Source organism: Takifugu flavidus, chromosome 11 (genome assembly GCF_003711565.1).
Source record: "Takifugu flavidus isolate HTHZ2018 chromosome 11, ASM371156v2, whole genome shotgun sequence".
Lineage (NCBI taxonomy): Eukaryota > Metazoa > Chordata > Actinopteri > Tetraodontiformes > Tetraodontidae > Takifugu > Takifugu flavidus.
Genome location: NC_079530.1, coordinates 8,678,726 through 8,807,086, shown reverse-complemented (window position 1 = coordinate 8,807,086; position 128,361 = coordinate 8,678,726). Strand labels below are relative to the sequence as shown.

Sequence of the window (128,361 nt, the reverse complement as noted above, 5' to 3'; positions counted from 1 at the left end):
TGTAAGAGTCTCCAAATCCGAAGCTTTCTTCAAAATATTCGGTGCTTCAGTTCTTTACAGCCTGTGGAAGATCCGTACAAGACTGTCGAGCCACTTCTCTCCGCGAACCTCCCATTGCTAACAGCTGCAGCCTAAACGCCAAAGCCGAGCATTTTTCAGGTTAAGTTTGGGGTAGCGGGCCCGGGCAGCCCTATTAATCTCAATGGCGATGGCGCAGCAGTGGTAATGAAGAATGGTTGGCGTTATTTACATCTTTGCACGTGTTGAGTGTTTTGTCAAAAGTAGTCGAGTTTTGCTTGCCTGGTAGATTTGCATTCTCTCCAGGGAGCCGTGGCCCAGTAAAAGACAGCAGTTGCTCGACATAATTAGAACGAGAAGGTCCTTGTAAACCCATTAATATCCTGCCCAGGCTTAAACGGCTGGATCCTTGGTGGAGAGCGTGAAGAGAGTTCTGTGGAAGAGCAAAGTAGGAATTAAATGTACAGTAACAAGATGGATGAGGGTTTGCAGTGAACAACTGAAGATGAAAAGTGCTCCGAACGCATTTTAAAGTGAGGTTAGAGCTAGTGGCGTTCCACTTCTGACTCATCCGTAACAAACACAAGTCACATGTTACCTTCTCACTATTGTCAAACAACTCAGAGAACAGTAGAGAAGGACATCAAAGCACACACACACACACGCACACACGCACGCACGCACGCACGCACACACACACACACACACACACACACTGTTCTTGTCTCCATATATGCCACAATCTAAAACAACAGCAGTCAGTGAAAGGCATGGCCAGCTTATGAATCACAACCCAGAATTTCTCCTGTACACACACACACACACACACACACACACACACACACACCCTTTAAATACAGCCACACAGTTTGTGACCTCTTTGCTCTGTGGACATCAGACAGATTAAAGTCAGTTAATGCACTTGGTATGTGCTGACCCTGTCCCTGTCTTTCTATAACACACACACACACACACACACACACACACACACACACACACACACACACCACACACACACACACACACACACACACACACACACACACGTGCGCATGTGCACCAGCCTATTCTCACTCACTTTTTAAAATTAATAGCCATTGTTTTTGCTAAGCAGAGGATGTCCTGGATGTCCTGGAGGCTGCCTCACAGGGTTTTCTGTGTGTGTGTACGTATGTGTGTAATTCAGTGAAGGGCTGGTTTCAGTGGATTATTCTGGCCCCAAAGTGCCATGCCCTTTCATTAACCTTGGCTCTTAGTTGTCTCATTTAATAAAAAACAAATTTTTAATCTGCAGCCTACTAAACTGTTCTGCAGCTCACTCTCAGACAGAATCATTGTATGTGTGTCTGTGTGTGCACATCTCTGTGGTCATGTTGAATTCATTGCCCTGGGTCCATCTGCCTAGCCTCCTAATTATTCTCTAAAACTGGCGGCCAGGTTACTCCAATGTGCTATCATCATTTTAAATTTATTTTGATTGATTTGTGTCAGCTTTAACTATGCTTTGGGCTGAGGTCGATAAGTAAAGATCGATACTTTAATGTTTTCCTCTGAACCTTTATTAAAAAATAGATTGGCTATAAAGAGGGCTGAATTACGGCATGGACTGCGGACTTCCAATGCATGTCAACTGGAATCTAATTGAGCAACATTGAACCAGTGGAGATTAGTCCAGGGAGTGTGAGCTGCATTAGGCCCAGAGTGTCAAAGGAGGAGTGGAGAAGCCAGAGGACCTGCTGCTGCTGTGACAGGAACAGAAGACTCAGTTCAGCTGAAATCCTTGCAAAAGTCCGAGTTAGGAATTGAGTTTTGATCTCCATGAGCACTCCTTGTGTTAAAAGGCATTAAGTTTGACTGTATCATCATTCTAGATGGTGTTTGAAGAGGTTCTAATCCATCAACTGTTCCTCAACGTTCCTCCACTTCTCATCACGGCCAAAAGTCTGGTGAAAGTTCATCTTACTCAGTCAGTAAAATTAAAACAGGTTCTTGCGTAGGTCAACATAGTTTCATGATGTCATAAGGTTGGACTGTTGCTAAACTATACCGCAGCGCTGAAATGAGATCAGCTGTTTAATATCGTGCATGCTGTGGCCACACAGGGTTAAGTCTCCAAGCAGGACAGGAAGTGAGGTGAGGTGGGATTAAAATGCTTTTGTCTGTATTTGTGTCACACTGTTCTCCGGTACAACAGCTGCCTTTCCAATCCACACGGTGATTAACCTTTGGTGCAGGCCACAGATTATGGCCCAAATGTGGCATGTATGCGCGTGCACACACACACACACACACACAATCCACCCCCCCCAAAAAATGGGTTGTTGCGTTACAAAAGAGCATCAACCCAGGAGCAGGCCTGGATCTCCTTCTGTCTGTATAGAGGACCAGGACCTCTGGACCACTACCAGAGGCCTACACACCACCAGCAGCTGGAGGCATGACTGTGTGATCTTTTATGTGTTCAAACTTTATCTGCTTTGATTTTCATTGGCGAAATCAAACAAAGCCTCCCCGGAAATTTTATTTGCTGTTTTGTATTTGTACCTGTAACTCTTCTGTTATTACACTGTTGTTGAAAATCAGCATTATGGGTGACAATTAGGAATGTGGCAACAATGTTTTAAAATATCATCAGGTGGCCAAGAAACAGCTTTGTTCAGAAGATTGAATTTGTTGAAAAAAAAAAAAAATAGCCACAATTACCTGAAACCAAAAACAAAAGTAAACAGCACAAAATAACCAGCAAATGTTAAAAAGAGACTGGCAAGACACGATCATTCAGTTGAAGTAATTTGGAACCTTTTTAACAGACATCCTACAGAGAAGGAATTATCATGGACAGTCCAATCAGACAGTAAGATTAAAGCCTGGGAAAAATGGCCTGACATTTCAATATCCTGTTATTCACATTTTCAAGAATGGAAAAGACAAGTTTTGACAGAGCCCAAACTTTTCTGATGACATTTCATCAGGCAAAGATTTTAAAGTAAAGCGTATCAGAGAGACGGTGTTAAATGGAGGTGGAGTCACTGCAGCTCCTATATTTCATGAAACTGTCACTTTTATTTGACCACCTGATGGATTAAAGCCTCGTTAAATGCAAAGGATTAAACACAATATGCAGTTGATCTCCACGGTAACTGGCTCTTAATCTGTCTTCTTTTCTTGTCACAGGTGAGAGAAGATGACGTTTTGTAGCTTGTCTCTGCTGCCCCTCCCCATCGCGGTGTTGGCTGTGCTTGGACCTTACAAATATAGTAAAGTTGTGCATGAATGGCCCTGAAAAACACTCATTACCAACCCAGTGCTCAGGTCTGCTGACCTCAAATCACACACACAATGCAGAATGGTCAACGGTCACTGGTCAACGGTCACTGAGGCCTGGCAGGCGTGTCAACGGCATGTGCAACTGGTTCTTTTGCACTTTGCTGTAATGTTGTCCCATTTGCCTAGTTAGAAATCAATGGGAACTGAGACTCTCTCCAAGTCCATAGAGGTCAAGACTTCGTCTGCTTAAATATTTAATTAAAGGAAAGCCTCTCTGGCTTTTAAAGATAAGTGTGCCGCTGGGCCCGAACCCTGCGCAGACAGGAGAACATGTACTAGATCTTGTTTTGGAAGTTCATAAATGCAGTGCATGCGGGTATGGCAGCAAGCAAATACAGGTCAACGCACACGTTCATGCATGGCCGGCACTATGTCCACCTGAGCTCAGATCAGGGCCAGGTTAAAATCAATCCTGATCAATTATTCAAAGTTTGGGTATTTCAGTATCGCTAAAAGGGGAGTCCACTGCGTCTAGAGTGGTGATTCCCTGGACCACATACATCAGACCTAGCATATGGCTGCTTTTGGTCATATTGCTTTCTACCCGTGTTCCTGCACAAATCATGACATCAATAACTGTTAACAGCAGTTCTCAGATGAACAGTTGTGATCTGGGCTTTGTGTTTTTGTAGGTTAGCATCAGGCTGACTGTGTGTGTGGCAGTCTCAGTTCTGTCTGTTGTGCAAAGGTCACATGTCAAGCGCTATTAAACCTCTTGCTTATGATCACGTTGCAACTGCACACTTGATTGCTCTTCCCCTCAAGTAAAAGACGTTTTTACCAACCGCCATGCAGTTTTTGGCAGTTTACAAAGCGGCCCAGTACTGACCCCCAAGAATTCCTCCAACAGAGGACACCTCAGAGTGGACTGACCCAGCTTGGACCAACCGTAATCGATGGTGCCTCATCTCAAGTGTGATCACTAAATGGACACCCTCACACACACACACACACACACACACACACACACACACACACACACACACACACACACAGGATGGTCACGCTTTGGTCGATGTTCCCTGGGCTGGTCTGAAAAGGAGTCACATCTCAGAAACATGTCATTCCAGCCTGATGTGCAATCTGCCTCATCAAAAGACCTTTATCCCAATCAATAAGGCTTTCACAAGGGAGTCCTGTCCCTCCTGCCCATGGACCATGCATGTGTGTGTACCCAATAAGAGGCACTGTCTGTTTGTAAGGTCCACTCACTTCATTGTGGATGTCTGCAGTAACATTTTGTATGTAAGCAAATTTTCTGGTTAGAAAAATATATGAACACTAAAATAGCTTCGTATAGGTAATCACAGTGATCACGATGTTTTCTTGAACTTGGTCCTTTTCTTCTTTTATGTTGGAGAACAAAACAGAAAATAATTCTTGTATCTGAAGCTGCTGTTGTGCACAGTGGTCACTCTGGAGATGGTCAGGTTTAGGTCACAACTGCTGAATCGGATCCTGAGCTTTTCAGGACGACATAAAAGTAGAATATATAGAAATAAATACATCAATCAAGGCAAAGTACGTCCAAAGGTTCCTTGTTTATTCCCAGTATTTGTAATATATTAGTAATTTTGACCAATTATTAAGATTCTTTATTGAAGACCTAAGATGTGACCTCTGTCGCTTGGACACTTCTGATAAATAATGAGCTGATGACATTTTTTAGTTTTTTGGATGATAAGAATGGCCACTAGGTGGTGTTTGGTATAAGAGATTAAAATGAAGACTAACAGCACCCTCATGTGATTATCGTGTTACTTTTGATAGAAGTTTTGCACCGTGTCCACATCACTCTAGCTAACAATATATGAGGTTCTCTGTATCAAATGTGCTAAAAAAGGATATTTACAGTTTAAATGGTTGGATTTAAATGAGGCGGTATCTATATGACTATTTTTCAGAGTGCAGGTAGCTAAAATAAAACCAAAAACAACAACACAATACTAGCTGGAGGAGATGTTTTCCTTTTCTGATCTTTCCTTTTCTGGCCAGACTTTTCCTTTCATCTCTTTGTTTCCCCCATCTCTTCCTCTGTCACTGCCTCCTGCCGTCTGCCTTCCTGCCTCATCCTGTTAATGCTAATAGCATCGGCTGATGTTTTAATAAATTAAGCTTGATTAAGAAGATTGTCGCCCTTTTGATTCTAATGGGTTCTTAAACAAACTCTACCGTGATAGAATAATCAGAAATTAAAAAAAAGAGAATTACATTAGAGGAATGTGGAGTGTGTATTTGAGTGTGTGTCTGTGTTATGTGTGTGCTGAAAGGACAGCGAGTGTGTCGAGGTGCCGACTGATGGTGTCTTCACTGGGGAGTGTTGTGTGTGTAATGGTTTACGAGCGCTCTTCTCCATCGACCATTAAGCTCCTTCCTCTGGTCTCTCCCTGTGGTAGTATAATGACCTGCAATCAGCTCCGAGTGTATCTCCATTAAAAGGCCTTTTCCTTCCCACCCTGCCCCGAGACAAACGGCACGGCGAGACAAGTTAAAACACGCGGGAGGCTCAGCTTCCTTTCTTGTTATTACAGATCTATAGTTTCTCTTATTCCTCACTCCCACCATGGTGGTTACACTGTGGTTATTTAGTGGATGTGAGGCTCAAGACAAACGCACGCACACACACACACACACACACACACACAGTTCTTATGACTTTGATTCGTATCCATTTAGGATATTTCAACATCACGACCAACCAACCAACCAACCAACCAACCAACCTATCTGACGGACGGACGGACCGACCGGCCGGCCGACCGACCGACCAACCAACGTATCTAACTAACTAACTAACTTACAGACCAACCAACCAACCAAATTATCTAACTAACTAACAGACCAACCAGCCAACCAACCAACCAACCAACCAACCTATCTAACTAACTGACCGACCGACCAACCAACCTATCTAACTGACCGACCGACCAACCAACCTATTTAACTAACTAACTGACCATCCAAACAACACAGCCCTACTGAACCCACTTCCATTTTTCCAGTGTCCTGATTTGTTTAGCTGATTTAGTCACTATTGTCCCTGCAGCAGTTCTCTGTCAGCTGAGTTCTGCTCAGACAACCTGTTAGCCACCAACAACAACCATTTCTCCTGAGACTTCCTGTTTCTGTGGATCTGTCACAATCCTGCCTGATTATTGCTGCCCCCAAGTGGCCAAAAACTTCTTATTTTAATGTAGCTTCATAGTTGTTAAATCTCAGTTCTAGCAGGGACCTTCATTTCTCAACATTTTTCTTATATTTGTTTGTCCTACACAGAGCTTCCTGTGTTTAATTTACAACACTGTGAGTTTTACAGTCGCCTCGGACTCAAGGCGCTCGACGACCTTTTGCTACGTTTCTCTTGACCCTTTCTCCAGCGTGTCTTTGTGTAGCTTTTCAGGCAATTACTGAACAGTGCAATAAATATTTGTTTCAAGGGCAGCTGAAAACTGGTAACGGTGGAGTCCCGCTGCTGCTCAGAGAGAAAGAAAATTGCCTTTTTGAAGTGGAGTGTCGTCCTTTACACTTAAAAGTATGTAAATACAGTAGAGCCTAATGGTTCAGCCTCTGAATTTCACTAATCCTGTTGTCCAGGATCCTTCATTACCTGAAGAAGTACATGATCATACAGGATCCATGCTGCTGCGGAAGGTGTGTACCCAAGTACTGATGAAATTACAGATAGCAAACTATTTCATAGAGAAATCGGCAAAGTTGCACAGTTCTCACACAAATGCTCAGAACAATTTTATATATTTAACTTAAAATGAGTCATTTCTTTGTGGATAACTGTACAAAAAAAAGGTTTTTGGAAGTGTACCTGATGAAAGGAAAAAAAATAAAAGACAATACAAAGACTCCAGAGACTGGCTTTGATCACCCACGCCTGCCTTGTGTTTGTTTTTCCATCTCTGCTGTCATTCTTTCTACTTTGTCTTCCTGTCACTCTCTTTGTGCTCCCGCTCAGATTGTCGCTATTGTGCATTTCATCTATAAGTGTCATCTCTACACGTGTGTGTGTGTTTGTGTGTGTGCACCACTCCCAAGTTTTAATTTCTTTTTTTAAATTGCCAAATTATAAATACAAATACATGACGAACTTATAAAGGAATTTCAAACTATGGCTAATTTTTTTGCACATTAAAGCAGAGGTAACTTGTTAACATTCTATAAGGCCTCGGTACACCAAAATGGTTTGACCCAGCTCAGAGAACCTCTGATCGGCTCTGAGCTTTCTGAAATATTCGCACGTTGGAACTCACACCAGGATGACACCCGCACACACACCCCTGCGGCATGGATGCTCTGCATGTGTGCAGTCTGTCTGTGATCGTAGAAGCTGGAAACCATAAAGACAAATGTCATTAACGAGTGTACGCGCTCTCCATTTTACCATAAATGAGACTTAGTCGCGCTAACGCGCCAGCGTGCATATTCACTCCCAGGTTGTGGGAGTCAGCTAATTTCGGCAGATATTTTTGGAATTTCATGTTGATGAAAGCAACACAGCCATGAGCACCAACAATTCTCACTCGGCCTGCGGTGGGGAGGTTCCCAAAAACTCCTCAAAAAAAGACCTAGAAAGTGGATTTTTTGTGCAACCTTTTTACAATAAGCACAGGACGTTGCAGGTCAACGTGGAAAAGCAGTTTTCAGCAGCCAGGAAATGGTGCAAAAAAAGCAAAAATCATAAAAGCAAAGATGTCTGACTTTGATTTGTAACGTTCTGCTGAACATCAGCTCTGATTTGCAAATAAGAACCACGTCCCAGCTAATTTCCACCATCATTTTTCTGGAGTGTTGCTTTACGTTGAGCAGATGCTCTGCAGTCAGACACTTTCATCTGCATCCCTGTCTGTGTTTTCACGCTGCATCTCCACCAGTCACTGCATATATTAAAATGAGTCTCTTTAGGGAAGTGTTTGTGCATCTGGATGTGTGTATTTTTGTTTTTGCCACCGCCTCCCTCCCCACACTGCTATAAATGCTCTCTCTCCACCCTGCTCAGTTTCCATCTCCCTCTCTCCCTCTATCTCTCTCTCTGATATACATAGCAATGACCCCTGTCTCAGTCATGCAGGCACCATGCTGTGAATTCCATCTAAGCAGAAAAACAAGTGGAGATTGTTATGCAAATGGCTATGTGGTGGGACTTGTGCAGGAGTGGAAAGGGAAAAAATGATGTTTGTATCCTCCTATGTGTGCGTCGGGAGGAAGCCAGAGCAGGAAGAACAAGAGAGAAGTGGGTGCAACAAGAAAAAGAAGGGATGTAGAGGAGAAGAATCAAAAGAGAGAAGAATGCAGACAGGGTGGCCTGACGCGATGTTTTTGTGGAGGTCTATAACATCTAACAGAGCTCTCTCTCCCTCTCTCTGTGTGTGTGAAATGTAAATGCATATTATATTTGCACTGACTGGTTGGATATTTTTGCATTTAACTCATGTCTGTACACATCTCTGATAATGCTGACTACATTTGACCATGTTCACACACACACACACACACACACACACACACACACACACACACACACACACACACACACACACACACACGCACGCACATTATACTGTAAACCAGTACTGTGATATACAACACATCACATACACATTATATATTAATATTGGTTAAATGATCATATAACACCTATATAACACCCATATAACATCCAAATAACACCATATAACACCTTCAACCAAAACCCTTCAAGCATCATTGTGGTCACTTTTCCAGTGAATTGGGTTGGGTTCATAATGCTGTATTGATCTGTCTGCACCCTCCTATACACTCGGTCACACCACCCTCCCGCTTATACACACACTTGATCATTATCCAACGGTGTTATCAATTATTCGGTCTGCTTTATGAAACCGCAGTGCAACTCGCCTCCGAACTGCTGGTTGTGTATCGGTATTCACAGTGGACGCTGATCCCATGCAGATTCCATATTTAATTATTTCTGGAAGGCGTTGCTTTGTCTTGAATCAAAGTTGCATCATTTCACATCAGCAACAGCCACTGTTGAAAGCTGGACACCCCCGCCCCCCCCCACCACCACCTGCCTCAGCATCGAGGACACCAGTAAGAGCCTCAGAAAGACCAGATCGCATCGCCCCAGATTAGGTGTCTTTAAATTTCTTATCTGTATTGATTAGCAATCCGCCGACCTTTTAGTCTCATGGAAACTTTAGGGAGGGTCTCAGATGCCCCCTTTGAGGATACATATCAGAAAAAATCAGGACGATCACAGCTGGTATGGCTGTTACATCTGGATTCATTTTAATTTGCTGAAAGCTCTCCTAACCTCCAGGAGCCACATCTGAGTCATTTGACCACCATGATATGAATTTAAACGAACTTCCAAAGCTTGAAAATGTGGTGGCGTTTGGCTTTAGGTAACAGGGGGTTAATCGTCAAACACAGTGAATGTGTCACCAGACAAACCAAAAAAAAGTCAACAATGTCATGACTGTGATGACTTCTTCTGTGCAGCTGGAGGAAAAAATAGTTCTATTTTCATTTTCCACCTCCGACAAATTCTCATAATTATGTCAATATCCTTCCAAATGCAAACACTTCCAATCCTGATGGAAAGTAATATGCTGAAAGGCCATTAAAAATGAACCCCTACACTCTCTCTCTCTCTCTCCTACAGACACACACACACACACACACACACACACGCACACATTCACACACCAATCACCTTCCAACTTGCCCCCCGCCCTCCACCCAATAAAACTTTTGGCAGGCCTGGGCTGTTGTAATTGGCAGGCAGCTCGCCGTGCCGATAGACTCTCCTCACTCCTGCAGGTCAAGAATAATTTACTGAGCTGCTAAACGCCACTAGCTTCTTTCTTTCTAGCCATTCCAGGCCCCTCACCCACCACCTCCCCTTCCTCCTCCGCCCCCCTCTCCCAACGTCCACATTGGAATTCCCATCCAGGCTGTATTACAAGCCGAGATGATGGCTTAATCCCTTGTTAATTAGGGACAACATCTCCAGCAGCTGAGGCTAAATCGGAGAGTGGCGGAGGCTCCAGAGTCACGTGGGGGTTGGTCGAGCTCGCAGAACCAGCCAGGAGAGGCTCACCAGGGCTCAGAGAGCTGGCGAAGGACGGAGCTGCAGAGGTTGAGGGGAAGTTGAATTTGATGGGGATTGAGAGGGGCTGCTCCCTAATCCTCCACTGATGCCTCTTCTATGCTAATAGAGCCCGGACAATTGGGCATCCGGATGCATCCTGTCGGCCTGCTCCACTTAAGCAGGGCCAGGACTGCAGCTGAGTGGGGAGTCGTTCTCCAGGCCTGCAGATCTTTGCATTTGTTTGACAGGTTTCGATCACATTTCTCTTGGTTGTGCACAAAACTCAGCCGGACGCAAAGAAACAGTGCTCATCCCAGCTTGAACCGGCTCCACATCTTGTTCTCTGGTGTAAAACTGTCTCATGAAAAAGTGAAGAACATTTTTTGTAGATAAATGCAAAAAGATTTAGGAGGGAGTGAAGGCAGGGCATGGATGAGACTCAGCGGCATGAAAAAGGAGGGTAAAAAGGCAGATGGAAAGTGCATCTTCTTAGATTTCCTTCTCAGGGGGCAACAAAAGCCCATTTATGCTGCATGTGCCCACATTTCCACTAGCAAAGTGTTGCAGCATGGAGTGTTAGCCGAGTACATTATATATACAGCCAGGCATGTCACCATCCCCTCTAACACCCCCTCACACACCCCCTGGAGGGCCCAGACTCCTGGGGAGATCCAAACACCAGGTAATTATCCACCATCAGACCGCCTGCTGCTACACTACCTGTGTACCCAGCACCACCACAGAGAGCGAAGGCTGGATAGATGGGTGGGGGAGAGGGGGACAAGGAGGGATGGATGGAAATGGAGAGAGATCAAGGCAGAAAGACACAGAATGAGGGGGGTAGTCTGAAGATGGCATGTGGGATGATTCAAATGAGGCAGATTTTAAAGGACATTGTGTGGTTGCCAGATAGCAAATCCTCATCGGTGATGAAGAGTCTTTCACATTTGATCCAGAACTTTGAACATTTCTTGTGGGTCCAAACCACAGGCCCACAGCTGGATCCAGAGGTTGAGACGTGATTTCTGTTGAAACCATTTCTGTTGAAGCATTGTTTGTACATTGTTAAAGCATTGTTAAAGGCTCATGATGCAGGAAATCGGTCATGTCGGAATGTTCACAGTGTCATCTATTTATCTTTGACTGATGTTGGATGATGTGTTCTGAGAGGGAGAGAGAGACAGAAATGGAGAGAGAGAGAGGGAGAGAGCCCTCTGCTCCAGCGGCTCGCCCTGTTAAAGTGTCTTTATTAGAAGTTGGGGACTGATCACACTGCTAAGTGACCTGCCAAGGTCACGGGGAAGGGCGGCCCTGGTAATTAGCATGCTCTCCGGTGCAGTAGGGCTGAACTCAGCTTCAGCAACATTAGTATGCTACTCTGTAGGACCAAGGGGGTTAAGCTACACTGGCTATTAGTATGCTAACACGTCTGCAGACGACACTAGGCTGTGTTCATCATTAGTCTGCCCCATTCAGGGACATGATGGACACCCGACTCAGGTGAATCACAGCCTTTTTAGCAGCCATAACATTTAGCAAATAAAACACAACTCATATTAACAATGGTCTGACCTCACTCTTACATAGTCGATCACATCCTTTTATTTCAAAGGAAAAATGTTTAAGCATCAGGTAGATTCAACTTTGCCTCCCTCACAGTATTTCTGAGATACATTTTTCAGGAGGCCAGATAATGCTAATGCTGCCCTGTAACTGATAATGGTGTCATGAGTGAACAAAGCAGAAGTCTATTTTTTTGGCCAGGATTTATGATGACCACTGAGGAAACACAACGCCGGGTCCTCACCACCTTCCTCTGAAGTAGTTCTGGTCTGCGGTGGCCATTAATATGCACCATGTCAGCGCGCTGGCTCAGCCAGACTAGCCATTGTTCCAGAACAATCAAATTAGCCCTGCTGATGAGGCCTGAGCTCTGTGACCTCCTCAGGCCCAGTGGTTCCACAGCTTCCAAAATGACAAAGAAGATCTGAGAGCCTGGGGTCTTCGGGGACAGCGAGGGGCTCACATACTGATTTCTTATTATGTTGGCTCTCTTTATTTATATATTTACCCTCTGGAAGTAAATGAGATGGGGTGTTGACTACAATATGCAAGACGGACGCCGCTACAAAGCGGAGCGTGAACTTGGCGTTGACGTCTTGTGAAGACAAAGGACTCAGAAGATGGGTGCGTGTCTCTTTTATTTAGTCCCTACAAAGTACAGCGAGCACATCACACTTAGGCATTGGCAGTCAGCTCATCCCTCCCAGGTCCCTGCAGACCGTCCCTCCCTTCCCGCCCCCTCTATCCCCCCTCACCTCTTGTCCACATTTGTCTGATTTAGTGTGATCAGATCCGAGAGGCTGCCGCTGCTGTTAATGCACTGTGGCTTCTACATAAGAGCAACTCACAATAGCAACTCCAGCTCCGCTGTGGGGGGACAATGAATCATGAGACAACTGGAGGGATCGGGAGGGGGGGGATTAGGATGGGGCATAGCAATATTTGCAGCCTCCAGCACACAGAAAAGGAAGTGCAGTGTTTAATGTTTCATGTCATCCCGTCCATCCGTCCGTGCATCTCATCAACTGTACACCTGGATCTGGAAGACGGGGCAGCGGGTTCTTCTGCTCATCTGCAGATTTGATCCAGGTGAGTGAAGGCATGGCAGGAGCCAGAGACAGAGAGGACCAGAGGAAGGAAATCAGGACTCCTTAATGAATCTGAGTCAGTCACTTCTGATGCAGGGTGTGTGTGTGTGTGTGTGTGTGGTGTGTGTGTGTGTGTGTTGGGGGGTGCTCTTGTCCTCTTCTGCAGATCAACTGTGTCCTCCTGCCGAACAGGACAAATCTGCCAAGTTGTTGGCAGCCATACATGTTGGAACTTAATGTAAAATCAGGTTCTTTGAGCCCTTTGGATTCTTTGTCTCCAGATTTTGACAAATGAGAAGTGTAGAGTGTCATTTTATCACTGAGTATTTTGTGAAAATCTGCCTAATTAGAGCTTGAACTTTCAGATGATTCGGAAAGTTTCACTGGTTATTTTTTAAGATCTGCTCAGTTTTATCAGTATTTTTACATTTTAGGTGGATGTTTCCGCATTTGTAAGGGTTAGTTTGGACGTATTGGTCGACACTTGGAAGGTTATTTCAGGTAAAGACTTGGCTGTTGTGTGTCTGTAAAGGACAATCATCACAAAGACGACACTTAACTGAAACATGACAACCAGCAGTCTTACAAGAAAAAATGACAATCACAATTAAAAATCTCGACTGCCATTTAAACATTCCTGGAGTTGAAAAGTATCCATCCCACATGGAGAGGACACAGGGGATGCGAGAGGTCTTTGCTGAAGTCCCTGGATCTCTGGAGACAGCGGCTCTGATAAAAGCTCTTGGACAGAAGGCAAGGAGACTCCCACAATCCTCTCTGTTCCCCTCCCATGGGTGCTGTTACCGCAGCTCTGTACAACAGGAACATGCCATGGCACCTTCTGGCCCAACAGAAGGTCAAAGTTCACTGACTAGCCTGCTAGCTTGTTCTTTGTCGTCAGGATCTGCCTTTTAGGAGTCCGTATGTCCAAAGGTTCCTCCAAAGTGGAAACGTTGTGATGGGTTTGGCTCGTCATCTCAGAGCAGTGTTGCCACACGTTGAGCTGTGTCCCGACCATGAGCCTCTGCCCTTTCACAGCTTAGTCTGCCTCCATTCTCTTCTCTGTCTTAACTCACTTTATCTCCGCAGCAGCTGGCGTGAATACTGATGCAGCGTTCTCTGGATCTGATTAAGCTCTGCTTGGCAGAATCAGAGGGGAGACGTAAATATATGGGGGCATCGCTGAGAAAGATGAGTCGGTTAAATAGCACCGAGTGCACATCGAGTTTCAGACCCTGATGAAAATCGACGAGACTTGACCGGTCGCAAACTGACTTAACATGTCAGTTCTAAGGAGACGAGTCATTATATCATTAGGACTAATTTCATCTTCCTCTTCTTGTGTCTTCATTGTTCTCCAGTCAGGATGCACATCCACTCTCATCATGTTTGACAGGGTTCAAACACCAGAGGCTTTAATTCATCAAAGTGCGCTCTTGCTAGTGATGGTCTCTGCCTTTGTTGATCCTTCACATTCACAGCAATTAACTTTTTAACTGTGCCGAACCGTGCTGGTAGTTTTGGTCAGGATCACTTTCAGCTGGTTAGCTGTTGTGATGAAGCTCTAATGACTGAACCTAATGTTTAAATACCTGTTGTCCACCCATACTTCATCAGCAGGTCAATTCTTTAGTCCTCTCTGTCGCTCACTCTTGTCTGCTCCGTTACAGTGAAATACCAGTAATGTCCCTCTATGACCACTAGGGGCTTAATGTTGAATGTACAATAGAGCACAAAATCCTGTGGTCACACACACTCTGCTCACCGCCTCATGTTGTCCTCTGTACCGAACAGAGACCAGGGTGGGTTGTTATTTGGTGTAGCGGGGTATTAGCCGTCGATGTCTTAACACTTGTAAATGAACCCTCCGCCCCTCCTAATCTGTCACTTTAATGCACTATAGATTTTATTTCACCCTCTGTAGTATCACATTCTCAATAATAATCATCAAGCCGCTGTTGTCCCCTCCTGCAGAAATTAAATCTCGCCGCTGAGTGCACAACTAATAAAAGATGTTGCCGGAGGAAATAAAAAAATAAATATGATGAATCGTAAGCAGCGGGGATTTGTATTCAGATGCGAAAGACAATTACACAAAGAGTTTGAATTTATCAGCTGCCTCGCCTCTCAAAGGCTCAATAACGGGCCACCACCGCCGGGCACTGGGAGCGGCATTCACACACACACACACACACACACACACACACACGCACACACGCACACACACACACACGCACACACACACACACCACACACACACACACAGTGCTGTCTGTGGGAAAATCATCCACGCTACTTTTGGGCTGCTTCTGCCAAACATTTAACTCATCATTTAGGGCACAAAGACATCTTTATCTAACACCGTGAGGGCACGTTTGCTGCTGAAGAGCATTTTTTACATGGATGTAGCTGGATTTGGAGTAATATTTATGGTTCAGTCTCTGCTGATCTCACACATGCAGAGCAGAAGATCCAGCTTCCACCCACTGGCAGGGTTTCACGCCATGAAGCTGCTGGACATTTGTCTCCCAGGATAGCGCCCACCTACAACCTCTTGTCATCAATCTCCTCTCCTCGCCGGTTCGTCTCACTTCTCCCCTCTCCACCTCCTGTCCTCTGTCCCTGGCTCTCCTCTCCTCTGCCGGGCCAGCTGACAGCTGGAGTCGGCCGGGGTCGCCTCCTCCACCTCCCAGGGGTTTGAAGGGTGCAGCAATGGAGGTGGAAGCCCCACGCCCCAGCGGCTCCCTGACTTGCCCCCAGTGAGAAGCGAGTGATGTGTGTGGAAATGCAGGTCGCCCTGGTGGGGAGGGAGGCTGTGGACCTGAAGGTTCTGGCCCTGGGACTCAGACTCTTCCTCCTGGAGTGAGACCAGGCCAGACACAGCCTGCCAGGCACTGACTCGACCTCCTCAAACTGATGTGGCACAGCCTGGCAGAGCGGTCACTGTTGCCGCGGAGTTTGGGTGGAAACAAAACGATCTCTGCCCTTTTCTTCACTCGCTCACTTCCTGCTTCATCACACTTTTTGTTGGAAACAGGAATTTTTCTTTTACTCACAGCCTGGATAATTTTGAATAAATCTGCTCGTGTGGTTCCTTTAATAACGTACCAAACTCGACCTTGAATAACACTCGTCATACAGGAGTGTAAAACACTTTCATCTTGTTGTTGCTGTTAATTTCTATTTTTCTATTTTAAGATGTGATTATGGTGCATTACAGGTGACAGGGCAACTCTTATTTCCCTAAAATTTGAAAACCTGGACCAACTAATTCCTAAAAACCATTCACCAGACAGAACAAACACTTCTGGCCCAGTATGGAACTTCTTTATAGTTGGCATGTGCTGACAGCACCAGTCAGATATAAGATTAAACACACACCCCTCTGAAAGCTTGGTTATGTGGCAGTAATGCTGTTGTTTGTGATGTAATAAAAGCATTAAAATGGCCAACGACACTCCATCTCATTAGTCATGCTACATCACAAACAAGCCCAAAATGATTCAGTCCAATTCAAAACAAGGGCGCTTACACGATGAACGTAACATTCAAGGCATTTCAAGGTATATGGCGCTTCAGACATTGTCAGGAAGAGGTGATTCCCTGCTTTTGGATGACAACAATCTGCATCAAAACACAAACTGAAGGTCATTTTTCAACAAGATTTGAAATGCAAGTGAAACTGAAGTTAACGTGTTGAGGCCGAAAGTTAATTCCTCCATTTTCATCTTGCCAAAGAAGGACTTTCACACATTTTCTCATTGGTGGTCCGTGTCTCTGTGTAGGCCTGGTTTCAGACGCCAGCGTCTCTGAAACACCCGAGGTTGGTCGAGAGCGCGACCCTGGCTCGACCACAGAGAGACGACAGCTTCCTGTCGAAAGCCTGTGATGGCTCCTCCTTTCTTCTTTTACACGCTGGTGCTCTGTCAGAGGTGGCATCAAACGGTCCAGGAATGTGTTTGGAATGGGCGGAACACATTAGCGAGTGTTACTCTTCACCATGTCTCTCATCACTTTGAAGTTCTCCCTTTTGCACCAACTTCTCCTTCCTTCCTGACCCATTTCAGATTGCAGACGAGAGGAGCGAGACTCCTATCAACGCGCCTCGCGGCTTTGTTGTAACCAGACCAACCCATTTTCTTTGAGAGCCGAACACTTTCCATCTTCAATCATGAGAACGTTGCGAGAAAACACTGTCACAGTCAATTAATGAGCACTGATAAATACCATTAAAGGAATGCTAAGTGTGTGACGAGCAAAAACAGGACAATTATCCACAGCTCGTGTTTGAAATCAGAGTTGGAGCCATCCAGATCTGATGAGCTACAATTTAGGTTTGAAAGGATCTCAAATTATTCCAACCAAGACACAAGAATTTAATTTCCTTTGATTATATTTGACGTATCTCGAGACATTTCAAGAGATTTTCAAAAAGCATATTATTAATTCAGCAGTCATTCAAATGATATCTTATACAGGTAGCTCAGGTTAATTGAAGATTCGCTACCTTGAAACTGTCTCTCAAATCTTGTTTCGCTTCTTTTTCTTCATGCAACCTCTTGACATAAATCATCCACGGCTTTGTTAGACTCGAGTCAAACTGACACTTTTTCAGACTTATTAAAAGTCCAAAGTAAAGGAATAAAAGAGCATAGCGGGAGCAGGAAAAAACCCAAGTGTGACAAAATATGGTGTATAATTACGTCTCAGCTCTCACTCCTACCACCTCCTCTGCGTCTATCAGTGATTGTCCATGACAGGGAGTATCCAGAGTGGCATTAGGGGCCTAAATTGGCCTGTTTGAGGCAGGGGGGCTGTTGTGTTTGGTGTCAGATAATGTGCACTGAGGATTTTGAGGAGAGTGTGATTAAAGCCAAGCCGGTGATAATTATGTCACCGACTCGGCATGGCTCCACGTTTGTCCTGAACCTCCGCCGCTAGTTGAAAGAGATTTCTCTGTGATGTGCAGAAAGAGGGCGGTGAGGGAAAGAGGTCGAGGGTCTGTTTGAAGCCAGCCGGGCCGTACATCTGGTGCAGTTGCCCCAAATTTTGAGGGCTGCGGTTGTGCTGTGTGACACTATGGCAGCTAACACAGCGATATTTGTGTTTGTGACCAGCAGCGCAGCAGCTCCTGAGTTTATCCGTAACAGGAGCTGCATCATGTCATAAATGTGCTGAATCTGTCACAGCTTCAGAGCAGTCACCCTTCCTATCACCGGGGTTTGTGCAAAACAGTAAATAAAACACCAAAACACATCTGAAACCTGCATGTGGATCCCTTTTATATATATATATGTATATATATATAAAATCTGGTGCACCTTATGTATGTGTTAAATACAGAAATAGCACCCATAACTGAGACTGCACCTTTCTATACGGTGCACCTTATGGTCGCAAAAATACGGTAACCCTTTTTAGCCCATTTAGGTTATGAATAAAATAACTACTCACGTGTTAGTGGCCTCAGCACCAAACTTCCTCTATGAAATAGAATATTCATAATTCTTAAAATCAAGTAGACAACTGAAAATTACAACTGATGCAACCAAATTCCAACTTTACCTTGGCTTTTTAAGCACCTTCTTGCAGAGTGGAAGCAGTTTCACACCCATCAGAGGATTCCCAGGTATACAGCAGATGTAAATTTCCATTCAGTTTTTGCTGATGTCAAGGATCTGCAGTGTGACTGAACACCTGTGCATTGATGGTGAAGAGCACATTTTCATGGAAGCAATTACCACGCTCACACAATAGTTAATAATTTCCTTTGAAACATATAGCCAATTCTTAAAAGCTACACTTTCTTTCCACTTGTCTGGGATGCTGCGTTGGAATTATTATGATCAGTGTGAAGTGTGTGATTGGAAGACTTGGCAGGGGATGAAATCCCATGCAGGGGTTAAGCCTGTGTGTAAGGCTAAATGACAGAGTATATATTAATATGAAATCCATCCAATTACCACTAATGGAGCTCTCTGGTGTGATCGTGTACCCAGTCATTTCAGGTCCGTGAGTACACCCTCCGCCGCATTATCCCGCCATTTCTTTCTCTTTGTGCTCTTGCATCACTCTGTTTGTATTTCTGCCCAAGATTTATATCTGTCAAACGACCAATTTAACCCTATAGGAGATAATTCAGCCTATAAGCATCGCACATCCTCCAACCACTCCTCCGACTCCCTTGTTTTATTGTCTCTGCAGCGTGTGTCAAGATCTGTTGTGAGAGTGCCACTTAACAGAGCCGTACCTGAATTTATTTGCTGGCACCGTTGCACAGACCGAGAGAGGAGGTACCAATTAATAGAACATAAGAGGACTTGGTGATTTATAATTAACAAGGATGCAGGTTAAAGTAAACATAACACTCAGTGTAATAGCTCAGGAGAGATTGAAAGTGGAGAGAAGAAAGGAGGAGGAAGAGGGGGGAAAAAGTGTTGATTTGTCCCCTGGTGGATGAGTGGAGTCCTTGTGTCTGACGGGAGCTGTCGAAAGCGGCTAAATGAATAATCATCTGTGAGTTAGACTGGAGACAAACGCTTAACGAGAATGATGTGAACCTCGCTGACATGAAGAGGCTGGGGGGGGGGGGGGGGGGGGGGGGACTGACAGAAATATGGCAGCGAACAAACATACTCAGCTCTGAATTGAACGGCATTATAATGGCGATGAAGTTGCTTTGCTCAACAGGCCACAGCCAGCCTCCCCTGTATGGCTGAGTAGGTGTCAGAATTTCTAAAAGGGCAATGAATCCTCCTCGTTGGCCGCCATTTTCCGCTGGGGCCTGACAGGAACAGAAGCAAATTTGCAGAGAGCAAATGTAGCACTGACAGTTGATGAGGCACCATGTAGCAGGCGTTGGAGAAACATGTTTACCACCAAAACTTTGCCTGACTGGGGCTCATCGGTGCTGATGCTAAGCCAAGGGGGTGTCAAACCCTTTTAAACCTGTTTATCTGTCCTGTGGGTGTAAAAGACACACCCACAAAATCTGCATCCAGTAATAACTTAAAATGAAAATTGCTTTTTAATACTATTTCATAAACTCTCCAACTCCCATTGATGCGAGGCCGATCCTCATGTAATGATGATGATGATTATCTGTTTTAGTCCTGCTGCATTTCTCACCTGCAGCTGCAGTTTTACCATCTTTACCCGTTTTAAACCTGCTGACTCATTATAAACGGCGGTGATAACAGGTGGATGATGATACATCGTTTAAGTTGCCATGCACTAATGCATTAACTGCTAAACTACCACTAAAACATAATGTATTTCAGGTGTGCAAAAGCCCCGCGGATGTGGCGCTGCGCTCATTTCTCAGGGATCTGATAAGAGCCGCAGATACGTTTGGAACGAAGCACCAGCAGTCGTTGCATCAAACCTGCACGGCCAGACGCGAAAACCTGTGTTGCCTTCTGAGGTCTGTAGGGGAAGAATTGGCCTGATACTCAGACACGATCAAAATATGAGAGTGTCCTCTTTCTCAAATGCTGGAATATAACCAATAACATGTTAAAAAATGATTTAATTTCATCTCAAACTCTTAATGAGACATGACATCCATATGTAAATTTCACCTCTTGAAAATAAGGAGAGGAAAGAAAATCTGGCTTTTGCCCCACAAAGTCATTTTTTATTTTAATTGTCTCATAAAATCCCCCTAACGGTCCTCCTCTCTGCATGTGTGTCTTGGCTAAAGAGAATCCCGCATTTAATGTGTCACATTTCCTGAATGTGATTTCCGACTGATTATTATGCAAGAAAGCAATTTAGGCCTCGAGAGTCATCGCTCTCTGCATCCGCTGCAGTCAGATATCCGTATCTGGGAATTTATTTTGTGCAATTTCTGCGATTTTCCATCATCGTTATTCCAGGCTGCCTTCAGTCTGACTGCTGATTGAGATCAGTGTGAGGATCTGTGGCTTCAATAGAGTCAGACGGTCTGAGTTGTCCAGAAAGAGTGATGTTCACCATGATTTGGAAAAGCTCTTCACTCCATCACGAACAGGAATTAGGATAGTTAGGATAGAATGTGGAACCATATTATATCTGGTGTTTCACCAGTAGATGGAGTTTAGCCTCCTCCAGGGCTCCCATATGGTCTAACGGTGAGGATTCCTGGTTTTCACCCAGGCGGCCCGGGTTCAACTCCCGGTATGGGAATCGCCCTTTTGGGGATGACTGGGTTATTAGACAGAAGGTTTCTGGTTTAAAATCCAGACCTGGAAAGAAAAACTGAAAGTGCCACCATCACATTCTCAGATTATCATTGTCAAGGTACCAAGGCCAACAAAGTGCCCCGAGCACCTGTCGAGGGCAGCTTACTTCCAGGTAAGGCTGTGGCTTTTCAAAGCGTGCTGATTCTGGCAGATGGATGGGTTGTTGCTCTTATTTTGCTTCCCAAGACATCTTAGATGCCTTTAACATGTCTCAATCAACATCATCACAACAGAGATCATGACAGCTTTGCCCTGTAGCATCCCCATGGCAACATCCGACCTCTGTACATGCTGATTGGCCATCTGGTATCATTTTGGGTCACTTCCTGTTAACTCACTGATCTTCCCTGCCCGTCTGCAGCATGTGGCCGGTCATCTAGATCACTGTTTGTGCCTGTAATCTGCAAACCCACGTGTGATTACAGCACACGTGTGCACGCTGATGTGGGCCCTGCAGCTACATTTGTGCTGAATGCGGCCGTGATTGGGCTGTTTATGGAAGGGACCCACCGAAGGAAATGCAAAGGGATGTGAAACTGAGTCGGCAGCGCGGTGATGCCAAACATATGTCCAGGCAGCTAAAGCATGTAGATTCCCCTCACAGGAGGGGCCTCGAAGACGGTGTGGTCGTCGCTCAGGGTTGCGTGCTTATTTGAACATTTTCAGCAGTTGTCCTGCTGCAGATCTGAGATCAGCCATTCACTAAAGTGGCTGTTGCATCATGAAATGCACCTCTGAGAGATCTGAGTGACTTTATGTTTGTCATTGTGACGTCCTCCAGTCTGAACTGTCAAAAATGCTGTCTCCATAGAGGAGATCTCTCCCCCGTCAGGAGAAACATCAGACAGTAGACCTCGCCTGTACACGCGCAGACCCACCCTGCTCTTGATTCCATCTTACTTTTCTTACCGGAGCTCATTTATTTACATTAGCAGCAGGCAGAAAGGCATCGGAGAAAGTCTTAAAGCACAACCACAATGGCCAATTTAAGCTGCCACCCAAAAGCCCGTTTTTTTTTTTTTTTTTGGCTAAGAGGATTTGTGTCTGGTCCGTGTATCAGACCTCTCTCACTCTCTCTCTGGGACAAAGTCACCCTTCACACTTGCGCTGAGTAGAGGCAGTCCTGCCACGAGCTGCCTGGCTAATGACATTTATCCTTATGGAAATGGAGGAGGTGGAGAAGGCTTTAGATGCAGATTTGGGCTCACATATACACCTGAGACGGGCAGACTGGCTACTTTTATGTCATGCATGCTCAACCACTCATTCACAAACACCCGCCCGAGCACACACACACACACACACACACACACACACACACACACACACACACACACACACACACACACACACACACAGTTGCAGCCTCTTATCCCTAACTGGCCACCAGTCAAAATAAGCCTTATTCTCAGGGGTTTATATTTTCTCCTGGCCGAGCTTGGCTAGACACACTCTGCTAAGATGGCAGCCAAACAATCTCTCCACTCCTCTCATCTCCACCGTTTCCGTCCTTTTCTAATGCTAATGCATGGATGGATATATCCCCGTTTCCACTTGCATGCAAGGAGGCCAAATTTCTGATTAACGCCTCAGACAAACTTTCATAGCATCTGGGTCAGAAGCTGCTTCACGCTGGAGCGTGGAGCATGGAGCTGACAGATCATCTGAAGACAAAGGGCTGGTCACAGTTCAGGACGGGTCTGGCCTGCCCTCAAAATATGATGAGACAGACCAAGAAAGGTTTGAGTCTTGAGGCAAAAAGGGGACAAAGCAGAGAAGATGGGGAATTGAGACAGTGCTGACGTTTGCTGGAACCTTGGGGTCCGGTTACGTATTTATGTCTTCTCCAGCAAACAGGCCTTATGAAACCCATCATTTGTTTTTTTTATTGGCATAACCAGCCATAAAGATCAATCTCTCATTCTTCGCCAACTTTGTGCGGACTTGAATGTCTCTACCTGTTGCATGTGTACATGTTCTGCGCACAGCTCAAAGATACAGTATGTTGCCTCCTGCCCATGGCCTAACTGGGCTGTAGAGGGACTGGTCACGAATGAGAGCCAGAACCTTCAACTTCCTGGTTCAACTGTTGAGGAAACGGTGGAGTGGAGCTCATATGCAGTTCTCTCATATGCAGCATTGGAACAACACCTCACCACAAACTCAGAACAATGATGGGCAGAACCTTCATTCTGCTCTTCAAATCTTTCATTTTTGGTTCGTACTCATCAAATCAGTCAGAGACCCCAGGATGGGGTCGACTATTTCAAGTCTTTATTACACAGTTGCTTCGAGTAACTTAAAGCTAACTGTCATCTACCACGTCATTCCATTAAACACCACAGCAGCGTTCTTATTGGGCTGCTAGCATGTTCAAAGGGTCCTCGCAGCCTTCTAATTCCCCTTTGGCAGTTGTACACAGGGTTACGCGTGCACCCATGGTGAAGCGGTGATTGAGATGCTTCACCAGAACACTTCCAGCTCCACATGCACACACACACACACACACACACAAACACGGATGAGCTCTATGTTTGGATATTTCCGGTAGAAAACCTGGTAGAATTCTGGCATTTCAGTAAAATAGAGGAATGGTTTAATCTTCGACAAGGATTCAACCAAGAGCTTCATCGTCCATTGTTATTGATGCTCTCTCTCTCTCTCTCCTCTCTCTCTCTCTCTCTCTCTCTCTGTCAGTGTGAGTGTGTGTGCTCTGGTGTTATAGCCCACCTGAGTGTTTATGCTTCATGTTGTAATCCAGTACAACTAAAAACGAAATGTCTCTGTGGTACTTTTGTCCTCCTTCTTCCTCTTTGAGTCTGTGATGAAGACGTACAAGGACGTTTCCCTGGGGGCTGCTGTGTGGTGGTAGCACTAAAGAATCTTGAGGTCATGTGTACTGAAATCCTAAAGTCTCACACGCACGCACGCACGCACGCACGCACGCACACACACACACACACACACACACACACCACACACACACACACACACACACACACACACACACACCACACACACACAGTTGCAGCCTCTTATCCCTAACTGGCCACCAGTCAAAATAAGCCTTATTCTCAGGGGTTTATATTTTCTCCTGGCCGAGCTTGGCTAGACACACTCTGCTAAGATGGCAGCCAAACAATCTCTCCACTCCTCTCATCTCCACCGTTTCCGTCCTTTTCTAATGCTAATGCATGGATGGATATATCCCCGTTTCCACTTGCATGCAAGGAGGCCAAATTTCTGATTAACGCCTCAGACAAACTTTCATAGCATCTGGGTCAGAAGCTGCTTCACGCTGGAGCGTGGAGCATGGAGCTGACAGATCATCTGAAGACAAAGGGCTGGTCACAGTTCAGGACGGGTCTGGCCTGCCCTCAAAATATGATGAGACAGACCAAGAAAGGTTTGAGTCTTGAGGCAAAAAGGGGACAAAGCAGAGAAGATGGGGAATTGAGACAGTGCTGACGTTTGCTGGAACCTTGGGGTCCGGTTACGTATTTATGTCTTCTCCAGCAAACAGGCCTTATGAAACCCATCATTTGTTTTTTTTATTGGCATAACCAGCCATAAAGATCAATCTCTCATTCTTCGCCAACTTTGTGCGGACTTGAATGTCTCTACCTGTTGCATGTGTACATGTTCTGCGCACAGCTCAAAGATACAGTATGTTGCCTCCTGCCCATGGCCTAACTGGGCTGTAGAGGGACTGGTCACGAATGAGAGCCAGAACCTTCAACTTCCTGGTTCAACTGTTGAGGAAACGGTGGAGTTGAGCTCATATGCAGTTCTCTCATATGCAGCATTGGAACAACACCTCACCACAAGCTCAGAACAATGATGGGCAGAACCTTCATTCTGCTCTTCAAATCTTTCATTTTTGGTTCGTACTCATCAAATCAGTCAGAGACCCCAGGATGGGGTCGACTATTTCAAGTCTTTATTACACAGTTGCTTCGAGTAACTTAAAGCTAACTGTCATCTACCACGTCATTCCATTAAACACCACAGCAGCGTTCTTATTGGGCTGCTAGCATGTTCAAAGGGTCCTCGCAGCCTTCTAATTCCCCTTTGGCAGTTGTACACAGGGTTACGCGTGCACCCATGGTGAAGCGGTGATTGAGATGCTTCACCAGAACACTTCCAGCTCCACATGCACACACACACACACACACACACACACAAACACGGATGAGCTCTATGTTTGGATATTTCCGGTAGAAAACCTGGTAGAATTCTGGCATTTCAGTAAAATAGAGGAATGGTTTAATCTTCGACAAGGATTCAACCAAGAGCTTCATCGTCCATTGTTATTGATGCTCTCTCTCTCTCTCTCTCTCTCTCTCTCTCTCTCTCTCTGTCAGTGTGAGTGTGTGTGCTCTGGTGTTATAGCCCACCTGAGTGTTTATGCTTCATGTTGTAATCCAGTACAACTAAAAACGAAATGTCTCTGTGGTACTTTTGTCCTCCTTCTTCCTCTTTGAGTCTGTGATGAAGACGTACAAGGACGTTTCCCTGGGGGCTGCTGTGTGGTGGTAGCACTAAAGAATCTTGAGGTCATGTGTACTGAAATCCTAAAGTCTCACACGCATGCACGCACGCACGCACGCACGCACACACACACACACACACACACACACACACAGGTCAAATGTGCAATACTGCAGGTTACATAAACCAGATGGTACTGACTGGCAACTTCAGCATCTTGGTATGTGTGTGTGTGTGTGTGTGTGTGTGTGTGTACAGAAGGTGTGTGTCAGAGCAAAAACACCAGGGACCTTGTTTGTTGTCTGCAGCCCACAAGGGAAACACTGTCAGCTACACAACCACACAAGTTAGAAGATTCTGTCATAAACAAGGTCTGTGCTGCAGCCTGTGATGGTGTGTGGGTTTGACTTTCCTGCCTTCTCTATGGTTGTGTGTCTGTGTCTGTGTGTGTAGGCGTGCACACGCGCGTGTGTCAAAGAGACAGAGCAGAATGATAGGACATTCCACAGCAGACACAACCCTATCTCTGGTAAGTAGCACAAAAAATTTCTTTCTATATTTGTGAGGACATTCAGAGACATTATCCAGCCCCTTACCTTTATTTAAATGTAAACCAAATTCTAACCTGAACCCAGAAACCCAAGTTTAATTTGTGAAGCCCGTCCATTGGCCGTCCCTGTTTTTTTCTTCCACAGGCTAAAATATCTTTGGTATAATCTTCCTTTTTTATAAACAAGACTTAAAAAGAACATATTTTTACCAGTCACAGCAACAAAATATGCTATGCACAATAATTGGCATCAACCTTATCCAATTTAGTTTTAAATAATTGTTTAAGTGAATAATCAAAACTTAAAGTGATTGTGTAAAAACCAACCAACAAACAGACAAACACAAGCTGATGTCATGTAGCCACGCTTAACAAAAAAAAACACCAAAGGGAAAAAAACATTATACAGGAAAGCAATAAAAATGAATAAACCAAAAGACACACTGTGCAGCAAAGTTATGTTTATGAGTGCAACATACTATATAGCCTTTCCTGTGACACAACTGGATGTATGTATTTTATTATCTTCTATTGTATTTACAGTTTATACAGACCTGCTGAGAATGCAGAGGGTCCCAGCAGAGCTGCTTCTTCCAACACTTCCGAACCTCATATCCACAACACAGAGGCTTCTCCTGCAAAGGTGAGCCTCCTCATGAAAATCCACACTCCTGCCTTTATGAATATGATATAGACGGGCCACGAGGTAGAGCCGCTGTAAGTCGTAAGGAGAGCTTACAGCATTTCATTGTTGCCGCAGAAACAAAGGCCGATGTAGCCGATACGTCTGATGTGTGTAGCCAGACGGGAACGTTGGCCTGGAAGTCAACACTTTGGTTTATTCTGACCAGCAGTTTTTACTTTCCCGTTTCTGCGGTGACCACAGCGAGTGGGTGGGCGAGTGTGTTTTTGTGTGCGCTGAAGACCCTGATGGGTGATGGCACCGCTCAGCATCGTAACGCCGCCGCTGGGCACGCGTGTGCGCAGCCGTAAATGTCAAAGATCCTTTACCCAAACCTCCCCAACACGTCCAAGCAATATCTCGTCCAATGTGGACATGAGGTCGGGTTGGACACACACTCACACACAGACGTGCACGCGCACATGCGCTCATAAACACCAGCAATGAAGAATGTCAGGATGTCATGTTGAGTGAAAACATTGGCCACGACAACCCATTCAGACAGCTGCAGCTTCTGTAAGAGCACACACACACACACACACACACACACACACACACACACACACACACACACACACACACACACGCATGCATGCACACACACACACAAAGAGAAATGGTCAGAAACATCTAAATCCTTCCTCTGGTCCATTGTTGTCTGTGTTTATTCCGCAGGCCGAAAGTCCAGGGAAGATTATGCAAATGAAAGAGGTAAAAGTAAAAAAGGTCTTTATTTTGTTTATAGTTTTTATCTTCTTGAGATTCCTCTGGACTTCTTCTCTGTGGGAACGATGTATGTTCCTCTCAGCCCTCCCTCGCTGCTCTTCATCAGTGTCCTTCTTCTCCCTCTCTGAGTTCTGCTCTTAAACAACAGAGCAGCTCGCAGCTGAAGAACACCACGCAAAGTAAACTCTAGACAAGGAACACCTACAGAAATCACCTACACAATTCAAGAAAACACTCCAAAATGGTACAAATGTGCACATTTTCTGCTGTTCCCTGTGTTAAGATAACCTGTTTAATCTGAATGTCAGCAATATAAAAGCCTTGTTTTCGTCCTTTCGCACCTGTTTTGGGTTGAACTAATTGTCACATTTTAATCAGAAATTTACAGACATTTAAACATGAATATATTATTTTTTTGAAAGGAGCAGAGCTGTGTGTCAGAATTTCATGTTCAAGATGTAAGAGAATCTCGACCGTTTGGTCATCTGAAGACACTTCACGCTTTCAGTCGAGCCAAAAGTCAAATATGAGACGACGCTGGATAATCTTCTGATTTTTTGATTAAAATACTTGAACGCTGGTACAGTTAGATAGAAGTATTTCTACACCATCTGTTCTATGTCAGATGGAGGTTATTTCTCATTAATTGGAATCATTCCAGCCTATAGGAAGAAAAGTCATTAAGTATATTTGCATATTTTTTAAATCTCTCTGTTGTTGTTGTTGTTCCAAATCCACATAAACATCCCAGAAAGCAAGAAGGAACCTGCTGTCACATCACAAGTTTCTCATGATTAGAAGGAAAAATTCTGAACCAGCTTCGCGTTAATATTCCGTCTTCACACCACCAGGCTCCTCCATCTCCTCATCCCCATCATTTAGGGAACACTAATGTCTTAAATGAGAGCTACAAAGACAGGATGTCTTGCCATTTTCTGCTTACCCACTGTTTCCCCTCATTGCTGCCGAGCCACCAAATTAGCCTGATCCGCACACAGAAATTAAAGGCCAGATGTAGTGTTTGCTGTTTCCACTGCAGCGTCAGGTAAACGAGGAAAAATACAATCAAACGATTCGAATGAAAACACTTAAAATCTATACAGGATGAAAGGAAAATCAAAACGTCTCCCTCACTGAGTTTGGGACCCGTCTCGATTTAGCGACCATGGGTCGCTAATCGTTTGATCCTGTTAGAAGTGGAGTGCTTGTGTGTTTGTATGTGATTCTGTCAGGGAAGTTAACAGCCGCTGTAAAACGGCCGCTGCTCCACGTCTGTGTGTGTGTGTGCGTGTGTGTGTGGGTGGGTGTGTGTGTGTCCCCTCACTTGCTGGTTTTTTCCGATAAAAGCAATTTGCCCCATGCTCGGGCTAGGCAATGAGCAGATGCTACCATTGTAAATGATGATGCGAGAGGCCATAATAAAGAGTTGATAAACACAGAATTACTGCTGGGCCGTGGGCACACGGGGGGTGGGGGGGCGAGAAAAGGAGGTGTGAGGGAAGGGAAGGGAAGGGGAGATACCAATGATGGTGTGACAATGTCACACACAAACAAACACAGTCACAAATCTACAGTTTTCCTGAAAATGGGAACGAGGGAAAAATATATAAAACTCACTTTTGAAAACACCTGGAGAGCAGGGGAGGTCCCGCCTTACACCAGTAAACTAGTAAATCCAGAAAAACATCAACATCATTATGCTGTTATAACAAACCATATCACCAAGTCGACACTGAGGGCAAAAAAACACCAAAAAAATCCAACTTTGAGCAAAGGACACATCAGAGAGGTGTTTCTCACTCTGCCACAGAGACACATTGTGCAGAGCAGATGGGGAAACCCCTGCTGCCCCCTGCAAAAGTGGATTCAGACACTCTGAATATGAAATAAACCTTTATAACCTTACATTTTAAATTTATGCTGCAGGTGAGTGTCAGAGAGAACAGCCTGACAGTCCAGACATCAATTTCACCACAACAATATGTCCAAATTCAACAAACAGCATTTCTGTTTCTCACAAAAGGAAAAAACAGCAATTTCTGGTATAATAGTCGTAATACGGGTAATAATAACAAAAAACCACCATGTCTGCACATTTCTGGAAGGACCTTTGCTCACATGGACAGTTGGATGCTGTCGTATGGATGTCTGAAGGTAAGCCAAGGATGGTGAAGCTCAGCTTACAAACATAAAACGTGACGTCATCCATCAAACATATCAACATCTGAGAGATGGAGACTCAAATGAAATGTCGTTGTTTTTGCTTTTCTGGGGATTCCACATAAAAACGTGTATTTTAAGTTTCAGCGATGCATTCATGTTGCTTCAGGAAAAAACAAGCAAAAACCTGTGTTCTGTGTTTTGCCTTCTGTATGGCTGCAGAATATTGGTTTGACATTGATGTGCTTTTTTGGCCTTTGAATTCTGGGGCTTATTTCTGTGTGTTTCCTCCCCCAGTCTGCTTTTGCTTCCCTGGCTGGGGGTCTGTTTTGATGGCAGTGTACACTGAGAGAACCTTGTAAATGCTATGACCTCTGACTCATGAGGGACCCATATGTGTGTGTGAGACAGTGAGAGCAAAGCCATGTCCCCAGGACGACAAAGGCGCTGCGAAGGCGACCCTTTGAAGAACTTGTTCAACTTGTGTGTGTGTTTTTCTGCTTTGCTCCCTCCAAACGGCTCCGGTTGCAGCCGTCGTTTGACGGCTGTTGGACGTTTTGCCCGAGCCTTTGTCAGGCAGAAAAGAGACCACAGCGGACGCGCGCTCGCCTTCTCGAAAACCTCCTCGGAGGATCGAAAGAAAGGAAGATGGAGGGAAGGCGAGGGGGGGGAAAGATGGGGACAGAGAGAAAGCAAGATTAAAAAAAGGGAGAGGGAATCTTCTCCCTTTGGCAACAGTGCCGGCGTCTCTTTCATGTCCTCCATGCTTGGATCTGAAAGTCTCCCAGCTGGGCCTGGTGTGCGTGTGTGCAGCTAAGTGCTGGCTAATTTCCCCTCGGATCTCCCCGCCGTAGCCTCTGATTTCCCCCAATCAACCGCCCCACCAACACTGGTGCAAAAAAATAAAAAAGAACTACCCCAACTGTATGAAGTGGGGATGGTCTGAGGGGAGAGGGGAGGAGATTCTAAACAACTGTCTGTGAAATGCAGACAGTGCAGTATTAACTTAGCGGCGAGTGAAAAAAAAGGGCTCAGAGATTTATCGAGGCGGTCGGTGAGAAGAGGAGACGCAGTAATTACTTCTGGGTTTGCGACCCCGAGTATCTGCATTTGCACTTTAGGAAAACAAACTTCAAAATGTGGCAACTGTCACCCAGAAGAAATTTCAAAAGAGTGCAAATGCAGAAGGAAAACACTCGATGGCTTTTGTGGCGCCTCTACCTGACAAATATTTGAGACCGCTTTGAGGGAACCCGTCACAGTCTGGAGGGCTCTGTTAGCGCGTCTGCATCTGTTCAAACGTCTCCTAAATTCCAGAAGGAGTGCTGGGAAGTCTTTTCCTTCACTCTAAAATTCGGATGTCAGATCTTATTAATCCTGAGGGAAACAATGGGATCTAAGACCTCAAACAACACGAGCAACATTGTAGGATTAATAGACCGAGTCTTAGTAAAATGTAAAAATCGTAGATCAGCATCCCCCTTATAGCCCAGCTGAAGCCAGAACTCAGCTACATACAGCAACACGAGGACACATCCAAGCAGCATCCGTCTTTAGGCTCCGAAAGCTTTGATGTAAAGACAATTTCAGCACTTCACCATCGTGGCCTGTAGGTAATCAAAGGAGTTCCACCAACTGGAAACTCAAAGTATCCTCAGCAGGCATCTGCTCCTCAGGTTTGCCCCACGATCAATGGTTCATTTATTAACTGATGTCGCCCTGGTTGATTTTTACAAGATGGACAAAATTTAAAAGAAAAGGAAAATTCCAAATTTATATGAAACAGACCTTCTGGTGTTTCCATAAAGGCAGAATAAAAACAGGGTTAGATTAAAAAGATTTAAAGTCCAGGTTTTTATGTCCCATCAGGTGAGGGCTTCAGCTTTTATTACGCTGCAGGTTCTTTGTCTTTAGCTTCTTTGTCATCAGGTTTCTCTTCTCTTTTATTAACTGTTGGGACTGTGACTTACAGGAGCTGGAACTGAGGAGAACAATGGCTGCTCCCGGTTTGATGACGATGCACTTTTTCCTGCTATAAATCAGAAATGTAATGCGCCGCCGGCGTCGATGCTTCACTGAACCGCTGCCTTTTTGGGGAACGATGGGGAAGGGACGATCACACAGAAGATGATGGCACAGGTTTGGATGAAAATAGTTTCACCCGCAGCCTCAAGATATTCAACATGTTACGAAAAGTTTGTTCTTGACATTTGGTCATGTGATCAGTTCCATTCTGGGAATAACTGGATTTGTAAAGTCTGTTACGCACTGTTAAAATGTGTCATATTTTGTTAAAAGATTGTATTTTTTTTTATCAATTCTCCACACATCAAACAGAAATGATGCTTTCTTTTAGCAGGAAGACGGCGAGGAAGCACAAAGCCTGCGAGCATGAAGCGCGCGCACACACACACATGCACATGCACACGCGCACACACACACACACACACACACACGCACACAAAAGTACAACAGATTCAGCTTCCAGCCATGACCGAGTTTAGAAGGAGAACACGTTCCAATGCAAATAACAAAATGGCCGCCTTTCATCAAGCCATTCTGGGAAAGAAAAAGAAGAAAGTGATGAGACATATGTCTAAATCTGCGCTCGCAGCAAGCCTTTTGATGTGCCAGAAAATGTCCTGGGGTTGGATGATAGACAATGTGAGCGCCGCAGTGTGCCTTTTCAAATGTGTTTGTTGTATTTTTATCTGTTTTCCCTCTACCATTTAGGGGACATTTTTCACACAAACTGGATCAAGTGTAAAATGCATAATTTCTGCACAAGATGTTTTGCTGGTCGGCGCTCACGATAGTGTATTTATGCCAAATACGGGAAACACACTGAAGGGTGAAATTAAACAAAAAAATATGTAATTGACTACAGCAACTGTAAGCCATTATTAGCCGCCGAAGCTCCATGTAGGCAGACAATTACCACGTCCTGAGTGCAGAAACTGAACATCCTTCCGCAACAGACGTGTACGATCACCATCCAGTCAATGATTCAACCAGAAAAGTGTGTTTTATGTCCATGAGCACGCTCTGAAAACTGACTGCTTCAAACTTCACAGAAATCACAGTAGTCGAATTATATAAAACAGGTTTCAAAAAATAATGTAAAAATTAGTGAAGGCAAAACAAGACTATTTGAAGGAGGCTGCAGTTCACACACACACACACACACACACACACACACCACACACACACACACACACACACACACACACACAAAAACATGAGTGATTTTTCTTTTACAACATGATTTAGCACTAAAACTATATTTCTGCAAATGTCTTCTGGTGTGCTGATGGGAATGATAGCAGCCATTTCTCGTTTGGCACGGTCCATTAACGGGCTGGCCAGCTGTCAATGAATGTGTGTTTTCAGCTGCAGCCAATCAGCACCTCCGTGTAATGCAATTAAGAACGATGTCAATACTGTGCTGCCATTGGTCAAGAACAAACGCAGAGAGCAGAGAGAAGGGGTTCTACCTATGGAGAGATAATTAGCACATGCTGGTCAAGAGCACACACACACACACACACACACACACACACACACACCACACACACCACACACACACACACACACACACACACACACACACACACACACACACAGCCAGCAGATGCTCTTGTTTGACCAGTACACATCTGCACGTCATCTCCTTCAGCTCAGATATTCAACATTTTAAACAGTTTATTGTAAAACTTCCTACATTTTCTGACTTTAAGATTCCCCAGAGGTCCCGCAGGGCCTCGTAAAAGGAGCAGTCGTTGCTAGTACGACTGGTGCTGTGCAGTGGAAACTGAGCATTAGATGCCAAACATTACTCTCTCACAGTATAAACTGTCCCCTCCTCACAGATATCCCCTTTTTCAAACAGTAGCCAATGTTTTGTCCGAGGACAAACAGCAAAATGGTTTCTTCTCACAGCTTGAAGAAAGCCTTAGTTGGGTTTCCTTGGAGGGTTGCAGCACCTGAGGTGTTAGCTAATGTGGCTAACAGGCTGCTGAGGGAGGGGGATGGAGTCAAAGAACCTTTAAACATTTGCACTTCCTGTTGGGAGGACAGAATTCCACCTCTCTGCAGTATCCCAGCTGCATTAGCATGAACAAGGTTGCCAGTGAGGGTGCTCCAGAAGTCCTCCTCCTCAGGAAAACAGGAGTTATTTGGTTTCCAGGCTGCTCATATATCCATTTGTGAGGGCCATTTTTCTGAAAAATGTCTGGTGGGATTTTTGTTCAAACCTTGCACAAATGTCAGCCATATTTTTGCATTCAAACCTGCATATTAGTGGAACTTTCATTTTCATTTGCCATATAAGCGGTTTAGTTGGAAAAGTGTCTCTTTTTTTTGTTTTTGGAATGTGAGCAAAAGCCAGAATATTGTGTGCAAACATACTGAGTGGTACCATGCACTGTAATTCAGTAAAAGGAAAATAATCAAGAAAGTGCTCACAGCGAGGTCTGCGAACCATCTCCAATAACCGGCTTGTCATTTGGAGAAGGCGGTTATTGAGTTTTTCCGAATGTGTTTTTTGCTGCTTTGAGCAGAATTAAACTATCATGATATATAGATGGGAACACAGACACGAGGGGAGTCACATGACATGAAGAACTTTGAAAAAATACATTCAGAAATCATAGCTACTGTATGTGCATGTGTGTGTGTGCATGCATGTGCGTGTGTGTGCGTGTGTTTGTGTGTTTGTGTGTGTGTGGGGGTGCTGGTAATTAACAATGACATCTCCTGAGCCAGGTCTAATCAGTGCTCCCTTCTTGTCACATGCTATATTTATCTGTCCTCTTCATGCCTCTATCATAGTTATTATCATCTGGGCTCTGTCTTTATTTACCTCCTCTACCTCCTCTTCCTGCCCCTGCCATCTCTTTGTTTCTCTTTGTCCCTCCATTTCTTCTCCGGTCAGTCACACTGAGCAAACGTGGACACGTGAAGCTTCATCTCACATTAAGCTGTGCAGAAATGTGTTTCTCTTTTTCTTGTTTTATCCTTGAGAGATGAAAACGACTGATGGTTTAATCAGGCTGCAGAAAAGCTTCGTTAATTGGAAAATTATGTTAACACTTATTTGACAGTATAAGGGTATAGATTTTACTACATATAATATACGCGAGAGCTTAAGGTTAATTGGCTTTTTCTTCTAATTTTTAGCATAAAGATAACATCTTCCTTGATACCATGGTTACTACATTAAGCTCAAATTAGTTTGTGCTTTATTTGCTAACGAGGAATCGTTGTCGGGTTCCACGGGAGTATCAGTCGATCAATCAATCGAGGCTTATATATGCACATTAGCACTTTACAAAGCAGGTAAATTAAATTTGTTTATATGAGATGACAAAAAACAACCAAAAAACATGTTTACAGACTAATATACAACAACGTGAAACAGTAAAAACACAGAAATGTGTTTAAATTATAGTAAATGAAAGAAAAGACAGCTTAGAAGACTTAACGCTGTCACATTCTTTAGAGAAAGTATGACTATTAAAGCAGTGAAAGGTGCTTAAAACAGTCCTGGAAGAACGTCCCCCTAAAGAAAAGCTAGTAAAAATCATTAGTTTTAATAGTTGAGGGCAGAGGGAACATTGTGGGGAGATAATGTGCACGTATGAGTGTCTGCACACTGACCACCAGAAGGCAGGGTTGCAGCACCCTTTGAAACCAACACAGAAACCCCCACACGGAACATACACACACACACACACCACACACACACACACACACACACACACACACACACACACACACACACTAATAGCCTCAAACACACAGGGCCTGGTGTGTGAGTGTGTTTAAGTGTGTGTCTGGCAGCGATGGGGGAACACGATAACCTCGTCTTCGTGCAGGTCTGAGAGGTTGAACAGACTGGAACATGAAGTTTCAGCCCTGCCAAATCCACACACACACACACACACACACACACACACACACACACACACACACACACGCACATATACACACACCACACACACACAAATACATATTGGCCTCACGCCCACACACGCATTTGGACCTGGCTTTACCCTCCTTCACGTCTGGAACCTTGCGTGTGTGTGTTTGTTGCTCTAAATATCAGGGCTCCTGAGTTGGAGAAGTCTCTCTGTGGGGTCCAACCTTCTCTGTGGGGTCACAATGTGGAGCTCCAACTGTTTACTGACAAATATAAAGATGAAGATGAATGCTTAAGGGTGCTCGGAGACTTTGGTTAAGTGTGCAGGCAAATCCGCCAAAGGTGGAAGAGCACAATTGTTTAACTCTATTTTAAAATAATAGTAATAAAAAGTTACCTAAGGAAAAAACATAAAGACAAACTGTCTGAGAGTTAAAACCGAAAACATATGATTAAGGAATGAAAACAAAAATTCCAAGTGTGTGAATCCAAAAGTGGAAAAATAAAGAAGGGAAAGCGTCCCTGGAAAGCAGCAGGAGGAGAACAAAGTTCCGTCACTGGTTTCGAAGGGCAGGTGAGCCCGGCTGATTGGACGCTCAGCTAATTTTAATTACACTTCCATCGTTTCCTCCAATAGCACAGGATGGTTGAAGCTCCTCTTCAGTTATTTCACATTTTTGGCAGTAGTACAGGAACATGCTCGTCCTCCATGAAAAGTCAAAGCAACAATCCTTTCTCGGTGTCAATAAAGCACAAACAACTTTGCCACTGTCAGAAATATTGTGATATATATTTGTGGGTGTGGCTAATAACGAAAAATGAGCTGAATCTAAGCGGAGGATTTCTGAATCCTGTCACTGAGCCGGTTCCTGATTAATATGATTTCATATGTGACAGAATTCCAGGCGTCTTCTGTATCAAATATAGCAATGGCCCACGTTCCCAAACTGTCTGGAATCAAAGTGATGGGATCTAAGAATGCAGCGTGAAGATGATGCTTCCTGACTTGAGGGAATGCAACTATATTTAGCCGGCAGGTTTTGTGCCTCACCTCCTTCTGAACCGAGGAACGTCAGATCCGCCGCGAACTTTGCGACTCTGTCCGTAAATTATCTTTTATTATTGTTCCCAGAAAGTTCCCCGGTGCTTTAAACCTGCTGTCATCTGATCGTGACACATGTGCTGCAAACATTCAGATGAACTGGCATGTAAATGAGTATTCACAGCATAAAACTGCAGTTATAAAGAAAGATATGATATTTATTTGATATGGAAATGTTTATACATATGCATTGCAGTTTATTAATTATTCATAATGTCTTGTTTTTTTTGGTCTGTGATATACATTATGTATTCTCTTCTTGCGACAGATGCATCTTTGAAATAGGCAGAAGAAAGAGGTAAGGAGAAAAAAGGGAAGGATCAGTTGGCGCCTCTCACTTTGACTACAGAGGAGTGAACGAGGAAAAACTTCATTATATCTGTGAGTGACAGGAAATGTGAAGTGCAGTGATAGAGAGAGAGAGAGAGAATGAGAGAGAGACAAAGAGAGAGAGAGAGAGAGAATGAGAGAGAGAAAGAGAGAGACAGAATGAAGACATGAAGACATTTTTTTTTTTTGGACCACCTCTGTTTCATGTCTGTTGCACAGAAAAACAAAGATGGAGTAATTGTGAAATGAGCGCATTCGCACACACGTGGAAACACACTCTGACCCCATGTCACACACACAAACACACACGCGCACACATCAGCCATCAATTATCCTATTGAGTCAATGTTTTAATTACTTCATTAACATCAAAAGTGTTTCTTTTTGCCTAAAACACCTCTAACTGCAATAAAATGCATTTTGTTATATATTATTTTTTCAGAAATAATTCAACCTTTTTAAGTTAGACAAATGCAAACTATGATTTTTGTCATCCATTTAAGTCATCATGATCCTCCTCATCATCATCAAAACAGTGGGACATCAAAGCACCTTTGTCTTTGCTAGTTGGGCCTTTTTCTGCTGATGTTCTTTGTCCTCTCAGAGCAACTTTTGCAGTTGTGTCCTGAGCTTTGCTGGTCAGTGACGGTCATGGAAGCTGTGATGCACCTTTTGTTGGTGTTTTTAGCAGTTTGAGACTTTTATGAAGAACATCCACTTCATAGACAGAGGTGACTGAATACTGGTTGTTTCTGACACTGAAGACAATAAAACACACGTCCAGTTTCCAGATCTCTGAACCTTTTACATTGTGATGTGAATGTTGTGTTTTTCCTGAGCAGCTCTGTTTCATCAGCTGTGATTAGGCTGAACGAGATGGTAAAACTTTAGAATAATCACCTCAGCTTGTGTATATTTCAAAATTTTGATTAAAAAAAAGCAAAAAGTCTCCCATTTTAGATGACAATGGGGATTAAAGGGATCCTTGAGGTTCCCCATAAATAATGGCCGAGCTGTCTGAAGTGCAACATTTTCCGTATTCATCCAGGTTAGACGTATGCATTTAATCATGAACTGTGTCAAATTGTTTTGATGCATCTGAATATTTCAGATCCCAAACTGATGCACACAGAGGACAAGAGACAAAATAACAGCCCACTGCTCCATATTCACAGCAATCTCCTCTCTTTTATTATTTAAATAATGCATCATTTCAAACCTATCAGAAGGAAACACTGATGTGAGACTGAAGAAACCATCATAGATGCAATTATTTACCATCGATGTTGCTCCTGCCGGCGCTTGTGTCAAACACATGTGAGCTACTTGTGTTACAATATCAGTTTGGAGAGAATAAGGAGCAGAATCCTGGTTTAGATAAGTCATGGATGTTTTTAATATTTCCAGTCTGTGGAACACAAACTGGAACATCGTTCATTTCCTCAGTTGCTTCCAGAGAGGAAACTGTAGCTGCTCTGCTGCTCTCAGCAACATCATCATTTTGACTTTCAGGAAATCAGGAAACAGGAACAAACACTATCAAATGCCTCACAAGTTTATGAGCTTTTTAAAGATAAATTACAGTTTGATTCATAAATGTAGTTTGCCCGGTCATGGGTGTTTGTGTGTGTTGACCGTCCACTGCCTTTCATGTGTGTTTTTGTAATGGTACACTGCCATGCTGGTGTTGTGAGGTCCCACTGGGAAAACTGACTCTGTATGTGTGTGTACCAACAGCACAGTAATCTGTAGGCGGGTCATCACTCTTAGAGCAGCCTGTGTCATCAGTTCCCGTGACAACAGGGGGAATGATGCAGCCGATACATATGAAACAGAATACCATGCATAAACATGGTGGCTAGAGGAGGAGGGGGAGGATGGTGACGGTAGCGTGAGGGCGAGGTTATACGGGGGATGTGTGTGTGTGTGTGTGTGTGTAAGAGAGCGACAGAGCTACACCCCACTACCTTTTTCTATTCCTGTTTATTATTCATGAACCCCACCCCCAACCTTATAGTCCTGTCACTAGCCCCTCCCCCTGATGTGTGAATTTCTATGTGTGTGTGATGGATGGTGACGGTGTCAACTGATGGTAGATCAGGATTAAGATCAAACACAGCTCAACATCACACTCCGTCAGCTTTGCTGGACGTGTATGGCCACACACACACACATACACACACACACACACACACACGCAAGCACGACACATGCACTTTTCTTGAAAACAAAATAGTGTATCATAACTGAATATTATCGACAATGCCTTAAAAGAAGAGTAGAATTCTGAGAATCACTATTGTGCATTTTTTTTTTAAAAATCAACAGAAACAAATTTAAAAAAACAAACATCAAATTTTTCCAAAAAGCCTCTACTTGAGCATGATAAGACTAGAGTAACCTATACATTAAGAATAAACAGGTTGACAACAAATTCATTTACCAGCTGAAACAAGTTTTTTTTATCTCAATAAAAGTTTTTTTAATTAATGTTTCTGATCACAAACAGCTCCAAACTTCTACAAGCATCAGCCAGTCAGACTTACATTTGTGCTCTTTTTATGCATTTATGAAGTCATGGTAACAAAAATAGACAACAGTTGAGATGGCAGCTGGTGGGTGTGTTTATGTTGGAATGATTGAAGACCGAAGTGATTTTAACCAATCACACTGGACCTGTGAGTCAGATGTAAAACCGTCTCTGTCCGTCCTTCAACCTGTGCCTACGAAGGTTTCCTCCAAGTTTTTTCTGACAATGTGCACAATATTTACAAGTAGGTTGTAGTGGAGGTGAAAACGGGGTCCTTTTTCATCACACACTCATATAGAGTCACAAATGGACACACACACACACACACAGACCCACGGAGTGGTGGAGAAAGCTACGGCCTCTCTTCACATACAACATTCCAAAGGGATGCTTTCAATTCAGTCATTATAGAAGGGTTAGACAGGGTCAAGTTCAATGCCAGGAAAAAAAACAGGGCTGCACTGAGAGAAGAACCTCCACTCTCTCTCTCTCTCTCTCTCTCTCTCTCACACACACACACACACACACACACTTACTGCAAGGACAATTACTGGCATTGGAGCTTAGGATTTTGGGTAAATAAAATAAAATTAGCTTCATTGTGTTTGCGTTTCAGCAGAAGAAGAAGATGAAGACAATAAGAAGAGATGGAGGGAATGAAAAGATTAAAGCAAACTCATGAATGGATGGATAATGGAGGTCAGGGTGGGGCACTGGTTTGATAGCAAGAAACTTGCTGGGCAGTGACGCGGTGGTGTGACGATGACAACAGTACACTTTACCTCACTCCCTATCATTCTTCTAAAAATGATCCTGGTCCTTTTCTTCTTTGTATCTCTTTTTCTTCTTTTAAAACTTATTTCAACCGGAAGTGATAGCAGGAAGTGTGTTTATGCCTGTGGTTTGTTTTGAGCTCATCGGGTTTTGAATAAAGTTCTACATCACCAAATAAACATGGCGACAGCCTCTGGGATACGGAGGAGGTAAACCAGGCCTGACCTGAAGGAGGCAAAGACAATTGAAGGCAAAAAGAAATTAGTTCATTACCAACACCGCTGAAAGAGAGAGAGAGAGAGAGAGAGCGAGCAAACAGGGGCGGCAGAAGGTATAAATGAAATTGGTCGCAGCGTGTGAGCTTCATCTCAGAGGACATAAAGGTGTATTAATGAGTGATATAATGAAGCCATTTCAGGTTTCATATTAACGAACCAATGTAATTTTGATTTTAGGGCCACTTCAAATGCAACAAAAATGAGCGACTGCATCCACTTTGTTATACCGACTCAGCAGGTGAGACATGGTTGGAATCCTGAAAATACAATAACATTATTAGCACAATGATATTTATGAAACTTTTATAAAGATTTAAATAGTTGAATTAGGAAGTGCCATAAAAATAACTCAGAACCAAACTTTATGTTTATGTGAAAGCGGGATCCATGCTAAAACTTCTGGAAGTTTGGATTTCATTAGGAGGTTCTGTTGGCTTGTTGGGCCCTGCAGAACCTGAACTAACTACTGAATGAGCATCGAGCATTAGGAAAAGGGTGTTTTTCCACCTGTAGAGGAGATCATCTTTCAGATAACAGGGACAGATAAGAGTTAGACAAGGAAAATATCCATTTACTGTATTATTTTTTAAATTGCAAATTAATTGTTACATGTCTTCAGATAATATCTGTCAAGATCATTTTAACAGTTCTTCACAATAGCTGTGGGGTGTTTGCTGCCTTTATTATCTTGTCATTAAAGTCTTCTGCCCTGTTTCCTCAAACACAGTCGGTCAAAAAGAGAAAGTTCCCATTTAGCTCCCCATCAGCTGGCTAAATACAGTTAACAGCCAGCGCACGTAAATAAAAAGGATATCTGTTCATTTTACAATCATTTGAAATGTTTTGGCCACAGTTGCATTTTTTCATGAAATCAAACACAAAAGGCAAGTTTTTAATCAGGATTAATAATAAAAATGAAGGGAAGCATTTAAGCATTTGTGACTGGAAGGACTCAAGCATGAGGCCACTGCTAAGAAATGAGCAAAAATGTGCTTTACTCAGCGTCTATCTGCTTTCCCAGATAGTTAATGGTCCATTTCTCTGCTCACTGTGGCACTATCTTCATCAGAAGCAGAACGATACAGACAGAAAAAAAAACAGGGGTAATTAAAATGTCCTAACATGTAGCTTAATTACCAGCCAGCCACTGAATCTCTTTGTCCGCATGACTCGTGTCCCTGTCCCCGTTTGCATTAAACAATAAAGCCTCTGTTAAAAAAAAAAAAGTAATTTTGCTCGCTGTTAAGATAAGATTTAGGCTTTTTTTTCCTGATAAACCAAATCAAAGAATAGCATGTCTTAAGGTTCCCTTTTCTCTCTGTTTTACTTCTGACCACCCTCCCCAGATTCCCCTGCACTGTAGCCATGGAAATGGGACTTTGGGGATGAAAGGAAACCATAATTTTGTGGCGGGATTAATTTGGAGACATGAGCGATGCCAAATGAAATCCCTGTCAAAACCTCTGCTGATTCTTTTCATCGCCTGCAGATTCCTCAGAAATCTGTTCCCCCTATGGCGTTTCTGATTTGACAGTCCAGTAGTTTTGGACTTAGTTCCCCCCTGATACCTCTGACATGTTGACATTAAGTGGTTTCCGAGACAGGCGGCACCCATATTTCAATCACTATTAAGCAGAGGGTATTCGCCATTAGCTTGGATGGAAGAAAGGGCCTCTGACAAACAGACATGTAGAGACAACACAGCAGGCAACAACTGTAATTACATTAGAGAATAACCAGCGGCTATTTCCTTTGAGCTTGAGATGATAAATATTATCTACACATGACCCTCAGATCGATCAAAATAAACGTCGGATTGGAAGTTTACAGACGTCCTTGTCCAATGTCGTCATCACATCACACCTGTCAGGCAGCTTTGTCCGTGTTTTTACTTTTTAACAAATGCGTACGTTTCTCAGGTTTCCATCAAAGTTTCCCTAGACTGATGCAAAGCCCAACCAATCACATCCATCCATCCATCCATCCATCCATCCATCCATCATCCATCCATCCATCCATCCATCCATCCATCCATCCATCCATCCATCCATCCATCTATCCATCCATCCATCCATCCATCCATCTATCCATGACCATGTCCTACTTCAATTTTTATATGTGTAACACAGCACATTAGTTAGTTCCTCTGCATGAGCTTAACATGCATTTGTATGCATGTGCATGACACATGCATGCTCCCACACAGAAACAGAAGCTCAACTGCAGCCACACACATTAAGCGGGACTTTATAAATCTCATATCCTCTGGATATACCTGCGCACTACGTGGCTTACCGTATATCCATCTTAAATCCGACCAAACAAAAGAATATATTCCCTCTCTACGTCTCGCACTTACCAGAAGCTTTACAGCCACCAACTGAGCTTCATTTAAGCAAAACTTTCATTTTTAGGAAGTGGAACAAGCTGGTGGACATCTGTCAATGTGTATGTTGTAGAATAGGTCAGTCTTTTTATCCCCCGGGGTCCCTCCTCTGTCCTGCTCTGCCTCCAGGGGACCGTTGGTTTGTGTAAGACATCCGCCCTGCCTTTATACATTCTCCTCCTGTAAATGCAGACTAAATTGTTGGCTGCTCTGGATGCATCATCATAACTTCCATAACACACCTGCTGAACTCCACGACAGATGATGTGAACAAGAACAAGATGGAAACCACAGTCCAGCCTAGCAGCAGCGCCTCCACCGCCGCCGCCACCACCGCCGTTAACACATCACAAACGGTGCATGTTATTCAGTCCACTGCTTGTTTTCAGTCGGACCTTGTTTGTTCTTCTGCCATTTTCCTCCCTGTCCAATAGCACAGCGTCTGTTGGGTGAAGGGGACGGGCCCTTTGAAATGATAAGTACAGTCTTCCTACACCAAGGGACTGCCATTGAAGTCTTTCACTGCCCGTCTCTGGCATCTGTGAACTTGACGGTCAGCACAGAATGGAAATGACCATGTAACCTACTTCGAGGTCATCTAATGAAGCAACATGTATTCATATATTTTCCTGGTTGTATTAGTTCATGCAATATGTTTTTACTCTGAAGCCCAAGGTTGCAGGTTCATGTTTGAAGTTGTTTTCAATCATCCCTTTGCCATTGAAGTTACTTTTGTGCTCAGAATCTGGACTTCACAGGGCTACAGGACCTGTTCATCCTAGGAATATCCACCTATAGCCCATGAGACCCTTTCTTTTAAATTGCATGACATAGAAAAGTGAGTTTTAAAGAATTTAAATGCCCAGAAATAATGGAGAAATGTCAAAAACTGCCGACCCCACCATCCATCCCCTGGGTTGCGGCGATTCGCCCAGACCTGCTGTGGATGCCTGGAGCAATCCCCCCCCCCCCACCATCATCACCTGTATTAAACACTCTCACAACCCATATCCCTCCTGACATACCACCCCCTGCTATCTCACCACATCCAAGACCCATTTCCCCATATTTTCAAGCCTCTTCCTAGCTGGACCCCCTGGTTGGTTTCACAGCAGGGACCCCTCCAGCCCATCAGAGAAGTAATTCACACTCTGCCTCATTTGAGTTATTTACTCTATTACCACCCTGGCTGGCCCATTCCTCGCAGCTACCCACTGAGACTGGGAGCTCAGGCTGGCTACCCAGACTTTCAGCGGGATTGGCAATGCCATCCAACAGACCTCCCCACCACGAAATGCATTACGACGGGTGCTTCCACCTCTATCTGCAGCTGGCACAGGAGGGCTCTGCTTGTGTGTCTTTATGTGTGTCAGGTCTGATCAGAGCAGGGAGATTGCCCGGTTACCATAGAGCTCAGAGGTGTGGAATATGCGGCACATCGGCTCATCTTCTCCCCATTGGTTGTCTTCTGCAAGTCATTATCACACCCAAAGCCAGTGCTTCTCTCAGATGACTTCATAGATTTACATGAGACCGTCTGGGGAGCTGTGAAAGAGACAAGGTCCGACAGAGAGACGGGAGAACACTGCACCATCATCCTCTCCAAAATAAGAAGAGGGACGCCGCAGTCACACCTTAATAATAAAAAAATCTTTTTTAAAGGGCTGGATGGGGCTCATCCTTCACACAATAGGCACGAGTCTTCCATCTCTCCCATTGTAGACGTGAAATAGCCCTTCTCATCAAAGATTGCCGAGAGCTCATCTGCTGTGTAAGAAATGAGTGATTTTGCTCATCTTCTTCATCTCATTTCAATCTCCAATCATGCTCTTTCTGTCATGTCTTACTATTCACTATTATTCTAGCTTTTATGGATTTAGCTCACTACAACACATTGTCTTCTATTCTGACAGACTCGGGTTATTTGTGATGCTTTTAGAGTTGTTTTACAAGGAGACAGGAACCTTGTTTTTGACATCCTTTTCCGGAAAAGACAACTTTTCTTCTTTTCGCTGTACAATCCATAACTTTAGCTTCTTCATCTACCCATGTTGAGTTTTAATTTGTACCCTGAATTCATACTGCAAAACCAAACTCTGCTCGCTTAAAAGGAAGAAAACCTCTTCGCATTACAGTCAGTGATATCCAACTGATACTGCTGCACTTCTGCCACTGGCTCTGCCTTCATCACTCATGAAGACGGGTCAGATGAAGAGGAGAGACCATCTTCACTCCTCCTGCAGCAGTAGCCTGAATCATCTGGAGGTTGGACACTTACATGTTCAACCTTTGACCTGCATACTGCAGTAGGATTCATTGATTTAGAGATGGGGGCAGCTTTTGTTGTGGCATTTGTGTGTGTATATGAGTGTCTGTGTGTAAGAGAACAAGTTTAGGGTGTTACAATTGGTGTTTGCCGTGTCATCTTCCTGGGTGAACTGTGGCAGCAGGTGTTGATGCTGCCTCTATTCAAAGTGTTGCTCACACCATTTAAAAAGTGAGGACACGCGGCTGCTTTGCATATGTTAGCCTTCTGTGGTCCTGACACTTCAGTCTGTCAGGGTGGGATTCAATCTTTGACACATCAAATTGACTTCCCAACAGTTTCTTTGTCTTTGTTTTTAACCTGGACTTTTATTTTCTCTTGCATTCAGTTTTTTCCCCATTATAATCGGTCTAAAGTGACAATGTTATTCTTCTACAGGAAGTCCACAGCGGTGACACACACCTGCATACATCGAGGTTATTTTCCCACAGCTGTAATGCACCTCTAAACTGAATGGCCGCCATAGTTATTCGGCAATTTCACACTTAATGCAAAGGATAGAAATGAGATGTCTCCTAGTGGACTTTAAGCTGGACATTAAGGGTGAAGAGTCTTTTGGATATTAAATGTTTCATACCAAAATGAATTAGAATTAAATATTCATGTCACTCAAGAAGGTTCTCCAGTGTTTGTGAGTGTTTGCCCCCTCCCAGAGGTGGAAGCAACCCTTTCTGGCGATACCTGCTCCTTCTTTCTCCTTTACTCCAAAAGGATGAAAACATTGAAGCTCTCCCCTCACTATCTCTCTGCCACTCATATGGGACCTCCTCTCATCCTCGCCTTCATTATCTATTCTTTTCACCACTTTTTTTCTCCACTCCTTTTCTTGCAGCTCCTAATCATCTCTTCCCCTCCCTCCGTTTCCTCCGTCTGTCGGTCTGTCTGGCACTTTGAGCGCAGCTAAGCCTTCAACCAGTGTCAGAATGTACGGAGCTGGAACAGTGGCTCTGCTGTGTTTAGGTGGTGGCATTCAACCTAACACACACACACACACACACAACACACACACACACACACACACACACACACACACACAGTAAGTGGACAGCAAAACAGCAGAACACATCAACAATGTGTGTTTACATTATGGCATGGAGACAGATATGACATAAAACCATCATGTACACACACACACACACACCCACACACACATATATACACAGACAGGGATGCTGTGAGTTATTGAGTCAGACAAGTCAAAGCCCTCCAAAGTTGGCATGCGCAGACGTTGGTGTGTGTGTGTGCGTGTGTGTGTAATAATCCATTGGTTCTGTTCTGTGCTGATTCCAGGCGCTAAGCCCTGCCACAATTATTCAAATCCAGGCTTTTAGTTGCAGCACACCTCTCTCCATGGGCCCATGAGCCGGTAATCTTGCCTTTGGCCCTGCATTTCAAATGGCCTTAACTCCCATAAGGAATGCATATGAAGAGGAGCCACTAGTGGTTTAATCCGCCCTGTTTAAGTTGCTGAAACGTACACCTGTCACGCTGTCTCGCGCCAGAGCTTGTGGCTACTGATAGCCGTGTTGTAAATCCAAAGGCATGCAGCGCTTTTAGACCGTCTTTCGGAAATATTATAATGTCGTTTTCTTGGGACATGTGTGGAGACAAGCGGGGGCCCCTCACAAAGCAGATAATGGCTCTCTTTAGAAATTCTCTTTAGAATTTGTCTTCATTTGTTCCCAGTCCGCTAAGTGCTCATTTTTTCCTTCACTGGTGAAAAAAATGATCAAACACAGCAATCCTCAGTTTTGAACATACTTCACTGTTTGAAGTTTTATTAGATTAAATATGGTGAGCCATTGCATTTCCTGTTTTAGAGTATGCTACGTATGTGTGGCTGACCTATGGCGCCAAAATACTGAGAAAAAGTAACCTGGATCAGACTCCAACAGGTAGTCACATCTCATAGTGTCAGTCAGGAAAAGAGTTGTTTCTGTGTCCCCCTTTGGAAACAGAACTGCAGCTGTTCAACCAGAGGGGAAGCGGGAACAAAGGGGGGGCGTTTCTGTGGTCGGGAGTGGGCAGGGCGGTGCGAGCTGAGCGGGGTGGATTAGTCCGTGTCTGATTCAAATTGAAACAATTGATCTGTTCCAGAGCTGGACATCCCTCACCAGAAGTTTTACTCTGAAAACAGGAGTGGACTTTTTTTTACTTGATTTATTAGTATAGGAACTATTTATAGAAGAAAGATAACACACAAAGCCAGCAGCAGACACACACCCATCCAGCCACCTACAAACACATAGATATACACACAGACCCATGCATAGCCAGCACCCCCCCAACACACACACACACACACACACACACACACACACACACACACACACACACACACACACACACACACACAGAGTTTGTGGAAAGGGGACAGTGATCAGCTCAGGACAGCTGCAGCAGCCTCAGGTAAGACAGAATCTCCAAGACTCTTACACGAGGGACGTGCATGTACCAAACATCTGTTGACATAAACACACACACGCACACACCACACACACATGCACATTAAAAGCAAGCTTTTGTTTGAGGCTCAATATGCTTCAAGTAGACTCTGCAACTTGGTACAAATCTCTCAAACTCCCACAAGCGATGATCAGAGCATGTGCTTCTGGGAGTCTCTCTCTCTCTCTCTCACACACACACACACACACACCTTCCAGCATTCTTCAGCTGGCAAGCTGCTTGCTACCAGGCTGTCTGGGTCTGGACGTCTACACAGCAGAGGGTTACTGCCAGCGGGGCCGATGCTCCAACCGTGGCCTGGGCCTTTAGAGGTTTAAGCTCGCCATTGTGAATATTTGTGTATAACGTGGCTACATGTGTTGGCAGTGATTTTTTGACCATCTGGATATCTGTATGTGGTCCCCTCTAGGACCCCCACATAGTATTGTAGTCACATTAGAGCTGTTGTAGCTATTTCCAGGCCCACACACACACACACACACACATGCATGTGCAAACACAGGGTCCAGTGCAAAAATATAAGCTTAGAGATGACAGGCTCAGAAACATGGAGACTGTAACACACACACATAGACGAGGATGCGCTGACCTCCGCCATCCCACTTCCTGTGTCTTTTATTGTCCACATTCTTATCTAATTTATGAAAATCAGATGCAGTGTTTCCAGCTCGATGTGATCCGTGGCCATCTAATGTTCTCTGCCACCTGCTCGGTGTTTTGAGGTCGGCGTCTGAATGTGACTGCGTAGGTGACAGTGGACAGACTGAGAGCAGAACAGCCAGTGAGTCATTTGGCTCCAAGAAAGGCAATCCAGACAAATAATTGAAAAATAAGCAGCTTTCTGGTAAGGTCAGTATGGCTAATAAATGCTTCAATGATATCTACCAACCCTCTGTTGCTCCACTGATGTGATGCATCACATTGTCTCTCTGACCTTTTAACAAGCGCTTCCTTGTTCAGAGGTTTCACTTTTACAGATGTTTTGATTCAAGAGGCGTTTATGTTTTTTCTACCAGCGTGTCAGGTTATTGTAGGAAAGCACACCTCTGTGACACACACACAAATGGTGCAAACCCAACGGCACATAGACGTATAGATTGCATCCCTATTTCTCCCTTGTTTCCTCTCATTGTGGCAGTGAGATGTATTCCACCACAGAGTGAGGGCAAGGGGGGGGCGGTTGTTTAAGTTCATTGTATGTCAGAGTTATACTGCTGGAGAAGCATCATTGTTCAGATGACCACAAAACAGGAAGTCCTCAGTATTTTCTTCATAATACCATTTTTTTCCACACTACAGGGGGTCCTGACCTTCAACACTCTTGAAGATCTAGTTGCTGGAATATTAGACTATTATTTATAACATACTATAGTTGATAATGTATTTGCTATTTTTACTAAGCAATGTTAATATCCTGCCTCAGAACGATGGACTTTCTGATAAACACAGCAGGGCGTCAGCTTAATCTTGTATTGACATGTCACTTTTTTTTAAAAATTAACCCCGCCTTCTGTTTTTCACATTTGGAGAATCAGAAGGATGGGCTCATTTTCCTCCTCCCCATTAGCCAACACACATACACACTTGCACAGACACACACAGTCACACACAGTCCCACATTTCTATGTCCATACTATTATCCATTTTTCACGTCCAATTGCTCTGTTATGGTAATCGTGGAAGGCTTGCCATGGGGTGATTACTCACAGCTGACTTCAGAAGCTTCTCCCTCTTCTCTCCTGCCGTTCTCCTGCTGGCTCTTAATGCACTATTAACCCATTCCTGCTTATTAATTCCTTCCCAGTCATTGCGTGGCGTCCACTCCATGATATCTGTCATCATTCCATGCCTATTAGCTCCTCGACCAACAGTTATTCCTAGCGTGCTGCCGCACTTCTTCCCCTCCTCCTTCACTCGCTCTCCTAACAGTCTGTTTAAGGAAGTGTAATTGCTGTGGGGGGCCTCAGTGAGAAGGAATTGAAGATACCGCCACTCTGAGACTGAGCTGAATTTGTATTCCCGTTGCTCTTGTGTGATTAGGGTGTCAGTGATCCTTCAACCCACTTCTTCTTTTGTGTTTCCAGTGGCTCCATTACAGTCAGGTTGCAGCTTTAGTGATTAATGATTTCTCCAAGGTTATTGTTGGTTATTGTTGTTTTATGTTTCCTGGATTTTATTTTTTTTTTTTAAAGATGGTGGCCCCTGGAGCAATGCAGGACGTACACAGAAGGGACTGGGTTGGATTTGGATTGCCTTAAGGTATGAGCCTATATGGAAATAGCTGCTGATTCTCATCTACCTGCAGCTGAATCTCCCATGTTTTATTTGTGTGTGCTGGTTCAGTCCTGTAGTGATCCACAGCTGCCGTTTGACTCCAGCAGAATCGTGACAGAAAACAGAAGATAAAAGTTTGTGAAAAAAACATGCTCTCTAATTGATGATGCTCTAGTTCTTTGTCCTGGCCTAATATATGTGTGCATCTATTTTCATGCTTTTTAGGGGGTGTGGCCAAAGCCTTTCGCGCTCGTGCTGTGACTGGATTTGAGACGATGCGATATTTTTACTTTTTTGGGGGTCAGATTGTTTTAATAAGCCCTCTGTTGGTAACCAGCGCTCTTCACAGTTTTGATCGAGTCCATTGCCTTGCGTAGTGGATGCTGTCATAAGTCTGCCTATTTGGCCTCGAGGGATCCAATCACGTACTTTATGTTCCCCTGCTATAAATCCAAATGGAGCACTCTTGGAAGAAGAACAGGAATATTCCTCGCAGTAGATCTTGGCAGCCTGCGTTGGAACCGCTGCTGGTGTCAGGGCCTGTGGTTTTGGACCATCCCAAGACATATGGAGGAATGCTGGAATCACAGAAAGCCCTTTAGCTCTCTGGGCTGAACCACACAGCATCTCAGGTTTCCACGAGACCACATTAAAGCCAAGCATCAGGACTAAGTGTGGTCTTTATGATGGAGCTTGCGCTGATTTTTATACAGGCTGGTCGCACACAAATCCACAACCGTCAGTCAGCCCAAAGTGGTGTCTGTTCTGCATTTTTTGACCTTCTTGTTGATCCCAAAGTAAACCTGACCACGAGTGGCCCGCGTATGCCAAAGCAATGAAAAAGTAGATTTCAGAGACAGCTGTTGCTGCAAATGATCTAAGACAATAAGTATAGACTGGGTAGCAACCAAGACCAAATAGTGTTGTTGATGTTATCGGATCGTGCAATCCAATTGTGGCTAAAACCGAGAAAGCACAATAAAACTAAGCTCCATCTCAGATGAGTCTAGTAGAGCTTTCCCTGAAAATGCTTATGACATGATAAACAAAGAGTTATGGTGTTCTCCCGTATCGCAGCGAGGTTTTGGGAGGCTTTGGGGTGTGTTCAGCTAGGCTGTTTTATCCTGCTCCCATTTACTAATATGTTGTTCTGGTTTGTCTTGGCCACAGACTGTTCTTCACATGAGAGTAGACAAGGATAAAACTTGTAGGAACCAGATGGATCCTCCAAACCACGAGGGGGCAGCATTTCAAGCTGACATGAACTGGAGAGGTAGGTCATTGAGCATGCTAATTCCAAAGGTTATCTTGGCTGCAGTATCAGTGCATCTTAGTTTTGTAAATACTTTCAGGAATATGTCAATAATCACTAGTATTTAGTCCATTCATGCTACATTAGCCTCTAGTCTCTAAGTTCATGGCCCTTCAGAACATGATGTTAACTGGCAGTTCTCCTTGAGCTAACCCAGCTCTTCGTGTCTACCTGTTGTACAGTAGTTAAACCCCATTACGCAGCCAGCCGGGCTCCCTTTCACTCAGCTCGGCGGCATCCATTGTCTCTTTCCTCCCACGAGCCTTTTTTACATTTCCATCTTTTCCAGCGCTAACCCCGGCGATTTGGCATTCACACCAATTTGCGATTCACAACTCTACTAATAACTCCGGCCTTTTATTGCATTAGCGATTCACTGCTCCACCGTGGAAGTCGTAGCCTGGATGTGCTCTCACAGACGCATTAGACCCCTTTGATTTCCAGTCGCATATATCAACCTGCAATTACAGGACCTGGTCTGGAGACTGTCAAGCATGACTGCAGAGGTATTGGAGTTATTGTAATTACACTCAGGTAATTGAGCTGCCATGTATGAAGATGTTAAAGGCTGCCAGTTCGCTGTCTTCCTTTTCCAGTTTAACACTGTGTGAAATGCAGTTTTCCTCCATTAAACCACACACATATAAACCGTAAAAACGTATCAGCCAATATTGTTAGTCTACAACGAGGTGGGTGTATTAAAGATATCTATGAATTCATAGATATCTTTAATACACCCGCCTCTACACTTGAATTTAATACACGTGTCTTGTTTAATACACCCTTGAGGGTGTTTTAAATATGTCTATGAAAAGATATTTAAAAGCCTCACTCCTTCAGATAGCTGACAAACATTACATACAATACATGACATAAATCATTTCAAAATTTATTATTAATTCTGAGGGCACCGATGGCATGTGAAGCCACCACTAGAGGGTGTCTGAAATAATGGTTTCACTTTTGGAGATTGAACACTTATGATGTCATATTAATGCACACAATGTCCCAGACAACATTCTACAGTTTGAAGGTCCGGACAGAAGGTGGCCAAGGTTAATGGGGCAGATTTAACATCTAATTTTGCCCCCAGGTGAACCTCCTACTTGTGTTGTTCCACATCTCTGGAGTGAGGGAAAAAGTTGCTTACTTCAGTGTTTTTCCTGGGAGGCTTCTACTGTGGCAGACTCCTCTGTCAGCCATCTCCTGTCGACTTCAGACTCTTCCTCCCTCGTTCCTCCTCTCTCGCTCCCCATCTGAACCCATCTTTACCTCATCCACGCATCTGCTCTGCCGTCTTCCCCCTTCTCTGGGGTGCGTGTGCCGCTATCCTTCACTATACCTGTGCACACTGACCCTCTCCTCATTACCGGCTCAATGACTGCAGCAGCTGGTTGCCTGAGTCGCAGCCGCCATTGTTGATTTTTATATCCGTCCTGCTATCAGGAAATTTAACGAAGTGGGGTGGAAGGAAGAGAGAGTGGGAGAGAGAGGAAGCAGAAAAAGACAACAAACAAGTGAGAGGTCTTCAATATATCAAAATATTTTGTCTGTTTTAGACTGTCAGCACACCAGAAGTTGTGTGTGTGTGTGTGTGTGTGTGTGCAGGGAGAAATTCATTTTTAAAGAAAAGACTTTTCTGACAAACTCGCCATAAGTAGAAGCTTCCATTTTAATGCATTCTTTGAAAGATAAAAAAGCTGCATTTACACACACTTGCATTAGGTTCCCTCTGCTGTTAATATAGATTTTCTTCACAAAATATTCCATCTGATGCATCACAACAAGAGTGTCACTACAAATAAAAATGACATCATAATTGACTAAGAACATTAATATTCTAACTCAAACGCCACCTGGTGGCCAAGGCTGAAGTCAGGAAAATAGAAAGGAATCAGCTTTAAATGTCCTCCTTTACGTCATTGCTGGCACGTGGGACACACACACTGCAACAGTAGGAAGCGCATCACAAGGCTGACAAACAGGTAATTATGGTTTTACACCCACAAACTCTTTTTGCGTCGGCAGCTAACCTATGTTGCGGTGTTAACCCCTCGACCTAGCTTAGAGTCAGAGTGAGCACAGTTCCAGGCTCAGGGACTTGATCCACAGGAGCCTATGAGGGTCAAAAACACAGATAGATTTGGGAGATTTCTCAGTTTCTGCATCACTGTTGTTGGAGGGAAGGAAAAAAAGATGAAAGGAAGAAAGCGCAGAAGATACAGGCTGCAGTAAAGGAGAGCAAGATGGAAACTGTGTGTGCATGTGTGTCAGTGAGACAGAGATAGTGTGGATCTATCTTAGCCGATCCCATGTGCGGCACTCTCATCTGAATTAAGCTGTGCAAAACAGGCCCTAGGGCTCGGTTGCTAAGCAGTGAGATGTGCTTGCCGATTTCCACAGAGACCTCGGTGACGAGAGTCTCTCCGATGGCCTGAACCACACACCCCATAATAATGAGAAGCGCCGCAGCAACAATAGAGGCCTCCCAATAATAGGTCGCCCGTTTGCTGTAACGAGGGGAATTATGCACGCCGAGCATGACAACTACATTGTGTCGCCATACAGCACAGGGCAGCCCCGATGGTGACCTCATCGATGTTCCGTATGGACATACATTGTCTCTGTAGGCTGCTCTCCTTTAGTCAAAGAAACCTACAGTAAAATATATCTTTATGCTACCTCCCAGCTAGGGATTCCGAGTTCAGTTCCTCCTCTTCTTTGTTTGCATCTCCAGCTGAGAGGGGCACATTTTTCGCTATTTTGTAATTTGTAGCCATAGAGACATGTTGGTAAACTTGGTAACCGTGGCTGCAGGGATTCTGTTTGTCTCCCCAAGAGCTCTCGAGGTTGGCTCATAAGGGGGATTTTCCGGAGTTCTTGCTTTTTCCCCCTCTTCTCCATGTCTTTCTGGAGGGGGTAAGGCTGTTGGAGGAATTGTGACCTTTTGGGTTTCAGACGGTGGAGAAAGCTAAACAAGCCAAAGTCTGTTAGTCTGTCAACAAACACTTAAAGGTCTCAGGAGAAGTTGGGAGCCTCCGGGGGACGGAGGGAATGCTGTTCATCTGGAGAATAGGCCAGCTCCACCAAGGATGCTTCAACGGTGCACGTAAACAAGGACAAACTACCTGGCTGCCGCCGTAATCATGCGGCAGCGATATGCAGACTCTGGCTGGGGCACTGTATGGGACTGCATGTTAAAGGTTAAGTGAAACATATGAATAATTATGGGATGTCTCACTGATTCCCTTGTTTGGAGGTCCAGGAACATGCGTAAATGTTAGCGGCAGCGTGATGGATGTAGCATACATCTGCGGACGCAACAGCAGAGTCATGCGTGAGCTTTATGGGTGTGCACGTGGGATGAGTGACAGGCCTGCTGTGACATTTTTGGTGTGATTTTAAAAATCCTTCCCCCATCTGATTAATATAGCTCTGGACACAGCAACCTGGGGACAAACTAAAATGCCATGAATCATAGCAGCTGCTTGTGCAGTGCTTCAATCCCTGTTTTTTTTTCCCCCTCTTGGAGGATGCTTCATTTATGTTGCTTGCTAAAATGCCTCTCTTTATAGACTCACCTCTCCTAAGTTTACCACCACTGATTCATTCAAGTATTTGCCACTCTCTGATGGTGCATTAGGAAACACTTTCCCCAACCTCTCACGGTGCCTCTTACGTTGAAAGCATCTGCTTTCACGCCTTTAAATGTTCAAACCTGATGTTAATTATGGTGCTGAAGCAGAAAGTTGGTGACCTTCACCTGCAGCTCCTGCAACCACCCAAACAGGAGACTGAGATGACAAACTCTGGCTGCTAAACTTTGTCACCATTTGAAATCCAGTCCTGTAGACATGTCGATTAAGTGATATATTTATAAAAGTGCAGAAATAAAAGGAAAGCACATTTTAAATGACAGAATTAGCAGAGGACCATTGTGGTCAGGCAATTAGCCGCTGCCAGAAACGGCGACTGTGGCGATTTTTCTTGCTTAACTCATTAAAGAGGTCTCCGGCAGCGTGCTCACTCATGTCAGACCTCACATAATTACTTTAAAACAAGGTGGTGGGAGGTGTGGAGGGTGGAAATCAAAGTAGCCCCTCTCTGGCATTGTTCGCTGCCCCCTCGTCTCAAAATTTAATTAGCCGTTCATTTTAATAAAAGCCCATTTGGGATAAACTGTGGCATTAATGGGCACTTTGGTTCCCCGGAAGGCTGCCACGTCTTCATTGGCGTCTGAGATGGACATTGACGGGTGACATTGCAGGACTTTAGAAGCAGATATCAACATGCTTTGATCTGGGAACCATCACAGATCGAAAACTCAGTCAGTCCTTCAAACCATGAGAATGGATTTATGGGTAAAGTCAGGCTCATTATATCTGCATTTATGTAACTTCCTCCCACCTCCCAGCATCCACAGAAGCTGATTTGGCCATTCCTCTGTCTGGACAGGGAAGCATTAATATCTGCTGGTGTGACTGGGAAGCGTAATTTCTCAGCAGCGGGCTGCAGGACACATCACCACCAACGCAGAATTGGGTCTTCAGTGGGTTATTAGTTCCCGGTTACGTGTTTGGGGGCTGCAGGATGGTCCACATCCTGACACGTTTTCCTCTTAATGTCATTGCTGAGGCCGTACAGGGTCTCAGCAGCCAATCACCTCCTGGACTCTCTTATCTAATTGGCCACTGGTGAGTTGCCCTCTTCCCACAGACATTGGTGGCCAAGAACCATCCAGGAGGAATTCCAAATACCTTCCACCGAAACTCCTAAACATTGGATACATAATAGATGGAGGTGTAGAACGGAGGGGGACAAATCCACCGCAGCGAACCCTTAACTTTTAGTTTCATGACTGCTGTGAGTGTGTTTGCTGAGATGATGGTGTCGGAGCTGTCGTGTTGTTTTTCACAATTTTTCATGACTAATCTCTGCAGCTTTCTGTAAAGTGTTAGATGTTACATTCCTGACCCCTTTATTTTCATGTTGTTTGTTCCGTTTCCAAGACAAGCGCCCCCTAGCGGGCGGACTCCATTCTTATTAAAAACACATTTAATTCAGACTGTTTACCATTTGAGCTGCATGCCTGCAGCTGGAAATCATTGATTTTACGCATGCAGCCATCTTCACCCACCACCAGTTACAGCTCCCAGTTCCCTCTTGTCACATGAACTTACTTTTAACATAAACCTGTTCTGTTATCTGCAGCTCAAACTGTCAGGTGAGTAATTTCAAAGCTGCCGGTGGAACCATGCGCTGAGCTTCAGCACATTTCTGAGGCCCGTGGAGGTAAAAGTTCTTAGGCAAATAGTTCTTATCTGGGACAAACCACAACTGGATGTTTCAAATGTCTTTCTTGGAGAAGAAATCTTAAATTCTTCAAGCATTTCTCCACACTTTACCTTTGTTTATGAGTCAAAACCGCTGCAAAAATGATGAGGGAGCATGAGCGGAATCCACACAGCGAGGACCGACAGTGAAACCCGAGAGCGAGGAGCAGCAACAGGACGAGCTAATTAAAAAGATAAGTGACCAGCAGTGGCGACCTGTCAGGGTGCAGAGCCGGTGCTCACTCCAACCTGCTTTGTGTCAGGTGGCAGCCGCTGACGGCCTCGACCCAGCCTTTGTGCGGCCTCACCTGTGATGGAGGTAAAGAGTGACGCTAAAGCCCCCCTCCTCTCTTTCGCAGCATCTCGGCACATCTCTCCCTCCTCTCCTCGTGTCTTCCTCCCTCTCTCCACGCTCTCCTGTGACAGATCCAGGCGGTGGGTGGTGGTGGCGCTGGCACATTGTTTCCTCCTCTCTCCCGTTCCTCCTAGATCCACACCACCCACACATGGGGTTATAATTAATACTTCCACCGTATCCATATTTCATACTGTTTGCCTAGAAAAAGCCAGGGAGCCGGAGCTGTTGAGGGTCGAGAGCGAGAGCGCCGGGATGCTAAAAAAGATCTCGGAGATTAATTAACGGTGGAAGAGGGGAAGAAAAGGAATGTGTCCGGAAAAGCAGCAAGCTCTGCACAATACACTTCATTTAAATAACAGAGCGGTGTGTTTTTCTTCAGCTTGCTTATGTGTGTGTGACCGCAACACCACTCTACCTGAAATGAAGGATAACTAGCCCACTGGATTAGAAAACGCATCATCTATCGTCCACACCCCCCGCACTTCTCTCCATTATTTGTATTCAAGGTTTTCTGAAATGACATTGCAATCTGATGATGCACCAGCCCATTATACTGTCTAGCAGGACAAATACCCCGGCGTTTTTCTGTGTAGAACTAACACAATTTTTCCATGTCAGGGTGTGTGTGTTTGTGTGTGTCTGTGTGTGTGTGGTGCTAATGTTCTGGAGGACCAGGGTGGAGGCGAGGCCCCGAGAATGCTGCCATTAATCCTGGAGGAGGGCCGTCGAGCACTTGGATTATTAGAGAAATAAATTTGCATGCTACATATGAGCCAGGTGAAAAGCACTGAAGGTGCAAATTATATTTCCCTGACAGGCCGAGCGGGAGGACGTACGCACGCGCGCGCACACACACATGACAGCACTGTTGCAACACACACTCAGGAATGCACTTACGGCATACAAAAGCTTCTCCTTGTATGCACATATAAAAATACACAGGGTTGGCTTTTGCTGTTATTTTTGTCTCTGTTTCCTATCAAGACTAGCACGCACACACACCACACATATTGTGTGTAGGTGGGCGGGTGGGTGGGTGGGTGTGTGTCTGGATTCCGTAGGGTCCTCTGGCTCTGGGCTGTCCTCTCACCCTGCCTGTAATGGTCCATGCAGGCCCAGCTTAATGGGGTGGACACTGGTGTCAACTTCATTACTTTACATCTCCCGCCAAGATGAAAAGTCTCCCCCCCTCACTCGCACTTTGACCATGCTTCGTTAGCCCACATGGCTTCTTCCTCACGCCTTTTTCTAACCTCAAAAAGGGGGAAGCTCACAGCACTTCCGGAAGTATGCCGATAAAATAGTTTGGTGGAATTCCAGCTGCCCACCAGCATGGAGAGGAGAAATGGGCTGGTTATACTGGGACAGATAATGTACACAGATTGGTTATGCTGGCATAGAAGGTAGAGACACGCTGGTTATACAGGGGTAGACTGGATAAATGAACCGAGACAAGGGGATAAGGTGTAAATGAACTGGTACTAATGGGACATAGAAAATAATGGACTGGTTATACTGGGACAGAGAGGAGAATTGGACTGGTTATACTTCCTCAAAGTGGATAAATAGACTGGTTGTACTGGGAGAGAATGTTCTAATCAAAATAAATAATTGAAAAAGGTTTTATTTAATGTAATCAACACTGTAGTTTCCGTATTACACCTCATACACTCCCAGCAGTAAACATAAAATATCTGCCTGTAAACTAAACAGCATCAGCCTAATTTTGTGTTTCTTAACAAGTCTGATCAAGAGTGACAGAAATCTTCGCTTACAGCCATTGCTGGAAAGTCAATAAACCTTGAACGCATGTAAAAGTGTGAAATAGTGCAGTTCACAAAAGGAAACAGCAGTAATAATCGGAGTTATCCTGACTCTCTGTGGATGGCTCTATTTGTCCACTGCTGCCTGTTTGTCAGCCATCGCTCGTCTTCTGGCCTGTGCTTATGGGCAGACAGTGAGCAGCAGGCGGTGTAATTCTGTTCTAAAGCCCCTCGTTAGGCATGCATATATTCCTATTATAGTCATCGCTCCCGGAACTAGACAACAGAGAGCAAACAGAATGACCTTGAAATATTTATCCCCAACCTCGCTTTGGAGAATTAAGTTTGGTGTTGGGGGCAACTCGCAACTATCCAGATCCAGCATGTGCAGAGGCACACACACTCTCTCTCACATACACATACAAAGACACATGCGCAAGCACAAGCACACACGTCCTCCTTTTGCGGGTTATGTAGACTGAGATGTACTCATGGCTCATGTACCATCTTGCAGTGTTGAATATTAAAAGCGATCAGAGAGGCGAGGCTTTGATTGGGACAATAAAGGCTGATGAACAGGATCTTAGAGCATGAGAAAAGAGACACACACACACACACACACACACACACACACACACACACACACACACAAACACTGGTTCTGGGCTGGGCAGCTCCTGGCTTACACTTCAGGGCTTTGGCTGGATTCAGTGTGTGTGTGTGTGTGTGTGTGTGTAGTGCAAAAGTGACACATTCCAAGAGAATGTGGGTCAAATGTTGGACAGAGATGTCACTGCAACACTTGCGCAGGTACACTTGGGCTCTGACAGTCACACATGTGTTTGTGGTTGTGTGTCGTATGTATGTTGAAACGTTATTAACTCAACTTTCCAAATATGGGTCCTTATTGGCCTACATGGTGCCGTACTATAACATAAGACACGATATTTGGAAAAGAACTGTGACAGTAAAATAAGCAGATGTTGAGAACCTTGCTGCAGTTACAGACTATGAACAAAGCAAAAGATTAATTACAGAATCAAGTATCTTGGTGATTTTGTTTGTGCGGGAATCTTGAAAATCTGGACTGTCTGCTACAGGATACATGAGTGTACATAAACTTAGTTTCAGAAATATTATCTTTGACATTTGGATGAATGCTAAGTAAAACTAACTTTAAACAATATATTTCATATGCAATGAGATACTTTTTTCATCGCCCTGCAAAAATCCACTTCAAGGAACTTCGAAGTTTCAATCAAACGCTGTTCTTCTTAAGGCAGTGATCACACACAAATGTGTGATTTATTTGGAGATATTCTTGCTAACGATCCTTTACAGACTATTTGAAGGGATGGCGCGATGGTAGACGGGATGATTGAGGCCTCGCCAAAAGCGTCTTTGTTGTACTTATGTAATTGTCGTGTTCATAGGGAATTTTATTGAAACAATAACAAAAGCACATGTCGGCAAATTAGCCTGCCTTTTTTCCTCCGTTCAACATCTCATTGTGTGCAATGCCTGTGAGGGCTTACAATAATGGATGATTGGAGAGGAGAGAGGGAAAGCAATGGGCTGTGTTTGTGTGAGGAAGGGAACCATGTTGGCAGTGCAGTAAAGAAAAGCCTGCTGGAGCTCAGCGGAAGGATTGCTGCCAGTTCCTGTGCCACCGGGACTCGCTGACCTGCGCCTGTGCGTGTGTGCCTGTGTGTGTCTATATGTGTGTGTGTGTGTGTGTGTGTGTGTGTGAACTTTTCAGCCGGAAAGCTCCGCCTGGTCCTACATGTGCTCACACGGTGTAGATTCTTCTCTGCTAATGTGTGTCAAACTGTATAAATTTGTGTTTGTGTGTGTGTGTGTGTGTGTGGGAGGTGAACAGATGAAGACGGTGCTCGGCTCATATTCGATGTGATCTGCAGCCTCACCTCTGTCATTATATTTAGCATACAATCCAGCCCCAGGATTCATTATGCATTCCCATCTACGGCTCCACAGGGTGAATCTTACATCTCAATTAGCTTCTCTGCTCTGGACATAAAATGTGCCGATTGTGGTGAGAAACAGGAAACACCAAGTTGCGGCTGCAGCACATATGACAAGAACGACACTGAAAATGAGCTAGAATGTGCCTTTTGGTAAAAATATGCAGGATTATGTGGGAGGGTAAACATGTAAACAAATTAAGAATTTGGCGAAGGCGCTTGTGTCTGTTCTGGGGGTCAGGTGCATGTGTTCTCTGCTGTCTGTACAGCACTCTTATTTACAACAGGTGATGTGTGTGACTCCTCGCTGCCCAGGACAACAAAACAACTCTTTACAAAACATTTTCTTGTAGATATGAAGTTTTATTTACACACGTTTTGTGAGTCTAAATTTATACACAAGGCCTGTAAACTGGCCAAAGATATTTTGAGATCAATTTAAAGTCTCCATTAATCAAGATGTTATTCTGAGATGTTAAGGTTTGCCTGAAGTCTCCCAGGTCAGTCAGAGAGTGGAAGTGGAATGATTTTGGTGATATTATAGACGCAGGGGATCCACGTCTTCTCCAAGAGCACCTTGATGGCAGCTGTTCAAGGAGGGAACGACTTTAGTCCGTCACACTCGCAGCTTAATGCTGCCCACATCGTGTCAACATAATCTCAAATCCTTGCCCAGAGAGTTTGTCCTTAATCTCACATTTCCATATCTGTCATTTGGGGGCCTGTGAATCAGTGAAAGCCGACACACACACACACATTCACACACACAAACAGAAACATGGTTCCATCCATCACCTGACAGGTCGGGTGGAGGAAAATTATCTGAAGGTCAGCAGCAAGCCTGACAGGAAGAAAGTGTGTGTGTGTGTGTGTGTGTTTTTAACAAAGCATTTCTGCACATGTTGTTGCAGTTAGTGTATTCAGCAGTGTTGTGTTGTACAGTGTTGCAGCAAAGGTGATGAAATTCCCACAGTAATGTAAAACGTGCACACAGAGCACATCTATTGTCAGCATGGCACCAGTGAAAGGACTGGCAGGGAACTGCGGCTTCTGTTGATGAAAGTTTGGATTTGATTCGAGGCAACAGGAACATCAGTGACTCCGCGTGGTCGTAACGACACTCTGAACCCTGGGATGGAACAAGAAACAGCTGATGTGGATCAACAATGGCCCTGTTACTTCTAACAATGACCTACAGTTCACACCAGTATGGATTCCGTTACCAGTGTGTCCAGTTGCTCCATTGTTCGATAAAACAGGTTCCGGGCTTTGTTAATCCTCCCATACCTGGGCCGACCTGCCGCCTCATTACAATTCTAACTGTTACACTCAGATAATTAGCTCTGCTTAGTATTGACAGAGCGAGAACTCCACATTGGCCATTTTCTCTTTTAGAAGTCGAGTAATCCTGCAGCAAATTTGAGGAGAAAATCTACTTGACTAATATTTAATGACTTTTTAAAAATAGGCTGTGATGGAAAAAAAGGTGACTAATCCATATACAATCAGGATTACTTTAGAAATATGAAAGAGATGCTGCAGTGTGAATCACGTCGGAGATAATGTGGTTATTATGTCTCATATTCACCACCCGGATCCGTGGATGCAGGATAAGCCCCTGATGGAATATTCTAGGAATATGATGGTTCTGTTTTTTCGGGTTTGGGGGGATATGGAACCGGCCATCGTGGGTAACATGAGAGATCCGTTATTGATTTGCATCGCCTGCGTGCTCGTCCAGCCAACATCTAGCAGAAGCAGATGTGCGGATAGAAAAGAAAGACATGCTTTCTTGTTTTTGGCCATGGAGGCACAGCAGCGCTCTCAGACATAATCCTGCTCTGCTTCTTGTCTAAACTAAACTGGTGACTTTCTGCTTCTCTGCACACAAAGTCAAACTGCTACCTGCTTTAAATTCACTCCTCGGAGTCTTCGGAGGTTTGAATGTGCATTATGCAGCCGTTGATTTGATTAGAGGAGTGTTGCAAACTGCTTCAGTAATTACACCGTAAAAACACCGTAAATCTCTGGATTGTTGACTTTTTGGTGATTTTACCGAAGACTCCGCTCTGCAGTCACGTGTCAGGACTGACTTAAATCAGATCAAATGTTCTTTTTTCATACAGCTAAACCCCTAAAAGCAGAGATTGTACATGCTGTTTTAGCGTCAGCTACCCAGGCTCATCAAGCACCGGAGCTTGGTGGGACCCTGACAAAGAAAAGTGACGTAATAGGTGCCCGTTTAATTCACTTTTAAACTCTGGAAATCTGTTTCCTGGTTTTAGTTTAATGTCTAACATGTGTGACACAAAAACAATGCTCTCTAGTTCAAAACTATTCAATGTCTGTTGTGTTTCTGTGTTTCTGCTGAAGCCACATATTAAAAGCTTTAACCCAGGTCACAAGTCTACCCTTAAAGAAAAGCAGCGGGCCACCAAAGACAAGACAAAAGTATTCCTCTACCTCCCCAGCCCGTGGCAAGTGTTCACCAACCTGTCACATTCACCTTCTCACACCAGACGGGCCGACACTCCCCCCCAGCTTTGACTGCTAATCTGTGGTGATGGGACCTTTTGGGATGTCTCCATGGCAAAAACAATTCGATGTACATTAAACAATCTCTTCCACGTGAGAAGACACAAGGAGCAGAATGTTTAGACGTAAATCTGACCTAATGACAAAAGGACGAGGGGCCCTGAGCCTGAAGACATGACATCACTGATTTTCATCGCATGTCAGCGATACGTGGTAGCCCATAGCCACAGCAAGGATCAGCTGTCCGCATATTTATTTGCAAGCAAGAGCTTGCCAGTTATATGATATCGTGGATGCTTTGATGAGGTGAATGCAGTTATTGGGTGCGTGCTATTCCCCTGATTCCATGTTCACCAGACACAATAGGAGGTTGGTCTAACATCCTTTACTCTGACAGCAGTTTAAAAAAAATCATTTCCACATGTGAGCTTTAGCATTACAGTGGTGTTTACGTCAACTGGTGCAGGAGGTTTTTCGGCCTTTTTCTCCTGGACGTGAGCATTTTATAGTGTCTCCATGGATGACGCTGCCATGTGCGTGCCGATCCCCCCCGAGTTCTGACTGTAGGACGTCAATAGCTAACCTGTAAATGACAAGCACAGAGGGAGTGTGTTTAGCGGTGTGTCTGGGCCCTAAAAAGGTCACACCCAAACACAAAGACAACAGCAACAGTACATACAGAGACAAGCTCCTTTGTTTGGTGAAATCATTATTTTCCATCCATCCATCCATCCATCCATCCATCCATCCATCCATCCATCCATCCATCCATCCATCCATCCATCCATCCATCGTTTGACCTAAACCAAGGTCATAATGATCGCTGGCTAAGAAGCAGAGCTACACCCTGAATTTGTTGCCTGTCCATGGTAGGACACACACACACACACACACACACACACACACACACACACACGCACGCACACACACACACACACACACACACACACACACACACACACACACACACACACAGAGACAGTTTGTTGTGTGTGTGTGTGTGTGTGGAAAAAAAAGGTTTTCCACCAGCAGGAAACAGCAGCATTCCCATAGAACAATGGCATGTCACAGATGTTAAAGAGCAACAGCTCAAGAGCGAGAGAGGGTCCATGGAGTGCTGCATTTCCACTGAGCAGTTTGATGGAGTGCAAAGATTGTTCCCCACTGAACTGGACTGGGCATTCTACCCCAGGAGCAACAGAGGATGGATTATTGGGCAAAAGCCAGCTAAACAAGTCCGTAAATCCCAACAGAGAGGAAACATTTGAAATTATACAGATAAAGAACCGAGTGGTAGAATTCTGTGCCCCTTTCTTGGCAATTGGTGTTGGACATACTGAGGGAACACTGAGCTGGTCCTCCCTCTGCACTCAAGACCTCCCTACATACATACGTTTGCGGCTAAGAGTAGCTGTTAAAAAAGCCATTGAGGGTCACGAGTGTACCGGGATTCACACAGTGACAGAAACGTACTTCGCCATCATCCCTCCATCCCTCCAGTGCCAGGCCTCAGCTCAGTCAAAGAAAACAGAAAAAGGCCCAGCCAGTGAGAGAAGGAGATCAGATTTCCATTCCACGTTGGATCACTGGAGTGGAGTCTAAAACCACAAAGTGTGCTGGCACTGGACAAAGAGGCTGGATTCAATAAATATGTGGACTAAGCTCTCCTATTCAGGCCCCGCAGTATTGGATTCCTTATTTAGGTCATTTAGACTGGGCAAAATTGATACAGTATGCAGCTCAAATCTATAGCTCAGTTTTTTCCTTCCCTCTCTCGCTCACTGTGTCTTTGCCCTTCTAAATAAAAGAGGGATGAGAGCGCAGCCAGCATGTGTGGGTGTATGAGAACGAGAGCGATTGAAGCAGTAGCAAAAAGAGGCTTTTTTTTTCTGTGTGCAGGTCTGCGAATGTTTATATATTTTGCTAAAAAAAAAAGAGAGGTAAGAAATTAGAAACAGGGCATGAAAAGCAATAGAAGACAAAATGCATCAAAGAGATTGAGAAGATTAGTGGACTGGGGGTGAGTGCATGCTAGAGAGAGAGATGGAGGTGGTATTTTGACATTTTATTAGTGCCTCAATGAGGTCGGCACTAGACAATGCTCTCCTGCCTCTTCGCTTAGCCTGATCTTAATTGGCCATTAGATTGAAAAATAGTCTTTCCCTCCTTCTCCTCCTCCTTTACTGCTTTTCTCTTCTGCTGTTTGAGAGCTGATTAAACCTTTGATTTACAAAGAAACACAAAGAAACTGATAAATGCCTTGGCCGTGGCAGGATCAGGCGAACCTAGCGGCATCCAGAAAGGGAAAATCGGGGCTTACGCTTCAAATGTGTTTTAATAAGTTTGCTAAGAATACTGCTTTTGGAACCGTGTGTGGTTTTGATGGACATAAACTGTCGAAACGCACTTAAAATCATCCTGCAATGGTCTATCAAGGCTCTAGCTTTGCTTTGCAGCTGAATTGCAGCCACATTGGTAATTTGAGGGACACAAGCAGGTTTTTCTCCCTGCATGCACCAGGTGGTATTTAGCACAGCTGTGAGCGTTAGGGAAGATTTGGAGGGGGTGAGACTCTAAAGACGGGCCCAACAATTTCTCTATCCAGAGTCAAGCATCCAGGATTAATAAGAGAAGCCGATTCTGCAGCGGGACTGGAAAAATACACGTTCACTGCCATCCTTGGGTTGGATTTCTCTCTAAACTTGATTCAGCTGCGGAGAGCAGAGAAAATAATCAGTGAATAGGGAGCAACTGTGACTGCTGCACCAATCAGCACACCTGGCCCTGCTCAGGCCACGCCCCCTCCTTAACCCTCATCATTGTCAAGAAGTGAAGCCACACCCACACACCTGATGGTGATCAAGTCCTAATAGCCCCAGGGAGGAAGGCTGTGCGAGGCAGGTTCTCCCAACGAGCTACTTGGGTTTGGGGATCTCTGACCCTCATATTTAATCAAATGAAATTTCTTGTGGTAAAAATTGATATACGGACTCTTTTATCTTTAACCCCTCTTCATATCACCTGTCTTGCAGCAGGATTAAACACTCACACACTGTTTAGAAACAGTGAGACACCATGAATGTAACGGCACCAAAAAGAGGCTTTCAGGTGGCAGAGGAAGCTTCTCCGTCACGTCAGTCACTGGTGGAAGCCTGAGGACCTCTGGTGCTTTTATTAAAAAACAATCTAATACTCCAAATTCCACCACGCCCATAATGTTCTTTTTTCCTGTAGACGCTTCTTGTCGGTTCTATCTTGCATGTTTTCCCCCTGCAGAAGTTCGACTGGGCTCTGACGATAAATGAGACATTACTGACGAGAGCAACTCTGTCAGTGCCGGCGTTCGCCTCACAGTGAGATAGACCGGCATAATTAACTCACTAAATAGGCAATCACGGAGGTGGCGCCGCGCAGGCAGGAAATGAATGTGTATTTTAGGAAACCTCTGCAGAAAATGTTGGCCGAAATCCTCCAACATAACGAGGCCATAACCAGTAAAAGAGATAAAAACCAGTGCCTGTGGGCTGGCTGGGCTCCGTCTGACCCAGAGGTCTCCAACGCTTTAGCTCTCCATGCAGGGGTGTGATCACTCCCACTAGAACTGATCGGATTATGAGTTAAACAGATAAAGGATGAGCCGTCACTGACGTTTGTCAGGAAAAGCCTGAAAAAGTGTCGTGCGTTGATTGTGTTTGTCCCTGATTGAAGTTTAATGTGGAACAGATGCGTCGTTGAGTTGAGTTGACAGCTACTTTAACGTGTATTGATAAGGCGTTAAATTTGGTCCGAAACTAACTTTCAAAGAAAGTCAGCGAAGGAATCTTTGCTGTCTGCATGAACAAAAGAATTGTTATTCATCACGTGCAGTCGACGACATCAACTACAAATGGGGCTTAATTACTTTGGCTAAAATATTAATCTATCAAATACAGACTCAATATCTGCCTTGAACAGACATTTAAGTGCAAACAATTTAATGACTGTATCTCAACAGAAGGCAAATTTGCATACTGTAATATACATTATTACTTAGCAACTATTAATTGGCGTCTCTCCAGAGCAGACAGATTCATCAGTGTGGGCGGTCTGCTGGATGGAGCTCATTTAAATCTGCGAGAGACTCATCAAATTTGGCAGGAACACATAATTCTCTAAATGGTTATTGATCTCCCTGAAGCTGTATCAGCAAGAAAATACCTTTCATTTCATGGTGGTGATGCTGATAAAGTTTTTTATATTGTCTCTGGAGCTGCTGACACAAGGCAGAAGCAAATCTAAGTGTGGAGCGTGAAGCTGTGCGCTACAATAAATGAGCGCCAAGAACAATCCTTGATTTCCTTGAAATCTCTGAAAAGTTGACAAACGGCAAGAATAAGTTCGACTCGCACCATCGTGTCGGCGCTCTGAGGAATGATGGGACACCTTTTCATATGTGCTTCATGCGTGAAGGTGCGTTCCCTCAACTGTTGCCTCCTGCTCTGATAGCGTAGAGTATTAAACACGGCTCGTCGGATCCTCAGGTTTGTGTTGTGAATATAAGTCGGTTTAATTCCTGTGCAGAAGAAAAACAAAGATTAAGATCACCTTTTGTTTAGCTTTAGAAGACTACAACATCTTAGGCTGTGATGCAAATTCAATCAGATTAACTGAATGTTGGGGTACAAACAGAAAGTTTGTCTCCTAAATGGCATCGTGTCTCACAAGGTGAATTTTGGGGGAACAGAATGCTTGAATTTGGTCTTTATTGGACAGCCTGTCGTCCAAATGTGTCCTTAACCAAGTTTATTCCTGCAACATTCACCCAAGGAGGGAGGTTTACTGCGTGTGGGTAAGCGAGGTACAGTTATTATTGAGGAGATCCTTCCTGAGAAGGAAAGGCCAGACCCTGCAATGGTTTAATCAATAGAGGAATGTTCTCCGTAATGAAGTATGTCAGCTTCTTAACAGGACTAAAACCTTTGCGGAGTCAATGAGGAGGGGAGGGTTAAACCTGAGTCCCATCTGAATAATCACAGCGCTTTATTGACTGGCTGCGAGAGGAGGAGAATGCCAGCGCGGTCAATCACACAAATGCAGGTTCGCGGGCTCCCAGTCAAGCTCCCACCTCTGCAAACACACAAAACACCCTGAGCAAGAAGTCACATACTCTTGATAAACAGACTTGAATTCATGTAGTGTGTGTTTTATTTTTTTTTAAATCTTCTGGCTGGTCAAAGGGTTTTCCACCACTTCAACACCACTTGCACACATTCATGCTGAGCTGCCGACTGGGAGAGATTCTGCTCTTCCTATTTACAGGAAAAAGGAGGAACGCTTCATGGGAGAGGTTTAGTGTGAACGTATCTATATGATCCACAGATTTCCAACCCTGTCTTTCAAGCATCCTGATCGCATGGGTCATTGAGACGTTGGCCTCACAAACACGGACGTTACCCTCGTACAATTCCAGCTGCATCGACATAAACTGGGAGAACTGTCGCTCCTTCATAAAGGCCACATGCTGGCTCAGGAGCAAACCTCCAACACGGCTGCCAGAGCGGCTGCTACGTGCCATCAAAGCTTTAATCTTTAATCCAGGAGCGTATATTCCCCTAAACAAACATACAGCGAATAATAACAGCAGCTCATCTGCATATGAAAACACCAGCTCTCACTTCCCCTGCATGCATCACACACACACACACACACACACACACACACACACGCATGGTTCTCTGCTCAGAAAGGCTGGTCATCACTCCATCTTCACTCATCTTTCACCGGCTTCACTTCTCCCTCCGCCGCTCATTGATCCCGTTCTCATTGGACTCATCGCTCTGTATTCTCTGCAGACAAAGAGCAACCGCAGGATGACAATCACATTAGAGCGTGCAATCTATTTATGGTTTTGCCTCATATTTCAGCTCAACCCTCACGTGCGTGCACGCGTCCACGCGCACCTTGCTCCCTCTCCTTTCTTTCCTGCCTGGCGATAATTTAAACGCGGGGATTTTAGTGGTAATGGGTTTTTAATGAAAAATGAATTATTTACTCCGGCTGGAGGACAGGAGAGAGAAACTGAGGCCGTATCAAAGCTGTGATCATGTTAAATTGATTCGAGTTTACTTGAGATACAGAGACGACTTCATCGCAGGAAACGCAACCAAAACTGATTTTTGACATCGGTCTTGGATCCATTTTTGAAGGAGCTGAGCAGGAGTCAGGCAGATGATTGATGGTGTCAGTATGACGTACAGCCAGGAGACGTCACCCTGTGTTCAACTCAGACTGGCCCATCATGTCAAGATGATCTCAGTCATTAACAACAATTAAGACATTTAGGCAGTTTTCTGGCAGAGGGGGGGTGTTTGCTCGAGCTTTGAAATGCAGATTCACTTCTGCAGAGCACGATCACCATGATCACCACCACCATGTTACAGCTTTCTGTAGATCAGGTCCACCAGTGGCATTTTCATGGTTTTTAGGTGGAGCTTTTTCTGCCGTGGACCTGACCCGATCAACCTTCTCCTCGGCTATTTGAGCTCTCGTCGGCGTTCCCCCAGGAAAAACAATGTCTTACCGTTGGATTTTACACCAGATTTTTCTGTCCGATCCTGTCTTCATCGTCCACAAAGCTACCAGGAGGGTCCCTCTGATCAGTCCAAATAAAAGTCACTAAACCATCTTTAGAGGAATCTGGCTGGATGTAGGTGTGTTTTCAATGAAACCGATCTAAAAATGACGTATCTAAGTAATGATCGCATGTTCATACGAGCACTTTCTCTGCCTCATACTGTAAATTCTGGAGATAAAGTAGTAACTAATGGTCGGGATGACACTTGATGAAATGGTTCAGAGAAGACTTATTCAGTGATGTCTGATGTCTTTGGGTGGGCTTGAGTGAGGCCATTGTTGTCCAGAGGCATCATCATTAAGAACGACACCCGATTGCTCAGTTTGTCACATCCATGACCACAGAAGTCCTGGAATTTTAATGATATAATGGGACAAGCTAGATTCTTTCCGTTCCTTCTATTAGTCAGGAATCGCGGCGGGACATAAATGGCAACATGGGCATGTGCACTTTTGTGAACACCATTGTAATTTTTCATTAATAAATGGCGGAAGGTTGTTTGTGGTGGTCTCTGCTTTCATCGAGATCCTGGAGTCCATCCAGGCTGCTGTAGCATCCTTCTCCTCAGCTGCTAGTGTTAGGGTTAGTGCTTGTGGCTGTGTGTAATGGGGAGACCATCAGTTCCCTGCAGAAATGCCATGCGATGATGGCAATAGTATGAGCAGAGAGTAATGAGGGAATTGATCTCCACTCAGCAGAAATCGCTTGACATTTCAACCAAAAGCCTTCAGCATCTAACCTCCCCCTCCTCACCCCCACACTTCTCCTTCCCATTTAAATACCTCTCTTCCTTTCTCATCCTTTCTTTGACCTTTTAACACTTAGATTCACTCTGCCTTCCCTTCATTCCTTCAACATTTCCACACTTTATCTCATTACACTGAAACTTTAATCACTTTTCCTCCAAATGCTTTTTGTGTTAATTTCTCTGTCTCGGCTCAAACCTGTGCTGCTTCCCTGTTCAGCCTCTTTCTGTCACACACAAATCTGGGCATTCACACACACACACACACACACACACACACACACACACACCTCAAGCCTCTGGTCCCATGGGTCAGCCCATATTAGCTTACTTGTTAATACTTGGGTGGCTAAGAATCAATACTTAATCAACAAGTAATGGGATTCCTCACTCATCTCATATGATCTTTCAATAAAGACTTGAATCTGTCTGGCCCCGACGTCCACGCTGCCCCTCCTCCCCGACTGGGGCATTGCCACAGGCAGGGGAGGGTGAGAATGTGAGAGTGAGAGAGGCGGCGCCGTTTCGTTCTCACCAGGCAGTTGGAGGAGGAAATGAACACGCTGGAGGTGCGACTCAAATATCTGAGACTTCTGCATGTGTCTTTCCTCGGAAAAAAAAGTGCAAGAACGTTCACCTGTTCACAAGTGTGATGGGAAACGTGGTTCATAATTCCAAGTTCTTATACTTAACATTAGAATTGCAGCAGCGACGGAATACCTTCTGTTGCTGCCAATCAAAACATCTGCGTGATTAAATGTTCTAGCTGTGTCCTGGCAGACTGATCATGAGAAGAAAAGATGTCACTATTTCCACTGACAGCATGGCCAACAGTATAGGGTGTTCCTTCAGAAACATATAGAGTGTTTAACAGGCCCCACTTTCTCTCTCACGTGATGCTACAGCTAGCATTTTTGTGGTTTTAATCTTACACAGGCCAATGAGTAGTTCACAGAGCATCAGAGTAAAAGATGCTTGCACTTGACTGACGGGTGACCAGAGAACCACCGTCTGTCCCCAGCATGGTTAATATCCACCTGCATGGGGTTTGTCCTGACACAGGTAGTAATTGTGACATGCAAACTTCCCACTGGAGCTGCTGCTGCACATCAGGCCTCAGACTTTGCAAGAAAACTGCTACTCAAGCACAACTAACCCAGCAGTCTGCAAAGCTCCACATCATTGTTTAGTTCATCATCATCAAGACTCACTTGGAGCCTCAATCAAGGTCGTGCAAGTTCTCAAAACACTACTTGATGGCTGATAAATCAGACTGAGTAATTTAGTGTTTTATGATGATACCGTTTAATTAGTCCTGCATGGAAACACGTCAGGCTGCAGCTCATGCTACGGGATTTCTCCTCCTTTCATGCTTTTCCTCATGTTGCCGTGAGATCCAGGAGAGTTTTCTGATTGAGTTTTTCTGCTTAAGCTCGTCAGCTCAGTGTAAAAAATGTAAATGAACTGTAAAGGGGGAGAAAAAAAAATCAGGAGCTGTGTCGCCGTATTAAGCCGAGCAGCCTGCGACATGGGCGAAGTGTGATAAATCCCAGCAGAGTCGCATGCTAAACAGCTTCAACCTGGCTGCAACCAGCCAGTTCCCTGTAAACAGGCTTTGTGTCACCATTGTCATATCTCAGCACCATTAATAAACATGAGAGTCTGAGGCCTTTAAGATGCTTTATTATCTCTCTCTCTCTTTCTGTCCCTCCTCCTTTCTCACACTTTAGCGCCATTTAATATCTCCTCTTTCTCACTATTTTCTCCCTCCTTTATTTCTTCCACATTTATCGGTAGGCTGTCCTCTTTCCTGAATAAATAAAGCCAATTGTGAAGCTTTTATTTCCTGATCACTGCACAACTTCAGCAACTTCTCCCATGTGTGTTTTCTTGAATGTCTGAAATCCAAAGAAAGATTTGCAAAATCAGGTACAAAAAAGTGTGTGTGTCTGTGTGTTTGTCTGTGCGTACATAAATGCATCCATACATGCGAGGCTGCATTTGTTTACATCCACTCCGCCACAGTCTGTTACATAACTCTGAACACCGTCAGGAAGAGACGCTCGCTGTTGCAGAGCTGTCTCTTTCACACTCTCACACACACACACACACACACACACACACCCTGTCAGGCAGAGTGATTTATACCAGCTGTGCTTCCTTATCTTTCCTTCCCCTTTCCTCCACCCTTTCTTACTGTCCGTTGCCTGTGGACGCTGCGGTCAGGTGCAGGCATCTGTGGTTCTGCCGGTCGTTTCTTTGTCCACATTTGAAACAGCTCTGTGTGTGTGTGTGTGCGCGTGCCTGTGTGTGTGTGTGTGTGATAGCCTCGTAACCTACCCTGTCGCTGTTCTGTTATGATCTCTTTGTCTTAGTGATTTACGGTGACCTGTGACAGAACCAGACGTGTACTCCAATACACATACACACACACACGTACACACACACACACACAGGCACACTGTCCTTACAGTAATGATGCAGTTGTAAACCCTACTATACATGACCTCTTGTACTTTTCGCCTCATATTTCTTATTTTCTGTTTTTTTCTGCACTCAGGCCTCCCTCTCCCTCTCTCTCTCTCTCTCTCAATCTAAAATTTAACATGTTTAAAATCTCAGAAAGACAAAATTACCTCGGTGCTATGAAAATTTAATATAAGTTTCCATCATTTATGATAATGTAGGTAATATATACTTTTTTTTTTACTCAGAAGGAATGTTGGGTTACGCTAAATTAAAATCTCAGTCTGTGTTTAATGTGAACACAATCAAATATGTGATTCATCTCTGACAAACAGATGATTGAGGAATGGTTTCAATAAATCTGATAAAGAGCTGCTTTAATATGTCCTTCCTCTGATATTTCCTCGCCTCCCTCGTCTCTTCTGTGCGACGAGTCCTCACTGTTGTGACACGCTGCAGTTAGTGGCAGAGCCGTCGTTGCACCAGCAGTTATATATAATCTGTAGAGCCACTTGATCTGCCTCCTTTGCCTCACGTCTCTGCTCGCGTCTAATGCTTATGTTATGGAGAGGCTCTGCACATTCCGAGGTTACAGCGTGTGCCGGCTACACGCGTGTTCCTCCATGAATGATTGATGCTTGTTTGCATGCACAGAAAGTGACGACCCCCAGACACGCTGTACATTTTGACAGCTGCTGAAATCGACCGCTTTCCTGTTGAATGGCATCTTTTCCAGTTGGATCACAATTAAGCCGTCATGTTTTACATCACTGGTGTTGATTCAAACCTGGGGATTAGGCTCCTAATGCAAAAGAAGATATGAAGTAAAGTATTGATTGAGAGTACAAATACAGCAGCAGTGTTTTTTTTTTAGAAAGAGATACTTTTTCATTCATGCTGCATGTGCTTGTAATACAGCTGGAAAAGTCTCCCCTTTTCATAAACTGCGTGCAAAGGCAATGTTCTGCTGGGAAAAGCTTACCTTTCTCCCACAAAAAGAAATAAAATCTATTTGCATTTGTTCTTTGTCATTTATGGATTTTTTGAGTAATCGGGTCATTTTTTTCAGCTAAAAAAATATTTTCCAAAACTTTTAAAATGTCTTCAAAAACAGCCAATATTGGTAAACACAGCTTCAAGTTGGACCCCCCCCCCCACCCCCCCCCCCCACGTAGATCAATGCAGAGCTTTGAGAGTGCAGAGGCAAACAAAAGGAACTTGTACAATAAATACCTAAATTTGCAGCATGATTCAGATCAGCGACAGAAGGAACGTTCACGCTTTCTTCTTTTAAAAACTCACCTTCAGCGGGATGAACTCGCTGTTTCGAATTGTGACATGAAATCAGAGCTGCAGGCAGTCTGCCTCGGCTTTACGCCGCGTAGCCGTAACCCTGCGCTCCTCCCTGGGTCTACCTTCCTATCACTGCTCCTGATCTGTGCACTGTTTGTATACCATCTGTTATAATCAGCCATGAATATTGTAGCGCCCCCACGCTTTCACCCACTTTTAGACCCCACGGAGGTTGACATGCGTGAGAGAAGTCATGTGTGCCAGAGATGCACTCTGTTCATGTTTACAGTTGGCCCATTGATTTATAATTAACGCAGAGGTTGCTGCTCTAGTGCACACGCACAGCTGGCCTGCTCCGCTCTCTCAGGTCACAGTAGTGTGTGTGTGTGTGTATGTGCACGTGAGTGTGTGTTTGCCATTTATGTCACTGTCCGAGCAGTTAAAAGAATGTGATTTATGGAGTGGGGCCAGTTGTGCACAGTGCAACCATGGTAACCTGTTTAAAGACCGCAGACTCATTGACTTTATATTCTTCTACTTGAGTTCATCTTTACTTTGTAAAAATTCCCGTCTGTGTAGGCATGAATGGAAAGGTATGAAAGGGCTCTTTCTCTTTGGTTGGCTCTTTTCGTGTCTCACTGTTGGGCTGCCCAGAAACAGGTAGAATAAGAAATAAACGACAACTAAAATACTCGATGCAACAGGAACTAAACCCAGATACCCAAATAAGGAGAACTGCGAGTTTGATTTTCCCGGTGAGTCATCCGGTTGCAGCATTCTGGATTTGGCGCGAGCTATCAGTGACAGACAGAACAAGATAGCAGTAAAGGGATTAGTAAGAATCATGGATCCAAATGCACGGTGGACGTCTGTGTCAGCGTTTGCAGATGAGGGAACGGAAACTATTTTCAGCCAACCTGGACTCGATGAGGTGTGATCAAACTCACAACAGTGGAGGAGCGAATACCGTCTCAAAGGGGTCAGAGGAAAGTAGAGGAAGGGTTTCAGACTCGGGCGCAATTTATAAAGGGAGAACTACGTCAGTGAAAGGGAGCCCGCGTGGTCCCCTGCAGCAGTAGCGTGATAAACTGCGCTTAGCGGTATCAAAATAACCCTCTTGTTGCCTCTCGATATGCCCGTTTAGCCGCCTGGTATAACAACTTCATCCTCAGCCCCCCAGCCTCACCTCTCCACTCCACACTCCACCACTTGGCCTCACCTCATCGTGTCTGGCCTACTTCTTCCTCTCTGTTAATCTCTCCGCTCTGCAACTTTCCCCCGTTCCACTTTCTCTGGCCTGTCATCGCAGCCGCTGATCTCATCTCAGAAGGTCAACGCCAAACTCTTGCTTTTTCACAAGCGAAGGGGCCCTCTCCCTTTTATTTGTCTCTGCGATGATCTGGCTGTGTGAGGTGACAGCCCGGATTAGGTGGACTCATTCAGTGGAGAAGCGGGGGTCATCCATCGGGGGAGGGGGGTGGATTCTCACAGGCTGATCTGTCACGGTCAGCCAAAACACATTTGAAGGGACTTTTGATCCACAACAACACTATCTACAGGCTGCTCATGTACAGCACGTGTGCACGGGCATTCACACCCTGGCATGCATCTCCACAGACGTATCATAATTGAACCCCTCAGATATCTGTGCAGATGTTGATTTGGCAGATTTTGAGGATGAAGGCAGCAGCAGGAGCACAGCAGGTCTAAAAACAAGCGTCTTCCTGAGAGCAGCCGAGCAAAGAGAACATGTTTAACTGTGTTTAGTCCTGTGGATGCGCTCTTCCTTCCTTCTCGGAGAGAAATAATTATGTACTTTCTTTGATCGTCCCCCTCTCCTCCACCGCCACGTATACATATCTGTGATGTATATGTTAAATATGTTCTGGAGAACACTTTGAGTTGTTGAACATGTGAGCCTTGGCTCATCAAAGGCGTACTCAGCCTATGCGGAACCACAAATGTGTCCTTATGCAGCTTTGCGTGGTTCTTTTATGGTATTGTGTGTTCATGATATCAAAAATAAGACGTATTTAGCATGCATCATTTCAAAGCTCGCCATGGCCGTCTGCAGATGTGTGTATGAGCGTAAATCTTTGTGAAGTCCAGCAGGACCGCTGCATTAAGAGCCGCTCTTCTTTACAACAGTTGGTACAGCAGCCACGCAAAAAACCTCTCCTGTGTTTACACGATGTGTTGCATATTTTAAGCTTGTCCGTGTACGCCTTTGTGTCTGCATGCGCGTGCGTGTGTTTGTGTATGTGTGTGCATGTGGCTTGAGGCTTAAAAGGGCCCTGGTGTACTTAAAGGTTCATTACAGGTCTCAGGCTAATCCACAGTGATAGCTAAAGTGCTCTGTGTGGACCACAGGAGACTGTGTGTGTGTGTGTGTGTGTGTGTGTATGTGTGTGTGTGTGTGTGTGTGTGGATGGGCAGCCCATGGAAGGCAACCTACAATGCGGCCACCGTGCACATTACACAGCATAAATTTTGCATTGGGTCTCAACTCTCTCAGTCTTTAAAAGTACAAATGAATGAGTGAATAGAGGAAAGAGGCAGTAAAAAGAGCAAGAGTTCATGGGAGGATGCTGTGGGGGGGGGGGGGGGTGGACAGAAGGAATGAGTAAAATAAGAGAACAGGTTTACATAGAAATACGGAAGAAACAAGTGAAAAGAGAGTCTGAGAGGACGGGAATCAGCTGTTAAAAGATAAAGTTGGGGAGGGGGGTGGAGGTGCTGCTGGTGGGGTGGGGGGGTCAGGAGTTTGTTTGCTGCTGTTTATTATGCAGATCCCCCTGCTGCTTTCTCTCCCTTCTGCTCCTATTATTTGAAGTAATGTGCGCCTAACGTCCCTGTAAACACACGGGCATAATTCACGTGTTTACATATATCCTATTTACATTTTCTTGTAGGGGCCGTTTCCATTTGTTTTTGCTGTAATCCTGCACTGACAAGATGGTTCTGATTAGAAAATCAGGAAACAGAGGGACCGCAAACTGAGCCGAGAAATCATCTGATAATCGTGACTTTTAATCACAGCTTATTAAAGCCAATAATTATACAGCAAACCTGGATATACAATAAACCAAAAAATGGTGAATTCTAAAAAAAATGAAAACAAACTCCTCATGAAACAGAAATACTGGGATCAAAAAGAGGAAGGAAATATACAGAGGGCGGAGCGAATGGGCCACACAGGTGCAGCACATCACAGGTGAGACATATGATGTAATCACAGAAGTGCTTGTATTAGCCATTAAGCCATTAGCCATTAAGTCCTCACGCTCTGGTGAAGTTTTATCATTCCCTGCCCAAATTTACTATCTGCCAGCTAAGTTTGTCAGAAGTTTACTTGTGCTGCACGTTTTTTTTAAGCATATATCAGACATGAGTTTTGTCCTGGGGCGGCGAGGTATCCCACAATGCATTTCACAGCGGCATGAGGTTTATGTACGTAGGTTAAAACATAGATGTCCATGTATGAACTCCAGAGTTTGGTTCTGAACAGCTTGTTAGCATTTGTTTGATATTTTCAGAAGCTTTATTTACTATATTTTCAACCTCACTGGAATAATAAGGTGTCATGTATAGGTCAATATATGTAATGTATCTCAATGTATCTGACTGCCTGAAATAATCACTGATGCGTGTAAGTGTGCATGTATATGCTGGACTACGTAAAGGGACATGCAGACACCGCATGCATGCAAGCATGGGTGTGTTCAGCAGTCGGGTTGTGCAGGCTGCAGCACTGCCAGAGACCTATTTAAATTCTTAACTAGCTGTCCATGATTTATTAATCTGTGTTTGAAATAACAATTACCGTGTCAGAAGGGATCAGGCCAAAGCCTTAATTGCAATGGAAAACACACTTAATGTGGAACTTTGCCCTGACCAAAGTACATGCATGGCATCCCCAACAGGCCCCTCTTTCTGCATCCGTGACTGTGCATTATACAGCCCAGCGTACGTCAATCTGAGCATGAATGTCAATGCTGCCCCGGCATCAACTTGTGTGACTAATATATGTTGCCATATGTGCATTATTCAGTGGTTCCATTCGAGTGTGAACGATAGCCTCCTCGTTCAAACACGCTGTCTGCTTCGGATTTTTCTTCTTTGGTTTAAATATGTAAAATGTATCTTTTTAACCCTCCGTATCTATTAAATGTAACCCTTTAAAGCCTGCGTTCAACACAGCACGTGAGCGATTATCACAGTATGCAGATGACTTAATTCTGTTTTCAAAAGTAGTTTCGGCACACTGGTGATGAAAAGGCTGCAACTGACCACACGCTTGTGAAAGCCCTCTTTCCTTTGATCAGGCCAACCTTGTGGGGACTGAATAAGATCCTTCTGTGAATGCGCATGGACATCTGCAGTTCTTGAATGTGACCATAACTTTGGTTTTATAAAAAAGAAAAGGCTGATATGGAGACTTTTTATGCAAATCATTCAGAGAGTACACCACTGCTGAGCTGCTTTATTCTTTGTGAATGATAAGACACTTGTTTAAATGGTAAAACATGCAGTTTATTCAATATTTCTGGTTCTGGTTAAGTCTGATTTTTTATTTTTTCTAGGTGGGACGTGGCAGTACAGTGACTACCACACTGAATAAGCACACGCAGCTTCTGGAAACTATGAACTGGAACTTTTAGTTTTGACGAGTAAACAATCACTATAAAAATGGTTTATTAGTTTGTTTAATGTTTTTCACTGAAAGAAACTTTTGCTTGTTCTGTGATGTCTCACAAAACAGCAGCTGCTGTTAGCGACACTGGCCCTGGCGAGAAAAGCACCTGGCTCTTGCTAAATAAAGAGCCCGGGAGTGATGATTATGATGACGTTAGCACAGAATAGATGTGTTTTGTCTCGAAAAATGTTTAACATTATTGCAATTATGATGACCTAAGACTAGAAAGATGTAGCTCTGGAACAACCTGCAGGTTTCTCGTCAGAATTTTGCTTAATCTGCCATGATTTCCTGATGTTAACATGATCACCACATGTTACACAAAGTTCTTGCCATGCCGTTTACAGCCAGACTTCCTCATAATGTCGTTTTTATGAGGACTGGCCGCGATCATTTATCAGCCATTTAACAACTCCTTCCTTGTGCAGCCTTGGAGCATGGTTGCTAATGGCATCTGTAATGAGGCTGACCCTTAGGCCTTATCTAATTTGAAGAGATTGTTAAGTGGCTAACTGATTATAAAGGTAATCTTTAAAAGCCACGTAAAAACCTGAAGAAAGTTGGTGGAAGGGATGTGAGAGCAGGGGGTAGAGAGTCGCGGGGCTTTTAAAGAGTTGGAGGAGAGAAGCTGCGGTGACTTTTCAATGACTTGCTTATGATGTGTCACAGGTTCGTATCATCCTACCTCTGTCAACGAGGACGCAGAGAGGAATGTTTCCACTTGCAAAGAGTGCGTCTCTGTGGCTGCTTGCTTTTTCTGTCACTCACCCAGTTCAGCACACACACACCCAGGAATGCTCAAATACCCCCTTTCCTTTTCTCATAACTCTCTTTTCTGTTTCTCTGTCTTTATTTCTGAAGGAATTCTCCATCCATCTAATTCCCCTCCTGGTTCTTTTATATTGAGGCTGGGCCCCGCTCATATTCCATGTCAAAGGCTTTCCATTTTATTGAACATCAAATCCTCTGTGTCTCGCCTGGCGCTCTCTTCTCCCTGCTCGGCACCATGCATATTCAGGAGCCGACGGCCGTGCTATAAGGCTGACTAGCCCTCCAAAATCCGCGATTGGAGGCATTAGCGTTGCAATAACACTACATGAATAGCCTGCCTGCTCTATATTTAGGTGTTAAGTCGACCGTGCTGCAGCAAAGATTGGGGCTGCTCGATGGAAGCGTGTGGGGAAAAGCAGACAGACGCTCTTCTTGCTCCCGAAATTCTCTCTGTTTTTTCTCTTTTTATTCTTTATTCTCTGTTACAGAAGGCCTCTCCTCTCGGCTCTGGAGGCAGCGCTTAGTGTCCAAAAGTTACTGCAAAGCTTGGAATGTTTTGCTGTAAGGAGCCACCCCACTGTGACACTTTGCATACTGATTTGAGCTCTGCTGCCGACTTGAAGGGAGGAAGGAGAAGAAAGACCTGACTGCTGTGAATTGGGCCCTAATGTGCTTGACTCACTCTGTCAAAAATAAAAGCCGCCGTAGTGATAAGTAAAAAAATAAAAAACAGCGCTTTTCTCGACTGCTTTATTCACTTTAGTCATTTATTCTACATTTGCGTTTGGGGTGTTGCTCCAAAACAACCCAGGTTTTGTATTTCTTAAAGAATATTTGTACAGAATGAAACATTTGTTGTTCTCTCGAATCTCTTAATAAACTCAAACCCACCAGATGGAGAGACTTTTCCTCTTTTTCCCACCTGAAAATGAAACTCTGAACAGGAGAACGAATGAAAAAGAAAGTGAAACCCTCGGCCGTTCCACTCTCTCTACAATCGTGTTGAAGTCTAAATCAAAGTTTCATTACACAAGTTGTTTGGTGGTGCACTGCAGAAAGGATGGAGAGAGAAAGATGGAAGGATAAACTGAATCAAGGTTATTTAAGAAAAGGACAAGAAAGTAGAAGATGAGTGCAAAAGTGTACAGGACATGTTTTTTAAGAGGTTTTTTTAAGGAAACTGCAGCTAACTCTCTCTCTCTTCTTTCTCTCTCCATTTCTCTCTCTCTCTCTCTCTGTCCTTTTCCCTTTTTCTCTGTCGTGAGGTTAAGATGGCATCCAGCAACCTGGCATGCCTTTTTAATTCTGCTGAGTAAATAATGCATCCGCCACATTCCATAATTTATGTAAGTGGACATGCAATCAGTTCAGATTAGCGTGCACGGCACCCCCGTGTGCATGTGCGTTTGTATGTGCAGTTAAGGACAGCTAGAACATGACAGGTCACTGACTTCATCCCAGCTCCTTCCTGTGGTCTCTCTTGGCCCTTTCTGCTGTTTTTTTAGTTAAGAGGCTCTCAGCTGCGTCCCTTCATCCTTTCAGTTTGGACTCTTATTGAAGGACCTTTCCCAGTGTCAGAGTCAGGCAGAAATCAGGCCCCACAGCACTACAAACATGGGGAAAGGCCATTTAATTAAAGAGTGCCAGCTTTCAGTTTGTCACATTTTGTAAATTACCAAGAATTGTCTTTAATTCTGAATGGACGCCTTCTTTAAGATGACCGTGTCTTACGTAGGAGGACTTGCTATGACTCTCCAAGACATATTTATGATGTGAAATTATATTTGGAACTCTCCGAAAGGCACACACAGGAAGTTAAAAGCAGGTTCGACGTGCGGCCAAATCAGTGTTTATGTAATGCAGTTTTCTAACACTGATGAGCAAATTGCATCAGAATAAGAATCTCGGCTACGCGTCGCAATTACCCCAAGAAAACGCTTGAACGAGGATTTATCCAGTCGAGGCTTCTCGTAAAACCTGTCAGCCGTCCAGCAAACATCAGAGACTTTCACACTTCAAGCCACTGAAACGGTTCCAAAGCAGCACCACCCACTTCATGTCCACTTTTATTCCCAACATCAGCTCCAACTGCTCCTCTCTCGCCATCTCCGGCTCCAGGGTCATTCCACAGATCGCTCTCCACCAGGCATTTGATTTAATCCAGACCAAATGCTAATAGGGGCTGTTTGCTTGCTGGCCATCTGCCTGGGCTTTCGGTCAACTGTGGCAAGCTGTGCTGAGCCGTGCGGTGCCGGGCTTCTCTGCCAACGTCTCGGCTGCCCAGAGACCACTTCACAACCAGAGGACACTTCATGGCCAATCGTCGCCAATCAGCACTTACTGTGAACAGACTCTGCGGTGGGTAATGCGATCAAATTGATCTTTTTATGAATTATAGGGCAGCTGGTCCACACTCTCACTCTCACACCACTAAAATCCATATCAGAGGGTTTCAAAAACGGAGCAATTGGCCGCTGAAGCAGTTCAGTCTTAGCATTTTCTTTTAAGCTGCGAGCTCTGTAACACTGTGTAGGCAGCAGGAGACCATCACAGAACAATATCACAGGTTCATTTTACAGCAGCTTAATAAAGCAATCAAGCTTTCAGTGTTTCAGGGCTTCAGCTGTAAGAACTACCCGCGGTCGTGCGTATTTACCAACTACGACTTTGCAGCTTATACGCATAAAAAGGTGTATTTGAAATAACAGTTTAAAAATAACTTGACAAGGGACCTGCGAGGTTGGGGAAATGTTGCTTTAGGTGAGCGAAATAGGCACTTTGTTGTCTCTACCAGTTGCTTGTGTTGTTGTCTTGTTTGAATATTAGTTTGCTAATATTATATATTGTATTAGCAAAATTACCCACAGCCTCCGCGTCTGCTCCGGGGGCTTCAGGCTCTGGTCTTCAGAAGAATTGTTATTGATGCCTTATAAATAAAATCCAATCGAGCTGAACCTGCTGGATAGATGTGGAGGGAGAATCTATTAAGTGTTTGGGACAGAGGAGCAGATCCAATTTGCAGTGACTGGAGTATTATTTTGATATAGATATTACATATTAGATTACATTTGTATTTTATTTAATTGGTTTGGTCTCAGTCATCTGATGACTGTAGATGCACCTTTATCTTAAAATCTGATCAAAACTCTTTGTGTCAAATACATGAAATGCTTTAATGGAAGAGTGTGACGACATTTAGAAACTTTTTTATTTCCATTTCAACAAAATAATTCATGAAATATTCAGATTTCCTTCACACCTGCATGTCAGTTGGCCCCCTATGCCACATTTGCACATGCAGGAAGTGTCCTTTATCTGAAAATACTTTTTTTGTATTTATTCGTCAGCTTTTTCTCCGACCTGGCGGCACAGACGACGGCGCCGGCCACGCCGCCATCCGCTCGGCAACGTTTTACTTAAAAAAGTGTTTTTGCTCTGAAAATAGATCTCCAACTGGTCTTGTTTCATTCAATATGCAGAACTCTCTGAGCCTGTCCTCAGAGAGATGGAGAACTGTGCATCTTTTGTGTTTGTTATGTTGGGTGGGTGTGTGGGGGTGTGTGGAAGCGATTCACCAGACTTCCATGCTCACATTGGCCCGTCTTTCTTTTTTTTTTCCCTCCCTGAGATCTGTCTCTCAACCTTGTCCTCATTATCCATTCTTATCCAGCGTAATGGTGCAGGGGTTGTTAAATATCCTCAGCCCCAGAACCAAATTTAGAAGATGCGGCCTTTCTCTGGGAACGAATCTAATGACTGCTGGTAGCTCTCATCGCGCTGGCACTGGGATTCAGTCTCCCTGGCTGTTTCGGGTCCTGACCCAGAGGATAGTTAAAGAAGAGCTTCTTTTAAGACACATAATCATGATACACGTGTGGGCATGTAGCTTTATTTGTATGTCCTGCATGCTCGTGTGCCGTCCCACACTGGCTCTTCCTGCCTTCATGTGTGGGAGTGGAGGCGCTGACACTGGACTTATGGGGGCACCCCCAGCACAAATAACGCTGCATTAATTGCTGTGAAACAAAATCTCCAGCATGTGAGGACATCATTAACAAAGAACCGGCTTGCATTTATAATTGATATTGAACGCCGGTCATGCAGGCGTTGGGCGGCCATACTGCCCGAGGCGTTGCTGTGCACCGGCGCTGCCCAGACGCCCACTCCAGCTCCAGGCGACCTCTGACCCCAAGAACGACCAGTTTGCAAAAGCAGGTGTGCTACAGGGACCAAAATCCTGCATGCTGCACCGTGGCTGGGTCAGGCCAGATTTGTTTATGCTCCCCTACCAATTGTGTGTTTTAACTCTATTAGCTATTCTGCTAATTACCAGACATGCAGTTCGACCTCTGAATGTTAACAGCGGCCCGCGACTCTGATTTATAAATATTTATCGGATGTTTTAATTCGCGCTCATTGTTTTTTTGCTCACTTCTATGGAGACGAGTTAGGGATCGTTTCCTGTTTGACGTCGATCAAACGCAGCTTTTTGCAAAAGATTAAAGGAACAGAATTTTAGACAGATGAAGTGCACAAACACCAGAGTGTGTGTGTGCACGTCACGGTTGATCATTCATGGTCGGGCTGCGACACCTTCAATAACTCTGTGGAACTCATTACTCAGGGCACCTTTGGGAAATTCATTTTCATATATCTACACAGTCTCAATTACGCCATTTAATTGATATATTTATTTGCTTAATGGGTTGTTTTATTCTTCACCAGCACATAAAACGTGAAACATTTGTGCAGGAGTGCTGCACTTTCTCTTCTGCTCTCTCACCATTTTGCAGGCCACATTTTATTGAAGTACGACTGACTTGTCCTGCCTGCGCTTCAATTACATCATAAAAGAAGGTGAGCTGATATTTTGTTAGCATAGTGACAGAATTATCATATTTTGCTACGCTTTCCCCCCAGGGTTTAAAAGCATTTTACACTGCGTTGTTGACAGAAAGCAGCAGATTTTTGAGCCAGCACAATGCAGCGGGGTCAGAGGTCGTAGCGCTGAGTGAATGAGAGGAATCACAAGTGGCACGTGCATGCCTTCGCATTAAATAGGAAATTCATTTTGCATTTTTGATTAGCGGTGAACTCTAAGCTGCGCAGATCTAGATTTACTGTGTAAAACCCCCAAAAACACACACGCACACCAACCCGAGCCATCAGAGTATTTGTGTTGCAGGGTTGTAATTAGTGATCCAACCGACCAACCAACCAGATGAGAAACCAAAGTTTCAGCCTGGATGACACTTGTTGGGTTCTCACCAGAGTTTCCAGCAGAAATGTCCTGAGAACAGTGAAGGTTTAAAGCAGCGATGGGTGTCCTGTAAGGGTCTCAATCCAGCAGGGTCTGTGTCTCCAAATCTGGTCTTTAACAGACCAGACCAGACTAGCAGCTTCCTCTCTCTTCTCTGTGTCTCTGTGTCAGGAAGTAGCTTGGTGCAATTAAGCGCTGCTAGCTCTGCACATTAAGTGTTGCAGAGTAACCCCCGGACATGTTTCCTTTTCTGCCAGTGCCAGAGCCTCCTCTACAGCAGCCAAGACCCGCTCAGCAGTCTTTTATCCACAACATGTTTCACCCACCACTATTGATTCTTTATTGACCTAAAGAGTCCTCCATTGCCACCGCCCCTCTTCCTCCCCACCATCCAGATCGCTTCAGCCCCTCTCCAAGGTGAAAAGGAAGCCTGAGCTTGACATTGATTTCTTCACAGACTTTTCTCCTCTCCCATACTGTATTTCTGTTTTGGGCATTGACCTCTCTTTTACTCTTTTTTCTGTCTCTCTTTCTCTCTCTCTCTTTTCTTCTCTGTCTTTCAAAGCTCTCTCAACGTATCGTGGACATCTCGGAAGCTTCTAGACTGCAGGAACTGTGGTAAATATTGACCCCCAATCGTTTATCTACTCTCAGCTCGTTCAGGTGTCCGCGGTCGTTTGCTTTAAAGTCACATTTTATGCAAAAAATGTTTGCGATGGCTCTTTTCTTCTGGTGTTTATTCCAAACAGACTTCAAGCTGAGGTGGAACCGCAGAAAACGCTGGCCCACAAGAACCCACAAGAACAGCGGAGAAGGATCTAAAGAATCATAAAAGCAGCTCGTTCCAGCTCCTGTTCTACACAGTCCTACATGTCTGATGATCGAGGTCCTTGAAAACAGAAGTGAAACTGGAGCTTTTTGGCTTCACGCAGTTAAATCTTCCCCTGGATGATCTGCGTCTGCCTCGTGTCGTCTTTATGTCAGAGCCGGATGGCTGGAGCTTGACTATCAAGGCAACAATTCCGAGATTATGACAAAGGAATAATCAAAATTTACTGGTATTGTCAAGCCAATTATAGCTCTGCTTCCTGCCTCGATGGGGATTTCTGGAATATAATTACAGAAACAACACATAAACAATAATAAGTCAACCCCCTGGAAGGCTGCCCCTCCCCCGTCCGGCCCCTTTGTACAACACAAGAATCCAAATCTTTCAAATGGAGAAATAAACAAAACAAACAAAAATATGCCGGATGAAAGAAGCCGGGAGACAATAAAGGAAAAGTGTCCCTGGTGGATTGTCCCATCCCTCCTCTTTGCTGTATGTTTTCCTCCTCTTATTATTTTATTTCTTTGTTTCGTGGCCATTCATTCCATTTTCTCCGTCTTATTGTTGTTATTGTTTGTGTCTAGTGGATCTGAGTAATTCTTAAATGGTTTCGACTCTCGCTTTGATCTCATTTAGAAAGTGAAAGAAGCCAAAGCTTTGGAAGTTATTTTGATTAGACTTTATTAACTTCTGTCTGCGTTCTTAATACCGTCTCTGAAGAATTCACTGAAAAACAAGTGATACTGGGAGAGAGGGGGGAAGAAAAGAGGAGGGGGGAGTGAGGAAAGGGGGGGACAGAGGAAAGACGGGGAGAGAGAAGGAGGAGGAGAAAAAGGGGGGTAGAGGAACGAAGGGAGGAGAGGACCCAACAATGACAATACAGGTTTAATTCACTGTATTCAAAACAATTAGCAGGATGAGCTGTGACCTTTGACCTTGAAAGTTTCCTTCACTGATATAAACTTCATGATATAGTTTCAGTTTAAATAAAGAGCAACATCATCAAATATGGTCTAAAACAGTCTGGTTCTGGCTGCTGTAGGAGCCCGGCAGGAAAAGGAAAGGAAGGAAGACACGGAGGATCGTGTCTTTTGAGGGTGTGCTGGGGTTCCGGTCATCGGACAAGGTTGTGACCTCTTTCCAGAGCTGCTCTCACCTGACTCATGATCTCTGAATGTGACATCATGGCTGCTGTTGATGAGACTCACCTCAGAGAGGAAGACTCCGGTCAGAGATCGATCTTCACCAGTGACTCTCAGAGCAGACAAAGAACATTAAAAACATCCTCTAAATGACCCTGGCAGGGAAACATCAGAGTCTCCTCTCTAAGGTGGCGTGTGTTGAAAGTAAGTTTCCTTGAGGAGAATTTTAAAATATGAAGTGCTTTTCTTCTGCCCAGCAGATGAGGTGTATTTGTGTATCTTTATTAAAGTATCACACTGAGCTTTTGTGTTGATAGAATGGAAGAAAAGCTGCCTCTGAAAATTACGTCTGCTGCCTTATTTTCCAAAACCCTGTTATTGATATGCAAAAGGCTGCAGATAAACGTCCGCAACAACCTGAACTGGCAGAAAGTCTTTGCGTGATTTGTTTCTCCAATGCTTTGGAACTCTGATCCTCCTTTTTTCAATCAGCCAACAATATGTTTTTTCATGTATACAAGAAGGAAGTGAGTTACCACATGTAGATTTTAAAAGGAAACAAAAGAAGACGTGAGAGCAACAGAGCGATGTTCTGCACCTCTTCTCAAGCTTTGAGTCGCATTTTGAAAAAGGAGAGTTTTGAGCAGGTGAGAAACACTTCTTAGCGTGTTAGCGTGCAGCTCTCTCTTGTTTTGGTCTTTTATTTAGCAGGTTTGGTTGAAACATATTTTTTACAGATCCAGTCACTCTGGGCCGCTGTCTTCCACATTTAAATGGTCTCCAGAACACAGTGTAGATTCCAGCTGCAGGCTTGCGCCGCGCTGATGTAAAGCTGATGCAAACATCTGCTATCGCCGACAGGAAGCTGCGGCACGCTCGTGCGTATCACTGCTCAACCCTTTCTTTTTCTCTCTAAACTCGAATGCAACCAAATTTGACCGATGTCGAAATCATCCAGTTGCCGTTGGATTTTCTCTGTGGGAATTAAAGACAGGAGAGATTAAACGTCGTTGAGTTATTTTCCTGAACAGTGAGCCGAGGCAGCGGCAGCGGCGGCAGCGGCAGCGGCAGCGGCGCAGATCTCCCCTTGTTTAATTGCGACGGGTCTTTGCTCCTCAGTGGATATTTATGAGGGTCTAAATGGCCGGGGCTCCCATTAAAGCGCCTTATTTGAACTAGATAATGTGATTACGATAAAATCAATTAATGCCCGGCAATAATGGCGACTGCAGGCCCATTGTCATTTTGATGGCATTTGCGTTTGGTCTGGTAATGTATGTCCTATGGTGATAATTAAGACGGTGGCTTCAGAGGCAGACGTGCTGAATGGGAGTGCAGGCATTACACCCGGACCTTTTACCGATTAGCATCTCCGCTCCGTCTCTCCAGCCACCGGCTTCAAGTGGGGCTTTTGAAGGAGCCCAGATTGATTCTGCATCCCAGCGCTGCAGCGCTTGATGAAGGCTTCTCTTCGTCTTGATGTTTGTAATATTTACAGTTGGGAAGGGAGAGCTTCCAGCGTAGAGAGAGCGTTAGAAACTCAAGGGAGAGGTTCTACAAGGCTCCGAGTTATAGTTTTAGGTGTGGGAGACGTCTTCAGCACAGGCTCATCCGGGTCCTTTGCTTTTTAAAAAAGGCCCAGAAGATGGAAATGTGAACGGTTGGAAAACGGAACAAGGGAATAAAGAAGCAAAAGTTGAGCTTAAAATTTAACATTTTCCCCCATTTTTAAAGGGAATTTTAGTTTTAGTTTGGCTGAATAAACATTCTGAGTGCAAGTTACCTGGTGCTGAGGGGATTGCTTTACTGGGGTAACTGAGGGTGATGGAGCAGCTCTCACACAAATGTTGGTCAAATTTCATTTAAATGCTTTTTAGTAACTTTTAATGGAGTTCATCAATCTGCCATTAAACGCTCAACTAAACTCTGGAATCCAATAAACACAAAAGTGTTTTCACACAGACAAGAAGATAAAGGGTCTGAAAATCGCATGTAATCAAAAGTTCACTTTAGATGCTGCCAAACACCTGCTGGAGCCAACCAGCGCGTTTGTGTGTGTGTGTGTGTGTGTGTGTGTGTGTGTGTGTGTGTGTGTGTGTGTCTGAATGGAGGGGGCTCTTGTGTGAGCACCTCAAGCATCTTTGGTCTGTTTTCACAGCAGAACACACAGATAAAACAGCAATTTGTGGTGGTTGTGATTTTAGTTTATTCTCTAATAATCATATTTGCACCTTTGATTTGATCTTCTCATCACCACAGTTTAGCTGAAAAGGGCCCAACCGAACCAAATATGGGAGAAAAGATAAAGCATAAATCAATGGCCATAGTAAAGAGAGTCTAGAAGGTCTTTTTATTTAAATCCTTCTAAAATGTGATGTTCTTGGAAGCAGGTTGGTGCTGAATCGCTCTGAATCTCTTAAGATTTTCTCTGTGTCCGCTTCACAATCACTCTGCCCAAACGTCCACGGCTCAAAACATCACATCAGTGGTCGTTTTCATCTCTGCAGAGCAACATTGTCGTGCTGGTTCAGTGTCTCCGCCAGTCTTAATGAATATCTCCGCACTTCTTCAGATTGATCTGAGCTGTCCCCAGGGGGGGCTCTGTGGGGCAGGTTGAGTGAGAATAGACTCGCGGAGGGAAAAAAAAGCTAATGACGAGACAAACAGAGGGAAGAAAGTTTGATTGACAACTGCAGGCTGCAATTAGTGTGTTTTCTCAAAGCATCTGTGTAATGCTGCTGCTGCCGTGTGTGTGTGTGTATGCGTGTGTGTTAATTTAAAGTGATACTGTGTGTGTGCAGTGATCTGGATCCATGATCTGCCGGTTCTGATCCGACACACAGGGACGGTGCCGAGTGTGAGGCGCCACTGCCAGATGGCTTTCTGTACACCCAACACTAAAGAGACACAAACACAGACAAACACGCACGCACGCACCTGACCGCACCAGCAGTCTGATGGAATGGTCTTGATTCTGTCAACCTGCCAAACTCTCATCACGCTGTGAAACCAGTGTAAAATTAATTACTCTTTGTTGATTTGAAGGCTGTGAAATCATGTTGAATTTTCAGCGTTAATAGTAGCGGATCAGGCACGGCTGAGAGAAACATGACATCGGCGCACGCTGTTAACTGTGTTGTCGTGTTATTTCAGTACCCGCACAGCCTAAATGTCTTCGAACTGTTGAAACTTCCAAAATGAAACATATTTAGGTTGGCAGTTACTTTTCTTCATGACGGATTTTAGTATTTATCCCTCTATATGTGAACGTTTAGACGTTTGTCTGTACTTTTGTTGGGGTTCTGTCACTCTCCTTCTGCTCTGTTGTGCCTCCTTCTCCTCATCGGATGGGTCTAATGTCATTTCTGTGCCATTTGTTGGTTCATGTAATGTTAACTTGTCATCCCAGGCTGGGGATGGTGACGGCAGCATTCATATATGATAACTGGACCAAAACAGCCTTGAACAGCCGAGCTCCCTCTGTTCGTTCCTCATTAATTTGCAGTATTAGTACCTCTAACATATGAAAATACAGGGAGTTGATTAGCGCGCATTTACATATTTTAATAAAGATTCCAGGGTTATTAACAACCTGAACTTCACGTTACTCAGCCCTCTCCTCTGCCGTAACTCTTCAGGTGTAAGCGAGCGGCTTGGGTTTAAGTCGGTGCTTCTGACCCCGACGACATCCCTGACGTTGTGTCTTCATTGGAGCAGGAGGTATTATCAGTGGAGATGTCGGAGGAAGGTTTAAGGGGGGGGGGGGGGGGGTACATGTGCTGCTCCCTTGTGCTTGGCTTTAAATGTGAATCACAGGCGAGATCATACGTACGTGCAGGACTCCTGAGCTGCAGACACATGCAGCAGGTCCGCAGCAGCAAATGAACACAGCCCCTTGATATAATTCTCATCAAAGTTCAATCAATTTTCCCTTCCTTTGCCTGCAGCAGTGTATCAAAAGGGTTATTCATCAGTCTTCACTTTCTCTAGTCTCCCCCTCACCCCCCCTGCAGCTCCTCCTTCATACTGAGGCAGGAGACCTCGGGGGGGAGGAGGAAGAGTTGAAAGTTTAGAACCTAGAAAAGAGTCTTGCGAGAGATGAAGCCTTGCACGGTGGAGGCTACGATCCAGACCTGGTGCTGTGGCCAGGACTGATGATGTCTCCGGGAGTGCGTCTGCACCCACACAGTCAGAGGCAGAGCGTGTCGACGCCGCTGGGAGCCGAGCCGGCCGAGCGGTCAAGGAGGCTGCTAATAGGATAGATTGGTTGGTTTCCAGGGATGAGAGACGGATCAGAGGTCACCTTTGGCTGGGTTGGAACCTCGATCGGGAGCACGGCCCTCCCGCCATCACACACGTGACCCGGTCCAGCTGGGGGAGTGGGTGAGACGGTTAAACGTTCTGGCAGCTGGGTCAGGAGGTCGTCGTCGTCTGACCCTGCCTGTGAAGCCGGAGTTAACAGCAGCACTCACGGTGATGAATGACCGCCTGGCGCAGGGAGCCGCTAGCCTCTCCACTGGCCGTGCACGTACGGTGAAAGCATGTGCTCGCCGGCCATCCAGTTGGTGTTACCTAGACAATGGCTGCCGTGGAAACTGTTTCTGTCCACTTCTTTCTTCAGAACCTTTTAAACTAAAATAAAATGGACGTCCAAAGTATTCTTAGCATAAATTCTACGTACAGGCTTTCTTTTATAAATGGAACAGTGAGAGGGGTGTGTTGTGTTTCTGGGCGTGCGTGTGATTAAATTAATAAAGGATATTTGCAGACACGCAGCAGATGCACCGTGTTTATGGCGTTTATTCCGTCATCTGTGGCCAGTGGAATGAAGACAACCTGCTGCATTGCCTCCGATCTGTCGGGACTCAGATGGAAATAGGAGTCCGACGGTGTTTGTCAGCGAGCCCAGATAGGCTCGCTGACCTTCTGTACCTCCTTCCATCCTTCCTTCCTGTGTTCCGGTCACTCCATCCCACTCGTTCTTCTAAACCAAAAAAGCAATAGCAGGCGCGGTAATACCTCAGTTGGTCCCTGCTGCGTGTGGTGTTGCTGAGGTTGGCCACTCAGGGGCCCGACGGTGAGCCATGGAAATAGATAGAGTGGACTGATAGAAGAGAGGGAAGGCGAATCAGATGGGGAGTCCCAGGGTGACTGCATTGTGTCCATCTGCCGACTCACATCGTGACTTCATTTAGATTTATATCAGCTGCTAAATTAGAATAATCACTTCTAGAGCACTCCACACTTTATCTCATTTCTTCTTGTTTCCACTATTTCAAAGGCCTTTCTGTCTTTATTTTCAGTTTCTCCATGTCAGTTTGCTTATTGTTAAAGGAAGATCCGTCCAAGTATAGTTCCCCTCCCCTGTCTGTTATCTTATCAATACTGTCAGGGCCATCTTATCAGGCAGCACACTGTGCTAACATAATTACGCTGACGACACACAACTATTTCCTTGACAACCTGAAGCCTTACCGACATGTGAAATGTGTCAAAAGCAGCACTGTTTAATACACCTGCTGAGGACATTTTGGCTACTGCAGTTCAAGTTTCAGCTGTTGTTTTTTAGACCGGTTGTGGTGGATGTATAATTAATGGAAACTGTTGTAAGAAATCCCCTAAAACTGTGTGATAAAACCACATTTTTTTCTATTCAGTCTATAACAGTTTTTTTTAAGAAGTGTCTTTATTTTTGAATCTGTTGACCCACAGATGTGTGAAAAAAAAAAAATTCAGGGGCCACAGGATTCAAATGTTAATTATCTTCTTTGAAACTCTGTTGGCTATGATGATGGATAACCACACAGTTTTCTTTCTTCATTAATGATTCTATTCCAGCCTTTTATTGACCCTCTAGCTGCCATATTTCAAGCCTCCAGTGTCCACATTGGCAAACTCGTCATGTTCCACTTCAGAAGTAAATCTGCACCAATGCATCATTAGCCATTACTGTATTTGCACGCCACTGATCCGCCACCAAGGCCGCCGTGGTGCCAGATGTGGTCGCGCAGCCTGGATGGGCCGTGGTGGAAATGCGACTGTGTCCTCGCCACGCTGCGAGGTGACAGCAGGGCAGCCCAATTTAACAAGTGGGTCATTCCCAGAAGGAGCCCAGTGGATGTTTGTTTTATGACTTGTGAGGCTTGGTTTCTGGGTGGATGCAGAAGGCACAAAACGGACCGAGGCAAATGCAAGAGGACAAATTCCACCTTCAGTGGACCGTGCATGTCAGCATTCAATCTGCATCCTTTTCAATAAATGTACAGAGGCAACCCTCTGACCAAACACAGACACATACATGGGTGCAAACACACACACACATGCACGCACACACACTCACACAGAAAGTATCCCTCAATAGCCCTACTAGTCCTAATAATGCCAGAGTGCTGTGGCAACCAGGCTTTAAGCTACAAATTGACTGCTAGCTGCGGGTGGCCTCATGTAGCTGCTTACTACTGCTACTCCACCACTGTCCATTCAGCCAGAGGAGACTGTTAGACAGATATATGGCCACTTAATTGGCCCATGATGGCAGTGTGGTGGAGTGGTGATCGCCGGCGGAGTGCTAGACACCAGGATGATTAGGAGGCTGTGTGTGTTTTTGTGTGTGCTCCGGCTACTCAGCCAGGCTCAGGCTGTGGGCTGTTGTACAGTTTATATACTGTGTGTTTGAGTGTGTAAGTGTGTGTATATATATATATTTATATATATATATATAAAGGCTTCTCAGCCCAGCAGGACGACACCAGGCTCGGACTTATTAGGCACTCGTCTCAAGCTGTCATCCCACACAAAAGGCATCAGACGATTAAAAAAGTGAACAGCCGCAAACATATTCAGCACGATGCTAGGCTTCTGCTGCATGTCAGGTGTGTGTAAGTGTGAAGTTCATGTTTGTCTGCATGTGTGTGTGTCTTCCAGTGCATGTGGATGCTGAGGTAATAGGTGTGTGTGAGCATTTTGATAGAGGCCTATTTTCCCTCAGAGTCCACTCTTCCTCTAAGTGGAGAAATCAATGCAAATAAGGGAGGCGAGGAGGACTGGAGGAGTGAAGGAATGACAACAAAGGGCTAAAAAAAACGTAAAACAAACAAAGGCCTGAATTTAAGAAAAGAGTGGGGGGAAAAAAGGAAGCAGAAGCCGAGGGGAAAATGGGATGGGAATGCCCATTAAGGTGGGAAATTGGAGCCCTTTGCAGTTAAGCATTCCGCACGTGCACACATTTCCCTGATGGTGGTGCGAGATTCGCCAGGCTTCCGAGTTATCCAGATGAGACTGACAAGAATTAAAATGCCATATGTTCAGGACGGCACCTCGTCGCAAATCAAACGCTCCTGTAATTTCTCTCAATACAAGAGAGGCCCCTAACATTAGGCTCTCTCCGCTTTGCTGCCTTGTTTATTTCCAGCCTCTTTGTGTCACGTCGATGTGGCCATTTGTTCTTTGTTAGCGGCAGATCCTGCTGCTCTACCGTCGCTGCATAATTACGTGGATATACTGCATGTCTGGCCGCAGGTGAACGGACCTTTGCATTTGTTGTTTTTGTTTTTTGCAGCTTATATTATTTGTCAGGTTTGCCATCATTCTGACCCCTAAACATGTCCAAACATTTGAGTAGCATTTATGGCGTCGGGAGTTGTTGTTTTTTTTTTATAATTTATGGCACAATAAGTCGACACAGTTTCTAGCTGTAGAACAGTGTTTATTGGTGTTCAGATGAAATGTAGCTGGAGCGACATGCTAATGCTGGCAAATTAAAAGGTATTTAATCAAATGCAGCTGTATTACTGCACATTTAAATTACATTAGCTTCCTCGGAACCCCAAACAAGGTATTAATCCAAACCAAAATTCAAGATTTTAGACACACAAATGCTGTTGTAGACAGCAGTGTATTCCTGTTGCCAAATAAATAAAAACCCTAAAATAAAAAAGGTAAACCTACTCAAGTTCATATTATAAAGTTTTACTGTCTATTCTTGTGTAAAAATCTCAATTAAATAAGTCACAAATTGGGCAGTAAATTTCTGGTTTCAACCCATTAGGATGTTTTTGCCCTCTTTTTATGACCAAAATGGCTAAATTAAATGTCAGATTTACAGAAAGTGCAGTTAAAACTTGCATCTGTAGAGTAAAAGCTGTTTTTTTTTTTTTTACCAGAATCTTTGGGGAAACGATAATAAAAAGTTGAGACCCAGACGGCAGCCAGAGGACAGATGCTGCTAAACTGACTAACTTTCTGCTTATGTCCACAGAATATTATTTGTCAGAGGAATAAATTATTCTATTTTCTAAAATAACAGCTGAGCTGAGGACAAATGCATCTCACAACACCTTAGCAGCTGTTTATTCCACTGAACATGTGTCATCGTGTCCTGGTGGTTTGTGCGAACCAGAAGGTTTGACTGACCGAACACACCTTCCTAAAACTCTTGAACCTGTATGACCCCCCAACCCCGGGTCCTTTCAATAACATCTCTATCACTTTTCCCTTTTTCCAGTGTGGCCCCCGCCTCGCCAGTCCCTGGTGGCCCTGCTCGCACCAATAATTGTGTGTTTTCAACCTCCGTCGCCTTCGGCTAATTTAACCACAGATTGAAATGGAAAGCCACACCAGCAGCACCGCTGCCACCATGCCCCAGTACCCTCACACCCACACACACACACACACACTGGGTGGTGCAATCAGGAGTCTGAATGGACTGTGTTTCCTCTGCAGACGTGGAGCTGATTCCAAAGCTAATAGTCATTGTTTGAAGTGACACCGCTGCCCTGGCATTTGCTTAACCTTCTGTCTTATGCACGAGGCAGAGTCAACGCACAGTCCCTGCTTAATTAATATCTCCTTCTCTGCACACTCTCGCACTCCTCCCTCCTGTCCCTGCTCATCCTTGTGTGAGCAGGAAGAACAAAAGAGAGAGAGACGGTGGTGATGGAGGTTGAGATCTGCACCACGTTGAAGGTAAACGCAGCGATTTAGCAAATAAAGGTTTTACCACACACACACACACACACACACACACACACGCACGCACACATTTTATCAGGTCACTTTCTGCAGGACACAGCTGCTTCCAGAATTTTAAGATTCTTTTAATTGTCAACATTAACCTGAGGTTTAGCTTTTATTGTTCCTCGGGACATATATCAACAGTAAACTACTTATATATATACATGCAGACATAGATATTTAATAAGACTTTTCATAGCTGCTGGGAAACATGTTCAACATTGTGCTGTTAAATTATCAATATGTTTCTGAACAGAAGTGAAACGATGGATTTGTCATCAATAAACATTGAGGTTTTTTTAACTGTAGGAATATTACTTGATTTACATTTTGCGGACTGGATGCACATTTTATTCCAGAATTATTTCCAGAAGTCTTTCTAAAACCAGATCAGATATGTGTTCACACAGATTTGCTTTGCAGCCAACGAAAGTTTCCCGTCTTTGGTCATGCGCTTTAATTCTGTATTTAATCAACAGGAATCCTCTCCTGATATTTAACACCCAGAGCAGGTCTGTGGAAACTCTTTAATTAAATGTTTGTGAGGAGACTTTTAAAGAGGGGAAGAGGGAGCCACACAGGCTGTCAGGTGACCTCAGGTAAATGCAGACCTACAGGAAATATGTGAGCACGTGCTGAACATGCTCCTCTGCTGACGGTCTCCGTGTTAAAGCCCCACTTTTCTTTTTCAACCCTCCGTCTGGAGAGTCCACACTCCTAAATCAGAATCGGGGCTTAGAGTTAAAGAGTGAAGAGGCGCCAATAAGCTAGAGAATAAACAGAGGAGGTAAACAATGCCTCGACCGCTCTCCGTCTCCAACAAACACTGCGCACACTAATCCCTCCGCTCTCCAGCTTTCTTCTCTCTTGCTTAATTCATCATCATCTTTTTTTTTAAGTTTTATTCTCCTGTGATGTTTTATGAATGCTCTGACAGACCAAAGAGCAAATGTAATCTGCTCAGCTTCTGTGACAATGTGACTAATCAAAGAGAGGAGCAGCTGACTTCAAACTGCATAGAAAACACGTCACACAACTATTATCTGATTTTTGTTTTCACGCCGATATTAAAGTCTGAGGTTCACAGAGTGATATAAGGAAGATTGTTGCCTCTTATCTATACAGTTTACAGGAATGAATCCTCTTCTCATATGGAATTACATGATTTTATTCTCAAAACAATCTTAGTTGTTGATTGATAAATTTTTCAGAATTTGTCCTTGGAAAATGTTAAAATTAAAATTTGGCTTTTTTCTTGAAGGATAACCCATTTACAAATGTGTCTTGTTCGTAACTCTTCAGGGAATTCTCCCAACACAATCAAGATACTGAGTAGCTCAGCTGAGATAAATGAACAAACAGAACAAGAGCAAAAATATTAAGTTTGAGGTCTGTTTCTTTGAGAGCTTCACTCATCGACAGCAGCAGATGATGCGTGAAGGGATGTGGCCAAATGACACCTGATCACCTGGGAATGAGCCAAAGAAACTTATGTAAAAGGATGGGATTTATACAGGAATTCTGTCCATAGATTCTGCTTTAAACAGCTAAAAAAGGAAGTTCCAGGTTTTTCTGTTACACATGACACATGCATGTGTGCTGCAACCTCTAGAAGGAGAGATTTGTCTTCATCTTCCTCAATGGGGCTCTCTGGAATGTTTGATGAAGTGGTCAGCAGTTGACAGGTGTTGCCATTGCTGCCATTGTGTGTGCGTGCGTGTGTGTGTCCATGTGTGTGTGTGCGTGTGTGTGTGTGCTCGAGGGCACGTCGGACCTGGGCTGCAGAGCATAGCAGGAACAAAGCCAGAGGGACAGAGATGCAATGACATCTCTCTCGCTCCCTGTCCCCCTCTGCTCGCCTCACCCTCTGTTACCCTCTGATGAACAGGATGGGGGTGGGGGGGGGTAGGTGTTAGGGGGTCTCAACTCAGGCTCTTGCCTTGTAGACCGACACACGCTGGACATGAATGTGGTGGTCTCATAAACCTGTGCAAAGGTTACAAATATGGGGCAGTTGCTCTGCAGACTCCTTAATAATGCTTTTGCTTTTTTATGAAATAGAATCACAATATAGTTCTGTTTTAGTTTTTTAATCTAATTTAATGAATGAATTGAATTTGTGAACAAACACAACTATATTTAGTGCTCCTTCATGTTAACACGTTGACAAAGACTCCAGGCACCTGTCTGTCCATTTAAGATCGGGGTCCTGCTCTGGTCACATGACCAGCGAATGGTGACGTCATTTTACTCCCAAAACACCACACCAACTTTACTGACCCCCCCCCCCCACACACACCCCCCCACACACCTTTGATGAGGGTGTAGTAGCTTGTATCTATGCGTGCGTGCGTGCGTGCGTGTGCTTGCCTGCATGTGCGTGCATGTGTGCCCGCTCTGCTCCTCCCCGTGTTGGTATCTAAATTAAATTGTCTTTATCTCCTGCAGGAAAAGAAGAGGAAGAGGGAGGATGGGGAGGACCGGGGAGTGGGTGTGAAAATTAATTTGTTAGATCAAAAAATATTTAATTTTGCTGCACATCAAACAAACTTTGTCTTCAGACAGGGCGTACTGAGGCGGGCCTGCCTTTTTTTCTCTTTCCTCTTCCCTCCTCTTCTATTTCTTCATCTTCTTACCCCTTTTTTCTTTAATTAAAAAAGCATTCTATTATTACAGCAGATGAAAAGGAAACATCTATTCAAACAGTACAGTCGTACCGGACTACCACTAATCTTTTGGTAATTATTTTTTAATTGAATCTTTTGAGCACAAAAGCCCTGAGCAGATGCTTGCACGCCATGTATACGAGATGACGCCCGGCTCGCCATGAGCAAGCGGCAGGACAACATGGGAGCTGCTAAAACGGAGGAGAGATGAGATGGCTTAGAAGGGAGGGAGGGAAGCTCCAGAGATGGAGCGTTATGTATAGATGAACAGCTCAGCAGCTCTTTAGATGTCAGGACTTGCAAAGTGTTTGCATGAACACACACACACCCACCCACCCACACACACACACACACACACACCCACATCTTCCCTACTGAGACACACAACCTGGATAGAAGCTGACAGGTCAAGCAGGCTTGAATCTAAACTCCAATCCCTCTATCTCCAGGATGCCTCTAAACTTCTTCAGCAGCTGCACAGCGATGAGTTTAAGCACATAATGATCAGTCTTAAGGGGAGGGGGTACTTCAACCCCAAAAGATGAACCCAGTCTAAACTTTTAGCCTCTCAGAAAAGACCTCGAAACACCTTATTACTGCAGAGTTCCCCCTGATTCACTGACATTTGATATGCTTCCCCGCCTGAGCGAGGGATCCTGGATGATGTCTGTGCAAAGTTCTCCATCCCAGATGCGTCAGAAGTGCTTAAAAGACGTGCAGAGGGAGATGCAAAGAGGGGCTTAAGGAGCAAGCAAATAAGAGCGTCTCTGAAAAAGAGACATCTTTAGCTTGGCTGTATGCAGCAGCATATTGGCTCTTAATCATGTCGAGTACCCGTCAGAGCTCGCCAAAGCCGGTTAAATCACATTACTTATGCATTGTGTGTGTACGTGCCAGAGTGAAGGAGTGTGCAGCCGTGGTTTTTCATGTGTGTTGGCGTGTGTGGAGATGAACGTTCTTCGGGACGGTGAGCGTGTAAAGGTGTTTACCCAAACTGCCGGGTTCTATCATGATGACTAAAGCCGTTTTGGTCTGTGTCCCCACGGCGCATCCACACAAAGAAAACCAGAAGAAGTGTAAAACTGTGAGCCTTCAACAGGCCAAACATCATCGGGCCAAGTGCATATTTCACTGTTTGATTCAGCCCTCAGTACAACCACTGTAATACAGAGATTCATTTATCTTCTTCTTTGTCTTAAAAACTGTCCCAGACCAGGAACTCCTGCTCAATTTGCTCATCTGGACTCATCTTAGAAACTCTTCAGAGCTCAGAAGTCTGTTCAGAAGGTTGACGGATGACATCACACTTCAGATGACTCTCACGTCTCCCTCCATCTATTTTCTGCCACCTGATAAATGCATCGCCTCCTCAATATGTGTACAAATCAAAACAATCTGAGGGATAAAAGCAATAAAGCATGAATAGAAAGTGTCCAGAAACAGAAGGTGGATGCTGCTGGAGGTACATGATGAGTGATGTGAGAGGGCGTGTGCGCACGTGCATGCGTGTGTGTCGCAAAAAGCTGCAAATGTAAGAACGAGAGATCAACAATGCCATAAATAACCTTGGGAGAAGTCACCTCTCCTCCTGCAGGCGACAGCTCGTCAGGAAAATGAATGGGTCGTCACTGTTGTCTTTGTGCCCATGGCTGAGGGCACTTAAGCTGGCACCGGCACACAAACGCTGGAAAAAGGGTTTCTTTGCACCACATCTAACACACACCCAAGGTTCACAAACACTCTTTGAAAATGTGCATCCTCTTAAGCAGAGAATGTGACAGAGGGAGGAGGAGTGGATGCGTGCACGGGAATCCAGCAGCGCACTCCTCATGCTCCTCTCAGTCTCTCCATCTATCTGCCTCTACCCCATTTCTGCATCTGTCCCTCCAAATTCCGCCGTGCATGGAAAAAAGGCATCTTTTCCCCTTTGCTGCTGCCTTCTTAATGATGCCAATGACTGAGTTCAGGTTCCCACAGTAAGATTTGCAAAACCGTCTCAAAAGTGTCAGTGTCTATTGGATGAAGATGAGAATCAAAGCAGTGGAGATACGGGCCTTCTTGGCATGAGCCGGGCTGAAGTGCTGGAGGACTTTTTGCTCAGAGTTTCCCTTTGCAGACTTGAACACGTTCCATCCCAGCCTCGGAGTCGTGCTGTGGTTTTTGTGTGTCCCAGTGACAGCTGGGTTGCTGGTTGCAAACATGTCTTAAATGAATGTGCATCCTGTAAGACACCAGGTTTTTCAGGTCTTTGGATACCCAAAGGTCATGACCATTGACTATTGTTGCATTGCTCAGAGATTAGGGGTGCGTGACTTTATATAAGGGAACAAAAGAAACATTGGGAATATTGGGTGGTTGTGCCCACACCCTGCCACTCACCTCTACACCCAGTTCAGTCTGTTACTGACCAGTATGCTCTGATGGCAGGTTCCAGCACCGCAGTAACTCAGCCAGACACATTTAGTGATCTCCCTGTTCACATTAGCTCCAGTATATCAACACGCCACCTTCCCGGCAGTTTGACCTCACGTTTCTGGGCTCTGGATTAGACAGAAAAGTATGAGGACTCATCACTTTTAACAAGGAGAAAACATCACAGATGTCCTCTCTGCTTTCAAAGTTAAACTTCGGTGTGTGGGAGAACAAGCTGACATGTCAGAAACACATGACTCTAGCATTATTATTATTCCACATTCACATCTTGGGAAAAAAAATAATAAAAGGCTCCTTTCATAGCGAGAATGGCTTCACAATTCATTTCAATTTCCTGCAGGGTCCGAGTGACTTCAGAGAGCGACTAATCTGACGAAGAACTCCATTTAGCCTCGCTCTTACATCTTAACCCCAAAATCCGATATTTTACAAACATGGCTCTGTTGCGTGTGAGAAAAGCCGCCTGTCGAGTTTATTTAATTTGAGAAAGGCCTGGGCGAAGCGCATTACAACCCCTCCCTCTCTGACATCAAACCCTCGCCTCAAGTGGCGCTCTGCACAAGTAACAGGGCTACTTACATCACGAAATGGACTGTAAATGCAAACAGGCATAGCCAGGGACGCCCCCCCCCCCCCCCCCCCACCCTGCCATTCTGTCTTTTCTGTTTCATCTGTAAAAGGTTTTCGGAGGACTTTTTCCTCTTCGGATTTCACACTGCGCTTCGATAAAATAGAGGCAGAGAAATGAGGAGAAAGGGACAGACTGAAAGCATGGGGATGGAAGTGGAGAGAGAAGAATCAATAGTGGGAACATAGCTGGGGGGTTTCCACATCACATTTTGCATAGACGTCGCTGTAATTTCCCTTTGATCTCGGTCCCAAGATGACTCACTGAAGCCATCTTCTGCAGCCAATTGAGGGTGGGGGGCAGAGGGGGAGGGCCGGGAAGGAGTGGGTGGAGGGTTGAAGAGGGAGAAAGAAAGGGGAGATGTCGGTGGGGGGGGGGTGTCCACCGCAGTATGTCGATGCCAGACCAGGCCCGAGTCTCCGATTCACACATTCTGCTGAGGTGTGCGTTTCGGCTGCGGAGCGGATGAAGCGCAGACGCCGCTGACGACCAGCTGTGAGTCCAGCACGTCCAGTCTGCCCAGACACAGCAGCGCACGGGGCCAGCCGAGCTGCCACTGCACCAACAGATGTCAGGAATTATTATTCCTGTCTTATGTGGTCGAAAAAGAGAGAAAAAACAGGTGGAACTTGAAAGATGGCAGAAATTGATCTTAAAATGGTTCAAGTTGGAATTTAAGACCAAATTAAAATGTGTGTATATAGATACAGTATATATATACTGTATATATATATATATACTATATATATCTCTACATATATAAATTTGGACTTTAATACCCTACCATCATCCCAAAACACCCGTCTGGAAGACATTTTGTGCAAACTTTCCAAGAGTCCATTTTATTGGCTGCTATGAGCCACAAAAATTAAATTTACAGCAGCAGCAAATATTAACAAACCGCTGTGAATAAACTGGAGGAAGAATGATATTCTGGCAAAGATGCAGCTCGTAAATGGCTTAAATCTGAACGGGAGTAAAGGCGCTGAGGTCAGGTTCCACATGAAGAACCAGGATCATGTGAGGAAAAACCCCCGATGCTGAAAAAACCTGCACGGTCACAGGCCTTTAAACGTCACACAGCTGAACTGGTGTGAAAGAAAGAATCAAGACATTAAAGTAATTAATAGATAGAGCCGCCAGAGAGGGAAAAAAGCAGGGGGTCGGGGGGGGGGGGGGGGGGGGGGGGTGGTTTTGGTGGTGGTGGGGGGGTGTTGTCACCTCTTCTCTATGCAACGCCATTGTTCCCCGTGACTCTCACACCTCAATCTGTTATTAATGGCCCTACTTTGCAGAACCTTCATTTTTCTCCTTGGGTTCTCGCGTCATCTTGGGAAACTTCAGAGCGCTGCTCTCCCTCCTCCAGCGCCACCACCAGAACTTGCTCCGCACGTGCACAGCTGTTTTTGTCCTCTTCGGGGAGGCGAACATCCTCGGAGGTGCAGGGGGAAAGTTTTTGAGCTCCTGTTTCATCCCTTTCGCGAGTGGTGAATAACTGATCTCAGCAGAGCAAAGAGGACATTTCCTATGGATGAAGACAACGGTGGTGTCCTGGTTCCAGCTGCCTCGCTCTGGCTTTGCTTTTGGATCGTTTCAGAGTTCTGAGAGTGTGGACTTTTTGAAAATGTGTCAAGATCCTCAGCTCACGATTAAATTTTCCAGATAGCGCCGACAAATCCTTCACCCATTTTATACGTATATCACGTGAAGAAGCCAGCTTAAATGCATAAAACCTCTTTTTGTAACAATACTAAACTCCCTCAGGGTGGAAAACACATCGCAGAGCGCCCTTAAAGGGTTTCAAGCGCATTTACTAAAATGAGCAAGCGACGATGTCTCACTCATTTTCCACCTATGTTGCATTTCTGTCATAACTTGGCCCCCGCTGCCTCGTGCACTGGAGACTGTTTTCTTGTTCTCATGCTCGCACCCAGTTTCTCGGTCTGAGTAGCAGAATTTGATATTATTTCAGGCTTATTCCTAATCGTCCAGACGGTAAATATTGCACACTTCTCCTCTGCGGTGGCCTAATGGGCATGTAACTTTATAGGCAAACATGTGAAGTGGTATTCCTGCAGCGACTGGGAGCTCAGAGCCGGTGCCAGGCACTCCCTGAAGATGAAAGACTCGTCAGATGGCACCGTCTCGCTCTGTGCCGACACTTATGAGAAACAGACCCTCAAGAAAGGCTAACTGTCCAATCTCTCGCGACTGAGAACAGTAATGGAGCACAATCGCCAGTAAATTGAGGACTGTTTTCAAAGCCAGGAGAACAGCTCTCCTTGCGTTTTTGGCATTGTCCCGTGCTGAAACATACACCCTCGACCATCCCTCATTGTAGATTATTGCTATTTTTACACTTCATAAATCCTCTCTCTTCACATGATCGATGATTTTCCACTCCGCTGCAGTGACTCTCATAAAGAAATCTACCACCTTGTTTGAAAGTTTCGTGAAAAGTCCATTTAGCTGTCCATCGTCTGGGGCTGAATTAGCATGCAGCCCCGATAATCTGCTCTCCTCCCTGTCTCTCCGGGCCCTGTCCGCAATCCCTCATGATGAAATGAATTAGACCGTCTATTGTCAGAGCGCTTTAATCATATTAGCTTCTGCTAAAATGACAGAGCATTGTTCAGGCCCCCAGACAAAAGAGACACATCTGAGGTACAATGGACCTCAGATCTCTCTCAGTGAATTACATTAATTCTAAATAACGTCCGCTAAGCTGCCTGTCTGATAGAGGTAGAGAAGCCGGAATGGCATTTGCACCTTCATCATTGCTCCTAATGAGACAGTATAATACTGATGGATGAGGAAGGGTCGATTCCACTTGGGATTGGGGTTCATTACGTCTGCCCGTCTTGTGTTTGACCACATTATTATATCAGATGTGTTATGTCTGTTTTTACATCAAAAATCTAATGAATGATTAATATTTAAATACCTAGCTAAGAGTTCACAGCTAAGAGGAAGCAGACATTTCTACATATGTTGTTGAAACTGAGCTGAGACTATAGGAGGAGGTAGATTAGGAGGAGGCATTCAGAGATGTGGGAGCACCAATCACAGGCCATGTACAAAGTACAAAGCTACACAAGTACAAAGCTAATATATTGGTCAAGGGACGCTAGCTCTGCTGCTGTGTGGAGAACTTTTAACACCAGAGACTCTACTCAATCTCAACAGCTAATAGGGAAACCAGAGGGAGAAAGATGTGTAACACCTGAACGCCATGTAGCCAGCCAGGAGAAGACGATGGCTCCAGTGGAGCCATGAAAGCAGAGAGACCCAAAGATGTCAGCTTTATTCCACTTTCTTCTATGAAAATGTTTTTGCATCACTGTTTCTTGTTCAGCCATTTCTCAAGCACTTCCAGACATGTCTAGAATGCTGCTTTTTAACACGCTGTCTCCAGTTACAGAGTTGTGCGTGCGAGTCCGGCCTTCATCGTGATGATAGGGAGGAAAAGGAGGTGGTGTGGAGGACGATCTCTCTCGCGCCCAAATCATCAAATATCTCTGAATTTAGCTCAGAAGCACATTCATTTTGAAGCCCGGTGATGAATTTTTGATGCTGTCATTTCTGAAGTCCTATTCCAAAACCACTGCACCGGAAGAGTGGCTGACGTGTCGGTTGCGTGATGTAGCATCATTATTGGATGTTTAGGAGTGAGAACATGTGGACATTTTTTCTATTATTGAGGATTCAGGTCGTTTTCTCTCTTAGTTTTGAAGTCAATATTCAATAAATTGTTTTCTTAAATGGCACATAAATTCCATTAAAACTCAATGAAGACACACACACACACACACACACACACACACACACACATGCAGGCGGGCAGCTTTGCTGTGGAGAGGCTGTCAAACCCTTAATTCAATCATTTCTACTGGGTATTGGCCCACCCCCCTCGCTGTTCATTGATGAAGGCACTTTAAGGAGCAATATTTAGCATATCTGGCTAAATGCTCCTAACAAGCCCCTGCTTGCACCACATAAAAAATAAATAATGAAAGAAAGTCGAAGTGTGATGTTTCCAGGGAAATAATTTGCCTCTCTTGAACCAATGATGGCATGCACTTTATGTAAATTGGTGTCTGGGGACAACAAAATCCCTCTTAATACATATGCAGACTTCAAAAAGAGACAGAGAAAGGGAGAGAGGGAAGGATGAAAGGAGGAGAAAGCAGGAGGGAGAAGAAAAAGGTTCAAGATTTTTTTTTTAAATAAAGGTAAGTATACCTAACTGGAGGTTATAGCACTGAGTCGATCTTTGTGAATTTTATATTCATGAAATTTACTTTAAAGTCCAGTTCTTTTGATACAGAAATTACAGGCTGTGTGTGTTTGTGTGTGTGTTTATTTGTTTGTGATATTTTCGGCGATTCTTGAATCAAACATGGTGTAAAATGAAACAGGAGACACTCTGGCTTGATGTTTGGGAGCTCTCATAGAATGTTTAAGGCAAGAGTGCCGTGGAAAAACGTCCTCACCTGCCAGGCTGGAACGAAGCTCCTCCTCCATTCATCAACCCAGCAAATGTGTCCGTCCTTGTAAAAAGTTCTTTCACTTCTCCAAACAATTTAGATTTATTTTTAACAAAAAAGGGTACTGACATTAGGATTGGCAGCTCAAGGCCCTGCTAATGGTCAGCAGCAGGAAATCAACACTTCATCACTTCATCACAAGCGTCACATAGTAGTATAGTGTGTGTGTGTGTGTGTGTGTGTGTGTGTGTGTGTGTATGTGTCTGTTTATGTGTGTGTGTGTGTGTATGTGGTGGGGCGGTGTTAACCAGTGATTAGCCTATGAAAACACACACCTTGTTTAAGGGCAGTGGAGGGACAGATTCACTGCAGGTGTGCCTGTGTGGATGCAACCACCCCAACCCCCCACCCCCACCACCCTCCAACACCACCCCACCACACCCTATACGCACACACACACACACACACTCAGCCTCTTAGCGACTTTTGAGTCCTGTCATTCCATCTATGGATTCAGCACTTCTGTCACGTGAGCCCAGACAGAGAGACTCTCCTCCTTTTGTATTGTTTTATTATTAATGCACAGGGAGGGGTAGGGTGTGTGTGTGTGTGTGTGTGTGTGTGTGTGTGTGTGTGTGTGCCTATGTGGGTTGGGGGGGAGTCTTGGGCATAAGCAACAGCAGCACTGGGATTTTTTTTTTTGTTTTTGGTGAGGGTGGCGACATGTGGAGGCGAGCGGGAGAGCGACTAATTCATATTCTGTTTCAGCAACATCTTAGCGTGCCGACGAGTTCAAACATTTTCCAAGCAAATGCAGAGAGGGGGAGGAATGAAAGGAAGAGGCGAGTGGAGAGGGACGACAAGACACTGGGGGAAGGTGTGTGTCTGAGTGTGAGGACAGAGTGTGAATGTAAGTGTGTGTATATATAGCATATACAGTATGTGTTAGTGTTGAGGAACAGATGGAGATAAGAGGGTGTGAGAAGCGGTGGGCGCAGGGAAGAGGATGAAAAGAGGGGAAATGACACAGAGGAGAGGGTGTTAATAAAAAAATGGATTGTATTTAAAAATAATACAAAAAATGATCAAGATTAGAGAGTGAAAAGGGTTGTTGTTGCTGCCCCTGTGAGTAAATGTGAAGGTGCCTTTTACCAGAATTTCAGTGTGTGTGTGTGTGTGTGTGTGTGTGTGTGTGTGTGTGTTAGAGAGAGAGAGAGAGAGAGAAAATGAGATAAAAATGAATAACAGCTTGGTGGCAATTTTTTTAAGTTGTGGATACAGAACACATTATGTGCCGTTGCTGCTTGTTAATTTCACTTCCGGTTTTATTCTGGTAGCCTCGTCATTTGTTCCTGTCAGTCTTTGCCTGGATTTAAACGATCTGTCAGGTTACTTCAAGTACTTTGGTTTCAGCCTCAACTAGATTTTTTTCTTTTTGTTGTCTTTTACATGTTCCTTCTGCTATTTGTGCTGCCTTGGAGAGCTCACTATTCAGACTGGGTTTTTGTGATGATTTCCTTCAACTTTACAGTATTCTTGCTCAGCGTCAAAGCTGTAAAACTAGCGTGGGATTTTGTGAGACTCTCCTATTTTTGTTGTAATAAGACATGGTGCACTCCATTTTCACCCAGCCTAGCTAATCAGATCTCCACCCGTCCCCTGGGTCTATTCTCATTTGGTACGTCCCGTGAGACATGTGCCTATCAAAATGCTCATCAATGTCTGCTTCTTTTGCCCCCACCCCAGAGCGCTTCATTAGACTGTACCATGAAAAAGTTAAGCAGGATGAGCAACCGTGTTACGCTCAACACTGGCTGACTGCAGCGATCTGGCTGTTAGATGAGAGAGTTTATTCGTAATACGAGTTTGTATAGAAGCACACCGGGTCCATGAAATGTAGCGTGTCAGCTCAGCACTGCTGGGACATAAGAACCATGTTCTGTCTGATCTCGACGCCACCTGCCCTTTAGCGCCCAGAACCAAAAAGGTGAAATGCAGCGGCCCATTTAAGAGCCTGCAGAGGTCTCGGACTGGACGTGGCCAGTTTCAGAACCAACTGATGAGTTTTAGGTTCCCACCCTTCCTGTCATGCTCCATCAGTGGCACCTTTCTTACAACGCAGTCAAAACTGTCCTCACTTATGTTGGCCTTAAGAGCGTTATAACCAAACACGGGGGCTGGAAACCACAGACTGAGTCCAGGTGACGGCTGGAATTCTCTACTGGGATCCTCCCGCGTGCATCATTTCACAGTTTTATCTACGCGTGCTGAAAGCTACGTGCACACCAGCCTAATAGAGGATGAGCTGGAAATAATTTGGTAAGATGGCTTTTCACTATCCTCTCCTTTTCTCCATTTAAAAAAAAAATCCTATTTGTAAATTTAAGCTTGATTATCTCTTAGCCATGAAACCTACATTTCCTAACAGTGGGCCAAAGGTTTGCTTCAGATAAAAGCCATCTTATAGTTCAGTCTTTGATCTTTTCTGAAGATTGATTTTGCATTTAAGTGTCAAACAAGACACTGATGCAAAATGTTCCTGAATTCTATGTGTGTGTGTGTGTGTGTGTGTGTCCATCTGTTTATTACCTGACATTAAGATTTTTACTACACGATAATATAATGATGCTTTTGCTCCTGGTGTGATAACGCCGATCACCTCGGCGGTTCCAGTACTTTCAGAGGAAATCTTATAATTTCCCAGAAAAGTTTTTTTTCTTTTATCACAATTATCCTATTGCAGGGAAAGACGTCCCATTTGGGATTTTGAGCCATTTACACAGATGATTCCAGTAATACCATGCAAATAGAATTTAATTCAAAGTTAATTCGCCCGCATTACTTTTTAATAAAGAAATGATAAATTATAATCTCTCCTGCAATTCAATTTATTTATGCCGCCTCTGTTGCTGGAAAGTGTCCACTGCTTCTCATCAGAAGAAGAGAGGAGACAGTGAGCGAGGAGCAGGTGAGTGTGTTATTTCTGCGCAGGACAGCGTCGGAGTGAGAAATAAAGGGCGTAATGAATTGATTTCATATTTAGTCTCAGGCGTGTTGATGCGCACTGATCTCCAGTGGGCCTTCAGCTCCTGTAGCCTCCAGTATTTTCTTTCCTTTCATTAAGGGCGAGATTCTGCCCTTCGATAGCATTATCGATTGTGCCTCCGAACACTGTGGCACCCCTGTGAAGTTACTCTCCAGGTCGGAGCAGAAAAAAGCAGAAGAAGCTATTATCTTTGATGTTATCCTGTCGTGGCGATTCACAGAACCGCTTTACTTACCAGTGAACCATTTTCCTCCCTCTTTGTTCTTCCTTGCTTTTATTGAATTCCAGGGATAATTACAGATTCAGCTGCGGCTCGGTGGCCTGAAAGTATATTGCTTAAATCATTAGGATTCTCTCCGCCATCTCTGCGTGTTTAAATTCTATCTCTCCTTCAATCTGTTCCAAATGTGTATGAAGAGGTGCAGAAACGGGCGAGCGGCGGCTTAAGTCCAGATTTGACCTTGGCGGTTTTTATCGGCATAAAGGAGAGCAAATATCAAGTGAACATTGCCTCCTTCTAATCTGATACTTCGGTGACCTACAACTAATTATTCCTCACCTTCACTAAATAATATCCTCGCTCTCCTCCATTCTGTCACTCAGGCCGGCTCTTCCCACTTTTTCTCTCCCAGACACGTCTGGTCTCGTTGCCCGCTGCTGTTTTTGGAGTGAAAAGGAACATTTGAACTTGTGTGTGTGAGCAGCAAAAACGTTGAAGGAGGCAGAGGAGAACTCGAGATTCACGGCCATCAGAGCTGGATGTTCTTCACCCTTCGGGCAACTTTTGCTCTTCTTCTGTGACTGGATTATATTTATATATTTAAGCTGCTGATGAACTGCGCATGTGCCCACGAGTGCAGGTGGGGTCACTGAAGGACATGAGCGTGGAACTCTCGTCCCCTTTTGTCAAAAATGAGCGAGAGTGATTATTTAATCCACAGCCGAGTCCAAAACAGCATGTCTAAGTCAGACCCCGGTTCTGCTGCTGGAGAGGAGGAAGGAATTTAGATACATGATGGATCCTCTTTTCCAGGAGAAAAGAAGGAGGGAAGAAATTACAGGCGGCAGCCAAACCAAGGACATAAGATCAAATGTGATAATGTGGCAAAGCTCATTTTCCTCAAAGATCCTAATTGATTGGTTGATTATGCGTCCTCTGTTCCTCCATCTCGGTGGGTCTTCTTTAATAGCTCCATAATGACGCTACTGAACTGGACGTGTAAGACTCAGCCAATTAGAATAGTAATGGACTCTAATTAACTAAAAAAAAAGGACTTTCAATAAAAAAGGAGGAGATAGCGAATTTGATTACTCATATTCATTAACTTTTTTCTTCTGCCTCCTCCTCCTCCTTCTCCTCCCCCCCCTGCCCACCATCCCAGGAACTTTGCTCTCCTCGTTTTTTTTTTTTATGAATATTTTATCTTGTGTGAAACATTACAATACATGCTGTCCCCGACAAAGGCCAGAGACATAACAGCAGCAAAAGAAGCCTTTCGTCTGCGCTCAAAGAGCCTCCTTTTGTTTCTGCATAATGAACAAGTTGCTGATGGTGGTGGAAGACATTTTAATTAGATTTTTTTTTTCCTTTTACGACAGATGATTTTTGTAAGTCGACGAGCTTTTTTTCTTTTTTATCGGGGATGAAATGCACATTGGTGGCAGAAGCGTGTTCATGACGACGCTGCCAGCAGGTATCTGTGACGGCGCATCAATAATTTGTAGCGGTTTTTAACCCAGCTCCCCCCACCTCCCTCTCTGTGAGTCTCGCCTCAGGTCAAGTTAGCACCACTTAAGGACTACAACGGCGTGCACCAGCACCATATGTTTCCTGTGTTTGCGAGGGTGTGTGTGTACCTGTTCTCCCTTACCTGATGCCTCCCATCGCTCGCAGCCAAAGCATGTCAACTTTTAAGAAGGCAAAACAAAAAGAGAGGGGACAGTGTGTGTGTGTGTGTGTGTGTGTGTGTGTGTGTGTGTGTGTGTGTGTGTGAATCCTGCAGGCTGCTTCGCCATGAGACAGGGCCAGATGGTCACCTCAGGCGAAGCAGGTTGGGCCTGTTTACCTGCTCCACTCTGGGTCACGTCAGCTTCGTTTTCAGCTGAGCCGCGGCCCAGATCGAGCCTCCGTGCCAACAAACAACACTTTTCTGCTCCCCCACCTCCTCCCAACCCTCCTCCACCTCATTGTCTTTACAGGGAATCATTTGCTGCGCAATATTATTTTTGGAGGCGAGAGATGTGACTCCGAGCATAAGCCCTGTGGCTCTGCAACATCTGCTCTCGCAGGTACTCTTTTTTTTTTTTTTACATTTTTAAGTGAAATCAGAATTTTAGGAATTAAAGTTGAGTTTGAGGTTGTGCTGGAAACATGTCAAGTGTCTTTTCTCATTAAAATTAAAAAATAAAACTACAAAAAATGTAAAAAGCATCATCTCATCATTTCATCTCCCAGTTTTTGTGCCTTTCCTCTGGTGAATCTCAGGACATTCAGATAAAGTTTGGATGGGAAAATGAAATACAAAAATCAGAATCAATTCATATTTCAATTCAAGAAGGGAGAAAACTTAATTCAGCCTCTAATGTTGTCTTGAGTTATTGAAAAGGGGACAAAATTGTTTTATTAAAGATTTCAGCGGTTATGGAGGTATTTTACAGCATAAACACATGGACATTGCTGGAATGCTGTTGCTGCCCCCCTCCCCATCTCTCTCTCTCCCCCTCTCTCCCTCTCTCTCACCCCCGTCCCCCGTCTCCCTCTCTCCTTGTTAACCTCCCGCTGTAGCAGCAGTTGTTGGCACCGTGGTTCACAACGATGTCCGACCGCCGCAGTAACAGGTGCCTACATGTTGCCTGCTGGCAGGGCGCCGCTGCAGCCATCTTGGCAGCGCTCCGCTCTCCCACCCCCAGCTCAGTGGCTGCAGTCGGCCGCAGTCGGTCAGACATGTTTGGGACGACTGTGCAGAGGATATGTTCAGCTGCTGTGTTTGCGCGTGACAAACTCCCTCTCTCGATTTCACACACACTTTTGTGTCTTCCTTTCCTTTAACATCAAAACCACCCACCCCCACATTCTCTTTATAAGCTTCACGCTGCCACACCCCCGAGTAGCACACAAACCACTGCCCCTGAAAGCCGCTCTCACCCCCTACAGCCACTTGTCCTTCCTCCCACACACACACAGACACACACACACACACATATGTGCACACTCATGCCCTCCACCCCTTTTTCCATTTCAGATGCAAAGCCGGGGCCGAGGCGAGCCGTGCATATAGTCACAGCGGCAATCTCATCTATGTCCAATCTGTCATGCCACTGCCTTTCATTATTCTCCTGCGTGGGGGGAGAGATAACGGCGAGGCATATTTTATGGACAGTAGAAGGAAAGACAGAGGGCGAGGAGAGAGATGCCAATATGGTGGGGCAACGGGTGCGAGATATGAAGGAGGCCTCTCTCTGGCCGGTGGAGAAGAGTCCCTGCACTTTATTGGAATCTGGGTCAAGGCAACTCAAAACAGGCAAAGGGAAGAGAGGAAATTATCGAACAAGAGGTTTGAGGGATGAAGGATGGGAGGAAGGAGAACTGGTCATCCCATCTCTATTAAAAATGGACAGCCTAGAGGCCCGGAGGAGGCGGGGGTATAAATAGGTGGCGGCCATTCTTCACGGCTACTCGACGGTCCGATGAAATTAGAGCGCGTATGCATGCATGCGTGCGCGGCTCTGCTGCTGAATGTGGAGAGGTGAGGGCAGCGGCTGAAGGGAAGGAGGGATGGATGGAAGGATGGATGAATGCACCAGGGTCAGGTATTCTCTTCTGTCACCTCTGTTGCCAGACTGAGTGGCTGACTGGTTGTCTCTCTGCTCAGTGTGCTGGAATGATTGGGTCCTGGCCTGCAGGAAAAAGGCCAGCCAGTTTTACATACATACATATATCACGGCCATTGTCATGCCGTGTGTGTTGCATGTGCACTGTGTGTGTCTGAATATGCAAATAAGATCCCGCATTGCCTTCAAATGTGTGTGTGTGTGTGTGTGTGAGTGTAATTGCGGAACATCCAGATGTCAGCGCAGCCTCACTAGATGTCTGTCATTGAGACAGGGGGCGGGGTTAAGGTGACCTGCTTTAAATATAGACAGTGCCATGACAACATGCCCGACTTGACTTATAAAATCCATTTGCACATCGCATGTGATGGTTCGCCTTTGTCTTGGGTGTTCAAACACAAAACCATGCCACTTTAAATCTGTTTTTCATTGGCAGCACAGATAAATCAGGGTAACCGGAAGAATTAGAACATCTTCCAATCAACTTCATTCACCATCATGCTTGTCATCCCTAAAATTTTGTGATCCAGCCACAAATTAATCATGAAAATCAGCCAGTGATTTCAAATAAAAGGGAGTTACAGAATTGGTACGACACCATGACATGCCAGAGGTTTTTGGGTTTCATATACGAAACTTTTGCCTTCTGTAGAAAACACTGGACAATGGACAGCGGAGCAAGACAAACCCTAATTGGACCTAAAGGACACAACAACTATGTGAATAAACAAACCCGTAGCCTTGTCAGTTCTGACTCGCCTGTGCACATTAGTTTTTGGACTTGTTGCTGTGTATTGTATAAAATAACATGTTTTACAACAAATAAAGGGCTTCGGAGCATCTCTGCATGCTGATTGGGCATCTCGAACCTTGGACTTTGATTTCTGCTTTAACATTTTCACACACCTTGTCCTCCAGCTTCAATCTGAATGCACACTTCACTTCAGGAAACTAATTAATTATTCCCCTCTTCACCCTCCTTTGTGCTTCCATTTGTTTTTCTTACCTGTGAAGAATACGCGCCACATTCCTTCAATGCATTTCCTTCTTTTAGATGCGGGGCCTATTCATTAGGAATTCAAATTAATCAGTATTTACTGTAGCACTCACCAGCCCTGCTCTCAAGTGCAATTTCTATCAACAAGGTTGAGTGGGCCTTTGTTTCTCATAACCAATTGGAATAAGGCTCACCCCGTCTTTGTCCCTTTCCCATTTATTTATTTATTTATTCAGATGTTCCGTTGAATGCATCATCTAGTTTGGCACACGGGAAGGAATTGGCACAAAGCTACAAGGACTTTTCATTTGACACCTGATAAACTCTGAAACGAAGGTGCCACGACAGTCCAAGACTGAATCCAAGTTAATTGTGCATCGACGTCTTTTCGCCTGGGTAAAATATTCAGACATTCTGACAGAGAGGGTTTACATGACTGAGATATCAAGTCAGCAATTCAAATGTTTGGACTGCAATGTGCAAATTTGTGGTGCTTGTGTATCAAGAGAAGCTTCCAGCCTCTGGACTTGACAGCCTTTAATATGTGAAAAGTCCAGCTATAATCACAGTTGCATCCACGCCTCCCACATCCTGGAACAGGTAAGATTTATTAAGCTGGATCTGGAATTTGATTAATAGAAAAGTTTCCTATTCTTTTGGTTCTTTGAAAAGTGTTTTAATTACTGAGTTCTTGGTTAGCGCGAGCTGATTGCTAGATCCTGTCTCTTTACAATATCTTAACAAGGCCAGGCTGAAAAAAAAGACACAGTTCTAATTGAATATTGATAAATGTGTGTACAGAAGGCCAGAGCGACGGACACCCAAGTTAAGCCATTCAGTGCATCCTTTTGATTGAAATTCCATTAGCTTGTTAGTAGAGGATGGTGGAGAGTCAGTGAATACTTAGCCTTGTTAGCTGAGGCGCAGTCTAAATGAGTGCGCAGCGGGTCATTGTCCACTTAAAACTCACTCTGCTAACTGCTGGCTAGCTTGAATAATTCATGGAGCATGACCTGCACTGACTCCTTTAAACGAGTGCAGCTCCTCTTTCTGTCTGTTTGGATAATATCTCAACTCCAGAGTTAATTACGTTTTTACTCTTTTTTCCCACATTTCAGCCAGCTGCGTGTTAACGGTCACGGTCTTTTCCCGGTGGACATGGAGAAGAGCCAGCTGAAAAGATGGCAGATACGATTGAAAAGTTCTCTGCGGCGCACAATCGTGGACAAACACATCAATGAGTGAGATTGTGAGGGAGCTGAGAGAAGGTTTCTTTTTCAAAACACAAACTCCAGAATAGTTCCACATGCCATTGCAGTTAGCAGAGGGCAAGAGATGCTAAATTCCTATATGTCAATTGTGACAATATAGGACATTTACATTCTAGAGGAAACAAATGTTAATTTTTACATTGTTAAACCACACATCCCTGGACAATTAGTTTCTGAATTTCAATCACAATCTTCCCAGAATGTTTTTTTAATAAAACATCTATCTGATCAAGAACACCGCTCTCTCCTCCACCTCCAGTGTCCCACACATTCCCTCACCCTCTTCCTTCTCCTCTTCCTCACCCCCCCATTCCGGTAGCTGTCATCAATCTTGCTAAAATGACAGGCGACAGATGTTAGCCTTTGCAAAGATCAAATCTGCCGCTTCGGGGCGGCCTCGTCACACACACACCAACATGCACAAGCAACGCACATGTACAGTTATCCACACATGCATGTACCATCACACCTACACAAAAATGCAGGCATATAGACACACACACACATACACATGCACAAGTCATAACCACGGGTCACATGGCCCACGCCGGCATTCAGTCGACCCTTCTCCCTCTGCCAATTATTAAATGTATTCTGACATCAGAGAGACAGAGAGGGATTAGGTAGAGGCAACTGTCACCATGTTTGTGCATATACTGTAGCTACCACCGGCAAACACACACATGCACATGCACACACAGATACATTTGGAAATAGATAAATTCCTAAGAAAGCAGCAGAGTCCTGCCCTAAGAATAATGTTCACGCTAACACAGAATTAAAACTTGTAACACTGATTCAGCAAAGATGCAGCTTTTATTAACGCTCAACAAAAAACACTGAAACCTATTTCGCTGTCCAGAAATCAACATTCCTGTAGTTTGGTATCACAACACACTTGTAGTTGTAGTTGACTGGAGTTTGTTTTGGGTCGCTGACTCACAGAACCAGGCCAGATCACAACCACTAACGCACTTACATACATGGACAGTCCCAGGCAGACACATGTGAAACTGGGATCACAGAATTTCCACCAGGAGCGGGATGCCAGCAGAATTCCAACTCAATTGAGTAAAGCAGGGATACCGAATGCAGTCTCCAATTTCTGTGGGAAATTTAGGTCCAGATCCAACTGATGATCCTATCTTCGTCCAATAATGATTACGCAATGTTGTTTTTAATCAACATTTAAAATCACAAAACACAAATTACAGTGGGATTTCTTTCCTTGTACATACCAGCTGCTTTGGGAGGGAGCAGTTTGTGCTGCCCACCCCAAGACCCAAACTGTCAGGGTGTGACAACTGGAACAAGGCTCCGTACCTTACAAATCATTTTACAAAACCAATTTGTCCCCCGTCTCAGTACTTCTGTCTCTCATTGTTATGGATCCCAGGCTGTAAACCTGCAGGTCAGTGAGGACGGCTGTGACTCAGGAAAAAATAAGAGAGCCTCAAATTGCAATTCTTCAAATAAACACAACATGCACTCCAGATATGAACCAAAGGTCAAGTTCCAAAACTATAATATACATATACACTATTCTGCAGATATAACCTCATAACTGCACATAGAAAATTGTATTTTTATGAACACAGGGGAGCCTATTTAATCCAGACGGACAAGCAAAGGTTATTTCTCTGTCATTTAAACAGAGTAAAAATAATAACAGCTATGTAAACAAGTCCCACACAGCAGCATTTACATCTTCATAAGCAAGCATGGTGGTACAATTACATTAGACCTGCACAACGCAAGGCTTTTTAATAACAGCAGCAGCTCAGCAGTGTGTGTGTTTCAATAATGATGTCCACGACACACACACACACACACACACACACACACACACACACACACAGGAGAACAGAGAAAAGTTGGATTTCTGCTTTGCAGTCCAGTTGATGCAGTGAGGAAATCTTCAGTGTGTGTTTGTGTGTGCATGTTTGGGTGTGTAAGGATTTGCTTTGGGGATGACAGAGAGCACCCACCCCACACACACACTCATCCACTGACACGTGTGGTTCTGGTGCAAACGGCAGCTGTGGTTTCCACGAGTTCTGACAAGTGGATCAACCGCCAGTGGTGGCAAATATGCATTTAGCGGACTTAAATAGAACAGCTTGTGGCTCCCGAGGATCCGCTACGTCACACTGTTTTAAGGCAAACTGCAGTGACGGGTTAGTGTTTTTGTGGATATTATATTTAATGTTGTGTTCAAATGCAAGTTTTGAACTCTCTGGAAGCCGTGCGCTCTTGTCTCAGGAGTGCACGTTCAGACTGGAGACAGGCACTAGACGTGTGCTCAGTTTCCAGCTCTTCTGATGTAGTCGTATGTGTGTGTTTGGATGAGGGGACGGTTATGGCCAACATGCTCTGCACCCAAGGTTAAAGGAGGACGGCGAGCAGAGGAAACAATAAGGAAAGCAGAGGAAGGAGAGATGACAGGAAATGGAAAGAAAGATGCAGGGGAGTCCCGTCACAGGGGACTTGGTTATTGATTGAATAGTGACATTGATTAAGCATCCCCTGATTCAGTGTCTTTGTGCAGGAGTGTGTGTACGTACAGGAGGATTACTGTATCTGTGAGGAAGAAGAGGGGCAGGCTGTGTTTTCCTATTGTTGGTCTTCTTGTATTCATGCTCTTCATCCTCCAAACATTAAACACTACTCACTCCTCATCTGCTCTTCCTCTACCTCTTTGTTTTGCATCTATCATTAAATCTCCAGTCCGGGTCAGATTTTTTTCCATGCTTGCAACAACCTCACACTGAGACGGGGGTCCACCTGCCAAGGGGGGGCGAGGCCCGTGTGAGAGAGTAACATGCGTGAAAGGAGCCCTCTGAACCGTGGGTTTGTGATGATGCTGAAGCAGAAGAAAAGTCAATGCCGCTTTCCTCATCATCCTGTAAAAGTTACTCATGTATGTTTTATTTTAGGATAGAACTCACGCGTGGATGTGAGGCGGGTACAGCGATGTCAAAGGTGGATCACAAAAAGAGGGAATGAGCTGCAATTTGCCTGCATGGATCATTACAGTCGTTTTATCCATTTGGATTTGAAAACCAGCTTCCTAAAAAAGAGGGTCATGAAACTGAATGAGTATCACTCAAGTGTGTGTGCGTGTATGTGTGTGTGTGTGTCAGTCAAACACACTGTAACACACACACTGTCTTCCTATGCACTCTCTAATTGCTCTTGAGTGGTGACCCTCATAAACAAAAGACGGTCCAGGAGCAACGAAACAAAGGCACGTCTTGTCCTTTAATATGCCTCTTTCATTCTCTTCCTTTTATTTCAGCGTGGCCTCTGGTTGGTCAGAGGGGAGGAGGGGGGAGCCCCGCTCACACACTCATATACACACAAACACACACCCATCAGATGCTCCGTGTGTTGTGTGTATTGATCGCAGGGCTCGGTAGCAGAAAATAATGGGTTGGTGAAAGCTTAGTTGAGAGAGGGAGATAGAGAGAAATAGAGAAAAAGAGGATCTACAAACATGTGTATGCTAACACACAGACACACACACACACACACACACACACACACACACAAACACACACTCTCATATCCTACCCTGCCTCCTTTCTGCCCTGTGCCCCATATGAATATTGGTTCTCCCATAACTCCTCCATGTCATCGCGCACGTGTGGGTGTGTATGTGTCCAGGCTGCTTCATTTGCATATGCGTGTGTGTGTGTATGTGTGTGTGTGGGGGGGTGCATTATCTATGAGAATAAATCCTTCCAAGAACCAGGCGCCTCAGGGTGATGTGATGCGGCCAGTGCCCGAGCAACCATACCCTAGCTAATTTACAACCAACCTAGTGTGTCCCGATGCACACACACACACGCATGCACGCACGCACCCCCTCCACAACACACACACAGCTTGATGACACCACGGTGAAACATGTCGTCTAGACGACATTGAACCCTGAGTCCGCCCAGGGTAATTGTTTTATGCAAATGTAGTGCGGCAGGGCTGACATGATTGGGCCAGACCTGGTGTTGATTGAAGTGTACGTGCACGTGTGTGTGTAGCAGTTGTTATGGATGTGGTCATGATTTGGTGCAGTGCTGCTAGCCATTAGTATTACTGTTATTGTTGGAATTGTTCTATTATTCAAAAGGGCAGGGCGGGGCATTAAACATAACCTGCAAAATTATGGAAGCAACTGGAGCTGATACACACACAACCACGTTTAAATCATTTTCAGGTCGCCATTGAATTGTGTTGAGAATCTACGATCGGGCCACACCTCACACAGTTAAAGTAAACAGGAATCATCGCAACAGTACAGCCCGGCATGTAAACACACTGGCAGATAGTGCAAAGAAATGTAATGAAGTTTAGAGTGTAAAGCTGGCTCTCTCTGTCCCTTTTTCTCATACACACACACACACACACACGCATGCACGCACGCACCCCCTCCACAACACACACACACAGCTTGATGACACCACGGTGAAACATGTCGTCTAGACGACATTGAACCCTGAGTCCGCCCAGGGTAATTGTTTTATGCAAATGTAGTGCGGCAGGGCTGACATGATTGGGCCAGACCTGGTGTTGATTGAAGTGTACGTGCACGTGTGTGTGTAGCAGTTGTTATGGATGTGGTCATGATTTGGTGCAGTGCTGCTAGCCATTAGTATTACTGTTATTGTTGGAATTGTTCTATTATTCAAAAGGGCAGGACGGGGCATTAAATGTAACCTGCAAAATTATGGAAGCAACTGGAGCTGATACACACACAACCACGTTTAAATCATTTTCAGGTCGCCATTGAATTGTGTTGAGAATCTACGATCGGGCCACACCTCACACAGTTAAAGTAAACAGGAATCATCGCAACAGTACAGCCCGGCATGTAAACACACTGGCAGATAGTGCAAAGAAATGTAATGAAGTTTAGAGTGTAAAGCTGGCTCTCTCTGTCCCTTTTTCTCATACACACACACACACACACACACACACACACCACACACACACACACACAGGGCTGTGTGTTATCAAGGCAGCCATCAGAGGAGGGTGTGTGTTGTGGTCCAAGTCATAAATTTAATTTCATGCTGGATTTGCAGAGCTCATCTGAATTGCATGTGAGCACAGTCTGATGGGCCTCAGTCTCAACGCTGAAAAGTCACACACTAAGACACAGATGCTGCCACTGATGGCCCCCCCATACACACGCATGCACGCACACACACGCACGCACACGCACACACACATAGAGAGCACTAGCATCTCATAGATCAGGATGACAGCATGACCTCAGACTAACTTTTTCATTAATGTGATTATATAGGGAGGTACATTTATCCCCTGGTGGCAGGGAAACTCATAAACAAGCATGAACATGAATTCAAATGCTGCGTACACTCATCAGCATGTTATGGACTTATGTTTTAATTGCACTTTACAGCAAAATAGATGATAGATATAACTATAATAATAATATTGACATATAGCAGGAATCGATGGTCCAGGTTTTTGACTTATGTTATGTTATGTTATAATTTAGTTTATAGATAGTTTAGAGATACATTTGCATGTGAACACCCATGAATAGTGGTTTTCCCTTGAAATAACTCTTTGTATCCTTTGTTCTTTTTAGGATGAAACAGATTTTTGGATAAACTTATAATTAAGCTCTACAGTCAACCTGTACGTTGTATGTCTAAGCTTTATTGATACAAAAACATGAACAACTCCCTCAAGCCCCCCCTTATTACTTCAACAGTGACCGTGATTGTCTCCTGGAATACAGGCAAAAATGTTTTCCACTCCAGGCCAATTGGACTAAATATCTTTCCAGTTCTTTCATCCTTTTACCTTGAGTGTCAATCAAGTGTGCTGTATTTTTGGATGTCACCCTGGATTTTTTTGGAACCAGATGAGTTATTAGACAGGATATTGGATGTTATTTTCCTCTTGTTGGACTGTTTCCTTGATGTCGAGCTTTGCTTTGCTCCACGTGATCAGGATGTGCAGTATTTCTGTGCTACTGGGGAGAAGTCTAACTTTTAAAGTGTTGAAAACTGTGAGTCCCAAAACTCCACAAACATCAAGGAAACTTTCCAAGCAGCTCCCGCAAAGCGGCCGCGGCTCCTCTCCCAGAGCGCTGTACCTTCCCACAGCTGCTCCACTAACAAAGACGAAAGGCTGACGCACAGCTCCTCACACACACCAAAGCTCCCCACCCCCACCCCCACCGCTCTCCACACCCCTGCCTGGCCAGTCTCAACATCCCTGCGCTCTTTGAGGAGACGTCCCAACAATTCCTCGGGGTCCCTCATTAAAGCCGCGGCACAGACTCTCTTGGGAGTGTGTACATGTGTGCACGTGTGTGTCAGGGTGGTAAACTTTGCAGAGGTCACCTTCTTGTTTCCATCTTCACCTCGTCTCATAGCTTTTCCTGCCCAAACCCAGGTCCTGCTAGAGACCAACATAAACAGGCAGAAAGGGCGTCCTCTGTCATTAAGAACACCAAGTCCGTCCCACCGGTTTCTCCAGTAAGCACAGAAGGTGGGTGCTGTCCTCTGTAGTGGGCAAAATCTGGTCTAGTGAGGGATCAACCTGCTCAAATTCTGTTGTCACCTGACAACATTTACTCTTACCCAGTGCAGAAATCTCCAACAAGATTGCATACTTCGCTATTTACTTTGCAAATTTCCGTCCCAACACTCGCAGTCAGGGAGAGTTGTATTCTTGTTTTTTTCTGGTGCCAAATGCAATGTTTCCTCCACTAGCATTAGCTATAGCCACACATTGCTTCTCTGGAACACACACTCACAGGGATATCCAGGCTTTGACATCTTTACCCACCTTCAAATCAGGCTAAAAAGACTGATCTTCACCTTATATCCTAATTTACAATTACTTTTTTATATTTATGCTTGTATGTATTCTGGTATATTTTATCCCTTGTGTTTATAAGGGGACCTTGAGACCATGATCAGTGCAGTTGTACCCATCCGACCAACCCAAATCAACGACTGTGACGACCTCGGGAACACATCCTAAAATCCTAAAAGTGGAAGCGGTGATAATGGGACTTCCGCCGATACACTACCACACTGATTCTGTGGGAACATTCCAATCAGTGAAATATCTTAATAACTCTTCCATGGTGGCAGTGTTGAACCCTCCAGGGTGAGCTTTCCTCTGCCCCTTCCATCAGTGTCCACCTGACAGAAGCCCAAATTGTCTGCCTGCCTCGCTGTCCCTGTTTGCTGACTGACTGTAGAAGAAGCCATTTAGCATGCTGAATGTCAAGGTCGACCGTGCCATCCTTGTCATCACTCTCCACGGCAGAAGGTCAGAGAAATGTCCTCCTCAGATGGCTGGTGTTGGAGAACATGTGGTGGAGGTTGAGGGAAAGAAGACAAATTTAACAAAGGGGCACAAACAAACACCTATTTTCAGCTCGAGTTCACTAATTTTCCGCCCTCCGTTTCTGCAGCAGAGATATCTGAGGTATTTTGTTTTTGTGTTTGTGATCTTCCTGCTGTGCCATTTTGGAACTCAATGTCCTCATAACACTATCTTCCCCTGGATACTGGGAATACAGCACAGAATTTTTGGCTAATAATGACATTTCTGTTGCTGCCAGGCTGCCTGTACACCACTGAAGGGGATGACCGGCAGCTGCTTCAAATTTTGCCCCTGCGCTCCACAACAGACAACAATTTTAATGCAGAGAGTGAATAGAATATATCCCAACCTGCTTTGTCATTTTCTTTTTTTGTCTTTACACAGAAACATCTCAGTTCAACCTCAGTGCGGATGTGCAAAGAATGAGGACCTGAAAGGCCAGGGGGGTCTCGGCGAGGCCCTTTCTAAGGTAAAACACCCGCAATAATGTTGGATATATATATACATTACTTCCTCCATCCATCTTTCTGTCAATTCTGGAGCCCCGGTTCTCTGAAATTAAACTAGATCAAGATTTGAACACAGTAACAGGTCTGGAAAATGTCATTATTATGTTCTCAGATTCAGACAGAACAGGTGAAAACCAGATCCTCCGGATGCTGCCATCAGTATTAAGGCTCAGAATTTAAAGGAATGCTCATCATTAATTCATTAAATGTATATTGTAAAGTGAGTAATATGAGTATAACAGCATAAGTAATTTCCCTTTGCTCTATACTCTCTGGTCAGGGCTGAGTCGAGCTGACTTTTCCCAGCTTGAGTAAACACGGGCAACTCTTTCATTAAGCCCTCTGAGTGTCTTTCATCCCCTCATACTTCATCCCCACACGCCCCTGTTTGGACAGACGGGGGAGATTAGATTCAGGTTTGAATGACATTGAAAGTTTGTGTGCTTAATGATGCAAATAAAGGGAATGGTTAGAATGTTTAGAGACAGTCTCTAATATGCCATCTAGGAATACCGCATCTCGGCCTCCAGTGTGTGAGTATACACGGCGTGCTTTGAGTGGTCTGTCTCAAAATGACACCGCCATCCACAGCAGCAGCAGGAGGAGCAGCAGGAGGAGCAGGGGTCATTCGCCTGATTCCTTCTCCCCTCAGTTACAAATTTAAGTGGCTGCATTGGCCAAACACGGCTTAAATGTAAAATAAAGACAAAAATGCTCCACATCTAGAAATTGTTCATAATTCTTTAACACATTTATGAATACTTGTTTGAAAACTTGTGTTTACAGTGAAAGGTTTGGTTCAGGATTAGCACCTGGACCAGGATGGCCTCCTAAAGGTGCTTCAATGTCATTATGTAAGTCTTGGTTAGCATCTAATCAATGGCAGAACTGGCATGTTTGCTCTGTCTCCCAGCACAGGTTGGATAGGGCCCATCACCGGTGCCCCATTTTCTCACAGATAAAATAGGTTCACACAGTTCCGAGCTCCCATCCTCCACAAAGTCAGATCAAGGATGTTCCAGAACGTTTACTGAGCACTAAACGCTGCTTCGGAAGACATCAGCATTCAAAAAAAGTTAGATTTAGTCCATGTGAGGAAAGCAAGCGTAAACTATAAAAACTTTTGCAGTGATCTCTGACCACATGACAGTTTTCAAACCCAAACCCAGAAGACCCCGTTTCCAACAGCTGCCGCTTCTTCACTTCTAAGCCACATTAATAAGGTGTCTACACGCCCCCTTTTTATCAAACCCCACGCACTCACAAACACATCTGCCTGCTCTTCATACAGCTTCTGCGCTTTCATCTGCACATCCTCTGCTCTACACTATACATTCTACAGGAGAGAGGCTCTTATACTTCCCTAGATCTCCTGCGCACCACCTTCAAATTAGATGGATTCAGAAAAGAACTCGCTGAAGAGAGTGAAGAGAAGATAAGCGGTCACGTTTATAACCCTGAAAACAATGTGCCAGTCCTGAATTGTGTGTGCAGCAACTAAATAAAGTTTATTTTTACATGGTATGTGATGCATGCTAAAGGGAGCCAATCATTTCTTGATTTGTCTAAAGGAATATAGTGATCGTTTAAAAATTGATTGGGTATGGAAAATACTGGTTGGCCTCATCCCACAGGGAATACTGGTTAGCTTAATTTGTTGCTCTAAACTACTCACAGGTGTGTGTATGTGTGTGTTTGGGCAATCTGTAACTCGGGCTCGTGTCTCTATAAAGGGGTGTGTTCCGCAATCTCTGTTCTTCTTCCCACGTGCACACCTGGTCCTGATCTCCTGCTCAGCCCTCCAAATCTGCACAGCTGACATCCGTTTAGGCCGCCAACCGTCAGTAGAAAAGTCCCACGTTTTCGGCACTCATATTCTGAGTAGTGTGAGGTTCTGTCAGCCTCCTCACCTGAACACCACCTGGTCATCCCCTCTCATTGTGACCACCAGGTCCTGGCTGCATTGCCTTTGTTCCTCATGACACCACATCAGCAATGTGAATGGATTCACTGATCCCAGAGAAAACTCTGCTTTTATTTACACGGTTGTCAGATGTTAAGGGGGAAGTTTGGTGAGGGACAAAATCCTACATTAACTGTGGAGGCAGCTGGTAGAAGATAGTTGTGCCGCTGTTGGCTTTGACAGAAATCAGCAGGTTTTCCACAGGGACGGCTCTATTTTAGTCTGCATAAACCAACACTTTGAGTTTGAAAAGCTCCCCTCAGGCCAGTTAATTCCCAGTGCAATAAACCTGCTTAATTTGCATGTGTAAATTTAATTTCTTCTGTATTGTTAGTTTATTAAAGACAGATGTTCATAATTGTTGTTTTTAGCTTTGCTTTTGAATTTCTCATGGGTTTTTTGTTGTTTTTGTCCCTGACTGCAAATCGACCTCCACAATTGAGAGTGTTAAATGTCTGAAGTGAAGATCAGTGTTACTGTTTACAAATTAGCTTCAAATTGAAGTAGATTTTCACGCTCGCTGGAGAACATCTGGCTCTCCGCTGTAGCTCTGCTGTCGTGTCTTCAGAGGTGACGTTCAGTTTTGCTGATTTGAAAGACAGATCTCACATGAGGGTCTCTGATCATATCTGTTCTCCTGTCTTCCACCCTCTCACTGAAGCTGAGATCTGCTTCAGGTGCTAAATGCATATTCGACAACTAATACATGTACAACTGTCTCACCTTCTTTCTCCTCTCTTTCATCTCCATTTTTGGTCAACCCTACAATCTCCTATCTACCAAAAAGACTTCATGTTTAGAATCATGTTCTAATTGATAATGACTTGAGAACTTCACTGTCACTGAATATTTCCATGGCTTCTGCAGGGCAGCAGAATGATGCTGCAGTGGTGAGCACAGCTGCCGCGACAGGATTTAGGATTCCAGCTTAGACCTTTCCAATGTGGAGTTTGTGTCCTCGCTGTAACTGTGAAGGTTTTCTCTGTGCACGTCATCTCCTCCCACAGGCCAAGAACACAGATTCTAATTTAAAAGGCTGGAGACTGTAATTTGCCCCGAGGCACCAAAGCATGAGGGAATGATGTTCAGAATAAGTAAAAGTTAATAGAGAAGGACGGACGGACGGATGGATGGATGTGCATTGTGCATGTGTAAACATCACAAGCATTGTTATCTTTATTGACACAGGTTTGACGTATATACAGCCAGGATGCACGCACACACACACACACACATACACACACCATGTCACTTCCAGTGCTTCTGACTGCCACCCTCCTCCCAACTCCCCCTACAAAGCCTAAAGTAGCGATGAGCAGTGAAAATGTCAGGGGTCAAGCTTACATTGATGTGGAAGTGCCGGTCACCCTGGGCCACAGTAAAGGTCGCAACCACGGCGACAGCTGGTGGGCTTTATAGTGTGGAGGGCATCCGTGAGTCACTGCTCCGAAGCCTCCTCCTCCTGGCATTAACGTCATTGTCTGATTTCTCCCTCCCTGGCTGTCTTTTTCCTCTCCAGATTGCCATATTGGCAGATCTGCCCTGTGAAAGGTCAGATTAAAGTCAACAAGAGTCTCTTTACTGCACTGATACGTGATGGTAAAATAAATATACTGTAGCTAAAAACAGGAAGAACCAACAGCTACAGATGAACTAAATGAAAAGGGGCTGATGGCAGGTTTCACCCTGTTTACTCAGCCGACACTGCTTACATGCATCTAGTCATTATGGAATTGATGGGATGTAGGTTATACAGGAATGAAACAGTGGTTAGATGCCTCTGCCAAAGTATCATCATGATCACATTTTCCATAAATATAAGCTGTCAACTGGGAGACGCCATTCATGTCAACCTTGTAATTTCCTCGCAATGCACATTTTTATGTACGTTAATGATGCTGAAATTATGAATGAAACAGGCTACACACAGTGGATACAGCTAACATTTACAGTCACCATGAGCTATTGGTGGATTTATACATTAAACAAAGTTAAACGTGTAATGAAACGTATGTGACGGCTCTCAGATCATAGCAGTAGCATCTTCATCACGTCCACCGAGAAGATGTGCAACAATGAAAGCAGCCCGACGCCCTTTCAATCAGCAAAAAAGATTTTTTTAGAACGTTTGGGGAAAAAGTATCCATCGCTGGAACTGGAAACACGTGGAAAATGTGATCAGTCTCTTCAGTCTGAGGAGACAAATAGAGCAGAGGCAGCAGGAAGATGACCAGAATCTTGAACAGACCACACACAAGATGAAAGTTTCAATAGTAAACTTACTGAGCTCATACAGAGGTTCAGAGTAAAGTCACAGTGGTCTCCCAATACAATGTAAGGCAATAATTCAGGAGAGCAAATCTGAGTGCTGATGTTTCTTTTCTTTCTGTGCTCTCCTTGATATCGGAGGACGTTGATCTCCTGGAGTCTAAGTACAAGACGCGATCTCACCATTTCCACTGAGGGTTCGTGCTGAGGCCCCTGCAAGTCCAGTTTTTGTTCTCCAGCCCCCACCCGGCCCTTTGTTCCTTGTATCTGCAACTCAGCAGGGTGCCTCATGTTGTAGAGGATGGGAGAGAGTGTTTAGAATGCTAACGTATGTTGGGACAAAAAAGCAGGAACAGACGCACACACACACACACACACACACACACGGGTTAATATGGCTAAATGGTCCACCTTCCATCTTGCTCTGCCAGACTTCCTGCTGAGAATGACACGCCCACATGACAGTAGAGTATGCATC

The 128,361-nt window shown here is 44.6% G+C and overlaps 2 long non-coding RNA genes and 1 other non-coding gene across 4 annotated transcripts in view; all 3 read left to right on the top strand.

The window, feature by feature from the left end:
* Positions 1 to 21,174: 21,174 nt before the first annotated feature.
* Positions 21,175 to 21,246, top strand: trnae-uuc (transfer RNA glutamic acid (anticodon UUC)). Its single transcript has one exon. It is a non-coding gene; the product is annotated as a tRNA-Glu (tRNA).
* A 4,726-nt stretch (positions 21,247 to 25,972) lies between these two features.
* LOC130533579 (uncharacterized) lies at positions 25,973 to 86,708 on the top strand. 2 transcript variants are annotated; one of them, XR_008952618.1, is made up of 5 exons: positions 25,973 to 26,986; positions 50,216 to 50,282; positions 51,468 to 51,570; positions 85,990 to 86,042; positions 86,174 to 86,708. It is a non-coding gene; the product is annotated as an uncharacterized LOC130533579 (long non-coding RNA). The 2 variants fall into 2 exon arrangements; XR_008952617.1 differs by lacking the exon at positions 25,973 to 26,986 and adding an exon at positions 49,750 to 50,125.
* Positions 86,709 to 123,526: 36,818 nt separating this feature from the next.
* The window catches only part of LOC130534297 (uncharacterized), a 7,180-nt gene continuing 2,345 nt past the window's right edge, over positions 123,527 to 128,361 (top strand). The window contains exons 1-2 of the long non-coding RNA XR_008952853.1: positions 123,527 to 123,612; positions 128,315 to 128,361. The exon at positions 128,315 to 128,361 is cut by the window's right edge and continues 2,345 nt beyond it. This is a non-coding gene — a long non-coding RNA (uncharacterized LOC130534297). The remainder of the gene's footprint in view (positions 123,613 to 128,314) is intronic.